At 48.0% G+C, this 144,179-nt stretch overlaps 2 protein-coding genes across 6 annotated transcripts in view; one reads left to right on the top strand and one right to left on the bottom strand.

Moving 5' to 3' along the window:
* LOC137426748 (mitogen-activated protein kinase-binding protein 1) overlaps positions 1-49,391 on the bottom strand; it is a 214,895-nt gene extending 165,504 nt beyond the window's left edge. For 4 of the 5 annotated variants that reach the window (XM_078779067.1, XM_078779068.1, XM_078779072.1 and 1 more), the window contains exons 1-4: positions 48,945-49,190; positions 44,692-44,783; positions 26,429-26,491; positions 3,342-3,399 (exon numbers count right to left, since the gene is read on the bottom strand). In XM_078779067.1, coding sequence (XP_078635193.1) covers positions 3,342-3,399; positions 26,429-26,491; positions 44,692-44,783; positions 48,945-49,046 — 315 coding nt within the window. In that variant the 5' untranslated portion in view covers positions 49,047-49,190. Of the gene's footprint in view, positions 1-3,341; positions 3,400-26,428; positions 26,492-44,691; positions 44,784-48,944 lie in introns of all 5 variants that reach the window. The other variant, XM_078779071.1, reaches the window with a different exon arrangement.
* Positions 49,392-64,974: 15,583 nt separating this feature from the next.
* On the top strand, positions 64,975-138,135 carry LOC144892420 (CB1 cannabinoid receptor-interacting protein 1-like). Its single transcript, XM_078779058.1, has 3 exons — positions 64,975-65,336; positions 90,380-90,524; positions 137,306-138,135. Exons 1-3 carry the CDS (start codon positions 65,158-65,160, stop codon positions 137,468-137,470), a joined length of 489 nt encoding a protein of 162 aa, XP_078635184.1. The 5' UTR covers positions 64,975-65,157; the 3' UTR covers positions 137,471-138,135.
* The last annotated feature ends 6,044 nt before the right edge of the window (positions 138,136-144,179 follow it).

Below are 144,179 nucleotides of genomic sequence, written 5' to 3'. Positions count from 1 at the left end.
CAATGTCGGTTTTGACCTTTGTCATTGAATACCGCTCGCTCGTGAACCATCGTCGTCTCCTGACTTGTACAATTCAAATTTGTTTTTTCATCTCCAAACCTAAAAAGGATGGTCGTCATACACTGCAAATTTATAAGATCGAAGTTTTGTTTTGACTACTTCCCTCGTGCCCTGTGGTATGCCCACTCAAATATGCCCCTCGTATATGCTCGACTGTGGTATATGCCCCTCGCTCAAAGCATATTTAATAATGAAGGAGGTTTTTTTTAATTCACAGAAATTAACATCCGTCCCCAAACATCTACCCCCATCCTAATCTCATATAAATCTACCAAACCAAGATCTTTCTACTTCTCAACCTGCCCCTGAATGAGCAATTGTAAACCCTCATCTCCATGTTTACTAGTTCGCATAGTCAACTTGCACTACACCATCCAGGTTGGATAATTACCTAACGACGACATTTCTCGTCATACAGGTTGGATAATGACCTACAAAACAGACATCAAAACATTTTTCACAAGCTGCAATGACATCGATGTTAAACCCATGGCAACGGTTGGCTCGTCCATATCGGATTGCAAACCCATTCGTACATCTCGCAAGAGCTTATGATTATCTTTTCAACACTACTTTCAAACGAGGACGGCACTCGGTAGAGCGCATACCTCCGCCAGGCTGAACACCTTACGTTTTATATCCCACTGATGAGCCAGATCCAGATCTTCACCAAAATCGAATTCGTTCATCCTCGTCACACACCCAACATGTCCACCAAGTTTCGTATGAATCCGTCCACAACTTTTTGAAACATCTAGCTCTATATCATTTTGGCCCTATCTTTCAATGGTGAAGAATCACTCAAAATATTTCTAAAATTCTCGTATCCAGATCCAGATCTTCATCAAAATTTAATCAATTTGTCCTTGTTACACACCCAACCTGTTCACCAGGCTCTGTGTGGATCCATCCATAGCTTTTTGAGTTATCCTGCTCACAGACAGACAGTCATGAAAACAACCTCCACCCCTTCCGTGGTGGATGTGATAACATTTCCAGGTGGAAATCATCAGCTTTAACCACCTGTAGCAAATACAAACTGCATTTAGAGCGCAAGCATTGACATTTACTTATTTTTTTACTCCTTGAACCTCATGGGCATTTTTCATTTTTCTACTCAATGCCTGATGCACAGTATAGACCTGCCATGTGTTTGAATGAACAAGGAAATGATACTATAGGATTGCCTATTTAACAAGAAACAAGGCAGAAAGAGCATCAGAAATGTCGTACACACAAGCCAAGTTACAGAGGTGTTTGCCATGGCAACATAATCCAACCAATCACAGCCGTGGTCTAAACAGGTCGAGATATTGTTTTAGAGGAATAGATACCTGCAATATGAAAGCTAAATGTTCAACAGTTTTTGAAATATCACGAACACAAAAGTACATGGACAGATGGTCGGTCGGTTGGAAGGAAGGACCTCATTTTAATGTCCCCCACCTCCGACCTTGGCGGATGGGCGGTGGACAACAAAGTAGGCCTTCATCATTGGGTAAACATTCTATTTGAAATTTTGATCCCAAATATTTCTGTTGAAAATTTTAACAAAGAAAGCTGATTTTCTTACAATATAGATCGTATTAATTGTCCCCTGCCCCTCCAGGGGCATTAAAATGGTTGTCTGTCTGGAGATGGGGGACAAATGAGCTCCATCCGATTGACTGACCGATCATCCGTTCATGTACTTTTGTGAACGTGGTATTTCAAAAACCGTTGAACATTTAGCTTTCATATTACAGATATCTACACTCCCGGTCAAAAGTTTTAGAACACCTCACTTTTTCCAGTTTTTATTGAAATTTACGCAGTTTCATGTCTCAGTGTACTCTGAAATTAAACAAATAAACAATTGGAGATAAAAAAAGAAATCATAGAATCATTTTGTTTAACAAAATTTAATTTAAATTTTTGACTCAGCAAAGTAGCCACCTTTTGCAGATATAACCGCCGAACACACTCATGGCATTCTTTCTACAATGGAAATCAAATATTGTTCGAGAGGTTTTTCCCAACACTGTTGCAGAAGTTCCCACAAATGTGTTGCACTTGTAGGTTGCTTTGCTTTCACCCTTCTGTCCAGTTCATCCCAAACCAGCTCGATGGGTTTAAGTCTGGAGACTGTGCTGGCCATTCCATGATTTGAAGCCGACCGTCTTGTTCTTTTCCTCGAAGGTAGATTTGACATAGCCTGGAGGTGTGTTTAGGGTCATTATCTTGCTGTAGGATGAACCCCTGACCAACTAGGCGTATAAAAAAAACCACCTTTAGAGGCCATGCGGGGGTTGGCCTTTTTCGGGAACCGTGGTTGTTGTTGTTTTTTGGTCCCCTTTTTGAAGCAATGTTTTACGGCCGGATGCCCTTCCTGCCGCCAACCCTTTTTGCCGCCTTTTACTACAAGCAGGGAATTACCAGTGAACTGGTACTCAATTAGCCGACCTCGGAAGGATGACAGGCTGAGTCAACCCCCCCTGGCGTTAATTCAGCGATTGACCGGGATTCGAACCCAGGATTCTAGGATCTGTAAGCTGGCACCCTAGCCGCTAGCCCAACACCAGGGTTGTGTACCAGAGGGTATTGCATGGCGCTGCAAAATGCTGCGGTAGCCCTTTTGGTTCAGGGTGCCAGTCACTCTGTGCAAGTCGCCGACTCTGGATCCCACAAAAGAGCCCCAGACCATCACGCTTCCTCCTCCATGTTTGACAGTTGGTGTCACACACTGAGGAACCATCCTTTCGTCTACTCGACGGCGTACAAAAACCCAATCGACCAACCTTCCATTCATCCATTCCATCCCCTCCCTCACAACAGCTTTATTCTACTGAATCAACCCCCCCACCCCCCCCTGGCCCCCAAATCCCCCTTTCTTTCTTAATTTACCTCCTCCACAGTCAATCTGCACAAGTAATATGTATATGGACAATCAATTTTTTCTGCATTGGTTTTATTTGTACAATGGGGAAAATAAGCATGCATTAACAGAGAAATATAGTTTTGTCATCAAATAATTACTTTTTGCCCTCTGATGCTCAATTAATTGACCAGTGATCGCCAATATTAACCAAAGTGGATTTTTAGCAAATGCATTGCTTCCACACTATGTGGATGTGAGAATGAGTATAATCTTTGCACAGGAATCTTCTTCATCACCCTCAATGATTGGAGGGGTAAGGGGGAATGCCAAGTTTGCTTAAAGTCCAAATTAGCAATCTTCCATCCGGATGTGCTGCCGATCTCGGAAACCCACGATAACGGAAACGTCAACACAGCGGGCTCACCTCTCCTGTGACAAGGTACTTCCCACATGGTGAAAATGCCACGGCAGTGATGGTTTTCCTGAAAATACAAATGACATTACGTGTCATACAAACAGGCTCTCGCCAAACCACCAAAAGGACGCATCATTCGCCAGCTTTATTCAATTATTGCACCACATGGGTTAATCCGGGCACAATTTGATCACATCTAGCCTTGAGAATAATGGAGAGGAACATGTGTGACAAGAATAACATTGTAACATTCTGATAAGATAATCTCGAAATTTACGGAGAATGCAAATCAGAGGCAGTGAATCTCTAAGGAATACAGCAATAAATCATATATGATGTCCATCGAGAGCAGAACAACAACGCATTCTTTGTGGCTGCATCACAAATGTTGAATATCTTTGTGTCCCAAAAATACTCATGTCTGAGGTGTCAATCCTGGGTCTGAATCCAGACCCGTCTAAAACTGCATCCTGGCGTCTCGCAGGCAGGGTGAGGCATTGATGTGTGTGCCGTCCCTCGGATGGACGTTGAACTGGGTGTCCCGGCCGTCAGCATTAGTTGGTATACGTTAAATATCCCACGGTGTCTTTCATAAAGAGTACGCAAGCTATCACTGATACCATGAACAAATTACAAATTCCTGCTCCAGACTATTTCGTCGAATGTCAGGGCAGGCCCGCTGGTTGTGAAAGACTCGAGCCAAAATTTCACCGGCCGATCCCATGAGAAGGTTAGGAATAATTGTGACAATGGAAGAACAACAAGAACAACAAACCTTTGTGAACGAAAAGATACATCTTCAAAAAAACAAGACAAGAAGAAACGATTTCACATCAAATATTGTAAGAATTTGCTTTAGGAACTAAAGAATATTGTGTTGCATACAACAATATATTTAGTTAAATTATTTAAACCTATAGGTCTCGGTCTCTCTCGATCTCCCTGTCCTCTCCTGTGGAAGCTTGAATACAGAAAACAAATAAACATTCATACTGATCTATTGGCTCACACATTTCCGACCTGATCCAAATTCGCTCTGGAGGTAGCAGTTATAGAAACCCCATAGGGGCTCTTATGGCAATTATAGACCAGCAATGGGTCTGAGGAAGCAAAGAGGAAAGTACCAAACTTTGCCAGAGTCCTCATCCACCACCGTTGCCACTGCATTGGACAGTGCCCACGAGACTGAAGGAAGAAGGTCTTTATAAACTTCCCAGCCAAAAAGAGAAGACACAATTCCCTTAAGATCGACTTACCATCCTAATAACGTCTCCAACAAAGGGTGTATGTAGTAGAATGCTGTGAGATCTGCCCCACCGAATGGCTCCGTAATTTAGCCAATGCTTACTTGTCGGTTCCACTTGACCATACCTGATTAAGTGAGCAAGTACACATCAAAGGTACGTGTCACAATTGGCATCGCCAACCTACCGGAAAAGTAACGTGTGTAGTATTGAAGGTCTTGCAAAAATTGGCAGTATTAATCGGCGTTCGTGGTTGACTATCAACCTGCTGGACCGCTGAGTTATCCGTGGCCTGGTGGCCTCGGGTCCTGAGGTCAGCGATCAGGTACGAGGAACCCCATCACGGTAACCCCTGAATCCCAGTGCTGTAACAATATTTTCAGTTTCTAGCTCGACGATAAAGTTGACATGGGCTGTTGAAGCCATAACTATGTCCTTCAGTCAGTCCATCCTTCCCTTCCTTCCTTCCTTCCTTCCATCAGTTAGGCAGTCAGGCAGTGGGTCAATTAACAATTTTTGTTTTTTCCCTACTCCTCCAAGGCGGCTCAATGAATCGTTCTGAAACTTGACATCACGATTCATGGCATCAATGCACAAACACTAATGAAGCCCTTCGATCCAGGTGGTGAGATAATTAGCTAATTAACTCAAAATGTAATCGATGTTTGTATGTCCATCACATATCGTGAGATTCCATCATCGACGCCTCCTAGTTATTTAATTTTAACCTCAATTTTATTTGATCTTAATCATTATTTAATTCAATCTCTGAATTAAAATTTAACCTCTTAATGTCATTCATACCCTCCTGCTTTGAATAGCAGGAAAGAAACAGGGAGGAGAAGACAGAGTTGGGGAGGTGGGGTAGAGAGGGGACCGCACTTTTCGTCTCTTTAGACCCATTTAGACTCCTTAAGACCATATAGAACACTAAAAACCCTTTATAACCCTAAGACCCTTTAAAACCCCAAGACCCTTTCAAAGCCCAAGACCCTTTCAAAGCCCAAGTCCTTTTGGAACCCCAAGACCCTTTAACACTTAATGCACCATGACTGTGACCGCCCTCCATCGGGCGATGAGCGTCTGTCCCACTTGGGACTATTCATTGCAAATACTTACTCATGTTATTATAATAAACAAGATCGACCGCACTGTGATCACAATCTGCACCAAAAGCCTGGAACGGCCTGATTGGGAAACACGCATTTAATGCGCTATTAAAACATTAACTTGACACTGTATTATTGCATGTGGGTGCTATGTTGGGTGGAGTCAAGCAACAAATGTAGGTTGTGTCAGGCAGATGTCCGACCAATGGGTACACATTTCAAAAATCAACCCCCAACAACAACCACAACAACAACAGCAACAATGCGAAGCTCTTGTAGACCTGTGACTAAAAATTATTATTTTTATCCATAAAAGAATATGTTTACCATCTGTATTATTAGAGCTATTACCGATACCCCATCGAGGGCCTCGTATACTGCGCTCATGTGTAACAAATAACGCTGTCAGGAATGCGTCTTCATATAAACAATGGTGCAATGACCCCTTTTAGAACATTTTTGATTTGGGCTCACTTTTCCAGCAACGCATCGCATCCTGAGTACTAAGTGAGGTGTTACTGGATAGTAAAACAATGTTCGGAGAACAAGGTTACAGCTGCTGTTCTCCACGTGTTAGAATGGCCACCCCAGAGTCCAAACTTGAGTCCCATCAAGGCCATGTGTGATTACCTGGAAACTGAGAAGAACAAGAGGAGCCCAACTAACCTTACAGAACTGTGGAATGTACTACAGGATACTTGGCACAATATTCCTGTAAGATTGCTTCATTCATATACAGGAAGCATGGGTAAAAGAGTGATGCCACCCAAGAAGGCAAAGGGAGGACACAAAGTGTTGACCGATACAATAAAAATGACACTTATTATTATTCACTTCAGCAGTTTGCTTCACCCATATTTATAAAGGCTGGTAATTTACAATAATAAACAAATACGACTGTTTTATCACTGATAATTTCATCAATTTACCCGAAAGGATGAATATCATTGGAATATATCCCTGTGCTTTTATTAAAACAACCACCTCAATTTTCAGGACCTAAGAGCTCTCATAAAGTTATGACCACTGCATTTCCACTATTATTATTAACGAGCAAAGGTACCTGGCGTTGCCTGGCAACTCACCCATTCTCCTCTCACCTCCCACCCCTCTCCCTCCCACCAATCCCGTCTCATCCCACCCCCACCCCTCTCCAGACTCCCACCCATTCCCTGCGACAGGTGGTGGCTCGTGTGTTTATAAGTTGTGAATTGTGAGAAAATGACTGCTTAAAATCCCTAGCAGCATGTATCATGGTAAAACAAGACCGAAAGTCTAACAGCAGCATAGCCGGGCTTGTAAAATATTATAAACCACAAACACACATGAATAGCTTTTTAAACAGTCGCTAATGCTGTTTATAACATTAAACAAAGAAATTTGGAGGAATCTAGACACCCGTGTGGTAAGTTTTACATACAGAACTGAGGGAAGATCTACTGTAATCTAGATCATACCCCACAATCGTTGGGTACGTACCGTTTTGTTGGAAGAGACGTAACGCCGATGCTTTCGATATTTGATGGTCATTTTAACAATCGGTTTGTTTGTGTTTCACACTGAATGAAAAACGTAAAGATAGAGCATGGCGATTGTGATATATCACAGGTTCGACGATATGTGCGGCATATAAATCAAAATGGCGGTGTGTGGAGAGTCAGCCGCCACACCGCTGTAATGACATCAGACGTAATCACATCACCCTGTCATGTGACCAGATCCTCCTCTGATTGGTATACGTTTGATGGGACATACATACATGCATACATACAGACGGACAAACACTGTTCTAAATGGCTTTTCCCCTATGGGCTACGCCATAATATAAATGTTATACCTATAAAGTTTTGGCGCTGTCCAACCTTGGGAGCTTCGAGGAGTAGCGTCACAAACAAACAAACGCCTCATTCGCTTTTATATAGAAGATAACATCACTTCAAGTTCCTGATGAAATGAAATAACATTGATAATAATTGCATTTTTGACTTGCATTTGGTAGGGAGGTTTGAGGGGAAGCGGGGGACGGGGGACTAGAGGGAGGTGGTCCCGCCTGCCAGAATTAATGTACATGATTGAATGAAATGGGGTACGGTAAAACAGCACGTTCAAACAGGATAGCAATACTACCCGTCGCTTTCAAACAGCACATACCATTTTTAGAGATAATAACATGGGAGACTCGAACACTCATCTCTATACTAACTGGATAGGATGCCTCACGTCAATTGGTCGGGCCACAGGAAGCGCTCCATTCACCATATTCCTTCTCCCACAACACAAAGAAATCTCATTTGCACCAATACAAATACTTGCTTCAACATGCATATTTGCTATGAAAATTCCACCTTCATACTTGATTTTTCTCCTTTCCCACTTGATTTTATTCCATTCAAACTTCATTTTAGTCGATTTCCAGGTTGAAAAAAGCATCGTTATAGTATTTATGAAATGCCATCGTGTGCTGCTTATGGATGTAAAAATGAGGCGGTCATGGTAGGTGTCATTCACCTTAGTTACTAAAAGTCCAAATCATTCGTTTTGGGAACTCATGGGAGAGAAAATGGTTCAAAATGAGCTTCCCCTCCTATCAAGTTAGTATATAGATCAGTGGACTCAAACTGAGGCTGCCGCCCTTTGTACCCGCTCACTCAGAGGTGAGGGTTACATTTTAAACTTTTCTCAGATTTAACTAAGACAACGGAACACTCGTTTATATATATCTACTTCGTTTACTTTATCACCATAACATTTTCTAGCATGTCAATTTGTAATTTTATTTTCAAAAATGACAAAATAAGTCAATTTAAGTCAATTACATCACTGTTGACTGTATCGCGATGGCTTACAAACATCGTTTGATAAAGAACAGCTGGCTTGGCAGGCGATTAGCGATGTATACAGCGATTCCTAGGTATGAAGATCAGTGATCAGTGCTTCATAGGTACGAATCTCTATTGTACAGAAAATGTTACGACCTGTTCCAAGGCAAAGCATTTTTTAATTGGCCAAAACGAAATGGCAGATCAAGACCCCTGCAAGGTGAACGTGAGCTGACCAAAGGTAAAACCTGTCTTTGTTTTAATTTAATAAGACCGTTAATTATCTTCAAAAGGGGTATTTAAATGTACCCAAACACCTAGTTTTCACTCATGCACTCCCTTGGAGCTCCCTTAGTATGCATGCAAAGTTTTGGGCTGCTAGGTTTCACGGTTTTGCTGTTATGGAGGAGGCACACACACACTGAATGATAGACATTTATTATATTGTCGTGTCCCTGGGGTCAAGACCTCAAAAGGACGAATGACCAAAACTAGCTTAACTCCGAGGCGTATACCCAACTTGGCGGTATTATCTTTTCGCGTGCACGGGAGGGCGCGAGGCCTTATCTGATCGGGAACACGGGCAGGGGTTAATCCAAACCCACAAACACAAAGACGGGACAGCAAAATCCACAATGCAAGAAAAGTAAGATTTGACAAATAATGATTTAATGAAAATAAATGCAAATAACAATGGAAGGTGAGGTAAAAACTAAAATTTCCAATTGAGACGTCTCCACTGGACTCGTATACAAACCAGGGAAAAACAAAAGTAAAAGAAAATAAATAATACTTTGGTAATCGGCCGGCACTCGGATTTGCGTCCCCAAATGGCTGGTAAGGCTTGCCGGTCACTCGTCCCCTTCAAACCACTGAGTGGGAAATGCACAAAATGGCGCGGAGTCATGCTCCTCGATGTTCAGAGGAAACACGACGCGGACCCAGTCCACCGCTGACGTCAATCCTGTGTCTTGTAGTTCTGACTGTCCTGAACTGCTGTTTCTCACCAGCCCTTTCCCAAGAGCACACACGAACTAAAGACCACACGCCCACGACCAAGCTGGAACAAGAAGGAAATGCGACTGCCCACTTTCAAAGCCAGGACCATAAGAGCAAGATGGCGCGACTGCGTCTTTTCCCTTCGCTCTCGAATGTTCCACGATGACGTCACACTATCTGTCCAATCACCGAGCGTGACTCAATCATGAAGGCCGGGGCGTGGCATCCCCGTTACGAGTCGTCGGGGGGGGGAGGGGGGGGGCTGAGTCTAATCTCTCTTCGGGAATGTTCGGATGACATCGAAGGCCGTGAGGCAGGATTTACGTGCCGATCGGCAAATGTACCTGGTCTGTCAGACTTGGCGGCGTGGTGAGTGAATTAGTCTATTTACAGTGCTATTGTTGTAGTTAGTGTAATGGTGGCACTTTTTGATGCAATAACAACAAAGGGAAAAATTACAGGGCTTACACACTGGGGTTTATCCTTAAGCCCTACCTAACTAGCCTTGCTCCACCCCTTGTATGGAAACACATATACTTATTATACTATCTTATTCTATACAGAGCCCCTACTTAATTACATCGAGGTGGGTTCTTCTTCACGACACTCGGAGCATGCCAATTTATACGATTCTATCTCTACTACGGTATTCCTTCGTTTACCCCACACAAACGTAACAATATGTATGAATTATAGAATGTACCATCTGCACTCTCACTGGCAAACTATACAGAGGAAAAAGCACGAACACTGGGTGATCATGAACACCGACTGAATGTGAGGAATGACAGTGCAGATGTTACGAAACAAACATCTCAACACTTTTCCCTGCTATTGCTATGCCACCCAACAAACCATCAATTGAACTGCTTATAAACTCGGCATGTAAGCACCTTAGATCCCGTCCCTTTGAATTTTGACCCCTGGCCTTCGATCCGATCCCTCTATCGACATTTATTTATTTATTATTGATCCCTTTCCTTACCCACATTTTTCTTATATTTATTTCCCAAGGAAGGCCTAACACTCAAATTTCCATGTGGGTTGACATACTCTTAACCCTTAGTTGATCCATTCCTCCAAAGCCTTACTCTTTGGAAAGAATCCACGACACCTCATGAATAGTGTTAAAATTGAAAATAGAACAGCATGCATGACAATCTCTCAATATAATGCTATGCTCCACAATGCATTACCCCAGCTGGCACAGCATAAACCTCTGAGGTTAGAGTAATTGCACCAGAAATCAAATCTGGTAACAGGTAGTACAGAAGTCAATGTACTACGCACTGAGCTTTCATGCGAACCTGGCCTATAATATTGCACCATTGTAACCAATGTTATAATGTAGCAGCAACACCATATCGAAACAAAGTATAACAACTGAGCATTAAAAATTCATTTTTAAAATTAAAAATTTGACGCATGATTAACGCATTAAAACGCATTTTAAATTCAGCTTTGCTTTGTTGTTGGAAGGATTCAAACTTAAATGTGAAAGCACTACAGCTATAGTAACGCTCCAGGTTAAATGTTAAGGCACCGGTCTGAAGACCACTTGTGAACCACTTGTGGTCTTCATCCAGGAATATCGTTGAGGGGTAGAAGGTGGAAGAACAGTGAAGAGAAGAGAGGATGTCAATATCTCGTGTGTGTAGTAAACGGTGAGACCTGTGTCACATTTTTGTCTTTCGTCATCAACTTACCTTATGTATTGCGTTGTGATGAGTCGTGCGTGTAGACAGTTGTATCTGTTTTATCCTTGGGTGTGTGTGTTCTTCTATACATGCGTGTGCTTATGCGCTTTAACGTGTTATGCTGAAGGGGTCAAAACATTAATGTAGAATGGGGCCCAGGTGATGATGAAGACAGTCGAATACTGTAATCAACAGTTGTTACTTTTGATACACAACTATTTAAAGTTTCGCAACTTAACCCGTCTAATGCTCTAAACTAAGCCAACTAATGCAAAGAAGCAAGGCAGTCCATGAAACTGCTCTTTAGAATGATTTGGGTTAACAACTTTTGAGCTGCTTGACACAAGACTTTCTAATCTAATAAATCTGGAAAATATTGTGCATTGTGAAGGATGGAGACATTTTTCATGTTATCCTCGTATATGAGAACTATATGGATGATAAGTAACCATTTTGCTCAGATGTAGCATACTAAACTAGCCCGCTACCCACCCCTGATTTTTCACTTATCTGACCTATAAATACCGTGGTGTTCTAGGGTGCCGGCTAGGGTGTCGGCTTAGGATCCTAGGATCCTGGGTTCGAATCCCGGTCGATCGCTGAATTAACGCCAGGGGGGTTGACTCAGCCTGTCATCCTTCCGAGGTCGGCTAATTGAGTACCAGTTCACTGGTAATTCCCTGTTTGTCGTTAAAGGCGGCAAAAAGGGTTGGCGTCAGGAAGGGCATCCGGCCGTAAAACATGGCTTCAAAGAGGGAACCAAAAAACAACAACCACGGTCCCCGAAAAAGGCCACACCCCGCTTTGTGGGGAAAAATGGCCTCTAAAGGTGGTTATATATTTTTTTATAACTTAACCCCAACTGAAGTGGATGATTTTGGGCTTTCCCTGACTGATCTGAGCCATGATGGTCTGATGAACTCAGTGCAGTTAGGGTTAAACACAGGTGCAGTTAGGGTCTTGAATATTGTTGTACAAGTACCATTACAGACACATTAAATGTTCATTTAATGCTCGTGTTTTTTTTACCAGAATTACTCCAAAATTACAGATCCATAAATTATAGATTTTTCCAGGATCACTGCTCACCTCCACTAATTTGTTCCCCTCCCCCCCCCCCCCCCATCTGTGGAACCAACTTCCACATCCTCTTCAATTTCATTCTTCCCTCCAGATCTTCAAGACAGCTCTTCACCACCATCTCATATGGTCCCCAATCCAAAGCCATGATCATTTCTACCCTTGTGAACCCACCCCAAACCCTCCTCCTTCCAAATTTCAAGTTTTCCCTTCTGTATCCATCCTGTCCACCCCATGCATCCTTTCCTGACCCCATTTCTCCCCACACCCATTGTTTGTCCAAATCTCCCTCTATTTTATCCTTGAACCCTGCTGCTGCTGTGAACCCTGCTTGAACCCTGTTGGTTCGTTCTGGGACCGGAATCCTGAAGGGTTTACAGATGTGCCAGTGGATTACTCTACAGACATTGTCATGTAGCGGCTACCGCTGGGTATACACAATCGCCTTGCACCTACCGAGGACGCGGAGCGATCACCATGCCGGGCTCGTCCAGGACGCCCGGGCATGCCCGCTCTCGACTTGCCAGGCCTCGTCCGGGACGCCCGGGCATGCCCAGACACGCCCGGGCATGCCCGCTCTCGACTTGCCAGGCCTCGTCCAGGACGCCCGGGCACGCCCCCTCTCGCCTTTCCCGGGCAAACGCTCCGGGATAATGTGTATATATATTGCTGCCCGATAAACGGGCTTTTCAGAGTACCCGAGTTGATTTGACACAATAAAGAAACTCGGACGAATTCCAGCTTTTTGTCGCGTCCATTCTTCCGATTTACGTTGGAGCACAGCTCCTACAGTCATGTCATTCTGTGTATAACTGTTCTGACATGAGTTGTTGTTGTTGTTTTTTACATCCCGAAAGGAGGTGACTGGTACTTTGTGTAGTAAATGGCAGTAGTCTCTATCTGCATGTGTCTTTCTCTTTCTCTTTCTCTTTCTGTGTTTCTCTTTCTCTGTCTGTCTATCCTTCTCTTTCTCTTTCTCTGTCTGTTTGTCTTTCTCTGTCTGTCTGTCTTTCTCTGTCTGTCTGTCTTTCTCTGTCTGTCTGTCTGTCTGTCTTTCTCTGTCTGTCTGTCTTTCTCTGTCTGACTGTCTTTCTCTGTCTGTCTGTCTTTCTCTGTCTCTCTCTCTTTCTCTGTCTGTCTCTCTTTCTCTGTCTGTCTGTCTGTCTCTCTTTCTCTGTCTGTCTGTCTCTCTCTTTTTCTCTGTCTGTCTCTCTCTTTTTCTCTGTCTGTCTCTCTCTTTTTCTCTGTCCGTCTCTCTCTTTTTCTCTGTCCGTCTCTCTTTCTCTGTCCGTCTCTCTTTCTCTGTCCGTCTCTCTTTCTCTGTCCGTCTCTCTTTCTCTGTCCGTCTCTTTCTCTGTCCGTCTCTTTCTCTGTCCGTCTCTTTCTCTGTCCGTCTCTTTCTCTGTCCGTCTCTTTCTCTGTCCGTCTCTCTTTCTCTGTCCGTCTCTCTTTCTCTGTCCGTCTCTCTTTCTCTGTCCGTCTCTCTTTCTCTGTCCGTCTCTCTTTCTCTGTCCGTCTCTCTTTCTCTGTCCGTCTCTCTTTCTCTGTCCGTCTCTCTTTCTCTGTCCGTCTCTCTTTCTCTGTCTCTCTTTCTCTGTCTGTCTCTGTCTGTCTCTGTCTGTGTCTCGACTGTTCCTTCTGCTCTGTTGCATCCTGATCCGCTCAGTGGTTTAGTTCTTCCACGAGCCTCGACCTTGCATATACAAATACATAGAAAAGCAATTGCTGTTCAATATAATCGATTAGGTTGGTTCGATAGTTCGTGCCTGAGAAAGTACATGTCGTTATCAGTCCAATCGCTCCGATGCAGTGCCATGAGGCTGAGAATATAATACGAATGACAGGTTTCACATTCCTGCAGCTACCAGATCAAGGTGAGGGAGGCATTGCAGACTCTGGGTCCTTTGCATCAGGGCTGGAACTGCTGAGGGATCAATTGGGTGATTGTTTGCTCGGGGAATGCGTTGAAAAACGAGTGGCTCTGCCGACAAATAAAACAACATGCGTACTATTCAGGAATGATTGTTGGTAAACTCGCCAGAAGCCTGCGTCCTGCCTCGAGGTAATTCCTTCCATTTTCCAAAATTATTGCTACAGATGTGAATCGAGACACACATCGTACGAGGTCGATCCGTGGCGGTAGTTTACAGCCCAGCAGAACAAAGCACAGGGAGTTGCATCGTTGCACTCCGCATTTGGCATCGAGATCGACGATAGAGAAAAGGCGGTAAAAGAACCGCAGCAGGCCCCATTCTGAGCACCACAGCGGGATAGAAGATCCGGACACGAGGAACGCTCGGGGATGGAGGACGGCCATTTTACATCTTTTAACGGACTCGAGCTAATCTTGGTTTGCGTTTTGAGGGTCGGTCATCGACTTGTGATACATCGTTACGATACATACACAACAAATACATTGTTGGAGGGAGGGAGAGGTGAGGCTATGAATTTTGGGGAGGACAGGAAAGGAAAATGTGGAGTAGGGAGTTGGGAAGAAAAGGGAGAGGAGATTAAAATGAGACAGATGGAAGAATTTATGGAGAAGGAAAACAAAACCAGACTCCGTGGCAAATGGTTAGAACGTCCGCTGTGCGTTTGGGAGGTCAGTGGTTCAAAGCGCATCCGAGTCGTGCCAAAATCTTTAATAAACGGTATGTGCTGCTCAGCATTTTAAAGGGACAGAGCACAGACAAACATCGATAGGTTGGCAAACATTCCCCAGGATCGATGGGCCTCATGGCCTCCTGCGTCGAAGTTCTCCGTAAGATAAATCATATGATTATTATTATTATTACAAAAGGCAGCGGAGGGGTTAAAATTCCAACCATTTTTACCTTTACCACCTGATAAATGTTTTCAAGCGGTTATGTGTTTGTTTGTGCGTTCGTACGTTATTCTTTCACGGCCGAACCGTAATCACCTCGAGGCCTCAAATTTTGGGTGCCGATAGCTCAGGATCCGGGAAGGTTTGTTGGCCTCGACATCCATTTTGAGGCCACCGAAGGTCACGACAAAGTGAATACTGGGATGTGGGTCAGGCAGTGCTGCCGCCGGTCCACAGGCAAAAGGTGAGCACCATGAGGCCAATAACTCCATGTCCGTTCAATGTCCGACACGTCCTGACACCATCACCGTGAGAAGCCCACCCGGTCGGGCAGTGCCGGTAGCCTGTGCTAGTGCCATATAAATAGCCCCTTAGTCCTTGTACAGGAAGAGAAATCACTTTATGACACAAAACTCCAACGAAAATGATTCCTGCCTGTTAAGGCAGTACTCCCACAATGCAACGCGATAAGTTACTCCGTTTAGAAACTAGTTGTTATTTATATCGTCAAAGTTAAAAACGATGCGCAAACAAACTGTTTGTGTGGCTATTATAACAAAGCTATCGAGTCTACATAAACAAAACGAATAGGGGCAATACGCCTGGGCGCTCACCTGGTACAATAAAGCCATACACCACACTGACTACAGGTATTTTAAACAGTATCACGGTATTTTAAACCTATTTCAATGGTTGCTCGAAGACAGGGCAGCATGTACAATCATACTAACGTAATCATAACAGTTTAAACAAAAAAAATACCTATTTTGTGGGGCAACTCCCCCACCCCTTGTACCTCCTCATACCCCAATTTTTCTCATGCCAGGAACAAACGTTGGCACATCACAGGTGGTGAAGGTTGTCGTAAAGCTTCATCGGAATTGAGTGTGTTGTTTCTGAGAAGAAAGCAAATACCTATTTGGGTGGTGAGGGGGGGCAATCCCCCTTGTAGACCCTCATTGGGCCCAATTTTTTTTAATGCCGTGAACAAACTTAGGTACAACACAGGTGATTAAGGTTGTAGTCAAGTTTCATCAGAATTGTGTGTGTAGTTTCTGATAAGAAAGCCAATACCAATTTGGGGGGGTGGGGGGGGGGCAATCCCCCTTGTAGACCCTCATTGGGCCCAATTTTTTTAATGCCGTGAACAAACTTAGGTACAACGTGGGTGATTAAGGTTGTAGTCAAGTTTCATCAGAATTGTGTGTGTAGTTTCTGATAAAAAAGCCAATACCAATTTGGGGGGGGGGGGGGCAATCCCCCTTGTAGACCCTCATTGGGCCCAATTTTTTTAATGCCGTGAACAAACTTAGGTACAACACGGGTGATGAAGGTTGTAGTCAAGTTTCATCAGAATTGTGTGTGTAGTTTCTAAGAAAGCAAATACCAATTTTGGGGGGCAGGGGGGCAATCCCCCTTGTAGATCCTCATTGGGAAAAATTTTTAATGCCGTGAACAAACTTAGGTACAACACAGGTGATTAAGGTTGTAGTCAAGTTTCATCAGAATTGTGCGTGTAGTTTCTGATAAGAAAGCAAATACCAATTTGGGGGGGGGGGGGCAATCCCCCTTGTAGACCCTCATTGGGCCCAATTTTTTTAATGCCGTGAACAAACTTAGGTACAACACAGGTGATTAAAGTTGTAGTCAAGTTTCATCAGAATTGTGCGTGTAGTTTCCGATAAGAAAGCAAATACCAATTTTGGGGGGGCAACCAGAACTGAAGAGAAACGGTCTTTTACGTCTACCAATGACCAGTCCTGGTCGAAGAATCCTCCAGCTCAACGTGTTTTCAGGGGACGGCACGCATATTGATGCCTCGCGCTGCCTGCGCAACACCAGGAAGACAGTTTATAGCTGGGCTGAGATTCGAACCCAGGATAGACTGCTTGGAGTTGAGAGTGCGTACCTCCAGGTGCTCCTGCCTGCCTTTAATTGAACAAACACAAAGGCCGAATTGAATATTTACCTTGAATTCCGAAACTACCTTCATGGTTTTATACATTATTTTAACGCCCACATTCCCCAGAATATTATACCTGGATATCTAAAGTGCTGGTCACATGACAGTCCTTGGGACAGTACCAACCCTTCCTATACAATATACATCCACGATTATCAATATCCTGAATCCATCAAGCCTGATGAGAAAATAACGCACAAAAGACCAGAACCCATGCCACCTGGAGGTTAATGCTTTCATTGCCAATCTCCACCTGGAGGTCGGCAATAAAAAATTATTAAATAACTACACTGTCTGAGATATACTCCAAGGATTTCTCCAAATGAAACATTTATCGCAGAGAACATTTCTGGAACAAAACGTACTTCGTCCCATCGGCGTGAAAAGGCCTTTTATATTTTCCAAAGTCCAATGTTGTGAGCCAATCAGAAACCCTTCCCTTTGAGTTTTAGCAGCTCTTCGTCGTTCTTTGGGCACGGGCCACGTTTCAAGTGTATGGACTATTATGAATGCTTACACCACTGGTGTCACCATCAGCATCACGGTGTAAACAAAAGCCATGGACAACGATGGCCGAACACGAGAACATCCAAGCAAGTGTTGATGAAAAACTCAGGTATTGATCCAGAACCTAAACAGGTATCAGCATCACCGCACCTACAAATCCACGCTTTCTGTATTCCATGTATCATCTGTTGTTGTAGAAACATTTAGAAACGCATGAAAAGCAACATCAAAAACAAGACCAAGCTGATGTTCCCTGCACTGGCATGCTACATACAAACAACATGGAGTGCGTGTATGCATCCTGCAGGTCTTTTCAACAAAATCATCAAAAGGATGCTCATTAACCATCATTTTGCCCTACCCCTCTAACCTCCCCCCCTTTCCCCCCAATTCTTCAAACCACATGCTCATTCTTATTCCTTTTAACTATGCAAGCTTACAATCGGGTTTTATTTATAAACATTATTTATGAATCTGATGTTGCTCTGAATCTGATTATTTATGAAACACTCTGGTGTTGGGCTAGCGGCTAGGGTGCCGGCCTAGGGTCCTGGGTTCGAATCCCGGTCAATCGCTGAATTAACGCCCGGGGGGTTGACTCAGCCTGTCATCCTTCCGAGGTCGGCTAATTGAGTACCAGTTCACTGGTAATTCCCTGTTTGTCGTTAAAGGCAGCAAAAAGGGTTGGCGGCAAAAAGGGTTGGCGTCAGGAAGGGCATCCGGCCGTAAAACATTGCTTCAAAAAGGGGACCAAAAAACAACAACAACCACGGTGCCCGAAAAAGGCCAACCCCCGCTTTGCGGGGAAAAATGGCCTCTAAAGGTGGTTTTTTTTTTTTTTAATGAATCTGATCCACACCCACAATGTTCTCCACTCACCCATATTCTTTCCCACATCCCTAATTTGGCCCAACTCTCCCTCCATTTGGTCCTTCATCCCCGCTGTTGATGTGTTCCCCCCTCTCTTTCTACTTTGTTCTGTTTCCCCCCTCTGTACCTTTTATTCTGTTACATCCTGATCTGTTCAATGTTCTAGCGCCTCCATGAGCCTCGACAATGCATACAAAAAAAAAAAATAATTATGACAATGATAATTTTTTTTTAAACCTTGATCTCGAGCCTGGGGGAAAACATCAACTCAGACATCAGAATGCAAATAGACTTTTAAAAACTTTTGTTTTGTCATCTGTCATTACATCCAAATAAAAGTACGACGGGCCGGTCAAACCACATCTTTCCACCGTGGTTAATGGAACCCTGACAAACGTCAAACAACATCAAACCCCATCTGGAAAGATCCACGTGACACACTCTTGGTGACCAACCAATGGTGTTCGACATGCCAGTGAAACCGAGAAGATGCTTGTGTGCGCACGCGTGCCTGGGGCAAAAAAGAAAAATAAATAAAAATGATCGAATTCGAGAAGCCAGCTCAACTTGTGACAACACGAGTCTTCGCAGCGGACATTTTGTAAAACACCGTCAAGAAAAGAAAAGGAAATAAAGTTTCAGGCCAATACTGAGGATCGGATCGACATGACCGTTTGGTTCAGGAGTGCAGCGGTAATGGGGTAGTTCACCGTTTCTAAAAGAAGAACGGTCAATCGAAAAGTAAAGGGACCACTGTTGTCAAATTGTGACAATCACATGCGTATTAAAACCATCGGCGTGTAGACATATGCACACCATTTTGATATGGCACGAGTCCCTGGGAGTGATATTCAGCTGGCATTTTCCATTGTCGAAATGGGGGTGAGGCCTAATGGCACCAAGCTGCTGCTGCCCCACCTTTTGTGCAATACTCCTCCACTGCCCTCTATCCCCAGCCAACTCCCTCCACTCTCCCATCTTACTTACACACTTCCCGACACAATTTTCCCATCTCAGCCAAGGTCAACCTCCTTCCCCTCCTACCTCACTCCCCCGACCCATCCACTTTCTTTTTGCCATTCTCTCTTCCTCCATCTGCACCAGGTAAACAACCCACCTCAGATGGCTCTTTACCAATCACTATCAAGCTCATCTTCACATCGATCCCCTCCCTCAGTTCACCCATCCTTCGTCGATCTACCCTTCACTTCTGAGCCAATTGCTTTTGCAGGCTCTGCTGTTACCTCCGCCACATTATGTTTTCACCCATCTGCTTGTTTTGTCTGTAAACAGTAGATCTCAAAAGGTTATGGACGAATTCCAACTAAAGTTGGTGGATACGTTGGGTGTGTGACAACAAGGACAAATTGATTAGATTTTGGTGAAGATCCACATTCAGATCCTATAATGTTAAGTGATTCTTCACCATTGAGAGATCGGGCCAAAACAATATATAGCACGATATCTCAAAAGGTTGTGGAATGTATCGGACAAAACTTGGTGGACCGGTTGGGTGTGCGACGACGACAACCCGATCCGATAATTTTTTAAGTGATTCTTCAACATTGAGAAATGGGGCCAAAACAACATACAGCACGATATTTCAAATAGTTGTGGACGGATTAGGACAAAACTTGGTGGATGAATTGGGTAGGTGACATGAAGATACAGATTCGATTTTGGTTAAAGTGCAGATGCAGATCCAGCCTATCAGTGGGCTACAAAACAAACTGTTTGGCCTGTCGGAGGTACGCACTCTACCGAGTGTTGTTCTCATTGATTCTCTGTTAGTGCCACTCCCCCAGGCCGTAATGGTAGGCCGTTATTACACAAAACCCCAGAACCTTCCATTTCAATTTCCTTTATATTTTTCTGCCCCCCCCCCCCCCCCACCCCTTTCACCCCCCATGAATCCCTGCACATGCACATGAAGAGTGGCCTCTTCTACACCTCTGTCTCCGAACCTCGGTCACCGTTGTACCTTGATACTCAAAAATGCTTCACGGCCAGATCCTCTTCCCCTCGAAGCTGATGTTCAGTTCCTTTCTCTGCTTTCCGACCCACATTATCTCAGTCATCTCCAGGCTCATCCTCAATCCATGTCTTTCAGGCGCATCCTTCCACTCCTCAAACGCCTCCTGCATTCCCATCATTATTTCTGCAGAACATCCATCCATTTTTTCTTTTTTCATGGGTTGCCCTGTCGGTGTTCCAACCCTCACAAAGCAGTGAACCAAGGCAAAGAAACCCATACACCGTATATGTGTTTCGGTTCATCTTCTAATATCCTTGTGATCTCTGTAAAGTACATTGATGTCTATTAATGACTTTGTCTTGCAAATTAATGACCGATTTTTCATTTTCTACTTGCAGGTTACTGTGTACACAATCCTCGATGAGCCGAAGATCAATATAAAAGAATGCATTTGAAATAAACTCCAGACTGTTGTGACAATGGTAGAGTTGGTAGACAGTGTAGGGGCAAAGGGCGCACGCTTTAAGTCTTCCACAAGGCTTTTCTGCCGGTCTAGTTTCTCTGCTGTCTCAGCACCTATGACCCTCCCCAGTTCCTACGAGATCCACACGATCTTCCTGTAAACCCTCTCATGGTTCAACTCCCAAAATGCAGGCTACCTGCACAACCTCACCAGTTTGCTCATCATTTCTCCCGTGGGTGGGACAGTCTTATTGAGACGGTTCAATCACACTCTTCCCTCTGGGACAAACAGGTGGTGCACCTAGTGCCTGTACCCAAACTCGATGAGTTATCCTTCCGAGGTGAGTCCAAAGCTCATTACCTTACTTGTTTTATCCAACTCTTGACTCACTGTCACTACATTGCCATTTTTGGACCCTTTGCCAACTTGCATTTCCACAAGCTTTGACTTATTATGCAAAAAAGAAATAAGTAAACAAGAAGACGTCATGCAGAGCACAATATTTACAAAATCCACCCCTCCCCCCCCAAAAAGGTGCCATGGATACATCAAATTGTCCATTTCAATAAGATTTTAAAAAAAAATTTTTTTTTTAATGTATACTGAATCGAGGCTCGTAAAAGAGCTGACATTTACTTCACAAACAAATCAACCAGACAAACAAAATATATAAAAAGAGGGAGCGGAAGACAAGAGAAGGGGAAGCACACAAACACTCGAGAGCACACAACATTTAAGAGCAGGGAGATGTGTGGGAGGGAGAGGGCTTGGGGGGAGGAGGCGTGGGAACGGGGGGGGGGGGGTGTGGGAGAAGTATAAAACACAAGGACACCAAGGACTTCCAGGACAGGTTGGTATTTCAAAAGAGTGGAATTGGGGTGAAATTAGCGGGGAGAGAAAAGATCAAGGTTTTGGATGGGGGAAGATAAGAGATGGTGGTGAACAGCTGTTTTAAAGACCTGGAGGGTGGAGTGGGATTGAAGAGAGTGAGGGAGTTTGTTCCAGAGGCGGGAGAAAAGAGGAATGAAGGAGTGAAGGTGAGCAGAGAGTCTTGATTTTGGCAGTTTAACCATAAGAGGGTTGCAGGCAGATCTTGTGCGACCTGTAGGAATATTTGCTGGACAGAGCCCAGAGAGAGCTGGGGGGGGGGGGGGCAAGGCCAGAGAGGAGTCGGTAGAAGACGGAAAGACCACCAACCTGCCTGCGGTGAGTGAGTGAGAGGCCCTTGGAGTTAGCTTCATCGCGGGAGATTCCAATGATTCTGAATGCTTTGGTTTCAACAGCGTGAAGACGAGCTAGGTGTGAGGCAGGAGCACCAGCCCAGAGGGGAGAGCAGTATTCCATTGAGCTGCGGATGAAAGCCTTGTATGTGGTGAGGAGCTCAGGTGTGCCAAGGAAGGACTTCGCACGACGGAGGATGCCCAGTCGGCGACTGGCTTTGGAGGCCAGATTTGAAATGTGGTTTTCCCAGGAAAGATCATGGCAGATAGTGAGACCCAAAAGCTTGAGTGACAGAACTTCTTGGAGAGGATTATTCAGAAAGTGGATGGGAGGGTTGTCCAGTCGGTCTTTTCGGAGAGACATCGTAAGAGTGTGAGATTTGTCGGGATTGAAAGACATGTTCCACTTGTATGCCCAGTCTGTGATTTTGTCCAGGTCTGCAGAGAGTGAGGAAGCTGCAGACTGCCGATCTGAGGGATGAAGAATGGAGCGACAGAGAGTAGAGTCATCAGCAAAGAGATAGAGAGGATTTTCAAGAGAGTCAGAGAGATCATTGATAAATAAAATAAAAGAGAGATCATTGATGAAGACCAGAAAAAGCACAGGGCCCAGAACACTGCCTTGGGGAACTCCAGCCTGAACAGGAGGAGGAGATGAGAGAAACCCATTCAGGGCCACACGTTGACTACGACTAGAGAGGAAGTCCGCCAGCCATGCGTGGAGATTTCCATGGATACCAAAAGAGGAGAGTTTGGTGAGCAGAGCGGGGTGCCAGACCGTATCGAAGGCACGTGATATGTCAAGGGAGACAGCTCTAATTTCCTGTTTGGCATTGAGGACCTCCATCCATTGTTGAGACAGCAGAAGCAGCATGTCCAGAGTAGAGCGACCTGGTCTGAAACCAAATTGATGATCAGAGATCAAGCCATTGGAAAAGAGGAAAGATTTCATATCTGAAGCAATGATGGATTCCATGACTTTGCTGATAATTTGGAGAAGGCTGATTGGTCTGTAGTTGCTGGGATCTGTTTTTGCACCTTTTTTGTGCAAAGCGGTGATGTTGGCAGATTTCCAAGCAGATGGCAGATGACCTTGAGCAAAAGAGAGGGTGAAGAGAACAGAGAGAGGGAGTGAAAGAGCGGAAGAACAAGATTTTAGGACCCGTGGGCTGATGCAGTCAGGTCCAGTTGCAGAATCAGAGTCGAGGGTTGACAGAAACTTTTCCACCTTGTCAGGAGGAAAGGACACAGAGTCCAGGAGCAGCTGGGTACGATTGGGTACGGTGGGTACAGAGAGGGATGGGTTTGGGACACAAGATTTAGAGGCAAACACAGAGTTGAGGCATTCAGCTTATTCACGTGCGGAGTCAGCCGTGTGGCCGTTTGAGGTGAGTGAGGGGATGGAGGGGGAACAAACACCAGAAACAGATTTGACCAGACGCCACCAGGATTTGGAAGAGGGAGACAGATAGAGTTCTGTCCTGAGAACGGAGAGATATTGTTTCCTGGCTCTCCTGAGGGTGGACACACACTTGTTTCGGGCTTTGTGAAAGGAAAAAGAAATTGACAATCTTAATCAAAGTTCGGGTCAATCGGATTATAATTGATGATTTTTCAGATGAAAATTGATATTACAAGTTTGACCTTGAGTTGACCTATGACCTTTTGACCTCAAAAATAGTTGGATTCCAAATTCAGTTAGGCACTGTGCAATTGCTGTTTAATTTCCAAATTAATAAGATGAAACTTGATGATTTTAGAATTTCGATCTTGAGTTGAACTTTTGACCTCAAAAAAATAGTTGGTTTCTCAATTCAGTGAAGCACGATGCAATTGCTACTTAATTTTCAAGTCAATCAGATGAAAATTGATGGTTTTTCAGATGAAAAGTGATGATTTTGGAAGTTTGACTTTGAGTTGACCTTTGACCTTTTGACCTCAACCAATAGCTGGTTTCCCATTTTAGTGACAATATACAAATGCTGTTCAATTTTCAAGTCAATCAGATTAAAAATGACAATTTTAGAAACTTGACCTCAAGATGACCTTTGACCTCAAAATCAATAGGTTTCTTCATTATAACGACCTCTGCCAAATCTTCTTCTTCGAATTTGAATTCGAAAAGACAAAAATCTTCGATTTTACAAGTAGTCAGGTTCACTATGTCAATAAATTATATTTCGTTCAAAATCATGGTAGATTAACAAACCTATACATTTTTGGAAAGGTTATAGCATAAGGAAACTAAAAATCAATGTTAACATTTGGAGAGATACCTGTATGGCGGCCATTTTGGATTTTCAAAATGGCCACTGTAAAATACATATTTTGTTCTATTTCTGCCTCTAATTACCCTAAAAACTTTTTAAAATATACTAAACCTATATTTTCAGGGACAAGGAATCCAATGAAAGTATCAAATTAGTGCTATGGGGAATGGTAAGACACGAATCAAAGGTTTTGAATTGCAAAATACTGTCTTTATATTCGCGATAAGTTGCATAATCAAATACATGTTATCATTTTGTACAGGCAGTTAATAACATCAAAATGTGTCACAATAATTCATATCACCAAACATACACAGGCAGTCAGCAAAATCATATATATGTTGGAACCCATCTGTGGATCGGTCCCATCGGCCGATGGGTCTGACCCATCTGTGGATGCACGAGAAATGACAATGCAGACCCATCGGCCGATGGGTCTGCGCCATCTGCGGATGTGTTGTTCACCTTGAAGGAATGTGTTGACAGAATGGTGCTCTTCAATCAGGTACACAGTCATTGGAATTACATGTGGTAGGAATTTAACAGAGATGATTTTTAAATGTTTAACAGATTAAACCACATGTCACGGACTGCTTTGTAAACATTTATGACATCAATTGCTTATTTTTAGGTTCAAATAAACATACTCATCCACCATTGATGCATAGGAAACACAGATGGGTTCACCTTCAAGGTGAACAACACATCCGCAGATGGCGCAGACCCATCGGCCGATGGGTCTGCATTGTCATTTCTCGTGCATCCACAGATGGGTCCAACCCATCGGCCGATGGGACCGATCCACAGATGGGTTCCAACATATACACATGCAGTCAGTATAACCACATCTACACAGGCAGTCAATGACAAAATCTACACAGGCAGTCAATGGCATCAAACATACACGATTACAGAATATGCCATTTAGAGTTCGTCATCACTGTCCTGTGTGTCGTATCCGACAATATAGTCCGCATCGTTTTCACAGTCCGTTCCACACAAGCAAAGGTCGGTCAAATTGATTGGCAAATCGAATTGGTCGAATGGTCGATCGAATCGAATCGAATCGAATCGATCGAATTGGTCGAATGGTCGAATGGTCGATCGAAGCGATTGGTCGAATGGTCGAATTGGTCGAATGGAATTGGTCGATTGGTCGAATTGGTCGAATCGAATTGGTCGGAATTGGCAAATGTAAACATTGATTTTCTGATTTTCCATGTAATAACGTTTCCAAAAATGTATAGGTTTGCTAATCTACCATGATTTTGAACGAAAAAACATAGTGAACCTGACTAAAGTAACAAGCGTTACGCCTAGGTCCCCCGTCGGTGAAGTGATGCGAGTTGACAAAGTGGAAGACGCAAGGCGGCCATCTTGGATTTTGACGTGGCGACCCAATTTTCAATAGCGTTCTTCCTTATGCCTAGATACACCCACACACCAGATTAGAAGTTGGTACTTCGCTTGTTTTTCAAGATATTCCGCTCAAAAGGTTCAGACGTACATGGTGGCGGCCATCTTGGATTTTGATGTGGTGACCCAATTTTCAATACCGTTCTTCCTTATGTCGAGATACACCCACACACCAAATTAGAAGTTGGTACTTCGCTTATTTTTCAAGATATTCATCTCACAAGGTTCAGACATACATGGCATCAGACATACATGGCGGCGGCCATCTTGGATTTTGACGTGGGTTGCACCCACACACCAAATTCGAATGCGGTCATTCGCTTACGCACGCACGCATGCCCGCACGCACGGACACACGGACGGAGGGGAAAACCATAGTCCCCCTTTCGCTCCACGGTGCGACGGGGGACAATAAATGAAGCAAATGTTGTACATTACAGCAACATGAACAAGCAAAGGAAGTCATAATTTGCAAAACAATTTTACACCTACAGCTGAGAGAGAAATATGTCAAAGCGTTCCGCTTCATTCCTTTCTTACAGTTGTAATGGACAAGACAACGTTGGCATCGCACTACCCGCCATAAAAAGAGATCACCTTGCCATGCACACCCAGATCAGATGACCAATGCGAGCCTTACCTCGAAGCATTGAGTATGTGCGTTTGCTTGCGTTTCTTGGGATTCAGTAGAACAACCACACACCTGCAAGAGAGAAAGATAATGCAAACAACGTCGTATAAAACTGGCATCAAGAATACAACAGCACAACAATCTCGTGCAAATAATCATTGATGCGTATTGTTTAGAAAGTAAACTTAAGGCTCGTCCAAAAGTTCACTGGTGCGAATGAAGAGAACGATCGTTTCGGAACGGGATGCCACGCACATCAACGAAACTTTTATCTTTTTATGGTGGAATGTTTTATTTTTTTCTGGTTTCTTCCATTTCTACAACTTCTCGCTCACACTTTCCATTCCACCATCTAGATTTACCACCGAGGTGTTTCTTTTAAATTGGAACAAATAATCCCCACCTAAGAATGTCAAAATCTCTCTTTTGCACGTGTTACCTGGCCATGTCAGGATGGACTTTAACTGGAGCCCCCACCACCTCCCTCCCACCCCTTCCACTTTAACTGGAGCCATAGTTTGCGAAATATGAGAGGTCAGGGGCCACAACTTGTGGGATTATCATGAAAGATGTCCAGGAAATAAATACGAAAATAAGTAAAGTAAAATAAAATATCACGAAATCATTCAATCAACATTCTGAGATGTTCAGGCAGAGAAATTCCTTGAAAATTGTTGACATCACAAGGAGGAACCAATTTCAACGCTTGTAATGCATTTCTTCTCAGGGTATTTCACAATGTTTCTAAACATACAGTAAGTTCACCCCATGTAAAGTTTTGACTTTTTCAACATATTTCAACACACAGCTATTTGATCTTCATTTCAACAATATTGATAGATAAAGGTGATATAATACAACAAATATCATGAAACATTTACATTTTGTAGTCCATTGTATAATTTAAATAAACATAAATGCAAATTTCGCATGTGGAAAAAGTAAGTACACCCTTGGCTCTAATAGGTGGTATTGCCTCCTTTGGCAGAAACAACCTCAAGTAGGCGTTTCTTATAACTGTCTACCAGTCTCTGACATCGACTGGGAGAAATTTTTTGCCCACTCCTCCATGCAGAATTCTTTCAGCTGTGCGATGTTCGAGGGGTTTCTTGCATGCACAGCTCGTTTCAAATCCCCCCACAACATCTCGATGGGATTTAGATCCGGGCTTTGACTTGGCCATTCCAGAACCCTCCATTTCTTTCTTTTCAGCCATTACTTGGTGGATTTACTGGTATGTTTAGTCATTGTCATGTTGCAAAGTCCAACTTCGGTTGAGCTTCAACTCTCTGACAGATGGCCTCAAATTATCCTCAGGCACCCTCTGCTACAATGAAGAATTCATAGTGGATTCTATGATGGTGAGCTGCCCAGGCCCTGATGCAGCAAAGCTGCCCCAAACCATAATGTTTCCACCACCATGCTTTACAGTTGGTATCAGGTTCTTGTGGTCAAATGCTGTCTTTGGTTTTCACCAAACATATCTTCTGGTACTGTGGCCAAATAGCTCTCCCTTTGACTCATCTGTCCAGAGCACATTGTTCCAGAAGTGCTGGTCTTTGCTTCGGTGTTCATTGGCAAACTTTAGTCTTGCCCTGATGTTCTTTCTGGACAGCAAAGGTTTCCTCCTGGCACACCTCCCATGTAGATCAAATTTGTGCAGCCTCTTTCTAATGGTAGACTCGTGCACTTTGACATCAACAGTGGCAAGAGCTACAGGTTCCGTGATGACATTCTGGGGTTCTTAGAGACTTCTTTCAGCATCTTGCGGTCTGCTCTCGGGCTGAACTTGCTGGGGCGGCCTGGCCTGAACATGTTGGCAGTTGTTTGGAATCTTCTCCACTTGTAGATGATCTTCCGAACAGTCGAATGATTGATTTCAAATTGTTTGGAGATTTTTTAATCCCTTCCCAGACTCGTAGGCATCTATAACCTTCTTTCTGAAGGCCTCAGAGAGCTCTTTTGATCTAGGCATGGTGACGCCGCACACTTCAACAACAAAGAGCAAACCAAACTAAATGTCTGAGGTTTAAATAAGACGGGTTCCTCCAAGATCCTCTCTAACGATGTTCTAATCATTTGCACCTGATTCTAATTTTAGGTATTTGAAGTAGTGATAAAGGTAGGGGTGTACTTACTTTTTCCACATGTGAAATTTGCATTTATGTTTATTTAAATTATACAATGGTGTGGCGGGCACAAGGGGTAATAATTCCGCGCACCAGTGGGTGGCGCGAGCGCCCAGGCGGGGAACTGAAATGCATGCCCCGCCTTTCGGCCGATCGGCCACGCCCGGGGGCAAGGCGTGGCCTCGGGACATATATGCGGGCTCTAAGCTCGAGCCCACCCAGTGCTGATATGCGAGCTCTTAATAAAGACTCTTGTTTGTATCCACTAGTTGTGGCCTACCTCTCTGGCAATCGAGTCGTGTGTGCACAGCACCACACTGGTGACCCCGATTGGTTCAGCCGTTGCTGACCCCCGAACGCGCCATGGCTACCAACGCCGTCGCAATCAAACTCCCGGAGTTTTGGGAAGCGCAAGCCGACGTTTGGTTTGTGCAAGCCGAAGCTCAGTTCCAACTCCGGGGCATCACGGCGGACGAGACCCGGTACTACCACGTGGTCGCCGCCCTCAGGCCCGGCACTGCCGCCCGCGTCATTTCCATCCTTCGGCGCCCGCCGGGCGACCACAAGTACGAGGCGCTCAAACGTCTCCTCCTCGCCACGTTCGGCCTCATGGAGGTCGAACGTGCCGACCGCCTCCTGGACCTTCCCGCCCTCGGCGACACACGACCATCCGTCCGGATGGATTTCATGCTGTCCCTGCTTGGAGACCAGCGCCCGGATTTCTTGTTCCGCGCACTTTTCCTCCGCCAGCTACCGATACAGGTGCGCCTCGCGCTGGCTGGTTCCAAAATCACGGAACCCCACGCCCTGGCCGGAGAGGCCGACAAGATTTTCGCGGCCTGCGACACGCGGTCGGTGGACGGTGCTGCCCCCGGCTTCCCTCGTGGCCGCTGCTGCGCCCCGCCCACGACCGCCACCACCACCGGCACGGCCGACGCGGCCGCCACCGCGGCAAACCTGGTGCTACTACCATGCCAGGTTCGGCCGCAAGGCTAAAACGTGCCCCCCGGCGTGTTCTTTTGACGGGTCGGGAAACGACCGGGCCGGCACTCACTTGCGGCCCTGAGCGTCGGCCATTCCGGCAGCCTCCTGTTCATCACGGACACCTTGTCCGGGCACCGTTTTCTTTCCGACACGGGAGCGCAGGTAAGCGTCCTCCCTGCCTCCGCGTCCGACAAGCAAGCCGCGGGCCGGGGCCCCGCTTTGCTTGCCGCCAACGGTACACCCATCCGCACATTCGGGAAGCGTTGCCTCTCACTGCGGTTCGGAGGGCAGCGCTTTCAATGGTCGTTCGTCACCGCGAGCGTGCCAATGGCCCTGCTCGGCGCGGACTTCCTATGTGCGCATGGGCTGTTGGTCGACTTTAAGCGCAGACGTCTCGTCCAGGCCGAAACCTTCAGCTCGCTCGCTTGTTCGCTGAGCGGCTCGTTGAGCAGCTCGCTGAGCGCCTTGCCAAGCGGCTTGCTGAAAGGTTCCGTCCCGGCGAGGTTCGTCTGCATGCTTCCGGCAGCGGACGAGTTTACCCGCCTCCTCGCCAGTTTCCCGGCCCTCACGCGGCACACCTTCTCAGCGGTGGCCGTCCGATACGGGGTGGAGCACCATATCCCCACGGTCGGGCCGCCGGTCTACGCCCGGGCACGCCGACTCGACCCCACGAAGCTCGCCGTGGCGAAAGCGGCGTTCGCCACGCTGGAACGGCTGGGTATCGTACGGCGCTCCAACAGCGCTTGGGCCTCTCCTCTGCACATTGTGCCGAAGCCCGGCGGTGGATGGCAGCCGTGCGGTGACTACCGCCGGCTCAACGACGCCACCACCCGACCGCTACCCGGGCCCGCATATCCAGGACTTTTCCGCCCGGTTGGCAAACACGACCGTGTTCTCCAAGGTGGACCTAATCCGGGGCTACCACCAGGTCCCCGTACATCCGGACGATGTCCCAAAGACGGCCGTCATCACCCCTTTCGGCCTCTGAGTTCCTGCGGATGCCTTTCGGGTTGAAGAATGCGGCCCAGGCGTTCCAACGGCTCATGGACAGCGTCTTGCGCGACTTACCTTACATCTATGTCTACCTGGACGACATCCTAGTCGCGAGCGCGTCCCGGGAGGAGCACCTGCTCCACCTCCGCACGCTTTTCGAACGCCTGGGCCAGCATGGTCTGTTCATGAACCCCGCAAAGTGCCGTTTCGGCGTCGCCGCCATCAACCTCTTGGGGCACCGCATCACCAGGCACGGGGCCGTCCTTTACCGGCCAAGGTGGAGGCGGTCAGGGGTTTCCCACGCCCCCGCACGATCAAGAGGCTCCAGGAGTTCCTGGGCATGGCAAGTTTTTACCACCGCTTCGTGCCCCACGTCGCCCAGCTCCTCCCCCCCCCCCTGCACGAGGCCCTCCGGGCAAGCCGGGCAAAGGTGACATCGCCTGGTCGGAGCCGATGGCCGCGGCGTTTGCGGGCGCAAAGCTGGCCCTGGCCAACGCCACCATGCTAGCGCACCCGGCGCCGGATGCACCGATCGCCCTCACCACCGACGCGTCGGACTACACGGTGGGCGCGGTACATGAGCAGTGGTTGCGTGGTGATTGGCAGCCCCTGGCGTTTTTTAGCCGGCAGCTTCGCCCGCACGAATGCCGCTACAGCACCTTCGACCGCGAGCTGCTCGGGCTCCACCTGGTGGTACGACACTTCCGCCATCTGCTCGAGGGCCGCCCATTCACGGCTTTTGTTGATCACATGCCCCTTGTGTTCGCGATGGCCAAGGTCGCCGAGCAATGGTCGGCCCGGCAGCAACGTCACCTCTCTGCCGTGTCCGAGTACACGACGGACATCCGTCACGTCGCGGGTAAAGACAGCCCGGTGGTGGATTGCCTTTCCTGGTCCGTCGCGCACGCGGTCCACCTCAGGATCGACTATGCCCGGATGGCGGAGGACCAGACCACCGCCCCGGCGTCCAGGCCTTGCTGACCGCCATCACGGGCCTCCGTGTCACCCAGGTGCCGTTCGACGTCGTGGGCGCAGCCCTCTTGTGCGACGTCTCCCTCGGCCAGCCTCGCCCCATCGTGCCCGCTGGCTGGCAGCGCCCGGTTTTCGACGCCATCCACGGCCTGTCACACCCGGGCACGAAGGCCTCCCAGAAGCTCGTCGCGGCGAAGTTCGTCTGGCATGGCCTCAGGAAGGACACCCGCGACTGGGCCAGGACGTGCCTCGCGTGCCAGCGCGCAAAGGTCCACCGCCACACCCGGGCCCCGTTGGCCCCGTTTACGGTGCCCGAGCGTCGGTTCGACCACGTCCACGTCGACTTGGTGGGACCTCTGCCCCCCTCCTCACCATGGTGGACCGCACCACCCGGTGGCCGGAGGCTGTGCCCTTGGCGGCGACGACTGAGGCTGACATCGCACACGCTTTCATCGCCACGTGGGTTGCCCGGTTTAGTGCCCCCTCGGACATCTCGTCCGATCGCGGCGCCCAGTTTACCTCGGAGCTCTGGGGCGCAAGGGCTCGGCGTCAAACTGCACCGCACCACGGCCTACCACCCCCAGGCCAATGGCCTGTGCGAGCGCTTTCATCGCTCCATGAAGGCCGCACTCCGGGCCAGCCTCCACGACAGCAGCTGGGCCGACAGGCTCCCCTGGGTCCTGCTGGGCCTCAGGGCGGCACCCAAGGACGACTTGCGCGCATCCTTGGCAGAGCTGGTCTTCGGACAGCCGCTGCGGGTGCCAGGCAAGTTTATCCCCGACTCCACGGCTCCACGGTTGCCCGCCCTAAAACGTCGCCCCGGAGCTTCGCACGGCGGAGTACGTTTTCATCCGACACGACGCCCACCGGGCACCGCTACGCCCCCGTACGACGGGCCTTTCCGCGTGCTGGAGACCGGGGACAAACATTTCACCGTGGACATCGGCAGTGCCCCGGATCGTATCTCCATGGACCGCCTCAAGCCGGCCCACCTCAATCTGGACCACCCCCCGCAAGCAGCTCTGCCTCCGTGTCGAGGCCGCCCCCCGGCGGTCAGACCCCCGGCACCCCCCAGCCCCGTCGTCCCGCTACCCCCCAGCCCTGCACGCATCGCCAGGGGGCGTTTTGGCCGGGTCATCCGGCTTCCCCGCAAGCTCACCCTTCAGGTGCGCGGGAATTCTGGGGCGGCGCGTGTGGCAGGCACAAGGGGAAATAATTCCGTGCACCTGTGGGTGGCGCGAGCGTCCAGGCGGGGAACTGAAACGCATGCCCCGCCTTTCAGCCGATCGGCCACGCCCGGGGGCAAGGCGTGGCCTTGGGACATATATGCGGGCTCTAAGCTCGAGCGCGCCCAGTGCTGATATGCGAGCTCTTAATAAAGACTCTTGTTTGTATCCACGCATTGTGGCCAACCTCTCTGGCAATCGAGTCGTGTGTGCACAGCACCACAATGGACTACAAAATGTAAATGTTTCATGATATTTGTTGTATTATATCACCTTTATCTATCAATATTGTTGGAATGAAGATCAAATAGCTGTATGTTGAAATATGTTGAAAAAGTCAAAACTTTACATGGGGTGTACTTATTTTTCACGTGACTGTACCTTTTACCACACGCACTGTACCATGCAAACACCATACTCTCCCGTCTCTCTGCCTTTGCTTATGCAGCAACAATGTAACGCTTTGGTGCGTGGAGTGTCGGATACGTTCTCGGGAATGGAGCTCCATGATGAAAAACACTCGTACTTGTGTGCTTGACATGTGCAATGCTTGACATGTGCTCGTAGTGCTCGACATGTAATCCGGAATGTTTTGTGCTGAAGTCAGCACGTGATAGGATGAAGCAGTGCTTAAGTCATTCCTCATTACTCATGGTGCTGCCCATTTACAAATGGGCGACGAGTGCCAAGAACGTTAACTCGCGCTGTGCCCAAGCAGCCGAGCTGTGAGCAATGCTTCCTGCCGTTTAGCAGACGTGGAGAATCGCAGGCAATCCGAGCCAGGCTTGGCCTATTGCCTCACGTGCTGAACCTCGGACCTTTAATTTTTCTACACAAAGCCCAAAAACATGGCTGATGTCAAATACATTCCATTGAACAATATTAATCACTAATGACTATTTCTGTGATACTGCACAAGAAGGAACTTGAGAAATTCATTAAACAATTACAACATGCAACCTGTCGCAGTCTCGGAAACCCTGCCCACCTTCCCTCCTCTTCACACTCGTTACGGTACATTACATCTTGAGCTATCCCACCAGTCTCTCTTACCTCCTCTGCACTGGCAAGTTCTGTAGTGGTTCAGACCAGAGCTGGTTTAAGCTCGGACGAAATTCCACGTTTCCCCATGAGCAGATGAAGGTTAGAGAAGCCATTTTGGTTTTATGGGAATCAACTAGTGTGCGAGTCTGGTGAATCGAGACACTAAAGCTCTGTCCTGAGAGGGTTCAGAACACGCTGGTGGAGATGAATCATTATTCATCACAGTATAAACCGTGGTGAAAGATTCAAAGCTTTGTTCATTCATCTCTCACCTTTGAGGTTACCCATAATTTATTTACTTATATACAACCTCAGTCGGTTTGGAAAAATGCAATTAGAATATTGCTGTTTGTGGTTAATTTACATCGAATTCCTAATGATGCAATTCAAATGTCTCGCCTCTCAATAGAAGAACCGCCTTCAGAGGCCATTTTTCCCCGCAGAGCAGGGGTTGGCCCTTTTTGGGCACCTTGGTCCCCTTTTTGAAGCAATGTTTTATGGCCGGATGCCCTTCCTGCCACCAACACTGTTAGTCGCCTTTAACGACAAACAGGGAATTACCAGTGAACTGGTACTCAATTAGCCGACCTCGGAAGGATGACAGGCTGAGTCAACCCCCCTGGCGTTAATTCAGCAATCAACCGGGATTCGAACCCAGGATCCTAGGATCCCAAGCCAGCACCCTAACCGCTAAGCCAACACCAGGCTCAAATAAGCCTCTCAATGAAACTGCTTATTCACATCCACATTCATGGCAGATCAGAAAGCTTTTAAAATACTGGCAGCACAGGATAACAAAATGTTAGCATGTATTAAAGGTCCAAAATATATATATTTAAATAATCAGATTTTTGAAAGTGCAAATCAGCCTTAACTCAGACATTGCATTAAAATGTTGATGGAAAAATACATAACATTAAAGATAGAATGGCATGTTTAATTGAAAAATAATTCCCAAGAAAATGTTTAAATATCACTAAACCTCGACTTTGAGGCATGGAAAGGTGGTTTCAGGGGAGTAAAACGCCACATCGTAAATGGGAATGCTGCTGATGCTGCAATGTTCCATTTATACACACACTCACCCTGAGGATACTTTGAGCCTCCAACCTGCTGTTCAAATCATCAAGCACCAAGACCAGAAACAAAAACAACTACAACTACCTGATCAGCTGTCGCCATCAATCGAGCACTCGAGGGGAACCGATGAACATGCTGAGCAAAGAGTATGCAACAGTACAAAATATTTCTGCCTCAAAACATTGGCCAACTAGAACAGCACTCGGTGGAGTGCATACCTCCATACGGCTGAACAGTTTACGGTTTGTATGGCTTAGTGGTCAGGGTGCTGGCTTGGGATCCTAGGATCCTGGGGTCGAATCCCGGTCGATCGCTGAATTAACGCCAGGGGGGTTGACTCAGCCTGTCATCCTTCCGAGGTCGGCAAATTGAGTACCAGCTTGCTGGGATGAATGATCCCGGTGTGTACCCCGGTTTAGAATAGGTACACCGTATCCCTGCGCATCGTAAGAGGGGACCAAGGGTTGGCGTCAGGAAGGGCATCCGGCCATAAAAACATTGCCTCAAACAGGGAACCATGATTGTCATGGGGCCCGCAAGGCCAACCCCCGCTATAGCGGGGAAAATGGCCTTAAAACGATCATTCATTCATTCATTCATCCCACTGATAGGCCGGATCTGGATCCGAACCTGAACTAAAATCGAATCGGCTTGTTCTTATCACCAAACCAACTCATCCACCTAGTTTGGTCCGAAGTCGTCCACAACTTTTTGAAATATCAATATCTTTGGCGTTTTTGGCCCCATTTTGGTAAAGAATCACTTAAGGAATTAAAACATTCTTGGATCCAGATCGAGATCCATGGCCAGATATTCATCAAAATTGAATCAATCCGTCTTTGTCACGCACCCAACCTGTCCACCAAGTTCCCTCCAAATCTGTCCCAAACTTTTTGAGATACCCCGTTCACAGACAGACAGGCAGACAGACAGCCAAACGGACAAACAAGGCTAAAAACATTAGACAAAAAAAACATGAAAAACCCTGAACAAACTACAAAGTACAGGCTTCCAATTGTTAATTTATTATTATTATTATTCAGAGCAGAGAAAGTTAATATCGACAAACAACACTGCTTTGAAAATTTCACAAATAATAATCATGATAACAATGATAATTCTTAAAAGGCGGCTTTCTTATGCAATACAAAGTGACAACAAGCTGTTCAAAAAGTGTCATATGACGATGGATAACAAGCTACGTGGTCAAAATAATTTTGGCATAAAAAAATGACAATACACACAAAGAAGGAAGTGTTTCGAAATTCCTAATTTTTTTTTCTTTCGTCACACTACCATGAGAACGTTCCATCTGAGAAGTATTTAAACAAAGCAAGCTGTACAAAACATTGTAATAAATAAATAAATGCATAAATAAATTAATAAAAATACTTTATTGGCTTTTTAGACATCGAGGAAAAGTGAAAATGTACTGCTCAAGATAACCATTTTATTGTTGTGAATATTCCATATAATAACAGTGTTTATTCAATTGTGGTAAATAATTATCAGCAAATTATTATATCGGCTTGACCAATAAGCAAGAGATGTTAGTCGAGGGAACGAGAAGCGACTTGAAAACAAGCAGGGCTGGTGGGAGAGCCTAGAGGTGTGCACATCGGTCTCTGAGCCATCTAGCCTGGGTTTGAATCTCATTACAGCTATAAACTGACACCCAGGTGTCTGGCAGGGAAGGTGAGGCATCGATGTATGCACCGTCCCTTGGGTTGGTGCTAAGCCGTAGGACACGTCTGCCAGCAGAGAGGGTCTTGAGGATGTTAAAGATCCCCTAGTTACCTAGTATATTCTGTGACGATTAGGCAAGTTGGCACCGGCACCCTGAACAAATTAATAATTCCTGCTATCTTCAATCGAGTATCCTGCTTTGCAGTGGTGACCCGTCCAGGATTGGTTCTCGCCTAGAAAGGTTTCTTGACTCGTCATGATATGCTCCAGTGCTTTGTAAAGAGTAAAAGCCTCTAATTTATAGAAATACTTTCAAGTGTTTGTGTGTACGCTATTATTTCACGGCCGAACTGTAGCACCTGGAGAGAGGCCCTAAATTTGGGGTGTACGTACTTCAGAATCTGGACAAAGTTTCAAGCTACCATACGTTGGCCTTGAAGTCTGATGAGGCCAAAGGGCACGGGAATGTGTGTATTGGCATGTGTGTATCCCATGCGTATCCCATGTGTGTATTGGCATGTGGGGTTAGGCAGTGCTTCTGCTGGCAAGTAGGCAAAAGGTAACCACCATGAGGCTAATAACTCCAAAGCTTTCCAATGTCCAACACGTCCCGAAAACACCGCAGGGAAAAGCTCACCCAGTCGGGCAGCACCGGTAGCCCCTGCTATTTAAATATAATTGAAAAAGAATAAAAATAAAAACCAACTTTGTTGCTGCGACACTCAAAACTGAAATTATGAAAACACAATTAGTGAATAATGACATCACCAAATTAAACAATAAATTTTACATTCAAACTTTAATGGAATATGGGAGAAAATAGTTAATCTTGAATGAACCGTATTTATTCCTCTTTTCTTAATGCGGAAACAGAATACGAGGGAATCTACTGACTGAGAAAGAGAATTCACGAGTGTTCACCGCAACACATCCACAATGGCAAGATTGAGTGGTCGCATCCATCAGACACACTTTGGCCAGTCCCTGTATCTACCTTAATACTATCTTGTTCAACGGAGATTATGGACAGGTATTGTGATGAAAAGGTGAGAGGTGTAATAAGCCAAGTTTTATCCCTCTCCCACCCCCCCCTCTTCCCATGCCTCCCCCCCCCAAAGCCCTCTCCCTCCCACAGATCTCTCAATGTCTCCATGACTCTCGGTCCCTGCTCTCAAATGTTGTGTTTGTGTCTTTCCCCCTCTCTCCCCAACTTGTCTACCGCTCCCGATGTTATATGTTTTATGTGTCGGTTTGTCTTTCTGTGTGATTAATGTTCGCTCTTTCACGAGCCTCGATCTTGTATACCAAAAAAATAATAATAATAAGAAGTTGCCTTTTGCTAGCCAACAACCAAATGCATACTATATTCTAAAATAAATAAATAAATAAAAGAAACAACAATGTTGGAGTGTCATGGTTGGAGTGTCTCCACTGAATCTGGGAGGCTGAAGGTTTGAACCCTGGCAGGGTCATACCAAAGACGTAAAATTGTACATATGGCTTTTTTGCTTTACGCTCAGAATTTAACCGAGAAAGAACACGGACAAACAACCATAGGTTTTTTTTTTTTTTTTTTTTTTTTTTTTGGATACAAGATCGAGGCTCGTGAAAGAGCGAACATTAATCACACAGAAAGACAAACCGACACATAAAACATATAACATAGGGAGCGGTAGACAAGATGGGGAGAGAGGGGGAAGGACACAAACACAACATTTGAGAGCGGGGACCGAGAGACATGGAGACATCGAGAGATCTGAGAGAGGGCGAGGGCTTTGGGGGGGGGGGGGGGGGCGTGGGAAGGGGGCAGTGGGAGAGGTATAAAACATATGGACACTGCCAGGACTTCTAGGAAAGAAGTTGGAATTTCAAACAAGGTGGATCTGGGGTGAATTAGCGGGGGTAGAAAAGATCAAGGTTTTGGATGGGGGAAGATAAGAGATGGTGGTGAACAGCTGTTTTAAAGACCTGGAGGGAGGAGTGGGATTGAAGGGAGTGAGGGAGTTTGTTCCAGAGGCGGGAGAAAAGAGGAATGAAAGAGTGAAGGTGAGCGGAGAGCCGAGATTTCGGCAGTTTAACCATCAGAGGGTTGCTGGCAGATCTTGTGCGACCTGTAGGAATATTTGGGGGACAGAGCACAGAGAGCTGGGGGTGCAAGGCCGGAGAGGAGTCGGTAGAAGACAGAAAGACCACCTACCTGCCTGCGGTGAGTGAGTGAAAGGCCCTCAGAGATAGCTTCATCGCGGGAGATTCCAATAATTCTGAAAGCTTTGGTTTCAACAGCGTGAAGCCGAGCTAGGTGTGAGGCAGGAGCACCGGCCCATAGGGGAGAACAGTATTCCATTGAGCTGCGGATGAAAGCCTTGTATGTGGTGAGGAGCTCAGGTGTGCCGAGGAAGGACTTCGCACGACGGAGGATGCCCAGTCGGCGACTGGCTTTGGAGGCCAGCTTGGAAATGTGGTTTTCCCAAGAAAGATCATGGCAGATAGTGAGACCCAAAATCTTGAGCGACAGAACTTCTTGGAGAGGATTGTTGAGAAAGTAGATGGGAGGGTTGTCCAGTCGATCTTTTCAGAGAGACATAGTAAGAGTGTGAGATTTGTCAGGATTGAAAGACATGTTCCACTTGTTTGACCAGTCTGTGATTTTGTCCAGGTCTTCAGAGAGTGAGGAGGCAGCAGACTGCCGATCTGAGGGAAGAGGAATGGAGCGGCAGAGAGTGGAGTCATCAGCAAAGAGATAGAGAGGATTTTCGAGAGAGTCAGAGAGATCATTGATGAAGACCAGAAAAAGCACGGGGCCCAGAACACTGCCTTGGGGAACTCCAGCCTGAACAGGAAGAGGAGATGAGAGAAACCCATTCAGGGCCACACGTTGACGACGACTAGAGAGGAAGTCCGCCAGCCATGCGTGGAGATTTCCATGGATACCAAAGGAGGAGAGTTTGGTGAGCAGAGCGGGGTGCCAGACCGTGTCGAAGGCACGTGATATGTCGAGGGAGACAGCTCTAATTTCCTGTTTGGCATTGAGGATCTCCATCCATTGTTGAGACAGCAGAAGCAGCATGTCCAGAGTAGAGTGACCTGGTCTGAAACCAAATTGATGATCAGAGATCAAGCCATTGGAGAAGAGGAAAGATTTCATATCAGAAGCAATGATGGATTCCATGACTTTGCTGATAATTGGGAGAAGGCTGATTGGTCTGTAGTTGCTAGGATCTGTTTTTGCACCTTTTTTGTGCAAAGCGGTGATGTTGGCTGATTTCCAAGGAGATGGCAGTTGACCTTGAGCAAAAGAGAGGGTGAAGAGAACAGAGAGAGGGTGAGATAGAGCAGCAGAGCAGGATTTTAGGACCCGTGGGCTGATGCCGTCGGGTCCAGTTGCAGAATCAGAGTCGAGGGTTGACAGAAACTTTTCCACCTTGTCAGGAGGAAAGGACACGGAGTCCAGGAGCAGCAGGGTACGACTGGGTATGGTGGGTACAGAGAGGGATGGGTTTGGGACACAAGATTTAGAGGCAAACACAGAGTTGAGGCATTCAGCTTTTTCACGTGCGGAGTCAGCTGTGTAGCCGTTTGAGGTAAGGGAGGGGATGGAGGGGGAACAAACACCAGAAACGGATTTGACCAGACGCCACCAGGATTTGGAAGAGGGAGACAGATAAGAGAGTTCGGTCTTGAGAACGGAGAGATATTGTTTCCTGGCTCTCCTGAGGGTGGACACACACTTGTTTCGGGCTTTGTGAAAGGAAATGAGATTTCCTTCCGTTGGATTTGCTTTCCAGGAGACGAAGGCAAGTTGTTTCTGGGCAACAGCCTCACCACAAGATTCCGTGTACCATGGACGGGAGGAAGGGTATGACAACTGAAGACGAGATGGGATAAATCTGTGCATGAGAGAGAGCAATTTACTTTGGAAGAATTCCCAGGATGAGTTGATGTCAGAGGTGGTAGAGATGGGAGACCAGTCCAGATGATTGATGGCTGCTTGAAGACCGTGCCAGTTGGCCTGAGTGAAATGCCAGACTCGTCGACGCTGAGCAGGCTCCCTGAGGATGGTCAGAGAGATGTCCACTTTAACAAGGACATGATCAGATGATCCGATCGGAGCAGAAGAAGAGCAGCAGACATTTTCAGGGAAGTTAGTCATAACCAAGTCCAGAAGAGAAGATGTTCCGTTGACTGAGATCCGGGTCGGGAAATTGACAGATTGTGTCAGTCCCAGTGAGTCGCAGAAGTCCTTTGCTGAGGAGCCATGGCTGGTGAGAGAGGTACCCACACCCAGCCAACTGGCATGATGACAGTTGAAATCACCACATATGAGGAAGAGAGAGTTGGGATGAGTAGATAGAAGTTGGTCCATATCATCAGACAGCGAGATGTAGATGGAGTCATCACTGTTTGGTGGACGGTACAACACACATATGAACAAGAGGTGGGAGCGAAGGGGAAGCCGTAGCCAGAGGTATTCCTGGGGGTGAGGTGGAGAGAGTGCAGTGCAGGGCGAGTGAGGAAGAGAGTTTTTGATAAAGATAGCAACCCCGCCTCCAGGACGAGGCTCAGGTCTATCATACCGGAGGAGGGAGTAGCCCGGGAGAGATACTATGGAATCAGAGACATCATAAAGGAGGAAAGTTTCTGTTAAGCAGATCACGTCTGGTTTGACAGAAGCAACCTGTATGGAGAGATCAGTTAAGTTTGAACGAAGGCCCCGGATGTTTGAGGTCCATACCGTTAATGAAGAGGAAGGGGGAGCATCAGATACAGAACAGGGGGGAGGAGGGGTAGGGTAAGATGTGGAAGAGGTGGAAGAGGTAGGGAGAGCTGTTGAAGGTGTGTCAGAGATTTCAGAATAGCTTGGAGAAAGGGAAGGATGGGGCGCACAAAAGGTTTGATGGTGATTGGGTGAGCCACAATGAGGTGTTATTTGAGGAGGGGGAAGAGCGAGGCAGAAGGTTGGGGGAGATGGAGGTGAGAGTTTGAAGGGGGAAGAAGCAGGGAGGACGCTTTGAGGAGGGGGAGTGAGCGGGGGGAAATTGAGAAGCAATGAGGGTGGGGAGATTTGAAGGGGAGGGGTGAGGGGGGAGTTTGGGAGGGAAGGGACAAGGGGAGGGATTTGAAAGGGATGGGATATGGGGGAGATTTGGAGGGGAGGGGTGAGGCAGGAGTCTAGGAGGGGAGGGGCGAGGGGGCGTCTTGGCGGGGAGGGGTGAGGGGGTAGTTTAGGAGGGAGGGGGCAAGGGGGGAGATTTGAAAGGGATGGGTGATGGGGAAGATTTGGAGGGGAGGGGTGATGGGGAAGATTTGGAGGGGAGGGGTTATGGGGAAGATTTGGAGGGGAGGGGTGAGATTGGATTTTTGAAAGTGTACGATTTATGGGAAACGAACATTTATTGCAAAATGAGTTTCTTGTGACCTTCGAGTTAAAAATACGTTTAAGGACGCTGGATGGAGGATGGAGTGCAGGAGAGTTTAGGGAATGTAGAAAAAAGGCACTATAGGAGATGGATATTTTTTTTGGGATGAATTGATTTGGTGAGCAAGTCGAAAGCAGCCTTTTAAAGAAGAAGAAGAAAAAGGTGTTATAAAATATGACGGAATACATAACTTGAGGGGAAAGTGTAAACATTGAAGGTTAATGAGTGAAAACTATCTGGGGGAAATGGGGGAGAAACACGTGGTCGAAGAACGAACGAACGAATACGAATGAATAAACGAATGAGAACAGAGAAGGAAATGTTTTTTTTTTTTTTTTTTTTTTGAGTTGAGATTTACACAAGGAAGTAGGCTATGGGTGAAAAGCCTGGGAATACAGAGAACGAAAGTTATTGGATCACAAACGACGGACCACTGAGAGAAAAACAAAGCCTCAAGGTTGTACAGTGCACACTGTACAAGGCCTTGCTCGCGACACGGCAAACAGACGATCAATTTATGCAAGATAAACACCGAGAAACAACCAAAGTTGCACACAATAACTTCACACACCGAAAGATAAATACAGTTTCGACAAAATACAATTGTGAACAGACTTAACTTCGAAAAACGTGGAGACCGTGTGGAGCTTCGAAAATCCCTGCCGCCGTCTCCAAGATCTCGCGAGATCTGCCATTGCAGATCTGGCGAGATCTGGTTGGCAACCATTGCGCAGGCATAATGGGCTGAATCCTGCATTGAAATTCCTTGCATAGTAACTTGTGTTATTACAACCCGGGCTAAGATTTAACGTCATTAAAAATGGTATGTGCTGCTCGTCATTTAAAGAGTACTTGTCTGGACAAACAACCATGACAATCATGGCTTTGATGGGCCTAATTGCCTCATCCTTCGTTGACGTTCCTTGTAAGGGAACTTGGCTTAATAGTTAGAGTGTCCACTCTGAATCTGTAAGGTCAGTGCTTTGAACCCCGGTTGAACATTACCAAAGACTTTAAAAATGGTGTGATTAATGTGGTGTGTTTAAAAACGAAGCATTTGAAAAGGGATAGAGCAATGACAGACAACCATTGGTTGGCAGTCATAATGCAGGCCTTGATGGGCATAAGGCCTCCTCCTGCATTGAAATTCCTTGGAAGGGAACTAGTATTTATTTTTAAGATGAGCACATAGCAAACTAGAACGGAACTCGGTAAAGAGCATACCTCCGCGAGGCTGAACGGTTTACGTTTTGTATCCCACTGGTAGGCCAGATCTGCTGACCTGAACCAAAATCGAATCGGCTTGTTCTTGTCATCTGGCTACCCAACGCATCCACCAAGTTTTGTCATAACTCGTTCACAACTTGAAATATCATGCTATATATCATTTTACACCCATCTCTGCCAATGGTGAAGAATCACTTAAAAAAATTATCGGATCCAGATCTTCACCAATCATCAGCATAGTCATGGAATCCATCATCGCTTCTGACATTAATTCCTCCCTCTTCTCCAATGGCTTGATCTCGGATCATCAATTTGGATTCAGACCAGGTCACTCTACTCTGGACATGCTGCTTCTGTTGTTTCAACAATGGATGGAGGTGCTCAATGCCAAACAGGAAATCAGAGCTGTCTCCCTCGACATATCACATGCCTACGATATGGTCTGGCACCCCGTCCTGCTCACCAAACTCTCCTCCTATGGTATCCATGGAAATCTCCACGCATGGCTTGCGGACTTCCTTTCCGGTCATAATCAACGTGTGGCTCCGAATGGAATTCTCTCATCTCCCCTTCTAGTCCAGGCTGGAGTTCCTTTTTCTAATCTTCATCAATGATCTCTCCGACTCTCTGGAAAATCCTCTGTTTTTTTTCCTAATGACTCCACTCTCTCCCGCTCCATATCTCATCTCTCAGATCGGCAGGCAGCAGCTTCATCGCCCTCTGCAGACCTGGATAAAATCACAAGCAGGTCAAACAAGTGGAACATGTCTCTCAATCCTGGCAAATCTCAAACTTTCACTATGTCTCTCCATGAAGACCGTCTGGAAAACACTTTCTTTCCGTTTGGAAAACATGATTTTTCCTGGGAAAACCACATTTCCAAGCTGGCCTCCAAACCTCTTCTGGTGAAACTGCCAAAATCAAGACTTTCTGCTCACCTTCACTCTTTCATTCCTCTTTTTTTCCCCGCCTCTGGAACAAAATCCCACTCTTCCCTCCAGGTCTTCAAAACAGCTGTTCACTACCATCTCATATTTTCCCCCCCATGCAAAACCTTGATATTTTCTCCCCTCGTTAATCCTCCCCAAACCTACCTCCTTCAAATTCCGTTTTCTTTCCTGAAAGACTTTGTAGTGTCCATCATAGTTATCCCATGTACCCCACCACAGCCCTCTCCCTTCCACAGATCTCCCGATATTCCTGTTCTCTACAGTTGTTGTGCTTCCCTCTGTCTCCCCTCTTGTCTCCCACTCACTTTATTATATGTTCTGTGTGTTAGCTCTTACACGAGCCTTGACCTAGTATAAAAAAATTTTTTTTTTTTTAAACCCACCAAATTTCATCCAAATCCCTCTTTGAGATATCCTGTTCATAGACAGACAAACAGACAAGCAGTCAGGGGCGAAAACATAATCTCTGTCCACCTTCGGTGGCGGAGGGAACTCCTCCAATCCAAACAAAAATAGTTTTAAAAAAAACAAAAAAACAAGCATAATGCTTTTCACGGAACTTACCCAGCTGGGTACGCAACCAGTGCAGATTTTGGCTCACACGCCAATGCACTGCTCGATGATACTGTGAGCCCGAGGACCTTCTCCAGAGTGACCTGAGCAAGAAATAAAGTTGAACTTCAGAACCTTTTCATTCTGTCCTGGTATTCATTGACCAAACTCATTTCATACAGCACTTTGGATCTGTTTTTTTTTAGCATTACATGTCAGAAGCCAGTACTTTGTCTTTTATGGTCAAATAGGTTTGCGTTGACAAGAAAACCTCCACCTGGATCAGCAGGAGAGCTGGGAAATGTGCAAAGAGATGGGGTGATCAAACATTACATTGACCTTTCCGCTACGCAAGTTAATTATTCTCAGGCAAAGACAACTTTATCAACTAAACGCATTTCCTGGCAATGGTTTTAAATATGGGTTATATTCAGAATACCATTGCCCCGTGACGCTCTTCCTTCTTTTGCTCTTCTCCCAACCTCTTTCCCTTCCCCCCACTCCACGTGGTACATGTAACAATTAAATAATCATTGGCAAAGTTTCAGAAAAGGTGCGGGAGGGGGGGGGGGGGCAATTTCTGCAAGAAAAACAAAGCCCTCAAAAAATGCACAACTCAGTGCTGCAACAGTTTACATCCTGACAACACTTAATTATAGAATTGCATCTTGGCAGAGGAAAGGTCGACTCAGAACTTTTCAACATGATACGCCGAATGTGCATATTGTTTTGATAACTTCAGCGTGCAACATATTGAAACACGATTATGAATTTCGCTCTCACCATAAATTGCAATGGAAAAGACTTTCCTTTCTAACAGAAGCTCGAAGCTCGTGGGAAAAGGAAGCAACGCAGGGCGAAAAATAACATCAACGAACTGAGTGTGGTGCATCAAATGGACATCAGCAAAGGAATGAACAAACATGAAAAGAGCAAAGAGAGAGAGGAAGAGATAAAACACTGTAATCTGCGAGTAATAGGGTCGGGTTAGGTTAGGTAGGGTTAATGGTGATAGAAAAGATCGTGGGTAGAGATGGGGGATGACAAGAGGCGGTGCTGCCCTGCCCGATTGAAGCCTTGGGCATTGACCGGTGGGGGCTGTCCGCCTCACCTCATCACCGGCCGAGATTCCCTCTCAAGCTGCGCGGTCCATCGCATCAGCCCAAGATCATCGAGCGCCCCAGACTACCGGGGCGCAAACGGCACGGAGGGAGAAGCCCGGGAGAGAGCATGTGGGAGGCGAGCCTGAACCAAGAATTATTGGGTGGCCACAATTCCAGCCGAGTTGTGGAGGTGTGTTCGGTGCACGTAAACGACTCCGCACTGTTCTTTCTCATCGTTACCACTTCTTACTCTCTCATTACTCTTACTGAACTCATTCCCTCTCTTACCACTACTGATCATACCACTCTTCCTTCACTCTCTCATTTCTTCAGGTGTCTAGCACCTTTTGTTTAGAAGTGCTAAGTGATAGTTCTAAGGCGTGCAATGGCGGGTCTAGTGGGTAGGGGATGAGTGGGAAATGTATACGTGCCTGTAAATTGCGTGAATTGCTTGCATTACCTATCCTTGCGTTTTCCCGCCAAATCCCCGTTTGAATCTCAACTGCCATTTCTCCCGCCAATTACTGCTTGCCTGTAATAAACGCATGAAAGATTTAGTATTGTGTCTCGACTTATCCTGCTGGGTTTGATCTGAGATAGCGCTCCTGGGTGTAATTAGCCCAAGCGGTTAATTGGTCTTTGATAGACGATAAAGTACGGCGCATAGCATTGGTTCATTGGCCAACTGACATCCGTTGTGTGACCGCCAGCATAGTTTCCCATCTACTTCAATCATCTTACCGGGACAGTAAACTGAAATTGAGCTTGAAGATCTGACCAAAGACGAGTGTTGTATGGCGTCTGTGGTCTTTTTTAGATGGGTCGGCCTTCAGAGTTATCCAGGCCTCATCAGTAACAATATAAAACCAAAACAGGCCCTTCCGACCCAATAAAGGCAACCCTGCATTTAACGCCATGTGCACATGCACACCACTCTGCCTCCAGTTCTGGATGTTTTTGTACCATTGGTTTTTAAAAGATTTTAAAGAGGAAATCATCCGAGGTGGGGATAGGGAGGGGATGATCCCGAGATGTGGGTGGGGGTGGAATGATCTGAGGCGGAAATGGGGGAAATGGTCCGAGAGTGGGAGGGAGAAATGATTCAAGGCGGAGATTGGGAAATAATCCGAGGGTGGGAGGGGAAAATTATCCGAGGCAGGGATGGGGAGGGGATGACCCCGAGATGTGGGTGGGGGTGGAATGATCTGAGGCGGAAATGGGGGAAATGGTCCGAGAGTGGAGGGAGAAATTATTCAAGGCGGAGAGTGGGAAATAATCCGAGGGTGGGAGGGGAAAATTATCCGAGGTGGGGAGGAGGGGAGAGGGAAATTATCCGAGGCGGGGAGGGGGAAATGATCTGGGGTGGGGAGGGGGAAGGAAATAATCCGGGGTAGGGAGGGGGAAGGAAATTATCCGGGTCAGGGAGGGGGAAGGAAATGATCCGGGTCAGGGAGGGGGAAGGAAATGATCCGGGTCAGGGAGGGGAAGGAAATTATCTGGGGCAGGGAGGGGAAGGAAATGATCCTTGGGCAGGGAGGGGAAGGAAATGATCCGGGGCAGGGAGGAGGAAGGAAATGATCCGATGATCCGGGGCAGGGAGGACGAAGGAAATGAACCGGGGATCCGGGGACAGGGAGGGGGAAGGAAATGATCTGGGGCAGGGAGGGGAAGGAAATGATCCAATGATCTGGGGCAGGGAGGAGGAAGGAAATGATCTGGGGATCTGGGGCAGGGAGGAGGAAGGAAATGATCCGGGGCAGGGAGGAGAAGGAAATGCTCCGGGGCAGGGAGGGGGAAGGAAATGATCCGGGGCAGGGAGGGGGAAGGAAATGATCCGGGGCAGGGAGGGGGAAGGAAATGATCCGGGGCAGGGAGGGGGAAGGAAATGATCCGGGGCAGGGAGGAGGAAGGAAATTATCTGATGATCCGGGGCAGGGAGGGGGAAGGAAATGATCCGGGGCAGGGAGGAGGAAGAAAATTATCTGATGATCCGGGGCAGGGAGGGGGAAGGAAATGATCCGGGGATCCAGGGCAGGGAGGAGGAAGGAAATGATACGGGTCAGGGAGGGGAAGGAAATGATCTGGGGCAGGGAGGGGAAGGAAATGATCCGGGGCAGGGAGGAGGAAGGAAATGATCCGATGATCCGGGGCAGGGAGGACGAAGGAAATGCACCGGGGATCCGGGGACAGGGAGGGGGAAGGAAATGATCTGGGGCAGGGAGGGGAAGGAAATGATCCGATGATCTGGGGCAGGGAGGAGGAAGGAAATGATCTGGGGATCTGGGGCAGGGAGGAGGAAGGAAATGATCCGGGGCAGGGAGGAGGAAGGAAATGATCCGGGGCAGGGAGGTGAAGGAAATGATCCGGGGCAGGGAGGGGGAAGGAAATGATCCGGGGCAGGGAGGGGGAAGGAAATGATCCGGGGCAGGGAGGAGGAAGAAAATTATCTGATGATCCGGGGCAGGGAGGGGGAAGGAAATGATCCGGGGCAGGGAGGGGGAAGGAAATGATCCGGGGCAGGGAGGAGGAAGGAAATGATCCGGGGCAGGGAGGAGGAAGGAAATGATCCGGGGCAGGGAGGAGGAAGGAAATGATCCGGGGCAGGGAGGAGGAAGGAAATGATCCGGGGCAGGGAGGAGGAAGGAAATTTTCTGGGGCAGGGAGGAGGAAGGAAATGATCCAGGGCAGGGAGGAGGAAGGAAATGATCCGGGGCAGGGAGGAGGAAGGAAATGATCCGGGGCAGGGAGGGGGGAGAAAATGATCCGGGGCAGGGAGGAGGAAGGAAATGATCCGGGGCAGGGAGGAGGAAGGAAATGATCCGGGGCAGGGAGGGGGGAGAAAATGATCTGGTGTTGATAGGAGAGGAGAGTTCAACCGAGATTGGGATGGAGAGCTGAGATCAACCGAGGCTAGGATGGGGGGTTGGGGGGGGGGGGGGGGGAAGAGATAAACTGAGGTTGGCATCGGGCGGGTGGGGGTAGTGAAGAGACTGAGGAGGTGAATGAACCGAGATGGGGAGAGACATCCTCCGTTGTTATCGTAATACAACGAGCACGAGGCTGGTCCGCCGGGAAATCATCTGACTCGTTCCCACAGTGATAATGATATCACACCTCGTGACGATGTATATGAATTGTACCTGTGCAGGTGCATTTACTCACCCTCTCCGTAAGCGGGATTGGTTTGCTCTTCTTTAATGACAGCGACGGAGATTGCAGCAGCCTGCGGATCTTGGTGGTAATCGCGGTTCCTTCGGCAGCCATACCACAGTCCCCCCCACCCCCCCTCCTGATTTCTATGTGGAGCACACACTACTCACGAATCGCTCTGAGTCCAGGTGCAGCGGGGAAGCATCAGAATAACCCAAAATCATCTCCCTCCGCCTCAACATGTCGGGAATATCTGCATGCGACGGATCTTTAAAAGCAACGCGCGGTAGATTAACGCGGCTAAAGGTCAAAACAGAGAAAACACGCACAACCGTGTGTGTGTGTGGCGGCCCGGAGCGCTCGAATCCAGAGATGCGCCCGCCCAACAAACGACGTCCAGTGCCGATGTCAGCTTGATGAGACCCCCAGCCCCCAGGGCATTAAGCCATCGCCGAGCACGCAAAGACTCCGCCCCCTTCACGGTAACCAGGCCAATGGCAACGCTCCATTGACGACCTGACACGCCTTCACGTGACGTCACCTACTTTGAATTTGACGTTGCTGCATCGGACCAATCAGATCGCTCGTATACGTCACAGCAACGGCGGCCAATCGGTGTGGTGGGGCGTGTCGTTTCACGCGCAGTGTACAGTATTTCCTCGATGTGTGTGTGACGGTTGCAAAAGATGGGCGGAAACGCTTCCTTTCCTTCTCCACCTGTTTGTCCCTTTGTTGTGACTTGCATCTTTCGAACAATCTGACTGAGAGGAATGAGAGCGGTTACCTGTCAGGAGGCCTCGTCGTTGGTTCGCGCAATGACGGCGCAGTTGCCATGGACCACGAAAATGTGTCACAGCGATGACTTCCTTAGGCTTAAATGACTTGTGACGAATCGTAATCCGCTCGGGGCTTTTACTGCGTTTTATAAATTAATAAATTCCTACAAATCATTAATTGGAGCGATCGTGCGATTTATTAAACGCGGATATTTCGTTAAATTGCCTGCGTAACATCAAGCGTTTTATGACAACCTCTTCCACTTCATCACCATACCACTGCGCAACTACCACCACTACTATACTAGTATTAGTATTACTTCCACTACGACTTCCATCATTTCCTCAGGTGCGATGGTGCGATGTCCAACCAGGTCTTGTTTCAAATATTGATTAAAATTGAAGGAATGGGTGAACAAATGAATGACCAGATTAATGGATTGAAGGGATAAATGATGGGAATGAGTGAACAAAATAATGCCAAAACGGATGAAATGAGGGAAATAAAAGGGGGAATGGATGAACAAAGGAATGAAATAAGGGAAATGAATGTATGATTGGAAAACAAAATTAATAGAATGGAGGGTAGGTAATATGAAGGGAATGAGTGATCGGTTGGAGGGGAAAATAAAAAATATTACAAATCAAACTAGAACAGCGCTCAGTAGAGAGAATACCTCCACCTGGTTGGCCATATCACTCAATGGTGAAGATTCACTTTAAAATTTATACTAGCCGGATCCTGATCTTCACCAAAATTGAATCGATTCTTCCTTGTCACACACACAACCTGTCCAACAGGTTTCGTCCAAATCCGTCCATAACTTTTTGAGATGTCCTGCTATGTATCGTTTTTGGCCCGATCACTCAATGGTGAAGAATCACTTAAAAATTAAATAACTCTCATATCCGAATCCATATTCAGATCTTCACCAAAATCGAATCGCATCGTCCTTGTCAGACACCCAACCCGTGCACTAAGTTTCGTCCAAATCCGTCCACAACGTTTTGAGATATCCTGCTATGTATCGTTTTTGGCTCGATCTCCAAATGGTGAAGAATCACTTCAAAAATTATAGTAGCCGGATCCGAATCCAGATCTTCACCAAAATCGAATCATTTAGTCCTTGTCACATACGCTACATCTCTGCTAAATCTCGTCCGAATCTGCCCACAACTTTTTGAGATATTTTGTTCACAAACTGACAGACAGACAAACGGACAAACAGACAGACGGGTGAAAACATAACCTCCATCCACCTTTGGTGGCAAAGGTAATGAACGAAATTAAAGAGGGAATGACACAAGAACTGGGGGGTATTTATTGATAAAATAGAGGGAAGAATGGAATGTCAAATGAAGGACAGACTGGGAAAATTTGACACGAAATTGGAGATTCAATTTGGGGAAATGGAGAAAGAATTGACTTCGAAATTTGAATTAAAGCGGGAAGAAATGGCATTGAAAATAGAAGAGGATAAAACCCAGGCTGTTTGCATGGGGGAAAAATTGGACGACAAAATTGGGTCAATAAAATTAAAGAATTGACAAAGTGGATAAGGATCTGGAGAGATATCGCACCTATCGATATGACAGAATGCAACAAGTACGCCACTCATTAGAGCGCATACTCCCGCCGTGGGTTTAGTTGGAATAATACGTTTTGTTTAACATCCCCTCTAATATCTCCCCAAAACAATAAATGAAAAAGAAAGTAGGCCCTTACTGTCAGAGAATTAATTTTGATATATCTCGGAATTAGAGTAGAAAAACATCATTTAAGAATAAGAATAAAAGCTTTAATGCAGTAAAACAGAAAAAATCTTTCCCAAAAATTTTTCCAAAAATAATTCCTGGATCCGGAATAATATCCTGAGCTTCACCAAAAACTAATCAATTCTTCCTTATCCTAAGGGTAATCATCCCACCAACTTTCATCCAAATCCGTTCAGAACTTTTCCAGATATCTTGTTCACAAACACACGAACGCACGAACATACTAACACACACACAAACACACGGACGGACACGATCGAATGCGTTACTCCCTGGCGGGAGTAATAAACCTGAAAATCGCAGAGCCAGAACCAGAATTATTTATTTGGTCTGGGAAGCCCATGCGAGGTTTCTTCTTCTTCAGCCTCTCACAACCCTGGGTGAATATGCGATCTTTTTTTTAAAAAGTTCGAATTTTGCCAAATCTGTTTTATTCGTTTGTTAATATACCTCAGCCATTGACAAATCTGGAACTAAGTCTTTATAAGTTCATCAAATACTGACACCGCGAATGACATTCGCTGAGCTAAATGTTGATATTGTAGTGGTTACCTTATGCACATGTCGCGGTTACCTTATTCACTTGTCGCGGTTACCTTATCCGCATGTGACGGTTACCATTACGATGGGTTTGGACTAACCCACGCACACGGGCTTTTGGTTGTGTCGTCGTGACGCACGCGCGGCTGTTGGAGCCACGCCCTCCGAAGAGGGTGCTTGTTTTATATAAGCCGTTACGACTTCCGTTCGCTAGAGTTGCTGGAGATTTCTGTACAATAAACAACCTTTTGTACCCAACGAAATGGCCTCTTCTTATCGTCTTTGGCAACCGCTAAACTGGTGACCCCGTTGCCCCCGAACGTATTCGGGGGCCACATGAACACGGCAGGATTGCGACCGCAATTTCTTCCACAAGACCTAAACTCGAACTGCCGGAGTTTTAGCAACGGCGAGCGGCCATGTGGTTCGCGCATCGCGCTCGGTTCCTCCTCTACGACTAGAGGGGCGAACCAGCTCCGGGACCCTCCGAAGGAACGCCGTTATGGGGCGTTGGCGGCATGGCTACTTCGTCGCCTTCGCGCACACAGGCCGAGTACTGCTACTTCGTCGCCTCCGCGCACACAGGCCGGGCACGGCTACTTCGTCGCCTTCGCGCACACAGGCCGAGTACCGCTGCTCGTCGCCTCCGCGCACACAGGCCGAGTACTGCTGCTCGTCGCCTTCACGCACACAGGCCGAGTACTGCTACTTCGTCGCCTCCGCGCACACAGGCCGAGTACTGCTGCTCGCCACTCCTACTACTGCTCCTACGGCGGATCCCGAGGCTGATGCTCCTGCAACTACAGCTACTGCCGCTGCTCATCTCTTGCGCACGCACGGCTGCTTCGTTACCTTCGCGCGCACTGCTGCTCGCCGCTCCCGCAATTCCTACTGCTCGCCGCTCCCGCAATTCCTACTGCTGCAACTACAACGGCTACCGCTGCTCAGCACCCGCGGCTCGGCTCTGTTCCACCCGCGGCCCGGCTCTGTTCCACCCGCAAACTACGTACACGCCCGTGGCGTGCCTTCTGGGGGGGCGCATGTAGTGGTTACCTTATGCACATGTCGCGGTTACCTTATTCACTTGTCGCGGTTAACCTATCCGCATGTGACGGTTACCATTATGATGGGTTTGGACTAACCCACGCACACGGGCTTTTGGTTGTGTCGTCGTGACGCAACCGCGGCTGTTGGAGCCACGCCCTCCGAAGAGGGTTCTTGGTTTTATATAAGCCGTTACGACTTCCGTTCGCTAGAGTTGCTGGAGATTTCTGTACAATAAACAACCTATACCCAACGAAATGGCCTCTTCTTATCGTCTTCGGCAACCGCTAAAATATCGCTTCTGGGGTATGGGAAAAAAAAAACAGTTTTAAAGCATTATACGTATCAAACGATACATTTTATGAAACGGGGAAACCTAATACACACTTTGGTGGTTTTAAAATGACAGAATATGTCTTTATTAGAAAAAAAAATGAACATTGAAGACGACGCTGCTAAAAAAAATACACCGCTCTAACGCATAACCATGAGTTTAAACTACATTTACAACAAATAGGAAAACTATTTTCATATCACAATGTTAAATATAGAATATATAGAAGATAATGTAAAAAAAAAAAAAAGAGCTCTATCTTCCAATGGTAAAACAAATCCTTCAAAAAATTCCTGGATCGGGAATAATATCCTGAGCTTCACCAAAAACTAATCAATTCTTCCTTATCCCAAGGGCAATCATCCCACCAACTTTCATCCAAATCCGTTCAAAACTTTTCCAGATATCTTGTTCACAAACACACGAACACACACACGGACACGAGTGAATGCATTACTCCCTGGCGGGAGTAACGAGTGAATGCATTACTCCCTGGCGGGAGTAACAACAGGTAGAGGAATGGGGAATTTGGAAGCACCAGGGTGGTGGTTTGGTGGAGGAGGTGAAAGAATTGGTGTGCTGTGTCGGCAGAACAAGAGCGGGTGTTAATTGATAGAGGCCTGTTGGGGCCACAATTGACTGGGGAAAGGATGGTTATAATGTTACAGGAGCTGCTGAATACTTTGGACAATACCATCAAGGGAGAGGTTGCTCTAGTCCAACAGAGTCTGCGAGACGAGGTGAGTCTGTCCTTTAAGCATCTCCAGGATGAGATTAAAGTGACCCAGAGGACCCTCACCACGAGCCACATTTTGGCACAGGAGGTTCTGAAATTAAGTCCCCAGCTGGGGGGTTGTTTCGGCCCCGAGCTGGATTCGGACATGGGGGAATGGGGGAAGAGCCTTGGAAAAAGCGATCCCTTTAGTGAATTTGGAATAGCTGCAGGGAGGGGCAGAAAAACCTGAAAAAGGGGTTGTAACCTGCAGTTACGGTTGGGCACACGAGGCCAGAAATTTTCAATTAAATTTAAATGGGAAATTGATTTGAAGCAGCCTTGGAGGGAATTGGTTCCTGGGCTGTGTAATTCGGACCTGGGCAGTTCAATGGGGTCGGTCTCGAGGGAAATCCCCCCCTGGGAAATTGGCTGGTGCCAGGCAGCTGGGGAGCTGCGCTGCAGGTTTTGGACATGGGGTCCGGCCTCGGGTGGTTTGGCACGACCCGGGCCCCACGGGGAGTCTGGTGGAGTTTGGCGTTCCTGGTCCATTGGATCGCCGCCCGAGCGAGTGTCTTGGGCTGGCAGGGTTGCCGGAACCTGGGGGGAGTGGGGGGGGGGGGGGGGGTTGAGAAGTCTGGAAGTCCAAGGTGGTTACTCAGGGACACCTAGCATGGTGCACCATGAGGACCACTAGGGGGAGGTGTTGCGGGTCGTGCTTTGGTGGCGGGACCACAAATGGCATTGAATAATAAGGTTGTAGCGGTTACCGCTGGATGCACACAATCGCCTTGCACCGGCCAGAACACGGCCAGACGCGCCTCTCCCGGGCATGCCCGGACTCACTGTTCCCGGGCACACCCGAACCTCCCGGGCACGCCCGGTCTCGTCTTTCCCGGGTATGCCCGCTCTCGCCTTTCCAGGGCTCGCCCAGAGCGTCCGGGCATGCCCGCTATCGCCTTTCCAGGGCTCGCCCAGAGCGTCCGGGCATGCCCGCTATCGCCTTTCCAGGGCTCGCCCAGAGCGTCTGGGCATGCCCGCTATCGCCTTTCCAGGGCTCGTCCAGAGCGCCCGGGCACGCCCAGCCTCGACTTGCCAGGCCGCAGCCAAACACGCCTGGGCAGGTCCAGACTCGCCTTTCCAAGGCTCGCCCTTGACACCCGGGCATGCCCGGTATAGCTTTTGCCGGGCAAACTTCCCGACATAAATGTGTATATATATTGCTGCCCGATAAACTGGCTTGTGAGAATACCTGAGCTGTTTTATTTCAATAAAGCAACTCGGACGAATTCCGTCTTTGGTCGCGTCAATTCTTTCGACTCGCGTTGGAGCGCAGTTCCTTCATTGGTGACCTACCGACATGGATACGGCAGTGACGCTTAAACTGCCTACCTTCTGGGAGGCTCACGCGGCTGTTTGGTTCGCTCAGGCGGACTCTCAGTTCGCCCTGCGAGGCATCACCACGGACGACACCTGCTTCCACCATGTTGTGGCGGCGCTCGGTTCCGCCACCGCGGCCCGCGCCTTGAGCCTCCTCGAGCACCCGCCGGCTGCTGACAAATACGACGCGCTGAAGACGCTCCTCCTCGACGCTTTCGCCCTCTCACCGGCAGCACGCGCACAGCGCCTGCTCGCTCTGCCCGAGCTCGGCGACACGCGCCCGTCCGAGCGCATGGAATATATGCTCTCGTTGCTCGGTGAGCACTCTCCGGATTTTCTGTTCCGCGAGCTGTTCCTTCGCCAGCTGCCTCACCCGGTACGCCTCGCCCTGGCTGGCATGTTGATCACGGATTCCCGCGCCCTCGCCAGGGAAGCCGATAAGATCTCCTCGGCGGGCCAGCACATCGGCGCGGTTACCTGGAGCCTGCCGCCGTCCGAGGCGACGCCCACGACACCGGAGCGCCCTGCGCGGTTGGAGGCCGAATTGCCGGTGCAACTGGCGGCCGCCACGCCGCACCGCCCACTTCCGACACGACGGCCGGGGCCTCCACCTGACCGGGCATGGTGTTATTACCACGACAGGTTCGGACACAAGGCTCGGACGTGCCGGCCCCCGTGCACTTTCGGCAGGTCAGGAAACGGCCGGGCCGGCGTTCATTCCTAGCCATGAGCGCTGGCCACTCGGGCAACTTGCTGTTTATTCGGGACAAAGCGTCTGGGCGGCGTTTCCTGTGTGACACCGGCACCCAACTGAGCGTCATACCTGCCTCCGAGCAGGACAGGCGGGATGCCATTTGCGGCCCCTCTTTGGTCGCTGCTAATGGCTCGGCCATACGCACTTTCGACCCACGCGTCGTCACCCTCTGCTTCGGCAGCCAGCGTTTTCAATGGACTTTTGTGACCGCCTGCGTCCCCATGGCTTTGCTGGGCGCCGACTTCCTCTGCGCGCACGGGCTGCTGGTCGACGTCAAACGTCATCGCCTTGTCAACGCCGAGACCTTCAGCTCCCTGGCGTGCACGATGAGCAGCTCCGCGCCGACCGAACTGGCATGCGCCCTCCCGGCAGCGAACGAGTTCGCTCGCCTGCTCGCGGAATTCCCGGCCCTCACGCGGCCGACATTTTCGGCCGTCGCGGTGCGGCACGGGATCGAGCACCACATACCCACTACGGGCCCGCCGGTCTACGCCAGGGCCCGCCGCCTCGACCCGGCCAAGCTCGCCGTGGCGAAGGCCGAGTTCGACGCGTTGGAGCACCTCAGCATCGTGCGGCGCTCCGATAGCGCGTGGGCCTCGCCACTGCACATAGTGCCAAAGCCGGGGGGTGGATGGCGCCCGTGTGGCGACTACCGCTGTCTCAACGATGCTATCACCCCCGACAGGTACCCAATCCCGCATATTCAGGACTTTTCCGCCCGTTTGGCGGGACGGGTCATCTTTTCGAAAATTGACCTGATGCGGGGCTACCACCAGGTACCTGTCCAGGCGGCCGACGTCCCGAAGACGGCCGTCATCATGCCGTTCGGCCTGTTCGAATTTTTGCGGATGCCGTTTGGCCTCAAGAACGCGGCCCAGGCATTCCAGCGCTTGATGGACGGCGTGCTGCGCGACCTGCCGTTTCTTTTCGTCTATCTGGACGATATCCTCGTCGCCAGCACGTCCCACGCCGAGCACCTCCTCCACCTCCGAACACTGTTCGGTCGCCTCAGCGAGCACGGCTTAATTGTCAACCCGGTCAAATGCCACTTCGGCGCGACGACCGTTGACTTTTTGGGCCACCGCATCACCAAGACCGGGGCCGTGCCGCTGCCGACCAAGGTCGAGGCCATCACCACGTTCCCGCGTCCCCGTTCCATCAAGGCCCTCCAAGAGTTCCTCGGCATGGTGAATTTTTATCACCGATTCGTGCCCCGCGCTGCTCAGCTCATGCGGCCCCTTTACGAGGCCCTCCGGGGCAAGCCGGCCAAGCATGACATTGTTTGGTCCGCGGCAATGGACGCGGCCTTCGCCAGCACCAAACGGGCCCTCGCCGACGCAACGCTGCTGGCTCACCCGGTGCTAAACGCGCCCATCGCCCTCACTACGGACGCCTCCAACTACGCGGTGGGCGCCGTCCATGAGCAATGGGTGGACGGGGTTTGGCAGCCACTCGCTTTTTTCAGCCGGCAACTCCGGCCGAACGAGTTAAACTACAGCACGTTCAACCGCGAGCTGCTCGGGCTATTCCTGGCCGTTCGCCATTTCCGACACCTCCTGGAGGGCCGCCCGTTCACGGCTTTCGTCGACCACAAGCCGTTGGTCTACGCAATGGCTAAGGTCACGGAGCCGTGGTCGGCCCGCCAGCAGCGCCACCTCTCCGCCGTGTCGGAGTTCACCACAGACATCCGGCACGTCGCCGGCAAAGACAACGCAGTGGCCGACTGTCTTTCTCGGGCCAGCGCGAACGCGGTCCACCTCGGCGTGGACTTCGCGCTCATGGCGGCCGACCAGACCACCGACGCCTCGGTGCAGGCACTCCGTGCGGCGGACACGGGCCTCCGCCTGGCCGACATTCCCTTCGCGGGCACCGTCCTGCTCTGTGACGTCTCCCAGGGCCAGCCTCGCCCCATCGTGCCCGTTTCCTGGCAGCGCCGCATCTTCGCCTCCATCCACGGCCTTTCTCACCCGGGCCGGAAAGCTTCTCAGAAGCTGGTGTCGGCGCGTTTCGTCTGGCACGGCCTTCGACGAAACATCCGCGACTGGGCCAACACCTGCACGGCCTGCCAGCGGGTCAAGGTCCACCGCCACACCCAGGCCCCGCTGGCACCTTTCGCCGTGCCTGAACGGCGTTTCGACCACGTCCACGTGGACCTGGTGGGTCCCCTGCCCCCCTCGCGGGGGTTCACCCACCTGCTCACCATGGTGGACAGGACCACCAGGTGGCCGGAAGCCGTGCCCCTCGCCTCCACCACCACCGCCGACGTGGCGCAGGCGTTCATCGCCACCTGGGTCGCGCGCTTCGGCGCACCAGCGGACATCTCGTCCGACCGCGGCCCACAGTTCACGTCTGAGCTTTGGGGCTCGGTCGCCCGTTCGTTGGGGGTCACGCTGCACCGCACCACGGCCTACCACCCCCAAGCCAACGGGTTGTGCGAGCGGTTTCACCGCTCCATGAAGGACGCACTCATGGCCGGTCTTCAGGACGACGGTTGGGCCGACCGGCTGCCGTGGGTCCTTTTGGGCTTTCGCACGGCCCCCAAGGAAGACCTCCAGGCATCTGCCGCCGAGCTCGTCTACGGCCAGCCGCTCCGCGTCCCGGGCGAATTCGTGCCCGACGCTACCAGTCCCTGGTCCGCCGCTCGCCAGCGCTCGGACCTCCAGGAGGCCGCCCGACGATTTGCCCCCGTGCCGACGTCCCGCCACGGTGGCCCCCAGTTCTACGTCCCCCCGGCGCTTCGCACAGCGAAGTACGTCTTTGTGCGTCATGACGCGCACCGGGGGCCACTCCGGCCGCCGTACGACGGGCCCTTCCGGGTCCTGCGACGGGGCGACAAGTCTTTCATCGTCGACTTCGGCGGCCGGCCGGACCGGATTTCTGTGGACCGCCTCAAACCGGCGCACATGGACGTCGACCGACCACCACGGTTGGCCCTTCCTCCGTGGCGAGGCCGCCCCCCGTCCACAGTTCCCCCCGCTCGACCACCCACCACCACGTCGGACCCCTCCCCACGGCCCTCCAGGGGTCGCTTCGGCCGGGTCATCCGGACCCCCCTTAAATTGACCCTGCCGGTGCAGGTCGATTCTGGAGGGGCGTGTGTAGCGGTTACCGCTGGATGCACACAATCGCCTTGCACCGGCCAGAACACGGCCAGACGCGCCTCTCCCGGGCATGCCCGGACTCACTGTTCCCGGGCACGCCCGAACCTCCCGGGCACGCCCGGTCTCGTCTTTCCTGGGCATGCCCGCTCTCGCCTTTCCAGGGCTCGCCCAGAGCGTCCGGGCATGCCCGCTACCGCCTTTCCAGGGCTCGCCCAGAGCGTCCGGGCATGCCCGCTATCGCCTTTCCAGGGCTCGCCCAGAGCGTCCGGGCATGCCCGCTATCGCCTTTCCAGGGCTCGTCCAGAGCGCCCGGGCACGCCCAGCCTCGACTTGCCAGGCCGCAGCCAAACACGCCCGGGCAGGTCCAGACTCGCCTTTCCAAGGCTCGCCCTTGACACCCGGGCATGCCCGGTATAGCTTTTGCCGGGCAAACTTCCCGACATAAATGTGTATATATATTGCTGCCCGATAAACGGGCTTGTGAGAATACCTGAGCTGTTTTGTTTCAATAAAGCAACTCAGACGAATTCCGTATTTGGTCGCGTCAATTCTTTCGACTCGCGTTGGAGCGCAGTTCCTTCAAGGTGCACCATGATGTGTGTATGTCAATAAGGGTCTGATGTGGTGACTGCCTGGGCATGCGGCCTAGCAGCCTCTCACTGAGACTCTGGGACAGCCAGCATTTGATGACCTGCCATGCTGTCCTGGCTATGAGAGCCAAGCATGTGGATTGCGTGGAAAGGGTTAAAAGTTTTATGTGTGTGGTTGATAAAGAATTGTGGTTTGTGAGTTTGTAAATCATTGGTGTGTAAATGATCAACGTGTATGCAGGCCGTGGCAGTGTAGGAACACAATCACCATCTTTGCCATCACAGTGCTTGAGAATTGAATGGCAGCGGGGGCGAGAATGCCATTTGGGATTTTGTGAGTGGGAAAGGTGTGTGTGTCCGCAGGAATGGATCAAACTCTGGAGGAGCGGTGACTGCGGCTTCTCTCCCCCCCCCCCCCCCCGAGGTAATTTGTCCCTGGCAGCCAGTGGTGTCTGGAAATGGGACCCGTGGGAGGGGGGGGGGGGGTCTGGTTGGGCGACCAGTGGGGATGGAGACCCCTGGCAACTCGGAAGATGCCATGGGAGCTTGAGGCCAAGGGAGCCTCAATGGTGCAGAGACCCTCCCCGGCGGAACGTACAGTAAGGAGCTGTTTGGCTGTCAGGGGCCGAGAGTTGAAGGGGGTGGGGGCAGGTGAAGAAGTCGAAAGTCGGGTGACTGGTTTTTGGACTGCGGGCACCACAGCCTGAAGCGCCGCCACTATCTTGGTTGTACGGTACCTCCCCGCTGCCCAATTGAGGATCACACATGTAATAAGTTGTATGCCATGGCCTTGCAGGGAATATGATGATTATTGTGTAATAATTGTGTGGTGGTTGTTGTGAGTGTGAGGGAATGAGGGAATGTTCCACTCGGTCCCATGCAACTTTATGTGTACCATGGAAGGCAAATGGCCCGTGAAATTGGACAGGTAGATTCAAAATTGGTTATTTGGGCTCAGCTGACAGCTGGAGCAGGTGACATCCACTGGGGGAGTGGTCAATAGTGGGGATTGTAAATTGCCTAAGTAACTTGTCTGTTAAGGTAGGCCTGCATGTTTTGTCTTTGACCATTTTTCTACCCGCCCTGCCTGCCTAAACGTTCCCTGCCTCAAACAGGGAACCATGATTGTCATGGGGCCCGCAAGGCTAACCCCTGCTCTAGTGGGGAAAATGGCCTTAACATGATCATTCATTCATTCATTCATTCATGCATTCATTTTTCTACCCGCCCCAGGAGAAAGGAGCGATGAAACAAAGAAATTTGTACATAGTTGAATTATTGTGTTTGAGAGGTGTAGAACGTTGAGGAGAACAGGTAAGTTAGCTACGGCTTGCTTCCCACAGCCCCTCCTAATTTTTAGGTGTGAGTCGGTAAGTGGTAAGGCTGGAACGGTGACGCTAGCATTGAACCTTGCAGGAGCTATGGTAGGGGGTTGGGGGTTAGGGGGGGACTGTGTTACTTTTGTGGTGGTAGATGATGAAATACCATAGTGGAGGCATTCTTTGACGCGCGGCGCAGGCACACCATTGTTGGAGCGCTTTCCGAGCAAATTGCTACACCGGCTGCAGCGACCATCAAGCCCTAAATGCATTTTGGACCAGAGCTGCATGCCGGCCGTATAAAAAGAGAACATTTATTTTTATTTTTTCTTTCCCCTTGTTCGTATTTGTGTCTGAATGGAGGATCCTCAAAGTAGGAATTTCGATTATTTCACCGAAACCTTTATTTCGCCTTGCAGTTATGTTCATTAAACCATTGTTGTTTATTTTCCTTGTCTTGTTTGCATGGTGTTGGGTTCGGGAATAAACCCGTGTGCTTTCGTTCAGGTAAGCACCTCGCTGCCTTCTGTCCCATGCGCCATAAAAATAACCGCCAAAAATTCGGCCGATCACCTCGGAAATTAAAGACCGTCCGGCTAATCATCCAAGGCTGTTGTTCATCGGCTACGGACTTGACAATATCATCGCTGGTGTTGATATTCGTTGTCCCGGGGATGTCAGCTAAAATCTCAGCAATGTGTGTTTGAAAAATTTCAGCTGCACTCGTGACTTTCTGGTTATTTTGGTCGACTTGTTTGGGGTCTCATATCGACACATATGTGAATCTCGTCAGGCTTCTTAGGCTTTGGTGCTGCCACGACCGGAGAAACCCAGGGAGTTGGACCGTCTGGTACTGGGTGGTACTGGATGTGGCGATGTGGCTGAGCTGTCGGTTGAGCTGTTTCATTGACGCACGGCTTGACCTTGACATCTTTCATTTTCCCAATGCCCGTGAAGATATCGAGGTACTCTTCGTGGAGATCTTGTGTCATGTCTCGAGATACGGTAAGTGCGAAGCTGATGAGACCTAGAATCTGTGCTGTGTCAACACTCATCAGATTGCCATTATGGAGTCCATCTCCTGTCTGAACAATGAAAAACAATGCTGATATTACACGGACCTTGTATTTCACCTTTAGGACAACCTGGCCACGTTTAACCCATATGCACAGATGGGCAGACATGGTGACAAAGACCTCAGCATGCACAGTTGTGACTCGATGTTCATGAATGTTACTTCAGTCATGATGTTTGCACATATCTCTGTTCCTTTGTAATGCTGTCAACTCTTTTGACTATTAAATTGTATTTTGAACCCAAAGTTGAAGTGTTCATTCTTCGACAATAGTTTTCACCATATCTCTCAATGGTGAAGAATCACTTGAAGATTTAAAAAACTAACTCTTATCCAGATCCGGATCTTCACCAAATTGTATCAACACATTCTTATCGAACACCCAGCATGTACCCCAAGTTTTATCCGAATCCGTCCATAACTTTTGGAGATATCGTGCTGTATATAGTTTTGGCCATATCTCTCAATGGTGAAGAATCACTAAAAATATTCTCAGATCCGGATCTTCACCAAAATCTAATCGTATCGTCCTTGTCATACACACAACCTGTCCACCAAGATTCCTGTTCTAATCTGTCCACAACGTATTGAAATATCCTCTACACAAACAAACAGACAGGGGTGAAAACATATAACCTCCATCCTCCACCCACCTTTGGTGAGGGACATAATAATGGTGTGGAGAGACCACACCCAGATAAAAAAAGTCACATATTTGCTTTATCTGTGTGAGAGAGACATATACCACACACCCTGCGTCACAAAGGGCTTGTGACGTTTCCAGTATCTAAGCTTAATATATAAGTGGAACTGAGAACCCGAACTTCACCATTTAAATTACTTGGACTTGTTTACTCCATCCTCATTCATTTACTTTCTTTACATCAAAGGTACAGTCGTGGCCAAAAATATTGGTACCCTTACACTCCAAAAATAAATTGAAATTGACAAAAGTATTTTGTCTCCACAATTCTTTATTTCACTGTTAATATTACAACTGTTACAAAAGTGGCTAAGTGTCAGAGGGAGCATGGCAACCCCAAAACATCACTGAACCTCCTCCATGTTTAACTGTAGGGAAGGTGTTCTTTTCTTTGAAGGCTTCATTTTGTTTTCTGTAAACATAGAGATGATGTGCTTTACCAAAAAGCTCCAACTTGGTCTCATCTGTCCACAGGACATTCTCCCAGAAGGATTTTGGCTTGTTCAGGTGTGTTTTGGAAAACTCAAGTCGGCTTTCTTATGTCTCTCTCTCTCAGCAGTGGGGTCCTCCTGGGTCTCCTACCATAGAACCCCCTTTCATTGAGTTGGCAAAGGATGGTGCGATTTGAAACTGTCATACCTTGTGTCTGAAGGTCACCTTGAATCTGTTTGGCAGTTGATCGAGGTGCTTTCTCCACCATTCAAACAATCCTTCGCTGCAATCTTTGATCAAGGTTTCTCTTGCGGCCACGTCCAGGGAGGTTGGCTACAGTGCCATGGGCCTTAAACTTCCTGATAACATTGCGTACGGTGGACACTGGAACATCAAGGTCTCTGGGGATGGACTTGTAGCCTTGAGATTGTCCAAGCTTGGCGTGCCAGAATTAGTCAAAATAAGATTATCTGATTCGTAATTTTTTTTTTAAGAGATAACGATTCACGAGATAAAGACCATAATACTTGTGACAATTTTCTTACCTTAGTATATTCTGTTCCTTTTCTTTTCTTCACTACAGTGACGGAGTTCCTTAATCCGACGATCTACAGCAAACGATACCAGCTTGGAAGGATCCATTTCGTGTGAGTGATTTGATATATTGATTACCTCCATTTGCCAAAGGAGGACGGAGGTTACGTTTTTACCCCTGTGTGTGTTTATCTGTCTGTTTGCGAACAAGATATCTCAAAAAGTTATGGACGGAAAAAATTGAAACATGGTGTGTTGTCAAGTACGTGTCTGTTGGTCTGAAGTGTGTTGGTGTGTTGTCTGTTGGTCTGAATGACACAAAATTTTCACCATAGGTGCGCCTCCTCCTGTAGAATATTTTAATCATAAATATGACCTCATAGGCACTTGGTAGAGGCGCCATCTTGGAAAAACCGAACAAACGTTGCACCTCGATATCTCCAAAGCTGCTTCATGGAAAAAAATTGAAACATGTTGAAAATTTAAATATAGCAGTTCATGGGAATGAGTGTTGTTAATGATGACGTCATTGGTGCCTTAATTATGACGTCATAATTCGACATGGATAATGCTTCGTGTGATCAGTTTGAAATTTATTGAGCATGATCTATGCAACAATTATATTGGAGAATATAAATTTATGATGTCTAAACTTACACCCGAAACGAAGCCGTGCGCTCTCACGGACCTGTTCGCGTGACCTTTACCTATAGAAATGTCGTATGACGTCATTTTATTACAGAAGTAATTAGTATCAAATAATTACTTGTACATTATATCGTCATCTTCGAACAGATCTCATGGCAGGATGATAAAAACCTGAATGTTTTATTTGTCGAGGTGGAGAGATGACGATATGAATTACGGCATCATTATCACGTGACGTTCATGGACCTCAAGAGGTCAATCCCACATCTGCTATAAATGGATTGAATGAACATCCAGCCGTCCGATCGAGCTTTCGTGAACAAATGGAATCGGCCTCCTATTGTTATTGTTACGACGCGTCGTTTCCATGGTGCACACAGTTATACAAATAAATTATATCGGGGCGTATTTATTTAATTGTTTTTCTCCCGCACCTCTTTGTAGACACCGTGACGCGCAGGCGCCGAGGGACGGGGAGGGCTTGAGCCCATGCAGCCGCCGTGAGCAATGGAGGAAGTGCCAAGCTTCGTGAAGATCGCCATCTCGCTGAAGATGATGCCCAGTGAGGCGCCGGTGTTCTTCAAGGTGGACGGACAGCGCTTCCATCAAACGCGGACAATCAAGCTGCTAACGGGCGCCAAGTACAAGGTTGAGGTGGTTCTCAAACCGAGCTCCTTGAAAGCAACGTAAGGTCGTTATATCTGTCAGTACATGAATCCCAGCAACGATGGTGCTGCCAAATACTGTGTGCAGCACTTGTTAATACCAGCTCGTTCATAAAATATATCATAGTGCAGCACTTGTTAATACCAGCTTGATAATAAAATATATCATAGTGCAGCACTTGTTAATACCAGCTCGTTCATAAAATATATCATAGTGCAGCACTTGTTAATACCAGCTTGATAATAAAATATATCATAGTGCAGCACTTGTTAATACCAGCTCGTTCATAAAATATATCATAGTGCAGCACTTGTTAATACTAGCTTGATAATAAAATATATCATAATACAGCACTTGTTAATAATAGCTTGTTAATAAAATATATCATAGTGCAGCACTTGTTAATAATAGCTTGTTAATAAAATATATCATAGTGCAGCACTTGTTAATACCAGCTCGTTCATAAAATATATCATAGTGCAGCACTTGTTAATACCAGCTTGATAATAAAATATATCATAGTGCAGCACTTGTTAATACCAGCTCATTCATAAAATATATCATAGTGCAGCACTTGTTAATACCAGCTTGATAATAAAATATATCATAGTGCAGCACTTGTTAATACCAGCTCATTCATAAAATATATCATAGTGCAGCACTTGTTAATACCAGCTTGATAATAAAATATATCATAGTGCAGCACTTGTTAATCCCAGCTCGTTCACAAAATATATCATAGTGCAGCACTTGTTAATACCAGCTTGATAATAAAATATATCATAGTGCAGCACTTGTTAATACCAGCTCGTTCATAAAATATATCATATTGCAGCACTTGTTAATACCAGCTTGATAATAAAATATATTGTGGCGGACACAAAAGCCCACTGGCGTGGTGACATCATTCCACGCACCAAGTGGGCGGTGGCCACGCCCGAGGGGTAGGCGTGGCCTCATGATATACACCGGGCGACCAGCCCGGAGCATTTCAGTGTTACAGTGTAGTCTTACAATACAGACGTTTATATGTTACCGCTTGTCCGCTTCCTCCTTGCTCACAAGCAGCGCGCGTAACGCCGCGCTTTACTGGTGACCCTCGACGTTGGATCTGCCGTAGCGATCCTTCCGAACACGACGCCATTGCAATGGCCAACGACAAGGCAATGGCGATTAAACTTCCCGAATTTTGGGAGGCCCAGGCCGAAGTCTGGTTCGTTCAAGCCGAAGCCCAATTTCAGCTTCGGCGCCTCACCAACGACGACCTGCGCTACTGCCATGTCGTCGCCTCCCTCGGGCCCGGCACGGCCGCTCGAGTTGTGTCCGTCCTTCGCCACCCACCGGACGGCCACAAGTACGAGGCACTCAAGCGGCTACTCCTAGCCACGTTCGGCCTCACGGACGACGCACGGGCCGATCGCCTCCTGGATCTCCCCGAGCTCGGTGAGACGCGCCCGTCGGTCCGAATGGACCATATGCTGTCACTGTTGGGCGACGAAGCCCCCGGTTCGCTATTCCGGGCGCTTTTCCGGCGCCAACTTCCAGCGCAGGTTCGCCTCGCGTTGGCCGGGACCGGGCTAACGGAACCCCGAGCATTGGCGGCCGAGGCGGACAGGTACTTCGCCGCTTCGGACACGCGGGCAAGAGTCGGCGTGGCCGTCACGGCCCTCGACGCTGATGTTCAGCAGCATGTTCCACAGCATCAGCTTCTACAGCGCGCTGATGTTCAGCAGCGCTGATGTTCAGCAGCATGCTGATACGCACCTCGTGAACGCCGCCACGCCCCGCCCACCGCCGCGGCGAAAACCGCCACCGTGGGGAAACCCGCCAACTCCACCGGCCGGGCGGAGCCAGCAGCGCTCCTCCAGCTCCACCACCTGGTGCTGGTTCCACGCCAAGTTCGGCCACGAAGCTCGGCGGTGTCATCCGCCGTGCTCCTTCAACGGGTCGGGAAACGCCCGGGCCGGCGCTCAATAGTGGCGATGAGCGCCGGCCGTTCGAGCAGCCTGCTGTTCATAACGGACACCTTCTCCGGGTGCCGTTACCTGTGCGACACGGGAGCGCAGGTGAGTGTCATTCCCGCCGGCACGTCAGACAAGCACGCCGCGGGTGGGGGCCCCGCGCTGCTTGCCGCGAACGGGACGCCCATCCGTACGTATGGAAAACGCTGCCTCTCTCTGCGGTTTGGAGGGCAGGTTTTCCGATGGACGTTCGTCACCGCCGACGTGCCCATGGCACTGCTTGGCGCGGACTTCCTGTGCGCTAATGGGCTCCTGGTCGACGTCAAGCGCAGACGGCTTGTCCAGGCCGAGACGTTCAGCTCGCTCGCTTGTGCGTTGCCCAGCTCAACGAGCGGCTTGCCAAGCGGCTTGCCGAACGATTCGGTTCCGGCCACGTTGGTCTGTACGCTTCCGGCAGCGGATGCATTCACCCGCCTCCTCGCCGGCTTCCCGGCCCTCACGCGGCCCACCTTCTCGGCGGGGGCCATCAAGCACGGGGTGGCCCATCACATCCCCACCGTCGGGCCACCGGTCTACGCCCGGGCACGCCGCCTCGAGCCGACGAAGCTGGCGGTGGCAAAAGCGGGGTTTGCTACCCTGGAGCGATTCGGCATCGTTCGGCGCTCAGAGAGCGCTTGGGCGTCGCCGCTGCACATCGTGCCGAAGCCCGGCGGGGGATGGCGACTGTGCGGGGACTATCGCCGTCTCAATGACGCCACGACTCCCGACCGCTACCCCGTCCCCCACATTCAGGACTTTTCCGCCCGTTTGGCGGGCAGGTCCTTCTTCTCGAAGGTGGACCTCATACGCGGCTACCATCAGGTCCCCGTCAGGCCGGAGGACGTCCCGAAGACGGCGGTCATCACGCCATTCGGACTCTTCGAGTTCCTGCGCATGCCCTTCGGTCTGAAGAATGCGGCTCAGGCGTTCCAGCGACTGATGGACAGCGTCCTGCGCGACTTGGATTTTGTCTACGTCTACCTGGACGACATCCTCGTCGCCAGCGCGTCCCGCGAAGAGCACCTACGCCACCTCCGCACGCTCTTCGAACACCTGGGCCAGCATGGCCTGATTGTGAACCCCGCAAAGTGCCGGTTCGGCGCCACCACAATCGATTTTCTGGGGCACCGTGTCACCAGGCACGGAGCCGTCCCCCTGCCGGCCAAGGTGGAGGCGGTGAAGAGGTTTCCGCGCCCCCGCACGATCAGAGGGCTGCAGGAGTTCCTGGGCATGGTGAACTTTTACCATCGGTTCCTGCCCCGTATCGCCCAGCTCCTGCGCCCCCTGCACGAAGCTCTCCGAGGTAAGCCGGGCAAAGGCGACGTTACCTGGAACGAGCAGATGGACACGGCGTTCACGGGCGCGAAGCTCGCCTTGGCTAACGCCACCATGCTCGCGCACCCGGCGCCCGATGCACCGATCGCCCTCACCACCGATGCCTCGGACTACGCGGTGGGCGCGGTGCACGAGCAATGGGTGCGTGGAGTTTGGCAACCGCTGGCGTTCTTTAGCCGGCAGCTTCGCCCGCCCGAACGCCGTAACAGTACCTTCGACCGCGAGTTGCTCGGACTTCACTTGGCGGTCAGGCACTTCCGCCATCTGCTCGAGGGCCGGGCGTTCACTGCCTTCGTCGACCACAAGCCGCTGATCTTCGCGATGGGCAAGGTCACCGAGCCGTGGTCGGCCCGGCAGCAGCGTCACCTCTCGGGCGTGTCCGAGTACACGACGGACATCCAGCACGTCGCGGGGAAGGACAACCCGGTGGCGGATTGCCTTTCCCGGGCCGTCGCCCACGCAGTCCACCTCGGCATTGACTATGCCCGGATGGCAGCGGACCAGGCCGCTGACCCCGACGTCCAGGCCTTGCGGACCGCCGTCACGGGCCTCCGCGTCACCGAGGTGCCGTTCGACGGCGCGGGCGTGGCCCTCTTGTGCGACGTCTCCCTCGGCGTCCTCGCCCCATCGTGCCCGCGGGCTGGCAGCGCCAGGTGTTTGACGCCATCCACGGCCTGTCCCACCCGGGCGCGAGGGCCTCCCAAAGGCTGATCGCCGACAAGTTCGTCTGGCATGGCCTCCGGAAGGCCGTCCACGGCTGGGCCAGGACGTGCCTCGCGTGCCAGCGCGCCAAGGTGCACCGGTACACCCAGGCCCCGTTGGCCCCGTTCACGGTGCCGGAACGCCGGTTTGACCACGTCCACGTGGACCTGGTGGGACCTCTGCCCCCCTCGCGGGGTTTCACCTACGTCCTCACCATGGTGGACCGCACCACCCGGTGGCCGGAGGCCGTGCCCTTGGCGTCGACAACGGCGGCCGATGTCGCGCAGGCTTTCATCGCCACCTGTGTCGCCCGGTTCGGCGCCCCCTCAGACATCTCATCCGACCGCGGCCCCCAGTTCACCTCGGAGCTCTGGGGGGCGGTTGCGCAGGGGCTCGGGGTCCGGCTGCACCGAACCACGGCCTACCACCCCCAGGCTAACGGCCTGTGTGAGCGATTTCACCGCTCATTGAAGGCCGCGCTCCGGGCCACCCTCCGCGACGGCGGCTGGGTCGACAGGCTTCCCTGGGTCCTTCTGGGCCTCCGGACGGCGCCCAAGGAGGACCTGCGCGCATCCGCGGCGGAGTTGGTCTTCGGGCAACCGCTGCGGGTGCCGGGCGAGTTCCTCCCCAACTCCACAGCACCATGGTCCGCGGCACAGCAGCGCTCCGTTCTGCAAGAGACCGCCCAGAGGTTCGCCCCGGTGCCAACGGCATGCCATGGGCACCCACCGACGCACGTCGCCCCGGAGCTTCGCATAGTACGTCTTCGTCCGCCACGATGCCCATCGGACACCACTGCGGCCCCCGTACGACGGGCCTTTCCGTGTGCTGGAGACCGGGGCGAAGCACTTCACCCTGGACATCGGCGGTACTCCTGACCGCGTTTCGGTAGACCGCCTCAAGCCGGCCCACCTCGATGTGGACCATCCACCGCCAGTGGCCCGACCCCCACGTCGGGGCCGCCCTCCTGCGGGTGGACACACGGCACCGCCCAGCCACGCCGCGCCCCGGTCCTGCACCCATCCCAGGGGCAGCCAGGGGCATCCCACCTGGCATCCCTGCACCCCGGACGCCGCCGATCGCCAGGGGGCGCTTCGGCCGGGTCATTCGTCTGCCCCGCAAACTGGCCCTCCAGGTGCGCGGGAATTCTGGGGGGGGGGGCGCGTGTGGCGGACACAAAAGCCCACTGGCGTGGTGACATCATTCCACGCACCAAGTGGGCGGTGGCCACGCCCGAGGGTTAGGCGTGGCCTCATGATATACACCGGGCGACCAGCCCGGAGCATTTCAGTGTTACAGTGTAGTCTTACAATAAAGACGTTTATATGTTACCGCTTGTCCGCTTCCTCCTTGCTCACAAGCAGCGCGCGTAACGCCGCGTTTTAATATCATAATACAGCACTTGTTAATAATAGCTTGTTAATAAAATATATCATAGTGCAGCACTTGTTAATACCAGCTTGATAATAAAATATATCATAGTGCAGCACTTGTTAATACTAGCTTGTTAATACCAGCACATTCATAAAATATATCATAGTGCAGCACTTGTTAATACCAGCTTGATAATAAAATATATCATAGTGCAGCACTTGTTAATACCAGCTCGTTCATAAAATATATCATAGTGCAGCACTTGTTAATACTAGCTTGATAATAAAATATATCATAATACAGCAGTTGTTAATAAAATATATCATAGTGCAGCACTTGTTAATACCAGCTTGATAATAAAATATATCATAGTGCAGCACTTGTTAATACTAGCTTGTTAATACCAGAACATTCATAAAATATATCATAGTGCAGCACTTGTTAATACCAGCTTGATAATAAAATATATCATAGTGCAGCACTTGTTAATACGAGCTTGTTAATACCAGCACGTTCATAAAATATATCATAGTGCAGCACTTGTTAATACCAGCTTGATAATAAAATATATCATAGTGCAGCACTTGTTAATACCAGCTTGATAATAAAATATATCATAGTGCAGCACTTGGTAATACTAGCTTGTTAATAAAATATATCATAGTGCAGCACTTGTTAGTACTAGCTTGATAATAAAATATATCATAGTGCAGCACTTGGTAATACTAGCTTGTTAATAAAAAATATCATAGTGCAGCACTTGTTAATACTAGCTTGATAATAAAATATATCATAGTGCAGCACTTGGTAATACCAGCTTGTTAATAAAATATATCATAGTGCAGCACTTGGTAATACTAGCTTGTTAATAAAATATATCACAGTGCAGCACTTCTTAATACCAGCTTGATAATAAAATATATCATAGTGCTGCACTTGTTAATACCAGCTTGTTAATAAAATATATCATAATACAGCACTTGTTAATAATAGCTTGTTAATAAAATATATCATAGTGCAGCACTTGTTAATACTAGCTTGATAATAAAATATATCATAGTGCAGCACTTGGTAATACCAGCTTGTTAATAAAATATATCATAATACAGCACTTGTTAATACCAGCTTGTTCATAAAATATATCATAGTGCAGCACTTGTTAATAATTGCTTGTTCATAAAATATATCATAGTGCAGCACTTGTTAATAATAGCTTGTTCATAAAATATATCATTGTGCAGCACTTGTTAATAATAGCTTGTTCATAAAATATATCATAGTGCAGCACTTGTTACTAATAGCTTGTTCATAAAATATATCATAGTGCAGCACTTGTTAATACCAGCTTGATAATAAAATATATCATAGTGCAGCACTTGTTAATAATAGCTTGTTCATAAAATATATCATAGTGCAGCACTTGTTAATAATAGCTTGTTCATAAAATATATCATAGTGCAGCACTTGTTAATACCAGCTTGTTCATAAAATATATCACAGTGCAGCACTTGTTAATAATAGCTTGTTCATAAAATATATCATAGTGCAGCACTTGTTAATAATAGCTTGTTCATAAAATATATCATAGTGCAGCACTTGTTAATAATAGCTTGTTCATAAAATATATCATAGTGCAGCACTTGTTAATACCAGCTTGATTATAAAATATATCATAGTGCAGCACTTGTTAATACCAGCTCGTTCATAAAATATATCATAGTGCAGCACTTGTTAATACCAGCTTGATAATAAAATATAGCATAGTGCAGCACTTGTTAATACTAGCTTGTTAATACCAGCACATTCATTAAATATATCATAGTGCAGCACTTGTTAATACCAGCTTGTTCATAAAATATATCATAGTGCAGCACTTGTTAATACCAGCTTGATAATAAAATATATCATATTGCAGCACTTGTTAATACCAGCACGTTCATAAAATATATCATAGTGCAGCACTTGTTAATACCAGCTTGTTCATAAAATATATCATAGTGCAGCACTTGTTAATACCAGCTTGTTAATAAAATATATCATAGTGCAGCACTTGTTAATACCAGCACGTTCATAAAATATATCATAATACAGCACTTGTTAATACCAACTTGATAATAAAATATATCATAATACAGCACTTGTTAATACCAACTTGATAATAAAATATATCATAATACAGCACTTGTTAATAATCGCTTGATAATATAATATATCATAATACAGCACTTGTTAATAATAGCTTGTTAATAAAATATATCATAGTGCAGCACTTGGTAATACCAGCACGTTCATAAAATATATCATAATACAGCACTTGTTAATACCAACTTGATAATAAAATATATCATAATACAGCACTTGTTAATACCAACTTGATAATAAAATATATCATAATACAGCACTTGTTAATAATCGCTTGATAATATAATATATCATAATACAGCACTTGTTAATAATAGCTTGTTAATAAAATATATCATAGTGCAGCACTTGGTAATACCAACTTGATAATAAAATATATCATAGTGCAGCACTTGTTAATACCAGCTTGTTCATAAAATATATCATAGTGCAGCACTTGTTAATACCAGCTTGATAATAAAATATATCATAGTGCAGCACTTGGTAATACCAGCACGTTCATAAAATATATCATAATACAGCACTTGTTAATACCAACTTGATAATAAAATATATCATAATACAGCACTTGTTAATAATCGTTTGATAATATAATATATCATAATACAGCACTTGTTAATAATAGCTTGTTAATAAAATATATCATAGTGCAGCACTTGGTAATACCAGGACGTTCATAAAATATATCATAATACAGCACTTGTTAATACTAGCTTGATAATAAAATATATCATAATACAGCACTTGGTAATAATCGCTTGATAATATAATATATCATAATACAGCACTTGTTAATAATAGCTTGTTAATAAAATATATCATAGTGCAGCACTTGGTAATACCAGCACGTTCATAAAATATATCATAATACAGCACTTGTTAATACCAGCTTGATAATAAAATATATCATAATACAGCACTTGTTAATAATCGCTTGATAATATAATATATCATAATACAGCACTTGTTAATAATAGCTTGTTAATAAAATATATCATAGTGCAGCACTTGGTAATACCAGCACGTTCATAAAATATATCATAATACAGCACTTGTTAATACCAGCTTGATAATAAAATATATCATAATACAGCACTTGTTAATAATCGCTTGATAATATAATATATCATAATACAGCACTTGTTAATAATAGCTTGATAATAAAATATTTCATAGTGCAGCACTTGTTAATACCAGCTTGATAATAAAATATATATCATAATACAGCACTTGTTAATAATAGCTTGATAATAAAATATATCATAGTGCAGCACTTGTTAATAATAGCTTGATAATATAATATATCATAATACAGCACTTGTTAATAATAGCTTGATAATAAAATATATCATTATGCAGTGGTTATAGCTTCCGGTCCCTCGAGCGACGGGGCTTGCTTCGATCTCTCCACGGCATCAAAGTTTGAGTGTTTTCCCGTTCGTTTCTTTGTCAAATTTCCGCTGCGTATTTTGTTGTGTATGTGTTATTGTGTGTTTCTATTTGGTTTTGGTTTTGTAGTTGTTGCAAATTTGTGTGTAATTAGTCGTTTCTTTGTCCGCGCCTCATGCGGCCTGGTGTCTCGTGCGACCTCCTCGTCTCGACTTGTGCCCCGCCCCCTATATCTCGTTTTTCTTTCACCTCTGCTCCTGCTTTCTCAAATCTACGTTCTCACTAAGAGACTTTTCCCAGATTGTTTTCATGGTTTTGTTTAAATATTATTTAAATATGTTTAAACCGCAGCCGTGATGCTGACACCGCTCCCCCCACCCCCCAGAATTTCCATGTTTTAAACGTTTCCCAGTGTGTACCCTGGATAAAAATAGGTACGCCGTATCCCTGCGTGTCGTAAGAGGCGACTAAGAGGGTTGGCGTCAGGAAGGGCATCCGGCCATAAAAACATTGCCTCAAAAAGAGAACCATGACAATTACAACTACATGTGGGCAGGGTACAGCCCGAAGTTGAGATCGGTTTCTGAGGTTTGGGACATGGAATGTAGGGACAACGACACGGAGATCAGGAGAAGTGGTGGAAGTATTGGTCAGAAGAAGAGTGGACATATGTTGTGTGCAAGAGACGAGATGGAAGGGAAGTGGTGTGAGAATGGTGAAGGGTCGGCAGGGACAGAAATACAAGTTTGTGTGGCAAGGGTGCCTGGAGGGCGTGAATGGTGTTGGTGTCCTGTTTTCTGAGGAGTTTGTAGACAGTGTGGTGAGTGTGACTAGAGTGAGTGATAGGTTGATGATGGTGAAAATGATGATTGGAAAGCTCTTGGTGAACGTCATCTTGGGATATTCTCCGCAGGTTGGTCGGAGCGATGAAGAGAAGGACACGTTCTGGTGTGCGATAGAGAAGCTGATGGAAAACGTGAAAGATGAGGAAGTTGTTGTGGTAGGAGGAGACCTAAATGGACATGTGGGAAGGAGTATGGATGGTTTTGACGGAGTTCATGGGGGTTACGGATATGGTGTGAGAAATGGAGAAGGTGAAAGGATTTTGGAGTTTGCTGATGGAGCTGATTTGTTGATTTGTAATACTCAGTTCCAGAAAGAGGATAATAAGCTTGTTACATACACGTCAGGTGGGTCGACGACAACCGTTGACTACCTGATGGTGCGTAGGCGAGATAGGGGGCACCTCCGAGACACAAAGGTGATCCTGGGGGAGGAGGCTGTTTCACAGCACCACTTGGTTGTCTGCGACGTAAGGGTGAAAGGTGCGAGGAGAGCTCGGCGGGTGAAGTACCAACCGAGAATGAAGGTGTGGAGGTTGAAAGAGGTGACAGTGAGGGAGGCATTAAAAGAGAGGCTGAGTCGGGTAGAGGATGATGTGGTTGAGCTTGAAAGTGGTTGGATGTCAATGAAAGCTAGTCTGTTGGGAGCCGTTGGTGAGGTATGTGGATGGACAAAAGGACCACCGAGGCACTCGGAAACATGGTGGTGGGATGATGAAGTTGGAAAGAGGATTGACGAGAAGAGGAAGAAGTTCAAGGAGTGGCAGAAGGCGAAGGGTATGGGAGCAGAAACAGCAGAGCATGAAAGTTATAAGGCAGCCAGGAAGGCTGCAAAGAAAGAGGTAGCAAAGGCGCAGGAGGCATGTAGGAAAATGTTCGGAGAACGCTTGGATTCGGAAGAGGGTCAGAAAGCAGTATTCAGGATTGCAAAGCAGATAGCGAAAGAGAGGTGTGATGTGATGGGGGTGAGTTGCTTGAAGGAAGAAGTGGGACAAATCGTTGTCGACCCAGATGTAATTAAAGGAAGATGGAAAAGATATATGGAAATGCTGTTGAATACAGAGAATGAATGGGATGGCAACATAGAGAGTAACCCAGTTTTAGGACCGGCAGAGAAGATAACTGAGAAGGAAGTTGAGGAAGCAATAAAAGCAATGAAGGGTAGAAAAGCGGGAGGGCCGACGGGAGTTGTGGGAGATATGTTGAAGGCAGCAGGAAGTTGGGGTGTGAAGAGAATGACAGAGATCTGTAATCTGGTGGTGAAAGAAGGCAGCATTCCAGTGGATTGGGAACTGAGTACCCTCGTCCCTCTATACAAGGGGAAAGGTGACCCTCTGGAGTGTGGCTCGTACCGAGCGATAAAGTTATTGGAGCATGGAATGAAGGTATTGGAAAGGGTGTTGGAGAGGAGGATAAGGAAGAAAGTGAAGATCGACGAAATGCAGTTTGGATTCATGCCAGGAAGAGGAACGACAGACGCGCTTTTCATTGTGAGGCAGTTGCAGGAGAAGTACATGGAGAAGAGGAAGAAGTTGTTTCTTGGGTTTGTTGATCTGGAGAAAGCATTCGATCGGGTTCCACGCAAAGTATTGACATGGGCATTGAGGAAGTTAGGAGTGGAGGAATGGTTGATCAGAGTAGTGATGGCAATGTACAAAAGAGCACGCACAGCTGTAAGGACGAAGGACGGGAACAGTGGTGAGTTTGAGGTGAAGGTGGGAGTGCATCAGGGGTCGGTACTAAGTCCACTACTATTTGTAGCTGTGATGGAGGTGCTGGCTCAGAATGTAAAGGAGGGTTTACCGTGGGAGTTGTTGTATGCAGATGATCTGGTGTTGATTGCGGAAAGTATGGATGGACTGAAGGAAAAGATGAACACGTGGAAGGAATGTATGGAGACAAAAGGTCTGAAGGTGAATATCGGAAAGACAAAGGTGATGGCAAGTGGTAAAGCATGTGGTGAGGTGGAAAGAACTGGGAAGTGGCCCTGTGCTGTGTGTAGGAAGGGTGTCGGAGTGAACTCCATTCAGTGTACAATGTGCGCTGAGTGGGTTCATCAAAAATGTAGTGGTCTGAGAGGGTCATTAACCAGTGTGGCAGCTACATACAAATGTAAGGTGTGCACAGAGGGAGCTGCAGATGGAGGAAATGTTGAGTTGGATCTTGGAGACGGCGTGAAGCTGGAAGGTGTGAAAACATTTTGCTACCTCGGAGACATGCTGAATGGAGAAGGTGGATCAGACTCGGTAACGGTTGCTCGAGTGAGATGTGCATGGAAGAAGTTTCGGGAATTGAGTGGCGTGCTGATGATGAGGGGAGTGTCGTTGAAGCTGAAGGGAAAGGTGTATGCTGCATGTGTGAGAAGTGTTATGATTTATGGGAGCGAGACATGGGTAATGAACGTAGAGCAGCAACGAAGGTTGGAAAGGGTGGAAATGCGAATGGTTCGACGGATGTGCGGAGTATCGTTGAGAGAGAGGAAGACAAATGATGAATTGCGAAAGATGATGGGAATAGAGCCTGTGATTGATGCTGTGAAGGGGAACAGGTTGAGATGGTTTGGTCATGTGTTGAGGAAGGATGAAAGTGACTGGTTGAGAAGAGTGATGGAAATGAATGTAGAAGGAAGTAGAAGACGGGGAAGACCGAGAAAGACTTGGCTAAAGATGGTGGAAGAAGAAATGCGGGCAAGGGGGTTAACAAGGAGAAAAAAAAAAAAAACCCACCTTTAGAGGCCATTTTTCCCCGCAAGCGGGGGTTGGCCTTTTTCGGGAACTGTGGTTGTTGTTGTTTTTCGGTCCCCTTTTTGAAGCAATGTTTTCCGGCCGGATGCCCTTCCTGACGCCAACCCTTTTTGCCGCCTTTAACGACAAGCAGGGAATTACCAGTGAACTGGTACTCAATTAGCCGACCTCGGAAGGATGACAGGCTGAGTCAACCCCCCTGGCGTTAATTCAGCGATTGACCGGGATTCGAACCCAGGATCCTAAGCCGGCACCCGAGCCACTAGCCCAACACCAGGGACTAACAAGGGGTTAACAAGGAGAGATGCAGAAAATAGGGCAAAATGGAGAAGATTGTCATGGGGACCGCAAGGCTAACCCCCGCCCTAGCAGGGAAAATGGCCTTTAAAATGCATGTTGTTGTTGTGTTGTATAGTGCAGCACTTGGTAATATGAGCTTGTTAATAAAATATATCATAGTGCAGCACTTGGTAATACTCGCTTGTTAATAAAAAATATCATAGTGCAGCACTTGTTAATACTAGCTTGATAATAAAATATATCATAGTGCAGCACTTGTTAATACCAGCTTGATAATAAAATATATCATAGTGCTGCACTTGTTAATACCAGCTTGTTAATAAAATATATCATAATACAGCACTTGTTAATAATAGCCTGTTAATAAAATATATCATAGTGCAGCACTTGTTAATACTAGCTTGATAATAAAATATATCATAGTGCAGCACTTGGTAATACCAGCTTGTTAATTAAATATATCATAATACAGCACTTGTTAATAATAGCTTGTTCATAAAATATATCATAGTGCAGCACTTGTTAATAATAGCTTGTTCATAAAATATATCATAGTGCAGCACTTAATACCAGCTTGATAATAAAATATATCATTGTGCAGCACTTGTTAATACCAGCTTGATAATAAAATATATCATTGTGCAGCACTTGTTAATACCAGCTTGATAATAAAATATATCATAGTGCAGCACTTGGTAATACTAGCTTGTTAATAAAATATATCATCGTGCAGCACTTGTTAATACTAGCTTGTTCATAAAATATATTGTTGCGGATATGGGATTTGGCCTCCATCCATATCCGCTTGTAAATATTCCCCTATTTCCCCAATACTCCCCAACTATCCCCAATCCCCCATTCCCTAGTCCCATTGTCTGTAAACAACACTCTGTAGAACCGACCTTCCCCTTTTTCCCCCATTAAATGTCGTGCCCAGGTCCACCGCATCTCACGTAGACAACTTTCGGACATCTTGCTAGTTATTCTTAGTCTATGTCAGTTAAGGACTCGTTTCCATTAATTCTGACTCTTCGTTGCACCAGAATGTGATTGTATGGCACCAGTAGTGAGTTTAGGACCTCCCAATACCTCCCCGCATCTCTTCCTCATGGAACTACAACAACAACAACAACTACAACAACAGCGGGGGGCGGCGTGGCGGCGGCGCGGGGAGTGTGCGTCCTCACTCCGGCTTGGTTAGCCGCCATTGCCCATGTGCTCCGACGGGGTTACCACACAGGGGCTGACTGTCAGCTCCTCGTCAAGGGCGGAGCCCGGTAACCCCCCCGCACCCAATACGAAGCGGCAGACCGATTCCATCTGGGGCGGAGCTAACGAGCCGAGGGCGTGTCACTCCCCGCTGGATATACGCAGCCACTTACCGGAGGTGACGTCAGATGCGCCCCCAGCTTGGAGAGAGAAGTCGCCACCTCCAAGCGCTGGATACCTCCCGCCTCTTTGGACCGGACCGGGTCGATTCTGCCCCTGAGCCAAGGTGCACCTTGAGCCATCGATTCTGCCCTTCCTTGCCATCAATCCCTGTGTGAGTCAGTCTTGTCCCGTTTGTCTGTGGTCTGTCAGGAATAAGATAAGACCGTGTCTAAGGCCCACCTTTCTGTGCTGTACCTCTTGTCCGTGTAATCTAAACATTCTGCAAACCCATATTATAACCTCCTCCGGAGGTCTTGAGAACTGTACCCCTGGTGTCGTGTCATTTAACCCAGCCGTTGTGTCCTTTCCTTCATTGATTTAGCATAGCGCGATTCGGCCAACGTTCGAGTGTAATCGGGTAACTTGTGCGAACACGGCGGCCATTCCGCTCGGCCCACCATAACATCAAAGTCGTGTCCGTAACAATTGGTGTCGGGAAGTGGGATCGGCGTTTCACGCGCTCGAAATTATAACAGCGAAATTTGATTGTGTTTTACAAAAAACAAAAAAAAAACCCGAATTTTGGAAGTCGCGCTATGGCAGATCAAGACGGCTGGGTTCCGGTAGAGGAGAGTGAGGCAGGGTCGATCCAGGACCAAATTGAGGGACATGAGGAGAGCGAAGCAGTGAGGGTAGCAGACGCACAAAATGGCGGCCTCGCACACATGGTTATTGTGGCGCCAAATTTAGCCGCGCCCGTGACCGTAGCAGCGCCGCCGATGGATTGGGGCCTATTTATGGAACAAATAAAGGCGCTCATGGTCCAGACAAGTGAAGACCTGAGGAATGACTTGGGAAACCAAATGGGGGTAATGGGGAAGCGGATGGATGCTCAGGGTGAGCGATTGGAGGGCCAAATGGGGGTAATGAGGGATGAAGCGAGGGGTACCGTTGAGGGGTTAGACAATAATTTTAAGGGATTAGACAAGAAATTTGGGAAGTTAGACGACAAATTTGAGGGGTTAGACAATAATTTTAAGGGATTAGACAAGAAATTTGGGAAGTTAGACGACAAATTAGAGGGGTTAGACAACGGGATAAAAGAGGTGAAAAATGGGTTAATGGGGGTAGAAAACAGAATGGCCGCTCAAGAGAATCAAATGGAAGGGATGCAAAAGGGGTTAGAGGGGTTAGAAAACAGGATGGAAGGCAAATTGAGGGACATGAGGGACCAAGCGGAAAGGGAAGTTAAACAAATGGGGCAGCAGATAGAGGGGGTCAGAATGGGGGTAGAAACCAAACTGGATGCTCACAGGGAGGAAATGGAGCAGATGAGGGTGGCATCTGGGCAGGAGATGCAAGTGATGGGAGAAGAGATCAGAAGAGGGGTGAGTGAGGAGGTCGGAGGAGTGCGCGAGGAGGTGAGGCACTGTAAGGAGCGCATGGAGAAGGAGGTGAGAAAGGGGACTGTAAAATTGTAAGGGGGCATAGAGGACCTGACGCAGGAAGTAGAACAACTGACAGAGGGACAAAAAGAACTAGCGGACCAGGTAAAGAAGAACACAGCGGTAATAGAGGGTTTTAAATCGACACAGAAGGAGATGAAAAAGGACGTAGGGGTAATTAAAAAAGAGTGTCAGACGGTACATGAGGACCTGACGAGGAAAATGAACAAAGTGGTAGAGGTGATGGAGGTTAAAGAGCGGGAGGTGCGGGAGCACATAGAAAAAAATAAAGTGGAGTTAGAGGAAGAACTTAAAGGGGCGCACGAGGAGATGAAGGAGGTGAAACAGAAATTAGAAGAAGTGGAAGAAGGGGTGAGCGAAATTAAGAAGCGACGGAGAGGGGATAAGAAAGAGATAAAAGAGGAAGTAAAAGAATTGGTCCAAAGTCTGTGTTTGGATCTGATGATGTGCTCATTAACCGGATGAGGGATTCGCAGGTGATGGAGGAGAAGCGAAGAGGAAGAGGACCCGGTGTAAGTGGTGACCAATATGGTCGAGCGTATGATGCGCCAGGTGATTTAAGGAGCTTGGGGGTCGAGATGGACCCGGGTGTTCGTGAGAGGCCGTTGGTGAAGTGTGTGACAGGTCTGGTGTGCGAAAAAGGAGGTGTGCGAGAAAGTCCGACTCTGGGGTGTGTGAGGAAAAAGTGCGTGCCAAGGAGTGAGGGTGCTGGCGAGAGTGAGTCGGTCGTAGCGCGTGTGCGAGGGAGCACATGGAAGCGCGTAGTGAGGAGTGTTACGGAGGGTGTAAAGGGAGAATGCACGCCTGTGGTGAGTGTTACAGAGGATGTAACGGGAGAGGGTGTGCTAGAAAGATGTGTGACAGACAGGTGCATGAGGAAAGAGTGCTCTGTCAAAGGCAAGGAAGAATGCACGCCTGTGGTGAGTGTTACAGAGGGTGTGACGGGAGAGTGTGCGCAAGAGTGTGCGCGAGAGAGGTGTGTAACGGACGGGTGCATGAGGAAAGAGTGCGCTGTCAAGAGTAAGGGTGAGTGCGCTGTCAAGAATGGAGGTGAGAGTAGTGAGAGTGACAAGGAGCGTGAGTTGGTTGTGACAGGTGAGCGAGGATGTACACCTGGGATGGAAGGATGCACACCTGGAATGGTAGAGCGTGAGTGGGAATGCACGCTGGAGTTGGTGGTGAGGCACGTGGTTGGGTGTGCGAGTGAGAGCACACCTGTGATTGTCACAGAGGAGGTGACCGAGGAGGGGGCGCGAATAGGTGTGTTGGTGAGGTGTGCGAGCGACGAATGTGTGCCAAGGTGTTCGGTGTTCAGGTGGGTGACCAAGTCGGTGAGCGGAATGAGGGTACCTGGGTGTGTAAGGAAAGGTATGAGCAAGCAAGGGGTAGCATATGCATGTAAGCGTGCAGGTGAAGCATCGACGGTAACCGGGTTAGCGGTTAGAGCGACTTTTAGCCGAATCGAGCCCTCAGTGCGTGCTGGGCCTCGCTTTGAACGGCCGCGTCCGTGCTCCACTAGGCGGAGCGGGCAGCCCGATAGGAAGGGTCGTCATGGCGACCACTTTTTGTTGAGGCATACCGGCAGGTCGAGATCGGGCCATGGGATGGCTCCGTGCCGAGATGGTGCGTGGGGTCTCGGGCCGGGTAAGCCCCCGCCCCTGCCCCGAATGCGGGACGCATCCAGCCGCTGGCACAGAACAACCCGCATTCATGGCTTGGCTGTACGCAGCCGAGCTTTAGAAGTAAATTGGCGCACCGAGAGGCATTAGTGAGTAGACTGTGTGATGAGGTTAGTGTTTTGGACCCAAAATTAGAAAAAAACAAAAATTGATGATTGGCAAAGGATTGGCAGTAATGATTGGCAGATGATGGGCAGTGATTGGCAAATTTTTGATTTGTTGAAATTTGATGTGCAAAATTGGTAGTGAGCGATGGGCCCGGTGGGTAAGGGTGGCATCCCTGCCACCCTTCCCACATGTGGGGGCAAAGGAGCAATAGCTTATGGGGTGTATGGCAGTGAAAACTAGCCCGGGTGGGTTAGGATATTGATAGGGATCTAGCGAAGATGACAGTAGGTAACGTTAAGATTAGTTAGTGACTGATACCTGTAGTGGGGACGCAGGTAGATTAGGGTGGATGATAATGACGAGGGAGCGCAATAGTTTAAAGGGACGACTGGGAAGCGCAAGTTTCAGAGGGGAGTAGTTAGATGAGATGATGCTGTGTGAGAACTGGAAAGGTGTGTGGAGTAGTGAGTGTGTGGATCAGCGCGAATGCGCTTGGGGAGAGAAGGGTGCAGGTGGCACCAGGTGTGAGAGCACAGGTGTGCAAGTACAGGTGTGTGGAATATATGGAGCAGAGAATGAGGTGTGTGGAGAGAGTTGGAGTAAGTGGTACGGAGTGGTGTGCATGGTGCGAAGGTGTGAATGGGGGAAGAGTGGACCCCCATCACGGATACCCGGGGCGGGTAGTGTAAGTGTTAGGTAGAGGGTATAGGTAAATTGTGGTTGGATATTGGCATTTGTGGTGCGGTTGCAGAATGGTATTGTGGATGGGTGCATTAGTGTTGTGGAAATGGCTGGGCGTGTAGCCTGTTAGTGTGTGTAGTTGGTTTGGGCACTCCACCACTGTGAGGATGTCGGCCAGGTGAGGCCGCAGGTGGGCTCTGGGAGCCGTTAGTGTCAGTGGGTGCCTGAGGATCCCGGGTGTGGATCGGGCAGCCCGTGCCAGAGAGGGCACTGAGGGGGTGAGAGTGCGAGAGGGCCTTCCCCAGTTAGTTAGGTTAGGGTGAGGAGCTAGGTAAGCTCGGGTGGCAACCGCAGTGGTGGAGGTGTGCAGGTGGGTAGACCTGCTGGGAGAGCTACACGTCACAGCCCAGAAATTGTGCGAAGGCACCGGGAGATGAATCGGGGGAGTGAGACCCCAAATTGAAAAGCACCACAGTTTGGGCAATGGGAATTGGTTTTTAGAACCCATAGTGTAAGAGGGCCAATGGTTTGGCAGGAGAAAGACCCCGGGTAATGTAAAGTTGTTAAAGTCATTTAGGAAATAGTTAGGATTGATGAACCTGTCGCACCATACGCAGCCACTTACCTGAGGTGATGATGATGACTCCACACCTGTGTTTTCTTTGTTCTGTGTTGCAGGAAGTGAGAATTGCTGTTGGATTTGTGAGACGCATCACGACGTGGATGAGACATTGGGGTGATTCCATCTCTCCCTCCTGAGGAGGGACTGATGATGAATTGGTGATGGCAAATTTTGATGAGAGTTGAAAATGGCAAATTTGATTGGTTAGGAGGGAGAGAAGACGAATTTGGTTTATGGGAGGAACGGGGAAGACAGTAGGGACGTTTGTTGATTTGTAAAGTAGATGTTTATGGGTAGTGTTGTGTTTGGTGGATACAGTAAGGGGTAAGGGAGGGGCAATGTAGGTTACCTGGTGGGGGGGGGGGGGCATACGGTAGGAACGTACCTGTCTCACCTGGTTCCCATGTGCCCCCAGTGTGCATCATCTTGTATTGCGTGCACTTTTGCGCCCTTACCACCTTACTCACTTGTCTTCTTCTTTTGTCTCCCACCTCCGAGGATCTGGCTTTGGGGCAGAGAGAGAGGAGAGAGAGGTGCTGGCTCCGCAGTTGTGGGCCTGCACTTTCGCTGCTGCTGCCTGGATCGATACACCATATGGACCGCAATTTTGGTGGCCACCCACAATGGACCGCAGTTCTTTTGCGGCCAAGAACCACCCGTGGATGGACCTATGGGTCAACGTGGCACCTATGCCATACAGGTGAACCACTAATAGTTGGCCCCCTGACGGCCACAATTTAGAAATGGACGCGGTTGGCGCCTTTCTTTATTTTTGAAGGAAGCCAGAACACCAAGTGGGCTCCAAGGCAAGACCAGCGGCAGAACATCGGCCGGCTGCGACACCACCGGTGATTATTGAACACTTTATTGGTGCACCGGATGGTGCTGACTGTACATGATGGGGTGGTGCTTTTGGTGCTTGAACGGGGTGCTCTGCACATTATTAAAGGCCGTAATGCCACAGAGCACTCGTGGGTTGGTGTATCGATGCTGGCATGCGTGCTCTCTCTATGCATACCATCTGCATGTGTTCCTCCAAAAACAGGTCCTGGATCGTAGTGTAAATATCAGTGTAATCTTGTATAAATGATGCTCCCTACCGGCTGTATGTTTAGTTTGAGAATTCTTTCCGTGATTCGGTTATCCTGTGGGTGTGTTTCTGTGAGGAGAAGGGTGCAACGTCGCAGGGGGACATATTTACTCATTTGTGAACATCTGTAAAACTGTCGCACTCAGGGTTGAGTTAATAGTAGAGGGAACTACATCTGAGTGCCACACTAAAGTAGGTAAAAATTTATCGGGTCGGGACGCCCCGAGGTAGAGAAGGGTGCAATGTTGCGGATATGGGATTTGGCCTCCATCCATATCCGCTTGTAAATATTCCCCTATTTCCCCAATACTCCCCAACTATCCCCAATCCCCCATTCCCTAGTCCCATTGTCTGTAAACAATACTCTGTAGAACTGACCTTCCCCTTTTTTCCCCATTAAATGTCGTGCCCAGGTCCACCGCATCTCACGTAGACAACTTTCGGACATCTTGCTAGTTATTCTTAGTCTATGTCAGTTAAGGACTCGTTTCCATTAATTCTGACTCTTCGTTGCACCAGAATGTGATTGTATGGCACCAGTAGTGAGTTTAGGACCTCCCAATACCTCCCCGCATCTCTTACTCATGGAACTACAACAACAACTACAACAACAGCGGGGGGCAGCGCGGCGGCGGCGCGGGGAGTGTGCGTCCTCACTCCGGCTTGGTTAGCCGCCATTGCCCATGTGCTCCGACGGGGTTACCACACAGGGGCTGACTGTCAGCTCCTCGTCAAGGGCGGAGCCCGGTAACCCCCCCCGCACCCAATAAGAAGCGGCAGACCGATTCCATCTGGGGCGGAGCTAACGAGCCGAGGGCGTGTCACTCCCCGCTGGATATACGCAGCCACTTACCGGAGGTGACGTCAGATGCGCCCCCAGCTTGGAGAGAGAAGTCGCCACCTCCAAGCGCTGGATACCTCCCGCCTCTTTGGACCGGACCGGGTCGATTCTGCCCCTGAGCCAAGGTGCACCTTGAGCCATCGATTCTGCCCTTCCTTGCCATCAATCCCTGTGTGAGTCAGTCTTGTCCCGTTTGTCTGTGGTCTGTCGGGAATAAGATAAGACCGTGTCTAAGTGCCCACCTTTCTGTGCTGTACCTCTTGTCCGTGTAATCTAAACATTCTGCAAACCCATATTATAACCTCCTCCGGAGGTCTTGAGAACTGTACCCCTGGTGTCATGTCATTTAACCCAGCCGTTGTGTCCTTTCCTTCATTGATTTAGCATAGCGCGATTCGGCCAACGTTCGAGTGTAATCGGGTAACTTGTGCGAACACGGCGGCCATTCCGCTCGGCCCGCCATAACATCAAAGTCGTGTCCGTAACAATATCATAGTGCTGCACTTGTTAATACCAGCTTGTTAATAAAATATATCATAATACAGCACTTGTTAATAATAGCTTGTTCATAAAATATATCATAGTGCAGCACTTGTTAATACCAGCTTGTTCATAAAATATATCATAGTGCAGCACTTGTTAATACCAGCTTGTTAATAAAATATATCATAATACAGCACTTGTTAATACCAGCTTGTTAATAAAATATATCATAATACAGCACTTGTTAATACCAGCTTGTTCATAAAATATATCATAGTGCAGCACTTGTTAATAATAGCTCGTTAATAAAATATATCATAGTGCAGCACTTGTTAATACCAGCTTGTTCATAAAATATATCACAGTGCAGCACTTGTTAATACCAGCTTGTTAATAAAATATATCATAATACAGCACTTGTTAATAATAGCTTGTTCATAAAATATATCATAGTGCAGCACTTGTTAACACCAGCTTGTTCATAAAATATATCATAGTGCAGCACTTGTTAATACCAGCTTGTTCATAAAATATATCATAGTGCAGCACTTGTTAATACCAGCTTGTTCATAAAATATATCACAGTGCAGCACTTGTTAATACCAGCTTGTTAATAAAATATATCATAGTGCAGCACTTGTTAATACCAGCTTGTTCATAAAATATATCATAGTGCAGCACTTGTTAATACCAGCTTGTTCATAAAATATATCATAGTTCAGCACTTGTTAATACACAACTTGGCATCTGGACCTATTCCTATGGTGCCTGTCCCTATTATATACGAAAATACTATCGTGTGATTCCCCTCGGTGAAGACCGAAAAATCATGGACAGCAATCGAGCATTAATGGAGGCGTTCAGTTCTAATAGCGGATTGTACTAGTATATACGCACGAGAGGAAGAAAGAAGAAGAAGAAGAAGCTGGAAAGCCTTACCTGGTGTGATCCCGCCGAGCAGTCTTCAAACCTGCAAAAATTAACTCAAACCGAGGGGGATTTAAAATGCACAAAAATAAACAGGTTTATTAAACGGTTTATTAAATTGGTTTGAGTACCAGTTCACTGGTAATTCGCTGTTTGTCGTTAAAGGCGGCAAAAAGGGTTGGCGTCAGGAAGGGCATCCGGCCGTAAAACATTGCTTCAAAAAGGGGACCAAAAAACAACAACAACCACGGTTCCCGAGAAAGGCCAACCCCCGCTTTGCGAGGAAAAATGGCCTCTAAAGGTGGTTATATATATATTTTTATTAAACGGAATGCCGGTAACAAGAAACGCGACGGTAAATAAATGTCCCAAATGGAACGCTCCCTCACCAGACTTCACGGACACAGGAAAGATCAATAAAAATAACCGTGTGGGTGTGTGTGTGTGTGTGTGTGCGTGCACGCACGTAGCTCAACCAGCTCGGGGTCTCATCAGGCTTTGTCAACTCATCCGGTGCGTTGGCGGGAACTGCCCGGCCGTTGATGCAAAAACAGGCCTCGCACGCCCCCGTTCATGAGGCCTCGCTGCTCTCCAGCGGCCAGCCGCACGTCGTTTCCACCTGCCAAACTCGGCCTCCTCACAATCCCCCGCAAGGTCTTGGCACACCGTTGCCTACACCGAGGTCTAGAACGTGAAGATAGGGGGGAGAATCGTCAGCACACACTCGCAGGCAGGCACCAGAGTAAGAGAACGTCCACAGCAACAGAGGGTCCAGCGCAAGAGGACAGAGAGAGGAAAATGTCGGTCTCTCTCCACTTTTAACGTTCCCTCGTGACGTCATCTGCCTCTCTCCACCAATGCCCGCAGGCCACCACTACTGTGTTTCGCTCTCCACCTATCACACGCAGTCCGCCCTTTGACATAATCGGCGTACCCTGCCAATCGGCGTGATGCCCCTGGTTCCTTTCTCTTCACCAATCAGTCAGCCGCTTCTTGCCACGCCTTGCGCCTTGCTTCATCTTCCGTCATTGGCCACGCTCTTCCAATTGGTCGACTCCCGCCCAATAGCGAGTCGTTCTGGGCGTGGCTCCCGGCCTGCCTGTGCGATGTGTGTTCAACCAGGCAGTGTTGTTAGCCCTGGTACCTGATGCCTGGCTTCCAGTTAGTTTTTACTGTATTTATTAATTAGTGTACTAATGGGCCTGACCAGTGTCTATGTGCGGTGCCATAAGGGACAACGGATAAATCACAAGTCTCACGAACAGGGGAATTAACATCATCCCTACACTGGTTAACACGCCCCATTCCTCGTAATCAGGACAAATATACAAGCTTAATCCGAACACACGGTCTAAACAGAACTTATTACATCAAGGTTTCTACACGACAATCGGAGCATGATACCTATACAGATCTACCTGACTCTATATATCACTCTACCCCACCGACATAACAATACCACCACTCAAATTGTATTCTGTGAGGATAGCGCATGTGGCAATGGCACATTGTGGCATCATCATGACATCATTTCACAAACGTCTCTTTTGTGTAAATACTGCATTCCCGTGATCCTGCGTTAGTGAGATTTCAGTGATGTAAAGAGGACACGTTTTCACTGTAGAATAGGATATGTCATGCTCGGCAGGCTTTGTCTGCTGTAACAAGCTTGGGCTGGGCTGAAGAGGTTGTGGTTGGGAGGGAGGTGGTTAAATGTGCTAGAGTGATTTGATATTGATTTTGTCGGTGGTATATAGAACAATAGGTTTTACTTTATGGAATTTACTTCCGATGTATGCTGTGTAAAATTATAGCATTACCTGTCTCGTATCATGGTTATGTCTTGTCTTTTGTCCAGAATGTGGTTTTCCCAACTGCAATTTACTTTGGGGTCATCATCATCTCCTATATGCAGCACATGGCGGCGTAGTTGCATCATTGCTGGGGTGCTGCTGTGCTACTGATGGCCTGTTAGAGCAGGAATTTGTAAATTTGTTCAGGGTGCCAGTGATAACCCGCCTACTCATAACAAGGGACATTTAACATCCACCAACTACCATCTAGCGTAGGATCTTTAACATCCACCAACTAATGCTGGCAGACAGGATGCCCAGTTTTCACATCCATCTGATTGATGGTGCACACAATGATGTATGAACCCGCATGCCAAATGTGAAACATCAGGATGACAGTTCATAGCTTGGCCAAGATTTTAACCCAGACTAGATAGCTTAGATGCAAATGTACATTCCTCTCGGCCATCCTGCCAGCCCATATAACTTTGGGTACTTTGATATTATTAGCTCACATGGTCTTTAGTCCGGTGATCTTATGTGATCGAGCATTGTCCATAGGTAAGTCTGTCTGTCAGTCAGTCAGTCTGTCAGTGAGTCTGTAAACACTTCAATCATTATCGCTTGAACCAAACACACAATTTTAAAGAAATTTGGCCACAAGCTTCATATCTGATGCCCAACGAAGGTGTATTGGCTGCATCAAAATCTGCTCTTATTAAGGGGTCGAAATGAGGCCTAAAAGACAAAAAGTTCCTGCCCCAACCTACAAAGGACTTTGCATCAGCAGCACAGCCATGCCCTCAGCCAAAAGATGACCTATAACCTGTAAAACATGACCTGTAAACATGTATTTCTGTAATCAGCGTCCAGAGGGCTTCCATTCAACCAATCACATGACCAGATTCTGCGCATCAACAAAATTTCAATATTTTATGACGTTTCAGACTGTTGCTCCTGATCCAGATGTACTTCAGGACACTTGGTCATGTTTTTAAAAATGTAGTCAGGCATTGGCGTGACCATGTACATCACAAACAAAAATCTACCTTGCCTTGCCTCATATTGAGAAAACCTTGAGGGAAATATTTCTTGCTTTCAAACATTTGCGACAACGATTCAAATTGTTTGTATTAGTTCTGCAACATTGTTGTCTTCATTAATTGTTTGACAGAACCATCGTGATTGGAGAATGTGACATCTCTCTCGAGGAGGCGTCTCGGGATGCGAGTGAGGTGAAGTACAGTGGCTCGTGGGACACTGAGGATCTGATGGCAACAAAAAGCGGTGAACGGCAGCCAACAGCAGTATGCTTGAAGGTGAGCTTTCACTTCCAACATTATGCTCGAGTCAAGATGGATGTCTCTGCCTTTGCATGTCTCGATCATATAAATCACAATTATTTTTCTTACTATGACACTGTGATTGACAGAACGGTATCTGCAATGTTGGAGGATCATGGAGAGGCATTGTTTATTTTCTGCATTACTTTTGGCAGATGGAAGAGCTGGACACGTATACTTCCTGAATGGCAAATAAGTTAAGATCAAATAAGTCGTTAAAGTATATGGGATTACGGCATCATTCGGGACTGGGACACCAACCGGCCACCAAAGGAGACAGTGATCAGCGGTTGTTTTTGTACATCTGGTAATTGATTCACGAGTTATGAAGTGACCACTATATCCGTCATGTGTGTGTGTCTGTGTGTGTGTTTGTCTTTCCGCAGCATAACTACCCGATGATATCATCCGGTCTTGATGAAACTTGGGTGGGAGGTTGATATCATGATCTAGTTGTGTCCTGCCTAGAGTGGGCGTATTGCGCCCAATGTGGGCGGAGCCACGCCCGAAAAAGATGTCTTTTTAGGGGGTAATCGAGTTCAAGCTACATCTAATCCGAGGGAGTTGGTGGCATCTGACATGGGTTTCGGTATTTGGTTAGGCCAATGTCATGTGTCTAGCCCCACGCAGCTAGATTTTTCATTTTCGCCCCAAGGTCAAGGTCACAAGGTCACAGAATTTAGAAAAGTCGATTTTTGATGGTTTTATTACATTGTTCGCTTCCTGATTGGGTGAAATGTCGTACATGATCTTATATTATCACATACATAATGAAATACAAGTTTTCCAACAAATTTCAGAATCCTCGACCTTTGACCTTTGAAGGTCACAAAGGTCAAAGTTTCAAAGTTGTCGGAATCTAACCGAATTTTCGGTATTGTGTAGCTAACTAACCTCATAACTGATTATACATTATTTCTATCTCATTTCAAGGTCAGTAACCTTCGTTTTGACATTTCAAGGTCACAAAGGTCAAACTTTCAAAGTTGTCGGAATCGAACCGAATTTCCGAAATCGAACCGAAGAATACCGTTCGCTCGTGAACCATCGTCGTCTCCTGACTTGTCGTTTATAAACTCTCTAAACTGCAGTTAACCTGCATCCTAATTTCACCAAATATTGTTGAAAAAGCTTTTGAGATGAGATCCGAACACTTTGTGCTGGATGAGGCAACTACAGTATATATGCACCAAACATCGGAAGGACATTAAGCCGAAAGTAGGTCGGTGGTGGATGTTATAGATTCTACAGTGTCTTTAGCAAGGAAGAGGAGACTTATCACTGGCACGCTGAATAAATTATTTTCTGACACCTTCAGTCGAACGTCAGGCCTGCATAGCCGGTTCGTGAAATACTTGGCCTAAAATCGTTCCTTATCTGACCCTACAAGGTGGGAATAATTGAGACGTTAAAAGAAGAAGTAGTGATCGTTGGTGGGAGACGCCATCTAGTGTTATTTTTGAGAAAGCAGTACTTTGTTGTAGTTAAAATGTATGCAGATCATTTGTTGTTTGAACAAATGAAATCATTATGCAGCACAACAAATCAAGATAATGTTGTTGTGTTTGTGGGAAAAGGAGGAGGAGCTATTAGCTTAGGTGCATGAATAATTTTAAATGCGGTTTATTTGTCTTGCGTAATGAATGCTCCACAAAAAAGGAGGTGCTCCACAGTTAACCCAGCATTTATTACCGAAGACAAATAAATAGCACTTAACATTGTTCATGCACTTGAGCTAAAGGCCCCATTTTCCCACAAACGCAACAATATTCTAATGTGCATGTTGTGGCCCCAACTTCCCTTGCTCACACTGGCTCTCCACTTTATATGTGCTCTCGTCTTGATCATATAAACTGTGAAATTGCAAAACTGCATTGGACAGATATCAGCTTTTAATAGCATCTGAACGACTTTCTCACATAATCCATTTTGGGATATATATCGTACGTACATATTGTCACAGGGCACGGGCCTCTGAAGACCGACACACTCACCATCTGAATAGGGGACAAGAGGTCAACCCATCGGCCTGTAATTTGCACACCTGCCTGCGGTCAAGACCGCACAGTTGTGGAGAATCTGTCGACAGGAAAAGCCGAGCTGAGTTTTGTCGGCGATTCGCTTTTATTGTTGGCACAATCATTGCGCTTTTCCCAATTCACCCATCCAACGGATTTGTGTGCCAATTAATCTAGCACTAGGGAATTACCATTCCCTGATTATCCCAACACAGATTCTCATTAACAAGTACAAAATGCATGGGTAACTAGAATGGCACGAGGTAGAGAGCACACCTCCGCCACGCTGAGCACTTTACGTTTTGTATCCACTGATAGGCTGGATCTGCTGACCTGAACCAAAATCTAATCGGCTTGTTCTTGTCGTATATCCAACTCATCCACCCAAGTTTTGTTATAATTCATCCACAACTATTTGAGATATTGTGGCGGACACAAAAGCCCACTGGCGTGGTGACATCATTCCACGCACCAAGTGGGCGGTGGCCACGCCCGAGGGGTAGGCTTGGCCTCATGATATACACCGGGCGACCAGCCCGGAGGAGTTCAGTGTTACAGTGTAGTCTTACAATAAAGACGTTTATATGTTACCGCTTGTCCGCTTCCTCCTTGCTCACAAGCAGCGCGCGTAACGCCGCGCTTTAATATCATGCTATATATTGTTTTTGGCCCCATTTCTCAATGGTGAAGAATTACTTAAAGAATTCTTGGATCCGGATTCAGATCCGGATCTTCACCAAAGTCTAATCATTTAGTCCGTATCACGCACCAAATCTGTCTACCAAGTTTTGTCCAAATCCATGCACAATTTTTTGAGATATCCTGTTCACAGAAGACAAAGAGAAGACAAGAAATGTGCAAAAACAGATCCTTGCAACTACAGACCAATCAGCCTGCTCCCAATAATCAGCAAGGTCATGGAATGGACCATCGCTTCTGACATCAAATCCTTCCTCTTCTCCAATGGCTTCATCTCGGATCATCAATTTGGAATCAGACCAGGTCATTCTACTCTGGACATGCTGCTTCTCCTGTCTCAACAATGGATGGAGGCCCTCAATGCCAAACAGGAAATCAGAGCTGTCTCCCTTGACATATCTCGTGCCTTCGATACAGTCTGGCACCCCGCTCTGCTCACCAAACTCTTCTCGCATGGTATCCATAGAAACCTCCACGCATGGTTTGCAGACTTCCTTTCTGGTTGCAGTCAACATGTGGCCCTGAATGGAATTCTCTCTTTTTCCCTTCCTGTTCAGGCTGGAGTTCCTCAAGGCAGTGTTCTGGGCCCTGTGCTTTTTCTGGTCTTTATTAATGATCTCTCTGACTCTCTGGAAAAGCCTCTCTATATCTTTGCTGAAGACTCCACTCTCTGCCGCTCCATATCTCAACCCTCAGATCGGCAGGCAGCAGCCTCTTCACTCCCTGCAGACCTGGACAATATCACAAACTGGACAAACAAGTGGAACATGTCCTTCAATCCTGACAAATCTCACACTCTCACTTTGTCTCTCCGAAAAGACCGTCTGGACAACCCTCCCATCTACTTTCTGAGCAATCCTGTTGAAGAAGTTATGTCACTCAAGCTTTTGGGTCTCAATATCTGCCATGATCTTTCCTGGGAAAACCACATTTCCAAGCTGGCCTCCAAAGCCAATCGCCGACTGGGCATCCTCCATCATGTGAAGTCCTTTCTGGGCACTTCTGAGCTCTTCACCACATACAAAGCTTTCATCCACAGCTCAATGGAATGCTGCCCTCCCCTCTGGACTGGTGCTCCTGCCTCACACCTAGCTCGGCTTCACGCGGTTGAAACCAAAGCATTCAGAATCATTGGAATCTCCCGCGATGAAGCTGATTCTGAGGTCCTTTCTCTCTCTCAGCGCAGGCAGGTAGGTGGTCTTTCTGTCTTCGACCGACTCCTCTCCGGCCTTGCTCCCCCTGCTCTGTCTGTGCTCTGTCCCCCAAATATTCCTGCAGGGCACACAAGATGTGCCAGCAACCCTCTTCTGGTGAAACTGCCAAAATCAAGACTTTCTGCTCACCTTCACTCTTTCATTCCTCTTTTCTGCCACCTCTGGAACAAACTCCCTCACTCTCTTCAATCCCACTCCTCCCTCCAGGTCTTTAAAACAACTGTTCACCACCATCTCTTATCTTCACCCATACAAAACCCTGATCTTTTCTACCCCCATTAATTCACCCCAGATCCACTTTTTTGAAATACCGACTTCTTTCCTGAAAGTCCTAGCAGTGTCCATGTGTTTTATACCTCTCCCAGGAGTACCTCTGGCTACGACTTCCTCTCCCCTCCCACCTCATGATTATCTGTGTGTTGTCACGTCCTCCAAACATTGACGACTCCATCTGCATTTCTGACTCAGTTAACATGGACCAACTTTTAACCACTCATCCTAACTCTCTCTTCCACATATGTGGTGATTTCAATTGTTACCATGCCATACGGCTGAGTGTTGGTCCCTCTTACCAGCCATGACATTTTAGCAAAGGCCTTCTGTGTCCCCATGGGACTGACTTCATCTGTAAACTGACATTGGGGATCTCGCGAGATCTCGGAGACGGTGGGAGGGATTTTCGAAGCTCCACACGGTCTCCACGTTTTTCGAAGTTAAGTCTGTTCACAATTGTATTTTGTCGAAACTGTATTTATCTTTCGGTGTGCGAAGTTATTGTGTGCAACTTTGGTTGTTTCTCGGTGTTTATCTTTCATAAATTGATCGTCGGTTTGCCGTGTCGTGTCTTGAGGCCTTGTACAGTGTGCACTGTACAACCTTGAGGCTTTGTTTTTCTCTCAGCGGTCCGTCGTTTGTGATCCAATAACTTTCGTTCTCTGTATTCCCAGGCTTTTCACCCATAGCCTACTTCCTTGTGTAAATCTCAACTCAAAAAAAAAAAAAAAAAAAAAAATTTCCTTCTCTGTTCTCATTCGTTTATTCATTCTTATTCGTTCGTTCGTTCTTCGACCACGTGTTTCTCCCCCATTTCCCCAGATAGTTTTCACTCATTAACCTTCAATGTTTACACTTTCCCCTCAAGTTATGTATTCCGTCATATTTTATAACACCTTTTTCTTCTTCTTCTTTAAAAGGCTGCTTTCGACTTGCTCACCAAATCAATTCATCCCAAAAAAAATATCCATCTCCTATAGTGCCTTTTTTCTACATTCCCTAAACTCTCCTGCACTCCATCCTCCATCCAGCGTCCTTAAACGTATTTTTAACTCGAAGGTCACAAGAAACTCATTTTGCAATAAATGTTCGTTTCCCATAAATCGTACACTTTCAAAAATCCAATCTCACCCCTCCCCTCCAAATCTTCCCCATAACCCCTCCCCTCCAAATCTTCCCCATCACCCCTCCCCTCCAAATCTTCCCCATCACCCATCCCTTTCAAATCTCCCCCCTTGCCCCCTCCCTCCTAAACTACCCCCTCACCCCTCCCCGCCAAGACGCCCACTCGCCCCTCCCCTCCTAGACTCCTGCCTCACCCCTCCCCTCCAAATCTCCCCCATATCCCATCCCTTTCAAATCCCTCCCCTTGTCCCTTCCCTCCCAAACTCCCCCCTCACCCCGCCCCTTCAAATCTCCCCACCCTCATTGCTTCTCAATTTCCCCCCTCTCACTCCCCCTCCTCAAAGCGTCCTCCCCGCTTCTTCCCCCTTCAAACTCTCACCTCCATCTCCCCCAACCTTCTGCCTCGCTCTTCCCCCTCCTCAAATAACACCTCATTGTGGCTCACCCAATCACCATCAAACCTTTTGTCCGCCCCATCCTTCCCTTTCTCCGAGCTATTCTGAAATCTCTGACACACCTTCAACAGCTCTCCCTATCTCTTCCACCTCTTCCACATCTTACCCTACCCCTCCTCCCCCCTGTTCTGTATCTGATGCTCCCCCTTCCTCTTCATTAACGGTATGGACCTCAAACATCCGGGGCCTTCATTCAAACTTAACTGATCTCTCCATACAGGTTGCTTCTGTCAAACCAGACGTGATCTGCTTAACAGAAACTTTCCTCCTTTATGATGTCTCTGATTCCATAGTATCTCTCCCGGGCTACTCCCTCCTCCGGTATGATAGACCTGAGCCTCGTCCTGGAGGCGGGGTTGCTATCTTTATCAAAAACTCTCTTCCTCACTCGCCCTGCACTGCACTCTCTCCACCTCACCCCCAGGAATACCTCTGGCTACGGCTTCCCCTTCGCTCCCACCTCTTGTTCATATGTGTGTTGTACCGTCCACCAAACAGTGATGACTCCATCGACATCTCGCTGTCTGATGATATGGACCAACTTCTATCTACTCATCCCAACTCTCTCTTCCTCATATGTGGTGATTTCAATTGTCACCATGCCAGTTGGCTGGGTGTGGGTACCTCTCTCACCAGCCATGGCTCTTCAGCAAAGGACTTCTGCGACTCACTGGGACTGACACAATCTGTCAATTTCCCGACCCGGATCTCAGTCAACGGAACATCTTCTCTTCTGGACTTGGTTATGACTAACTTCCCTGAAAATGTCTGCTGCTCTTCTTCTGCTCCAATCGGATCATCTGATCATGTCCTTGTGAAAGTGGACATCTCTCTGACCATCCTCAGGGAGCCTGCTCAGCGTCGACGAGTCTGGCATTTCACTCAGGCCAACTGGCACGGTCTTCAAGCAGCCATTAATCATCTGGACTGGTCTCCCATCTCTACCACCTCTGACATCAACTCATCCTGGGAATTCTTCCAAAGTAAATTGCTCTCTCTCATGCACAGATTTATCCCATCTCGTCTTCAGTTGTCATACCCTTCCTCCCGTCCATGGTACACGGAATCTTGTGGTGAGGCTGTTGCCCAGAAACAACTTGCCTTCGTCTCCTGGAAAGCAAATCCAACGGAAGGAAATCTCATTTCCTTTCACAAAGCCCGAAACAAGTGTGTGTCCACCCTCAGGAGAGCCAGGAAACAATATCTCTCCGTTCTCAAGACCGAACTCTCTTATCTGTCTCCCTCTTCCAAATCCTGGTGGCGTCTGGTCAAATCCGTTTCTGGTGTTTGTTCCCCCTCCATCCCCTCCCTTACCTCAAACGGCTACACAGCTGACTCCGCACGTGAAAAAGCTGAATGCCTCAACTCTGTGTTTGCCTCTAAATCTTGTGTCCCAAACCCATCCCTCTCTGTACCCACCATACCCAGTCGTACCCTGCTGCTCCTGGACTCCGTGTCCTTTCCTCCTGACAAGGTGGAAAAGTTTCTGTCAACCCTCGACTCTGATTCTGCAACTGGACCCGACGGCATCAGCCCACGGGTCCTAAAATCCTGCTCTGCTGCTCTATCTCACCCTCTCTCTGTTCTCTTCACCCTCTCTTTTGCTCAAGGTCAACTGCCATCTGCTTGGAAATCAGCCAACATCACCGCTTTGCACAAAAAAGGTGCAAAAACAGATCCTAGCAACTACAGACCAATCAGCCTTCTCCCAATTATCAGCAAAGTCATGGAATCCATCATTGCTTCGGATATGAAATCTTTCCTCTTCTCCAATGGCTTGATCTCTGATCATCAATTTGGTTTCAGACCAGGTCACTCTACTCTGGACATGCTGCTTCTGCTGTCTCAACAATGGATGGAGGTCCTCAATGCCAAACAGGAAATTAGAGCTGTCTCCCTCGACATATCACGTGCCTTCGACACGGTCTGGCACCCCGCTCTGCTCACCAAACTCTCCTCCTTTGGTATCCATGGAAATCTCCACGCATGGCTGGCGGACTTCCTCTCTAGTCGTCGTCAACGTGTGGCCCTGAATGGGTTTCTCTCATCTCCTCTTCCTGTTCAGGCTGGAGTTCCCCAAGGCAGTGTTCTGGGCCCCGTGCTTTTTCTGGTCTTCATCAATGATCTCTCTGACTCTCTCGAAAATCCTCTCTATCTCTTTGCTGATGACTCCACTCTCTGCCGCTCCATTCCTCTTCCCTCAGATCGGCAGTCTGCTGCCTCCTCACTCTCTGAAGACCTGGACAAAATCACAGACTGGTCAAACAAGTGGAACATGTCTTTCAATCCTGACAAATCTCACACTCTTACTATGTCTCTCCGAAAAGATCGACTGGACAACCCTCCCATCTACTTTCTCAACAATCCTCTCCAAGAAGTTCTGTCGCTCAAGATTTTGGGTCTCACTATCTGCCATGATCTTTCTTGGGAAAACCACATTTCCAAGCTGGCCTCCAAAGCCAGTCGCCGACTGGGCATCCTCCGTCGTGCGAAGTCCTTCCTCGGCACACCTGAGCTCCTCACCACATACAAGGCTTTCATCCGCAGCTCAATGGAATACTGTTCTCCCCTATGGGCCGGTGCTCCTGCCTCACACCTAGCTCGGCTTCACGCTGTTGAAACCAAAGCTTTCAGAATTATTGGAATCTCCCGCGATGAAGCTATCTCTGAGGGCCTTTCACTCACTCACCGCAGGCAGGTAGGTGGTCTTTCTGTCTTCTACCGACTCCTCTCCGGCCTTGCACCCCCAGCTCTCTCTGTGCTGTGTCCCCCAAATATTCCTACAGGTCGCACAAGATCTGCCAGCAACCCTCTGATGGTTAAACTGCCGAAATCTCGGCTCTCTGCTCACCTTCACTCTTTCATTCCTCTTTTCTCCCGCCTCTGGAACAAACTCCCTCACTCCCTTCAATCCCACTCCTCCCTCCAGGTCTTTAAAATAGCTGTTCACCACCATCTCTTATCTTCCCCCATCCAAAACCTTGATCTTTTCTACCCCCGCTAATTCACCCCAGATCCACCTTGTTTGAAATTCCAACTTCTTTCCTGGAAGTCCTGGCAGTGTCCATATGTTTTATACCTCTCCCACCGCCCCCTTCCCATGCCCCCCCCCCCCCCAAAGCCCTCGCCCTCTCTCAGATCTCTCGATGTCTCCATGTCTCTCGGTCCCTGCTCTCAAATGTTGTGTTTGTGTCCTTCCCCCTCTCTCCCCATCTTGTCTACCGCTCCCGATGTTATATGTTTTATGTGTCGGTTTGTCTTTCTGTGTGATTAATGTTCGCTCTTTCACGAGCCTCGATCTTGTATACAAAAAAAAAAAAAAAAAAAAAAAAAAAACGTTTCCAGCTGGATTTCTGTCAATGTCAAATCCTCTGACGAAGGTGTATCGATTCGAATGTCCACACACCAAGAACAATTTTGAAGATTTAATTCCCCGGAGAAGATTCACTTTGAATACCACAAGGATTACACCAAAGTTTAACAATACTATACCGACTTATACAATTACAGATTCAACACAACGTGTCCAGCCAATCTTCTAGCCAGTGGTTGAATGCAGTTCCTTTTTTATAGTAATTTTGGGAACAAGGGAAATCTCCTGCTGTCTCAGGAGTCAGACTGAGGAATGGAAAGGTCAGGGGTTTTGCAGAGAGACTGGCACCATGGACTCAATAAGGCATCTGTTATCATTACACCTCCGACCATTGAGGATAAGTATCTTAAGATGAAGAAGTGCAGACTTGTTATTTTTCCCAGCATGGCGCCTCCTGGAGACTCTATCTGTTCTTGTCTGATGAAAACAGCTCCATTCGCCTTTTGTACATTTCAATACCCTTTCAAACCTTGTATCTCTTTCCTTGCATAGATGATCAATGTTAGCCTTATTTCTAAGAACAGAAAACGCGCAATTTCTGTAATCCATTATGCAGATTTAATCAAATATTTATCACCAAAGTATAAGCTTCACTTTTATTGGCTACATAGATATATCAAAGCCTAACAGTAGGAAGTCCATTTAGACTTTCACACCTCCCTTCTGGATTTAGAGACGACCAACTTTTCCGCCAGTCTCATGCTCTTCCTCTGCTCCAATTGGTTCAGTTGATCATGTGCTTGTGAAAGTCAACATCTCTCTAGCCATTCTTAGAGAACAGTCTCAGCACATGTGAGTCTGGTAGTTCAGTCAGGCAAACTAGCACAGGCTGCAACCAGCCATTGTATTTCAGGACTGGTGTCCTGCATCTACTACCACTGATATCAACGCAGCCTGGGAATTTTTCCACAGAAAACTGCTCTCTCTTATGCACAGATTCATCCCATCTCATCTTCGATTTTCATACCCATCCTCCCACCCACGCTACACTAAATCTCGTGGTGAGGAACTTGCCTCGAAACAACCTGCATTCACCTCTTAGGAGGTAAATCCGACCAAAGGCAACCTCAAATCAGTCCACGATGTCTACAACAAGTGTGTGTCCACTCTCAGGACAGCCAGAAAACAACATCTGTCCAACCTCAGGATTGAATTACACTACTCACAATAAGTTAGGGATATTGGCAGGTGCTTCGGTGTGGTTGATTTTGTGTATTAATTATGTTGAAAAAAGTTGTTGGTCCTAATTCTATGGTTATTAATGAGTGTGACAAAACACAGCATTCTTGATTTCAATACCCTAACCGTAACCCCTATAAAAAAAAAAAACTCACTCCCACAATATCCCTAACTTATTGTGAGCAGTGTATCAAACTTGTCTCCCTCCTCTAAAACCTGGTGGTGCATGTTAAGTCTGTCTCTGGAGTATACTCCCCCTCCATCTCTTCCCTCACTTCAAATGGCAGCACACTTGACTCTGCTCGTGAGAAGGCCGAATGCGAACCTTGTGTCCCCAATACCTCACTCTCTGTAGCCACCCTACCCAGTCTCACCCAACTTTTCCTCAACCCTGTGTCTTTTGCATCTGAGAAGGTAGGGGCATTTCTCGAAACCCTCGACTCTCATTCTACAACTGGACCGGACAGCATCAGCTCACTTGACGACATTGCTAAATATCAGTTAGTTCAGGAATGTCGTCAGACCTTTTCAGGCATTTTTGGGATACACGCAGTCGAGGCTTGTGGAAGAGCTAGTACACTGAATGGATCAGGACCGGACAGGATGCATAAGGAACAGTAGAGAGACGTGGGCAGACACCAACAGCAGAGTGGAAGACTTAGCCAAGCAAAGTGTGTGGGGAAGAATGGGTGGCAGGAGAAGATGCATGGGGTGGACAAGATGGATACAGAAGGAAACTCCAAAGCGGGAAAACTGGAAATATAGATGGAGGAGGGATTGGGGTGTTACCAAGGGTAGAAAATATCATCGCTTTGGATTCTGGAAGATCTGAGATGGTGGTGAACAGTTCTCTTGAAGACCTGGAGGGAAGAATAACAATGAAGAGAATGTGGAAGTTGGTTCAACAGGTGGGGAAAAAGGGGAACAAATGAGTGGAGGTGATCAGTGATACAGGATTTAGGGAGTTTCAGAAAGGAGTTGATGGTGGACCATGTGTGCCCTGCAGAAACTTGGAGGAGAGGGGGGGGGTGGGGGGAGTGAAGGGTGGGAGGGTGGGGGGAGAGTGGGTGACAAAGCACAGAAAGAGCAGAGGGTGCAAGACCAGAAAGGAAGTGGTAGAAGACAGAGTGACTACTGACCTGTCCGCGATGGCGAAGTGATAGGCCCATTGACTGAGCTTCATTTTGGGAGATTCAATCATCTTCAAGGCCTTTGTTTCCATGGCGTCGAGCTGAGCAAGATGCGAGGCAGGGGAGCCAGCCCAAAGGGGAGAGCAGTACTCCATCAAGGTGCGGATGAAAGCGGTATGGGTGGATAGTTCAGGTGGGCCAAGGAAGGACTTTGTACGAAGGAGGATGCCCAGTCGGCCACAGGCTTTGGAGGCCAACTCTGAAATGTGGTTTGCCTAAGAAAGATCATGGCTGATCGTGAGACTCAGGAGTTTGAATGACTTAATTCGCGTGATAAGGCACTATCTGCCCACCCCTATCCTACCCCCACCCACCCTACTGGCAAAAGGCAGGAGGGGAAATTGCCCACCCTTCCCCCTCCCCCAGCCCCACTCCCGATCTGGCGTTTCTGGATGTAACTGTTACTGAACATGTTCAATTGCTTTCATTTTATATTGTGAGCAAATGAGATTAAGTGTCTGTGGTAAAAGCAATGATGGGATACAATCGTCAAAACTGCCCTAACAATATTTTGTATTTTAGCAATTTACATGCATTGAACTTTTATTTTATAACATTTATTCAAATAGATCTTGGTATTATAAAAACACACATTCAAAATCCTACAATTTAATAGCTACAAGTCGGGAGACGACGATGGTTCACGAGCGAGCGGTATTCAATGACAAAGGATGGACTATAACCGAAACAAGCCCAGACAGGCCAGGCCCAGAAATGTCAAAATGAAGGTTACTGACCTTGAAATGAGATAGAAAATAATGTATAATCAGTTATGAGGTTAGTTAGCTACACAATACCGAAAACTCGGTGAAAAATGAAATGAAAAAAAAAGAAATGAAAAAAAGAAAAGAAAAATGAAACATCGAGCTCCGTGGGGCTAGACACATGACATTGGCCTAACCAAATATCGAAACCCCTGTCAGATTCCACCAAACCCCTCGGAGAAGATGTAGCTTGAAATCGATAAAGACATCTTTTTCGGGCGTGGCTCCGCCCACAATGGGCGCAATACGCCCACTCTAGGCAGGACACAACTAGATCAAGATATCAGCCTCCCACCCAAGTTTCATCAAGATCGGATGATATCATCGGGTAGTTATGCTGCGGACAGACAGACACACAGACACACACACAGACAGACGAACACACATGACGAATATAGTGGTCACTTGATAACTCATGAAGCAATGAAAACACAAAATAAAACGTACAAAAGTACACTTCCCACAATAATAATAATAATAATAATGCATTTATTTTATATAGCGCTTTTCAGGAAGCCCAAAGACGCTTTGACAGAGTGCAAAACATAATGCATAGCAAAACATAAAGACAATTGCAAAAAAAGAAGAATCAATAGGGAAATATTCAAAGCACAAAGGAGGGAGAAGGAGAGGAGATAGTCAGGGGTTAGATGCTGTGGGTTAAATGTTGAATGCAGTGTTGAACAGGTGGGTCTTGAGTGATGTTTTGAATGTGGTGAGTGAGGAGGAGTCTCTGATGGTGTGAGGTAGCGAGCCCGCTTGACTGGTGCCTGAGTGTCCTGCATGTTTTTCTCACACTTAGTCACCCTGTTGATGACGTTTGTATGAAACCTGATGAAGAGAGATGATATGAAGCCCATGGAGAAATGATATGTGTGTGTATATATATATATATATATAATGCTTGATATGAAATCCAACATTAACAGAAAAGGTAGAGCAGTTTATTGTAAAAAACAAATAACACGGGTAAGTGCTCCATTAAAATGGTCTTGGGAATCTTAGATGTAGTACATATTTGAAAAACCCTTAAACTCTGATGATGTCAACACTGAGGAGCAAAGAAAGACACAATTAGCGTTTGCTTTCCACTTAGCCGATGAATTGCACAAACCCATAATCACAAGGTTTAAAAGAAGGAAGGTTTATTCCCAAGCGGTTGATTACATATGGTCAAGTACGGTAACTAACTCTACAAATCTTTCGACTTTCTTTGACTGTCTAAATTTCTGCCATGATGCTGTGACATCCTCTCACCCTTAAGCTGAAGTCCTATATTTAGGAGACTTCAATGTACACCGCAGGAAATGGTTGAAATCTTCCCACACAGACGATGGGGGCAGGAGGGAGGGAAGTTGAAGCTCTTAAGTTTTCCATTCTTAGTGATTTGGCGAAAATTAATCGACCACCCTACCCGTACTCCAGATCATCACGACAGGATACCCAGTGTAACGGATTACCCCATACTCTGGACCTGTTGGTCACCTCCAATCCGTTGCGTTATAGCTACACAATTCCACCCCCGACTGGTTTCTTTTTCACACTCTTGTAGATGTTTCTTTACTTACCACTCCTCCGACTGCTTTCTCTAAATGCTAGTATTGGCACTTTAATAGCTACACTGGCTTATGGAAATTCTATTTTGACTTTCCTTGGGAGGATTACAGCCTCTCCCCTGGCGATGTCTCTCTCTCTCTCTCTCTCTCTCTCTCTCTCTCTCTCTCTCTCTCTCTCTCTCTCTCTATCTCTATCTCTATCTCTATCTCTATCTCTATCTCTATCTCTCTCTCTCTCTCTATCTATCTCTCTATCTCTCTCTCTCTCTCTCTCTCTCTCTCTCTCTCTCTCTCTCTATCTCTATCTCTATCTCTATCTCTATCTCTATCTCTATCTCTCTCTATCTCTCTCTCTCTCTCTCTCTCTCTCTCTCTCTCTCTCTCTCTCTCTCTCTCTCTCTCTCTCTCTCTCTCTATCTCTCTCTATCTCTCTCTATCTCTCTCTATCTCTCTCTATCTCTCTCTATCTCCCCAGAGCGTATGGCTGAAGTTATTGCTGCAGGAATGGAGGCTTGTATCCCCTTCTCTTTTCAGACTATCTCTATAATTCCTGGTTCAACCATATCTGCTCTTCGGCCATTCGTGTAAGGAACGTGGCAAATCAAACCTGGAAAATATCTTCTTCCTCTGACTCACATTCAGTCTCTATCTCCGCTCGAAATAATTGCAAATTTCTTATTTGTGAGGCGAAGCATTCCTTTGTCTAAAAAACATTTCCTATTCTTTCACTAATATATATTTCTGGTGTTTAGCCAAAAGTATCTCGAACAACTTCCGTTTCACTACCTTTCCTTCGCTTTTCGTTCTGACGATACAATAGCTGTCTCTCCAACTGACAAAGCAACTCTTTTCGGTTTTCTTTTCTCCTCTAATTAGCCCATCCCCCACGTAGCGGAAGTTGTTTGTGTGTGCGTGTGTGTGTGTGTGTGTGTGTGTGTGGGTGTGTCCGGGTCGTAACATTTTTTTAACCATTTCAGATTTTCATCAATTTTTCAACAAAGCTGTGTTATGAGAATTTGGAGAAGACAAATTAATAATTTTGGTCAAAACGTCAAAGGTCAAAGGTCAGCATCATATAAAATTGTCAATTTCATCTGATTGACCTGAAATTTTAAGAATTTGCATATTGGGTCACTGAATTGGTTCAACAATCAAAAGCTCGAATCTGGATTGTTTTTTTTAGATCAAAAGGTCAAAGGTCAAGGTTGCATAACATCATCAATTTTCATCCAATTGACCTGTAATTTGAACAGGGTTTTCATATTGGGCCACTGAATTGGCTCATCAATAAAATGATGGTAGCTGATTATTTTGTGATCAAAAGGTCAAAGGTCAACGTCACAAAATTGACAATTTCCATCTGATTGACTTGAAGTATGAGCAGGTTTGCATATTGGGAAACATGAAGCCTATTACTTTTGAGGTCTAAAGGTCAAGGTTGCCTGCAGTGGTAAATTTTTTGTTGTTTTTGTTTTCATCATGTTTAGCACGCGCAAGAAGAAGTCAAAATACAAAGCCAACATGGACGTGCTTTGCATTTTCAGATGGTTTCTAGTTCCACATTGGATGACTAATATTCCAACACCCCCAGATGCTCCGCTTTACCAAGCCTAAGCCTCTCCCTGTCATCTCTTTTCATGAAGTCAAAAAAGTACTTCTCTCTCTGGACATAAGCAAGGCGTATCGTGTAGAGCAGTGTTTCCCTAACTTTATCCCCCCACGAACCCCCTGTGGATGTCAGAGGTGTCCACGCCCAACTTTTCGAGACACGATCTGAGTTATTATTATACTATAATACGCATAACAGTGCTTCGTAAAAGATCAAGTTCATAGTGTAATATTGTAATGAAAAAAAACAAGAGATGAACAAATATTTATTCGGAAACTTCAAGATCAGATCACGAATTGTATCACGCATCGATCACCCATCACACACGATGAGACGGATGCTCCTGTTTTTCCTCCACGAGGCGTTTGATCCTCGGAGCTGTCTTGGAGAGGGCCACCCTCATGTCGGGGCCGACGTCAAGGCGTGCCCGCAGCTTTGTTTTCATGACGACCAACGCGGAGAACCCGGCTTCGCAGAGGTAGGTCGTGACGAAAGGCAGTGTTATTCGGAGCGCTTTCGCCGCTAGATTGGGGAAGGCCTCGTAGTTGCTTGCCCAAAACTCCGAGGGACTGGCGACGGTGGAGAACTGCATCTTCAGGCGGCCAGAGGCCTTCAGCTCGATCAGATCATCCTTGAGCTCGTTGTCGTCATCGATGTCGTCAATTAGAATCGTGTAAGGATCCTGTATCCACGGATCGACCGACAGATTCGGAAAGTATCCATCAAAACTGTCAGACAGAGACTTCAGATGACCCTTGATGTCGACGACAAGTGTGGAGCAGAAATCATTCTGGCCGTCGTCATCCGCGAGGATTTGAGCGAGCTCCGGGAAGTTGACAAATGACCGCTTCTCCACGCGGTTGCTCCAAAGCCGCAGCTTTTCTCGAAGCGAGTTGATCCGTTCCGCTGCTTCGACGATCGTGAGGCTGCTCCCTTGAAGTGATATGTTGAGAGCGTTAAGGTGCCCGAAAATCTCGCTGATGTACGCAAGCCTCGCGACGAAGACAGGGTCGCCAAAGTAGTCCGCCAAGTCGTTGCCTTTCTCATGCAGGAAAATTTCAATCTCCTGACGCAGCTGGAGGACGCGGTTCAGAATTTGGCCCCGGGATAGCCAATGCACCTCGGTGTAGTACAGAAGATGAGTGTATGCAGCACCGATGTCTTCACAGAAGACCTGGAAGAGGCGGTGGTTGAGAGCCCGAGCGCGGATGAAGTTCACTGCTGTGACAACGATAGCCATTACATCACCGAGCTCCTTGGGGAGCGTCTTGGTCGCAAGGGCGTGGCGATGGAGCACACAGTGTGTCACGATGACGTCGGGGCACTTGTCTTTCACCAGCGCAACGAACCCGGATCGCTTTCCCATCATCGCCGGGGCCCCATCCGTACACAACGATCCGAGCTTCGTCCACTCGATGCCGTTTTCTTCCATGAAATGGTTCACGATATTCATAATGTCCACCGATTTGGTTGTTGTTTTGAGAGGAGAACAGAACAGGAACTCTTCCTTCACAGCAAATCCCGCCAAGTAGCGTGCAAAAACCAGCAATTGACTGCAGCTCGCTACGTCGGTGGATTCGTCGAGTTGCAAGCTGAAATGGCAGCGCGATTCCCGGAGTTCTTGTGTGACCTGAGCCACAATATCCTTTGACATGTCTTCAATTCTGCGCTTGATGGTGTTGTTGCACAGGGGAACACTCTTGAATTTCTTGGCCTCCTCGGGTCCGCAAACCAAGTTCGCCATCACCACGGCGCAGGGCTTTACAAGCGTTTCGCCAATCGTATGAGCCTTTTTGTCTTTTGCAATGAGGAGCGCTACTTCGTAGGAGGCTTCAAGGATAGGCTTCGTCGACGGTTGGAACCCGTGCCGAGTCAAGCTACCCTTCACCATGAAGCGAGCTTTCTTGCTTCAGAACACGTCTTCAGAGTCGTTCTGATGAGTTGGATGGGTGCTGGCGAGGTGGGCTTTTGGCTTCGATGGCTTCATCGTGCTCTCGCGAGATCACGGCGAGGTCACGTCTTTTCAAAGCTGTTCCATGCGCTCACGCTTTCGAAGCTAAGTGATCTTTCACATTTGTGTTTTTGGCGTATCTTTATCTTTCTTTCGGTGAATGTACCTATTGGGGTGACTTTAATAGGTTTCTCGGTGTTGGTTTTTCATACCTGTGTACAGAATCGTCGGTTTTTTTCGTATCGTGTATTCTGAGGCCTAGTGTAGTGCTAGTAGTAGTAGGCTACCGTGTCCTCAGACCTTGGCTTGAGGCTTTTGTTTTTTGTCTCAGCGGTTCTTCGATCGCGCTGCAACTACTGTCGGTCTCTGTTTTTCACGGTCTTTTCACCCATACTCCCTTGTTTTAAAATCTCAAAAAAAAAACCAAAAATTTTTTTTCCTTCCCTGTTCTTATCCGCTTGTACGTTCTTATTTGTTCTTTCGTTCTTCGTTCTTTTGCTCTTTCGTTCTTCGTTATTTGTTCTTTCGTTCTTCGACCACGTTGTTCGAGATCACGTGATCAAGTTGTTAATACATGTTTCATCTGTCCCCTGAAGAACTTTATTATTATGTCATATTCTATAACACTTTTTTCTACTTCTTCTATAAAAGGATGCTTTCGACTTGCTCACCAATTCTATTCATTCAAAAAAAAAAATCCATCTCTTACAGTGCATCTTTCATTCATTCCCTAAATTCTCCAGAACTCCACCCATCCTTCAGCGTCCTCAAACGTATTTTTGACTCGAATGTCTCAAGAAACTCATTTTGCAATAAATGTTCGTTTCCCATAAATCGTACACTTTTCAAAATCCAATCTCACCCCTCCCCTCCAAATCTTCCCCATCACCCATCTCTGTCAAATCTTCCCCCTTGCCCCTCCCCCCCCAAATCTTCCCAAACACCCATCCCTTTCAAATCTCCCCCCCTGCCCCTTCCCTCCTAAACTCCCCCCACACCCCTCCCCTCCGAGACTCTTCCTCACTCCTCCCCTCCTAGACTCCCCTCTCACCCCTCCTCCTCAAAGCATCCTCCCCGCTTCTTCCCCCTTACAACTTTCACCTTCATCTTCCTCAACCTTCTGCCTCACTCTTCCCCCTCCTCAAATAACACCTCACTGCGCCTCACCCAAACACCATCAAACCTTTTGTCCGCCCCATTCTTCCCTTTCTCCAAGCTATTCTGTAATCTCTGACACACCTGCAACAGCTCTCCCTACCTCTTCCTCCTCTTCCACATCCTGCCCAACCGCTCCCCCCCCCCCCCCCCCCCCTGTTCTGTATCCGATGCTCCCCCTTCCTCTTCCTTAACAGTATGGACCTCAAACATCCGGGGCCTTCGCTCAAACTTAACTGATCTCTCCATACAGGTTGCTTCTGACAAACCAGACGTGATCTGCTTAACAGAAACCTTCCTCCTTCATGATGTCTCTGATTCCTTGGTATCTCTCCCAGGTTACTCCCTCCTCCAGTATGATAGACCTGAGCCTCATTCTGGAGGTGGGGTTGCTATCTTTATAAAAAACTCTCTTCCTCACTCGCCCTGCACTGCCCTCTCTCCACCTCACCCCCAGGAATACCTTTGGCTACGGCTTCCCCTTCGCTCCCACCTTTTGTTCATATGCGTGTTGTACCGTCCACCAAACAGTGATGACTCCATCTACATCTCGCTGTCTGATAATATGGACCAACTTCTATCTACCCATCCCAACTCTCTCTTCCTCATATGTGGTGATTTCAACTGTCACCATGCCAGTTGGCTGGGGGTGGGTGCCTCTCTCACCAGCCATGGCTCTTCAGCAAAGGACTTCTGTGACTCACTGGGACTGACACAATCTGTCAATTTCCCAACCCGGATCTCAGTCAATGGAGAATCTTCTCTTCTGGACTTGGTTATGACTAACTTCCCTGAAAATGTCTGCTGCTCTTCTTCTGCTCCAATCGGCTCTTCTGATCATGTGCTTGTTAAAGTGGACATCTCTCTGACCATTTTCAGAGAGCCTCCTCAGCGTCGACGAGTCTGGCATTTCACTCAGGCCAACTGGCACGGTCTTCAAGCAGCCATCAATCATCTGGACTGGTCTCCCATCTCTACTGCCTCTGACATCAACTCATCCTGGGAATTCTTCCAAAGTAAATTGCTCTCTCTCATGCACAGTTTTATCCCTTCTCGTCTTCAGTTGTCATACCCTTCCTCCCGTCCATGGTACACGGAATCTTGTGGTGAGGCTATTGCCCAGAAACAACTTGCTTTCGTCTCCTGGAAAGCAAATCCAACGGAAGGAAATCTCATTTCCTTTCACAAAGCCCGAAACAAGTGTGTGTCCACCCTCAGGAGAGCCAGGAAACAATATCTCTCCGTTCTCAGGACCGAACTCTCTTATCTGTCTCCCTCTTCCAAATCCTGGTGGCGTCTGGTAAAATCTGTTTCTGGTGTTTGTTCCCCCTCCATCCCCTCCCTCACCTTAAATGGCCACACGGCTGACTCCGCACGTGAAAAAGCCGAATGCCTCAACTCTGTGTTTGCCTCTAAATCTTGTGTCCCAAACCCATCCCTCTCTGTACCCACCGTACCCAGTCGTACCCAGCTGCTCCTGGACTCTGTGTCCTTTCCTCCTGACAAGGTGGAAAAGTGTCTGTCAACCCTCGACTCTGATTCTGCAACTGGACCTGACGGCATCAGCCCACGGGTCCTAAAATCATGTTCTTCCACTCTTTCACTCCCTCTCTCTGTTCTCTTCACCCTCTCTTTTGCTCAAGGTCATCTTCCATCTGCTTGGAAATCTGCCAACATCACCGCTTTGCACAAAAAAGGTGCAAAAACAGATCCCAGCAACTACAGACCAATCAGCCTTCTCCCAATTATCAGCAAGGTCATGGAATCCATCATTGCTTCAGATATGAAATCTTTCCTCTTCTCCAATGGCTTGATCTCTGATCATCAATTTGGTTTCAGACCTGGACACTCTACTCTGGACATGCTGCTTCTGCTTTCACAACAATGGATGGAGGTCCTCAATGCCAAACAGGAAATTAGAGCTGTCTCCCTTGACATATCACGTGCCTTCGATACAGTCTGGCACCCCGCTCTGCTCACCAAACTCTCCTCTTTTGGTATCCATGGAAATCTCCACGCATGGCTGGTGGACTTCCTCTCTAGTCATAGTCAACGTGTGGCCCTGAATGGGTTTCTCTCATCTCCTCTTCCTGTTCAGGCTGGAGTTCCCCAAGGCAGTGCTCTGGGCCCTGTGCTTTTTCTGGTCTTCATCAATGATCTCTCTGACTCTCTTGAAAATCCTCTCTATCTCTTTGCTGATGACTCTACTCTCTGTCGCTCCATTCTTCATCCCTCAGATCGGCAGTCTGCAGCCTCCTCACTCTCTGCAGACCTTGACAAAATCACAGACCTGGCAAACAAGTGGAACATGTCTTTCAATCCTGACAAATCTCACACTCTTACGATGTCTCTCCGAAAAGACCAACTGGACAACCCTCCCATCCACTTTCTGAATAATCCTCTCCAAGAAGTTCTGTCACTCAAGCTTTTGGGTCTCACTATCTGCCATGATCTTTCCTGGAAAAACCACATTTCAAATCTGGCCTCCAAAGCCAGTCGCCGACTGGGCATCCTCCGTCGTGCGAAGTCCTTCCTTGGCACACCTGAGCTCCTCACCACATACAAGTCTTTCATCTGCAGCTCAATGGAATACTGCTCTCCCCTCTGGGCTGGTGCTCCTGCCTCACACCTAGCTCGCCTTCGCGCTGTTGAAACCAAAGCATTCAGAATCATTGGAATCTCCTGCGATGAAGCTAACTCCAAGGGCCTCTCACTCACTCACCGCAGGCAGGTTGGTGGTCTTTCCGTCTTCTACCGACTTCTCTCTGGGCTCTGTCCCGCAAATATTCCTACAGGTCGCACAAGATCTGCCTGCAACCCTCTTTTGGTTAAACTGCCAAAATCAAGACTCTCTGCTCACCTTCACTCCTTCATTCCTCTTTTCTCCCGCCTCTGGAACAAACTCCCTCACTCTCTTCAATCCCACTCCACCCTCCAATTCTTTAAAACAGCTATTCACCACCATCTCTTATCTTCCCCCATCCAAAACCTTGATCTTTTCTACCCCCGCTAATTTCACCCCAATTCCCCTTTTTGAAATACCAACTTCTGTCCTGGAAGTCCTTGGTGTCCTTGTGCTTTATACTTCTCCCTCCCCCCACCCCCTTCCCATGCCTCCTCCCCCCGGGCCCTCTCCCTTCCACACATCTCCCTGCTCTTGGATGTTGTGTTTGTGTGCTTCCCCTTTTCTCCCCATCTTGTCTTCCGCTCCCTCTTTTTGTGTATTTTGTTTGTCTGGTCGATTTGTTTGTGAAGTAAATGTTAGCTCTTTCACGAGCCTCGATTCAGTATACAAAAAAAAAAAAAAAAAAAAAAAAAAAAAATCGACGCCTCCACCAGCACTTTGTAACACAGAACGCATTGCGGACGTTCAGTCCCATCCTTCTCCACAAACTTCAAGAACCCCCACTTGATGTACGAATCATCGTATTTGCGCTTCTTAGACATCATGGATTGCGGTCTGAAGCTGTGAAAAAATATATATATATATGATGTTGATATAAAATAAAAGATATATCAGATTTTATTTCAACAAAAAGTACTCTCGTTTTGACTTTCAGAAACGTCTCACGAACCCCCTGGGATGGACTCACGCACCCCCTGGGGGTTCATGCACCCCAGTTCATACACTGTAGAAGGCATTCCTCCTCGTATATTGAAGGAGTATGCTTCAGAACGTGCGATTCAGGTGTGGATAAACATCCTAGCAATGCTAGATGCAGCAATGTCAGCCGTCGAGTTCAAGATTCCTTTGTTGTGCCGGATGTCGGTGGTGAATTGCGAGATATAACTGAGTTAGTGAAGTGTGTGAAGAGAGTGATCCGATGTCTGAATGGGTTGATAAAGAAAAAGTTAAAGGTTTGTCGTCAGTCAGGATAGATAATTGTCTGACCTCTAAGAAGTGGTGGAAGTGCTTGATGGCGAGCTATATAGCGAGTAACTCCCAATTGAAGATGCTGTACTTGCGCTCTATTGGTTTCAGCATTTTAGATTTTTTTTTTTTTTTTTTAATACTGAATCGAGGCTCGTGAAAGAGCTAAAAAGAAGATTAGAAGGCCAGTGGACGCCAGATGGAATCGATGAACTGATGAAGGGCCGCACCCACCGAGACGACAGATGCGTCTACCGTCAAACATGTTGGGACCTCTGGCTTTAGATGAATCAGGAGTGAGGCGTTGGCCAGTGCGTCTTTGATGATGGTGTGGAAAGCTGACAGGGAAAGCTGACAGGCTCCGACCATCAGACCACTTCAAGGTGCTTACCAGTTGTGAGTAACTTCTTCAGCGGCTGCATTGTTGTGACAGCATTTGGAATAGATCAATGGTAAAAGTTGACTAGGCCCAAAATCTCTTGCAGTTTGCATTGAGGCGACGGTAACAGGAAATCCCCTATAATCTGCACCTCCTCTAGAGGAAGGATGCCTGAGGAGGAGTGGTTGAGGTTGAGCGGAGGTTGACTTATCGTTGAGTCAGGAATTTATCCAAGACAAAAGTATGTAGTAGGCTTGATGAGCCAATGTTCAAAGGTCAGTATGTAGGCTTGAATGAATGAATGAATGAACGTTTTAAGGCCATTTTTCCCAACTAGAGCGGGGGTTAGCCTTGCGGGCACCATGACAATCATGGTTCCCTGTTTGAGGCAATGTTTATTATGGCCGGATGCCCTTCCTGACACCAACCCTTAGTCATCTCTTACGATGCGCAGGGATATGGTGTACCTATTCTAAATCGGAGTACACACCGGGATCATTCATCCCAGCAAGCTGGGACTCAATTTGCCGACCTCGGAAGGATGACAGGCTGAGTCAACCCCCCTGGCGTTAATTCAGTGATCGACCGGGATTCAAACCCAGGATCCTAGGATCCCAAGCCTGCGCCCTAACTGCTAAGCCAACACCAGGCTAGTATCCAGGCTAGTATACTAGCCTGGAGTTGGCTTAGCGGTTAGTTTGCATTGAGGAAGAACATATATATATATATATATATATATATATATATATATATATATATATATATATATATATATATATATACTAGCCGAAAGTACCCTGCTTTGCCCGGGTTCTTTTTGAATGCATTTACTACTATAATTCAGCTTTTACTCACGGCCGTAGAAGAATGACTACTATAATTTAGCTCAGCTTTTAATTGCGAAATGGGCCCAGCCCGGCCGAAGCGGCCTCGACCGGCCTCGCCACCTAGCCTATAACCTTCCCGGGGCCCATCCCGACATTTTTCGTTCTTTTTGAATGCATTTACTACTATAATTCAGCTTTTACTCACGGCTGTAGAAGAATGACTACTATAATTTAGCTCAGCTTTTAATTGCGAAATGGGCCCAGCCCGGCCGAAGCGGCCTCGACCAGCCTCGCCACCTAGCCTATAACCTTCCCGGGGCCCGTCCCGACATTTTTGGTTCTTTTTGAATGAATTTACTACCATAATTCAGCTTTTACTCACGGCCGTAGAAGATTGACTACTATAATTCAGCTCAGCTTTTAATTGCGAAATGGGCCCGGCCCGGCCGACGTCGGCCTCGACCGGTCTCGCCACCTAGCCTAAAACCTTCCCGGGGCCCGTCCCGACATTTTTTGTATTGGAGGTTTCCTCCTATCTTTCACCGTTCAGGAGATTAGTTTGCGCAGACAAACAAACAAACAAACAAACAAAAACTTTCATATATATATATATATATATATATATATATATATATATATATATATATATATATATTTATATATATATATATTTATATATATATATATATATATATATATATATATATATATATATATATATATATATATATATATATATATATACATTGTCATGTCGCTGGCAATTTACATCACCGGTGACAGATAGCCGAAAAGTTTTAACTCCGAGGTGAACAAGCTGAATATATAGCGGTTATTTTGTCACGCGCGGATTGAAGGAAACAAAGTGCTTACCTGAACAGTGCACACAGATTTAATCCGAAACCACCACGAACAGACACGGCAGTAAATTCAACAAATAGTGACTTTAATGAAAATAAATGCAATACGAACGTGTCGAAATAAAAGTTGAAGTAAAAACTAAAATTCTAACTGACATACCTCACATGCAGACTCAAATACATACACCAAGGGGACAAATAAAATAAAATAAAATCCCATTAGTCGGCCGGCACTCAGCTCTGGTCCCAAATGGCTTTCTTTCATTCTGATGGCCGTTGAAGCTCAATGCCACTGTGCAGGAAGCTCACAAGATGGCTGCGGAGTCTGCGCTCCACACGCCACGAACGTGAGGTGAGTTGTGAGTGTGGTCCTCTTTCACGTCACTCTGCCATCCGGGGAAGCACAATGCGGGCCCCAGTCTACCACGAGCCCAGCGGTGTCCAAAACACCCTCAAAATCCTGCCGACTCGGCAAAAGTGTTCCTCACAGGCGTCCATACAAAAGAAAAAAACAGCTCCTTCACCAACGTCCACTTCTCTCTGGAACCTTCTCTCGCTGATGTCACACCAACCAATGGCCGAGCTCCACCGAACCACCTCATGTCTCCACGGCCAGTCATGAACTTCGGGGGCATGGCTTTTCGGCTCTGCTCTTTAGGAGGCGGGGCTTCGTCTGATCGGAAATGTTCTGGCTCTGTTGGCATGCAGTGGACGGTTGTTGTAGTTTAATGGAGGCTTTGCATGGTTGGCCTTGTGGTAGAGGTAAAAACGTATGGAAAGGCCACAGAGGGCATATCACGTAATGGGGAAAACTCACTTGAATCCCTACCTAGTTAACACAGCTTCACCCATCGTGTGAAGACACATAAACAATCTTAAGCTACAGTTTCCCTACTTAAACACATCGAGATGACTCCTACGTGTCCACGGTGCATGCTATACCTATACAATCCTATATTTACAATGGGATTCTTCCATCTACCCCAGCAAACGTAACAATATATTATAATAAACAACTTTATTATAAGAAGCATCTTCTTGCCTCTTTGTCTCCTGCACATTTTACCACCAGTTTTGACTTTCATTTGCGTGATCTTTGGGGAAGAGTAAATAGTAATTAATCAAAAGCAGAAACTTTATCATATTTCGGCCAGTCACGGAGGTTGTACCCCCCCCCCCCCTCTTCCCCCGGCTCTGTCAGACCATGTTAACTGACCGCATTTGACGCGACAATATATATCGATCAACTCATTAAAGTTTAGGCAAAATATCAAATCAGATGCTAACAATTTCACAGGATGTTTGGAGAGAATATAACAAATTGAGATGAACTAAGTAAAAGCCATAAATACAGATTCCCAAATACTATTCCAGTTATTATTTCACTTTATGTCATTTCGCTGAATATTTCGCTGAATGATTTGCATCAAACAAATGTAATATCGCAAAGCATCAAGTCATCTGTTATACTGATTAGTGTTTTGAGTGGTTTTAATGCCGTTCTACCTTTTTTTATGCCTTGGTATATACAGCAAAGGTAAAACGTTTTATCTGTGCAGTAACAAACGTCGCAACTTTGTTTGCATGCCATTAATCTATTAAAACACATGGATTTAAAAATAATGCGTAATCCAATATGCCAAGTCCCATGGGTGATAACTGCTATGCACATTGCCTTGCCAAAGTACATTTAATACCAGTTGCCATAGTGATTGCCTGGTTGTCAGAACAACACCATCACAAGGATTCTCATTGAGGTATCCATTCATAAAAACACAACATACAGTAGTCCATGCATTTTGTCTATCAGCACCAAAATAAATATCAAATTGTTTGGCCTATTTATTGTTCACGTCTTAAGCATACTGTCATCTTACAATGTCTCCAGGTTGAAATTGCAAACACAGTGCTGTGTCAATATGTCCATTTAATTTATCGTTAGCCATATAGATATTTGATGGCCATATAACGTTGTGGATAAGTAAGTAGATATTGGACGCAAAGTGGATACGTAAGTAGATATCCATATAAAAGCATGCAGATGTCCTTTTAATATTGTTATATCACATTCACAGCTTTGCCATTTCCAGAACGTGGGTGCTGCTGAAACACTCACTCGGTATATAATAAATACACTAAATGCAGCGGTGTAGTGAAGAATTGCGGTACCGGAGCCTTGCAAAAATATGTCGGCCGTGACATCATTCTCAGACGTTATCTACCCTCACATCAAGTTTTAACATGACTTTTGAGTCTGCAAAATGAGTGATAAATGAAATATGCACATTTTACCATGATAAACAAAAGATTCACACACACATACACCTACACACGCATGCACATACACACACACACAAAGAGACACAGACATACACCTCCACATACATACAAACACACACACACACACACACACACACACACACACATGTACATACATACATACACACACATACACATATATATACACACACATACACATATATACACACACTTACACACACACACACACCCTCACATGTACATACATACATACACACACACATATATACACACACTTACACACACACACACACACACACACACACACACACACACACACACACACACACACACACATACATACATACATACATACATACATACATACATACATACATACATATACAAACATAGATACATACACATACATACAGTGCCTATAGAAAGTCTACACTCCGTTTCAAAATTTTCACCTATTGTTGTCTTATAACCTGCAATTAAATTGCATCAAATCAGACTTTTTCCACCTTTATTTACACATCGTAGCCCACAACTTCAAAGTGAAAAACAAATTATACAAATTTCAGAAAATGAATTAAAAACGCAAAACTAGATATCTTGGTTGGATAAGTGTCCACCCCCCTGAGTTAATACTTGGTGGAAGCACATTTGACAGCAAATACAGCTGCGAGTCTGTTGGGATAGGTCTCTACCAACTTTGCACACCTTGATTGGGCAATATTTGCCCATTCTTCTGCACAAAACTGTTCAAGCTCAGTCAAGTTGTGTGGGGAGCGTTGATGGACAGCAATCTCAAGTCATGCCACAGATTTCGGATTGTATTTTGGTCAGGGCTCTGTCTGGGCCACTCAAGGACATTTATCTTTTTGTTATTTAGCCACTCCATTGTAGTTTGGCTGTGTGCTTTGGGTTGTTGTCATGCTGAAAGGTTAACTTCCGTCAGCTTTCTTGCAGAGGGCAGCAGGGAGGATGAGAGAGGGTGTGGGAGGGAGGAGAGAGGGGGCAAGGGGGAGAAGGGGACGGAGAGAGAGAGAGGAGGGGTGTACTTTTGCTAGATTTTCCCATCACTTAGGATGGGTACTCTTCCTATTACTGTATATAACCTCATGCTTGTCTGCTCTGCAATTTGAGTCCGTGTCATTGCTGTATTAGAGGCCTACCTGTGCTCATACAATGTGATAACCATTCTTCACAAGAACAGCCACATCACTCATCCACCCAGACTTCAACTAGTTGTAGGCATCGAAACTCTTCCACGCCATCACGTCTTCCAGGGTGTAAATGCTTGTAAACAAAACATAATTCATGAAATGTGGATATAAAATGGTGGGAAGGTTCGTCTCGCTTCTGGACCTTGTTGTATTCAGTAATTCACCCAGGTCTGTGTTTACCTATACTACCTGTATTGTTATAACTCCTTAGACAAGGTATCAAACGTGTCGACATATCCAGCGTTTCATCCCCATTATTTGGCCATGAAAGCACACACAGCTCAATAACTCAAACGATCGTGAACATGGGTGTTTATTATTTTGTATTTTTTTTAACCATTGCGTGGCAAAGCTCTGCCTCTGATGGATTTACGTGCCGGAGCACCACTCCGGTGCGTTCCAGCTGGACTATACCCCTGACTGGACTATAAATGGCTTGCCATTGCTTTTCCCAGGGATAGATGGGCTGGAATACATAATTTTGCCAGAGTATTCTGAGTAGTCTAGAAATTACAGTTTTGGACCACTTGACCTTTTGATCAAACCCCCCCCCCCTCCCCACCCCTTCCTACACCTTAAAACAATATTGCCACATAAACCAGTCACTAAATATTTCTTTCCTAACTACTTATAGACATTTATCTCTTCATCAAGTCTTCTATTCTGTGCTGAATGATATTTAATAATATTGTTACAGACGCGGTGGTGGATGTTAGTTTACCGAGCGGTTTGGTATGACCACGTCTGCACAGTTTACCCGATTCTGCTCGAACGTTGACTAGTCGCGCTACGCTAGGTCAATGAAGGAAAAGACACACGGCTGGGATTAAAATGACACGACACCAGGGATACGGTTCTCAAGACCTCCGGAGGAGATTATATTAAGGCGGAAGGTTAGACTTCAGGGACGAGAGGTACAGCATAGTAAGATAGGCACTTAGACACACTCTTATATTAACCCCAACAGACGACAGATAAACGGGACAAAAACTGACTCACACGGGGATTGATGGCAAGGAAAGCGGGTATTCGATGGCCAGCACAAGGTGCACCTTGTGCTCAGGGACAGGATAGCGCGGCCCAAAAGATCCAGGAGGTCTCTCAGCGCTCGGAGGTATCTTTCTTGTCTTCTCAAGCTGGGGGCGCATCTCACGTCACGTCCGGTACGTGGCCGCGTATATCCGGCGGGGAGTGACACGCCCTCGGCTCGTTAGCTCCGCCCCAGATGGAATCGGCTCGTTGCTTCTCATTGGGTGCGTGCGGGGGGGGTTACCGGCTCCACCCTTGACGAGGGGCTGACAGGGAGCCCCTTCGTGGTAACCCCGTGGAGCGCATGGTCATGGCGGCTAACCGAGCCGGTGTGAGGACGCACACTCCCCCCGCGCAGCGCCGTTGTTGTAGTTGTTGTTGTAATTGTTGTTGTAGTTGTAGTTGTAGTTGTTGTTGTTGTTGTTGTTGTTTGGGGAAGAAGACGGGAGGAGGCATGGGAAGGTCCTAAACTCACTACTGGTGCCATATAATCACATTCTGGTGCAACGAAGAGTCAGAATTAATGGAAACGAGTCCTTAACTGACATAGACTAAGAATAACTAGCAAGATGTCCGAAAGTTGTCTACGTGAGATGCGGTGGACCTGGGCACGACATTTAATGGGGGAAAAAGGGGAAGGTCGGTTCTACAGAGTGTTGTTTACAGACAATGGGACTAGGGAATGGGGGATTGGGGATAGTTGGGGAGTATTGGGGAAATAGGGGAATATTTACAAGCGGATATGGAGGCCAAATTCCATATTCGCAACATTGCACCCTTCTCTACCCTCGGGGCGTCCCGACCCGATAAATTTTTACCTATTTTAGTGTGGCACTCAGATGTAGTTCCCTCTACTATTAACTCTACCCTGAGTGCGACAGTTTTACAGATATTCACAAATGAGTAAATATGTCCCCCTGCGACGTTGCACCCTTCTCCTCACAGAAACACACCCACAGGATAACCGAATCCGGAAAGAATTCGCAAACTAAACATACAGCCGGTAGGGAGCATTATTTACAAGACTACGCTGATATTTACACTACGATCCAGGACCTGTTTTTGGAGGGACACATGCAGATGTTATGCATAGAGAGCGCACGCATGCCAGCATCGATACACCAACCCACGAGTGCTCTGTGGCCTACGGCCTTTAATAACGTGCAGAGCACCCTTTCCCAGCACGAAAAGCACCACCCCATCATGTACAGTCAGCACCATCTGGTGCACCAATAAAGTGTCTATAAATCACCGGTGGTGTCGCAGCCGGCCGATGTTCTGCCGCTGGTCTTGCCTTCATGTGGTGCTCTTGGCCTTCTTACTGCTTTCAAAAATAAAGAAAGGCGCCAACCGCGTCCATTTCTTTATTGTGGCCGTCAGGGGGCCAACTGTTAGTGGTTCACCTTGTATGGCATAGGTGCCACGTTGACCCATAGGTCCATCCATGGGTGGTGCTTGGCCGCATAAGAACTGCGGTCCATGGTGGGTGGCCACAAACATTGCGGTCCATATGGTGTATCGATCCAGGCAGCAAACAGCGAAAGTGCAGGCCCACAACTGCGAAGCCAGCACCTCTCTCTCCTCTCTCTCTACCCCAAAGCCAGATCCTCGGAGGTGGGAGACAAAAGAAGAAGACAAGTGAGTAAGGTGGTAAGGGCGCAAAAGTGCACGCAATATAAGATGATGCACACTGGGGGCACATGGGAACCAGGTGAGACAGGTACGTTCCTATCGTACGCCCCCCCCCCCCAACCAGGTAATCTACATGGCCCCTCCCTTACCCCTTACTGTATCCACACAACACAACACTACCCATAAACATCTACTTTACAAATCAACAAACATCCCTACTGTCTTCCCCGTTCCTCCCATAAACCAAATTCGTCTTCTCTCCCTCCTAACCAATCAAATTTGCCATTTTCAACTCTCATCAAAATTTGCCATCTCCAACTCAACATCAAAATTTGCCATTACCAATTCATCATCAGTCCCTCCTAGGGAGGGAGAGATGGAATCACCCCAATGTCTCATCCACGTCGTGATGCGTCTCACAAATCCTCACAGCAATTCTCATTTCCTGCACACAGAACAAAGAAAACACAGGTGTGGAGTCATCATCATCACCACAGGTAAGTGGCTGCGTATGGTGCGACAGGTTCATCAATCCTAACTATTTCCTAAATGACTTTAACAACTTTACACTACCCGGGGTCTTTCTCCGGCCAAACCATTGGCCCTCTTACACTATGGGTTCTAAAAACCAATTCCCATTGGCCCGACTGTGGTGCTTTTCAATTTGGGGTCTCACTCCCCCGATTCATCTCTCGGTGCCCTCGCACAATTTCAGGGCTGCGACGTGTACCTCTCCCAGCGGGTCTACCCACCTGCACACCTCCACCACTGCAGTTGCCTCCGAGCTTACCTGCTCCTTACCCTAACCTAACTACCTGGGGAAGGCCCTCTGGCGCTCTCCCCACTCGGTGCCCTCCCTGGCACCGGGCTACCCGATCCACACCCGGGATCCTCAGGCACCCACTCACAACTACCGGCTCCCAGAGCCCACCTGCGGCCTCACCTGGCCGACATCCTCACAGTGGTGGAGTGCCCAACCAACTACACACACTAACAGGCTACACGCCCAGCCATTTCCACGACACTAATGCACCCATCCACAACACCCTTCTGCAACCGCACCACAAATGCCAATATCCAACCACAATTTACCTGTACCCTCTACCTAACACTTACACTACCCGCCCCGGGTACTCGTGAAAGGGGTCCACTCTTCCCCCATCCACACCTTCGCACCATGCACACCACTCCGTACCACTTACTCCACTCTCTCCACACACCTGTACTTGCACACCTGTGCTCTCACACCTGGTGCCACCTGCACCCTTTTCTCCCCAAGCGCATTCGCGCTGATCCACCACACTCATTACTCACACACTGCTCCACACACCTGTCCAGTTGCACACCTGTGCAATCACACCTGTTCAATCCTCACACAGCATCATCTCATCTAACTACTCCCTTCTGAAACTTGCGCTTCCCAGTCGTCCCTTTAAACTATTGCGCTCCCTCGTCATTATCATCCACACTAATCTACCTGCGTCCCCACTACAGGTATCAGTCACTAACTAAACTTAACGTTACCTAAGGTCATCTTCTCTAGATCCCTATCCATATCCTAACCCACCCGGGCTAGTTTTCACTGCCGTACACCCCATAATCTATTGCTCCTTTGCCCCCACCATGGGAAGGGTGGCAGGGATGCCACCCTTACCCACCGGGCCTATCGCTCCTCAATCCCCCAGTCCTCTGGCACTAATAAGCCCCCCCCCCTATTCAGAGGTACTGGGTCCCGCCTCGGCATCTAAAGCCGAGGCAATCCACGGGGGCGCCTGCTCGCCGGTGTAAGGTCTTATCCGGTCGGCGTGGACGATCCGAGGGAGGGCTCGTGGCCCCATTTTGATCTTTATGACCACGTCACAGATTTGCGACAGGACGACTCCTGGGCCTTGCCAGGGGGAGGTGAGTTTTGGGCACCTTCCCTTCCGCCTCCGGGGATTAAAGAACCAAATCTTCATCCCCGGAGCGTATTGACTCCCCTGGCTCCGGTCGTCGTACCTGCGCTTCATCTTTTCCCCCGCCAGATGGAGTTGGCGGCGGGCGAAGGCATGGACTAGCTCCATGCCTTCCTCTAGGTGACGTGCGTACCCCTCCCTCGGCGGGTTAACCACTGTGTCTGGCACGGGACCGCATAGCAAGTCGGCGGGAGCCCGTAACTCCCGCCCATACATAAGCAACGCTGGACTGCATGCGGTGGCCCCGTGCTGGCTGGTTCGGTAGGCCATGAGCAAATAAGGGAGATGTTCGTCCCAGTCATCCTGACGGGTGGCGGTGAACAGTGCCAGTTGTTGGATTAAAGTTCGGTTGAATCTTTCCACCATCCCGTCAGATTGAGGTCTTAAAGGCGTTGTTCTGGTTTTCCGAATTGACAGGAGACTGCACACATCTTTTAGCAATTTGCTCTCAAAATTTCGTCCCTGGTCGGTGTGCAACTCCTGTGGAATCCCATGCCGGCACACAAATCCTTCCACGAAGGCCTGCGCTACCACCCCTGCTTCTTGGTTGGGGAGGGCGTAGGCCTCCGGCCACTTGGTGAAGTAGTCCATCACAACGAGGATGTACTTATTACCTAGGCGGGTGCGGGGTAGTGGGCCTAGGATATCCATGGCCACCCGCTCTAGGGGGGCCCCCACCTGGTGTAATTGAAGGGGGGCCCTCATCCTCCGTGCTGGTCCCTTTTTGGCAGTACAGGCGTCGCATCTCCGACACCAGTCCTGTATGTCGCGCCCCATATTCACCCAATAAAACCTCCGGCGTACCCGCGATGTTGTCTTTGTCCTGCCCAAATGGCCGCCGGGGCGGGTACCATGCACCTGTTGCAATATATCGGTCTTAAATTTGTTTGGGACTACCACCAGCCAGGAAGTTCTATCAGAGGGAACCTCCACCCACTTGCGATACAAGATGTTGCCTTTCAATTCCAGGGTCTGCCACTGAGCCCAATATGCCTTTGTTTGTGCCCCGAGGGGGGTGACCTCTTCCCCCTTTGGTCTTTGCCCCAATTTGACCCATTGGAACACCGGCCCCAGAACAGGATCCTCCTGCTGGGCCGTGCTCCAAGCCAACTCTCCAAATTCTTCGTCCGCGGTTAGTGGCAAAATTGGCCCTCTCACCCGGGTTGCCCGGACAACGAGGGTCGGGTCCGAATCGCCCAATTGTTCCCTCTCCTCGTGTCTCGCACAAAATTTGCAGTTTTCCCCCAGACAAGGACGCCGAGAGAGTGCGTCCGCATTACCATGGGCCTTCCCGGCCCTATGGGCCACATCAAAATCGTACTCCTGCAACTTTTCCAACCACCTTGCAATTTGGCCCTCCGGTTCCTTGAACCGAAGGAGCCATTGCAAGGAGGAATGGTCAGTTCTAACCAAAAATTTCCGCCCGTACAAGTACGGGTGGAAATGGTTCATGGCAGCCAGCATAGCCAATAACTCTTTGCGAGTGACGCAATAATTTCGCTCGGGCCTACTTAAGGCCCGACTATAATAACCAATCACTCTCTCCACGCCCTCCTGTGTCTGAGACAAAACTGCGCCCAATCCTTCCTGGCTCGCATCCGTGTCCAGGGTAAATGCCCCGTTGCTAGTGGGGTACGCTAGAAGGGGTGCGGATGTCAGACACCCCTTCAATTTTTGGAAGGCCTCGTTGCACTCCCGTGTCCAATTAAATCGCGTCCCCTTCTCCGTAAGCCGGTGGAGGGGACGGGCCAACTCCGCAAATTTCGCCACAAAGCGCCGGTAGTAGGAGCAGAGTCCCAAAAATCCCCGCACCTCTTTGATGGTACGTGGTGCGGGCCACTCCTCTACCGCTTTAATTTTGTCTGGGTCCGTTTTTACCCCCTCGCGGCCGATCACGTGACCTAGATAGGCCACCTCTCTTGCAAACAAAGTGCACTTACTCGGGTTCAGCTTCAACCCTGCCTGTCTGAGGCACCCGAACACCTGGTCCAAATTAGCTTCTGCCTGGGGGAACGTTTGGGCATGTACCAGGACGTCATCCAGGTACACCAGGCATGACTGCCATGGCATGCCGCCTAGTACATGCTCCATCAATCTTTCAAAGGTGGCGGGGGCGTTACACAAACCAAACGGCATCACAGTAAACTGATACAGTCCCTTACCTGTGGAAAATGCCGTTTTCTCCTTCCCTGCCCTATCCATCTCCACCTGCCAATACCCACTCTTGAGGTCCAAAGTTGTGAACCAATTTGAGCCCGCAACGGCATCGAGGGTGTCATCAATCCTTGGCAGGGGATATGAGTCCTTGAGTGTCACGTTGTTTAGCTGGCGATAGTCCACGCAGAACCGCGTGGTCCCATCCTTCTTTTTGACCAGCACAACAGGTGACATCCAAGGACTTCCCGAGGGCTCGATCACACCTGCGTCGAGCATTTTTTCAACCTGCTCGTCAGCTTCCGCCCTCTTGCTCCAAGGGAGCCGTCGGGCGGCCTGACGAATAGGCCGGGCCTCACCGGTGTGGATCTGATGTTTCACCAGGCCCGTACGTCCAATATCCTCGGTGGACAGGGAGAAGAGGTCCAAATGGGACCCAACCAGTTTGTGCAAGGCCTCCCTCTGGGTACCTCCCAACTCTACGCTACTACGATTTACCATCTCGCAAATGGGATCGGGCCAATTCCTACTTGTTATTGAAGGCTCCCCCCGGGGTCGGCTCGGCTGGACGTTCTCGCCCCTCACTGTCGCGACTTCCTCAACTGGGGTGCAGCCAGCTACCCTCGTGCCCCTTACTATAGTGCGTGGTTCTGTACTCATATTTATTACTCGGACGGCCACTACCGGTCCGTCCGTTTTTACAAGGGTGCGGCCCACGATTAAACCCGGTATGGACTGCGCTGCCACCGGTTCGACCAGGCCGCAGGACTCCTGCCACGTTGGGCGAGCTGCCCACCGGGCCGGCACTATCGCCTCGGCCCTTGGGGGGATGGTCACGGCCTCGGAAGCCTCCAGCTCCGCTCTCTCGGCCGTGCTCACTCCCCCTAACGGCAGCTCTTCTACTCCCACCTGCAGGATCCCCCGGCACAAGTCGATTTTACAGCCGCTGGCAGTCAACAGGTCCAACCCTATTAAACATGGGTCGCACACCTCCGCCACCCAAACATCTATCTCCCTCCTTACCGACCCTAACTTGAGGGTCACAGAACCACGCCCTATGATCGGGGCCGTTACCCCGGTAGCAAGCTGCAAACTATAATTTTGCAGGCGCTGGATCTTATCCCAGCCACCTGCGCTCGAATCCAGGACCACAGGGCTGATGATCGTGGCGCTAGCTCCTGTGTCCACTACGGCGTCTACCCCCACGCCGGCAATTTTGCATCTAATTGTCAGGCTACCGGTTCCAATTTGGCCACAATAAATGACCTGTCGCGTCAATGAGGGCTCTCCTCCATCCTCTGCTGCCGAACACCGCCCTACGTGCCCGACACCTTCTAGTTTCCCGGGGTCTGGCGGGGGGGTGTCTGGGGTCGGCTAACCCGCTCCCCCCTGGGCGGAGTTGAGGACCTCAACTGCCGGGGATCATCCCGGCGCGCGGCTCGATAGTGCCGCGCCAGGTGACCCAGACGGTTGCAGGTATAGCACCTCACCTGATAAGGTGCTTGCCTCCGGAATTCCAAATTTCCCCCCCTGTAGGTCCGAATTGGATTACCCGCTCGTGGTCCACCGCGGGCCACCTCCGGGGCCGCCTGCCATGGTCCAGGTCCCGCCAGGCGCTGGTCCACCAGCCTCCGGACCATGCCCGCCAGGTCAGGACCCACGTCGGGGGCGGGCCCCCTAAGGGGTCCGCCCTCCATCGGGGGTCCCACCTGGCGGACCGCCATTGCGAGACGCTCGCCCCCCCCGGGCCAGGGGCCTCGCTGCTTCCCAACGGGCCGCAGCGTCAGCCGCCTGGCTCAGAGTCTGCGGGCGCCACATGGCGAGCTGTTGCCGGAGCTCAATATCCGGGAGGGCCTGGATAAAATGGTCCAGCGCCAGGCTTTCCCGGGAATCCGCTGCCATGCTAGCATGTGCGATCCCCACTGCGCGGCAAATGTCGTGGGCAAGTTCCCCGATGGCTTCCTGGGGCTTGCGCTTTCGCAGCGCGAGCTGAGCTTTAACAAGCTCGCTCTGCTGTTCTATGCCAAATCGATTAATTAGGGCGTCGCGGAGGGCTGGCAGGGTGAGAGCACCCGCTGGTAATGCCGTCAGCACCTCCGCCGCCGCGCCGCGCAATGCGGCCACCAGGTGTACTCCACCTTCGTCCTCACCCCAACCGTTACCCTTACACACACAGTCGAACTGCGCCAGGTACGCGCGTAGATCACTCTTGCCGTCATACGGCGTGAGTGGGACCTTGTGGGACCACCTCGTATGCGAGTCGTTGCCCGCCGGCCGGACCCCGTGCGTCGCCCCTTGCGGGGTCAGCGCGGGGCCGAACCGGCCGGGCCCCCACAGTACATTACCCCCAAGGGGCTCTCGTGCCTCCCCGGTCCCTCCAACAACTACCCCTGTTGGTGTCGATGCATGGGTCACACCTCCGCAACCCGCTACCCATTCCATACCACCACAACCTTGCTCACCCACACCTCGCACCTCTCGTTCCATACCCTCCGGACCAGCCATACACCTCACTCGTTGCCTCTCACGAACATCCGGGTCTATCTCGACCCCCAAGCTTATTAAATCACCTGGCGCATCATACGCACGACCATATTGGTCACCACTTACACCGGGTCCTCTTTCTCTTCGCTTCTCCTCCATCACCTGCGAATCCCTCATCCGGTTAATGAGCACATCATCACGATCCGAACACAGACTTTGGACCAATTCTTTTACTTCCTCCTTTATCTCTTTCTTATCCTCTCTCCGTCGCTTCTTAATTTCGCTCATCCCTTCTTCCACTTCTTCTAATTTCTGCTTCACCTCCTTCATCTCTTCGTGCGCCCCTTTAAGTTCTTCCTCTAACTCCACTTTATTTTTTTCTATGTGCTCCCGCACCTCCCGTTCTTTAACCTCCATCACCTCTACCACCTTGTCCATTTTCCTCGTCAGGTCCTCATGTACCGTCTGACACTCTTTTTTAATTACCCCTACGTCCTTTTTCATCTCCTTCTGTGTCGATTTTAAACCCTCTATTACCGCTGTGTTCTTCTTTACCTGGTCCCCCAACTCCTTTTGTCCCACTGTCAGTTGTTCTACTCCCAGCGTCAACTCCTCTATACCCCCTTGCAGTTTTACAGTCCCCTTTCTCACCTCCGTCTCCATGCGCTCCTTACAGTGCCTCACCTCCTCGCGCACTCCTCCGACCTCCTCACTCACTCCTCTTCTGATCTCCTCTCCCATCACTTGCATCTCCTGCCCAGATGCCACCCTCATCTGCTCCATTTCCTCCCTGTGAGCATCCAGTTTGGTTTCTACCCCCATTCTGACCCCCTCTATCTGCTGCTCCATTTGTTTAACTTCCCTTTCCGCTTGGTCCCTCATGTCCCTCAATTTGCCTTCCATACTGTTTTCTAACCCCTCTAACCCATTTTTCACTCCCTCTATCTGATTCTCCTGGGCAGCCATTCTATTTTCTACCCCCATTAACCCATTTCTCACCTCTTTTATCCCGTTGTCTAACCCCTCAAAATTATTGTCTAACTTCCCAAATTTCTTGTCTAACTCCTCAAAATTATTGTCTAACTTCCCAAATTTCTTGTCTAATCCCTTAAAATTATTGTCTAACCCCTCACTGGTACCCCTCGCTTCGTCCCTCATTACCCCCATTTGGTTTCCCATTACCCCCAATTGCTCATTCTGAGCCTCCATCCGGTTCCCCATTACCCCCATTTGGCCCCCCAAGTCATTCCTCAGGTCTTCATTTGTCTGGACCATGAGCGCCTTTATTTGTTCCATAAATAGGCCCCAATCCATCGGCGGCGCTGCTACGGTCGCGGGCGCGGTGACCAGCGAGGCGCCATTTTGTGCGTTTGCTACCCTCGCTGCTTCGCTCTCCTCACGTCCCTCAATTTGGTCCTGGACCGACCCTGCCTCACTCTCCACTACCGGACCCCAGCCGACTTGGTCTGCCATAGCGCGACTTTCAAAATTCGGGTTTTTATTTCCGTATAACAAAATCAAATTTCGCCGTTATAATTTCGTCGAGCGCAGTAAACGCGCTCCGGATAGATTCTACCTCCCAAAGTTTGGGCCTAATAAATTTAGTCCCGGGTCCGAATTCCACTCCTCGACACCAATTGTTACAGACGCGGTGGTGGATGTTAGTTTACCGAGCGGTTTGGTATGACCACGTCTGCACAGTTTACCCGATTCTGCTCGAACGTTGACTAGTCGCGCTACGCTAGATCAATGAAGGAAAAGACACACGGCTGGGATTAAAATGACACGACACCAGGGATACGGTTCTCAAGACCTCCGGAGGAGATTATATTAAGGCGGAAGGTTAGACTACAGGGACGAGAGGTACAGCATAGTAAGATAGGCACTTAGACACACTCTTATATTAACCCCAACAGACGACAGATAAACGGGACAAAAACTGACTCACACGGGGATTGATGGCAAGGAAAGCGGGTATTCGATGGCCAGCACAAGGTGCACCTTGTGCTCAGGGACAGGATAGCGCGGCCCAAAAGATCCAGGAGGTCTCTCAGCGCTCGGAGGTATCTTTCTTGTCTTCTCAAGCTGGGGGCGCATCTCACGTCACGTCCGGTACGTGGCCGCGTATATCCGGCGGGGAGTGACACGCCCTCGGCTCGTTAGCTCCGCCCCAGATGGAATCGGCTCGTTGCTTCTCATTGGGTGCGTGCGGGGGGGGTTACCGGCTCCACCCTTGACGAGGGGCTGACAGGGAGCCCCTTCGTGGTAACCCCGTGGAGCGCATGGTCATGGCGGCTAACCGAGCCGGTGTGAGGACGCACACTCCCCCCGCGCAGCGCCGTTGTTGTAGTTGTTGTTGTAATTGTTGTTGTAGTTGTAGTTGTAGTTGTAGTTGTTGTTGTTGTTGTTGTTTGGGGAAGAAGACGGGAGGAGGCATGGGAAGGTCCTAAACTCACTACTGGTGCCATATAATCACATTCTGGTGCAACGAAGAGTCAGAATTAATGGAAACGAGTCCTTAACTGACATAGACTAAGAATAACTAGCAAGATGTCCGAAAGTTGTCTACGTGAGATGCGGTGGACCTGGGCACGACATTTAATGGGGGAAAAAGGGGAAGGTCGGTTCTACAGAGTGTTGTTTACAGACAATGGGACTAGGGAATGGGGGATTGGGGATAGTTGGGGAGTATTGGGGAAATAGGGGAATATTTACAAGCGGATATGGAGGCCAAATTCCATATTCGCAACAATATCTTACTAGCACATGAAATCAAGGCACTGGTTTGGTTATTTGAACATTCTCTTGAATCCCCTTTTTGGCAATTGTAAGTAGACCCACTGTTTCCAACTTTTAGGCCATACAGTCCTGCTCCAGATGTGCGTGCAGACAGATTTTAAAAATTTGATTGCTTTCTCCCCAACTACCTCAAAGGGTTCGATTTGAATTTCATCAGCACCTGCTGCTTTTCTATTTGCCAGCTCTTTCATGGCTCTACATACTACTTAGCTCACATTCTATCACTATTGGTCCTTGCTCATATTATTTCGTCGATGTTATATTGGTTCACGAGTTATCAAGTGACCACTATATTCGTCATGTGTGTGCGTCTGTCTGTGTGTGTGTCTGTCTGTCCACAGCATAACTACCCGATGATGTCATCTGGTCTTGATGAAACTTGGGTGGGAGGTTGATATCATTATCTCGTTGTGTCCTGCCTAGAGTGGGCGTATTGCGCCCATTGTGGGCGGAGCCACGCCCGAAAAAGATGTCTTTTTAAGGGGTAATCAAGTTCAAGATGCATCTTCTCCGAGGGGTTTGGTGGAATCTGACAGGGGTTTCGGTATTTGGTTAGGCCAATTTCATGTGTCTAGCCCCACGGAGCTCGACCTTTCCTTTTTTTTTTTTTTTTTTTTTCCATTTCATTTTTTTTTTTTTCATTTCATTTTTCACCGAGTTTTCGGTATTGTGTAGCTAACTAACCTCGTAACTGATTATACATTATTTTCTATCTCATTTCAAGGTCAGTAACCTTCGTTTTGACATTTCCGGGCCTGGCCTGTCCGGGCCTGTTTCGGTTATAGTCCGTCCTTTGTCATTGAATACCGCTCGCTCGTGAACCATCGTCGTCTCCTGACTTGTTGTTTTCTCATTTGTATAGAGTTTCGCTTTAGTCCCTCAATTTTTACTCCCGCCAACAAAGGTAGACGGAGGTTATGTTTTCATCCCTGCCTGTCTGTTTGTCTGTCTGTCTGTGAGCAGGATATGTCAAAAGGTTATGGATGGATTCGGACAAAACTTGAGGGAAAAGTTGGGGTTGTGAGAAGGATGAATTGATTAGATTTTGGTGAAGATTGCGATGCGAATACGAGATTTTTTATTTTTTATTTTTAAGTGATTCTTCACCATTGAGAGATAGGGCCGGCAACGATATATAGCACGATATCTCAAAAGGTTATGAACGGATACAGTATATTCCATAATCTATATATATAAAACACAGTTTGTGTATGTGTGTGTGTGTGTGTGTGTGTGTGTGTGTGTGTGTGTGTGTGTGTGTGTGTGTGTGTGTGTGTGTGTAATGTTACCCATAGACTCCTAAACGGAGAGGCTTACATGCTTGATATTTGACATAGACATGGCCGAACTCAAAATATTTGACGATCCATATTTTTTATTCATATTTACCTCAGCGCATTTCAGCGCACGGAATCAACGGAATCAGCGCAGGTGGGCGCTGATTCGCTCAGAGCGATCACGTGATGACGCTATGACGCTATGAAACGCTATGACCGCTATGACGCTATGACGCTATGACGCTATGCAAAAAAAATCGCTATGAACGCTATGACGCTATGAAAAAAAAATCGCTATGACGCTATGAAACGCTATGACGCTATGAACGCTATGACGCTATGACGCTATGAAAATAAAAATCGCTCGCTTTGCCAAGGGGCTCGCTCCCCCCCCCCCCCGTTCCCCTCCCCTCCCCCTCCCCTCCCCCGCCCGGCAATGCCGGGTACTTCTGCTAGTGAATATATAACTCGAGCTGGTGGTGTAATGGATAGAGTGTCCATTCTCAGTCTGGAAAGTTGATCCTTTGAACCCTGGCTGACTTGTAACAATGATTTTTAAATTGGTATGTGCTCTTGCTTCCTTGCTTGATGCTCAGCATTTTAAAGGATAGAGCATGGACAAACAGTCTTTATCGGTGGACAGGTTTGCTGTGTGTCAAGGAAGAATAAATTAGATTTTGATGAAGATCTGGGGAAACAGCTTCAATGCAAACGACCATGTGTTGGCAACCATAGTGCAGGCTTTGATGAGCCCAATGGCCTCCTCCTGCATTGAAGTTCCTTGAAAGGAAACTCGTTATTAGCCCGTCCCTTGCACAGCATGAGACGGGGTTTTGTAATCACTTGTGTGTCTGTCTGTCTGGGCCGTAACTTTTTTTTTTACCATTTGAGTTTTGTCATCGAATTTTCAACAAAGCTTTATGATGAGAACTAGCAACAGTACCCGCCCTATGGGCGGGGCTTCAATTTGGAAGCCCAGATGAAAAGGTAAAATATCAGAGATTGAAGGCTTTTTTATTTTAAACGATTCATATAAACATCCGTTGAATCATATCACACGCAAATCATCAAAATCTAAACAGTACATGGCTAAACAGTACATGGACGATCACGTACCACGTACGTCTCGCGTCTCGCTCGCTCTCATGTCGTCCCGATAATGATCCTTCCGCAGGTTCACCTACGGAAAACTGGTTACGACTTTTACTTCCTCTAGACAGTCAGGTTCGCTCATCTTTTCGGTGCACCGGCACGAGCCGAGAACGGCCCGTGCAGGGGCTGATCCGAGGATCTCATCAAACCGTCCGATCGGTAGTAGCGACGGGCGGTGTGTACAAAGGGCAGGGCCTTAATCAACGCGAGCTGATGACTCGCGCTTACTGGGAATTCCTCGTTCGTGGGACACTGTCTCAAGCCCCAGTCCCCATCACGGATGGGGCTCAGCGGTTTACCCGAGCATGACGGCGAAGGGCAAGGTACACGCTGGCCCATCCAGTGTAGCGCGCGTGCGGCCCCCGACCATGTGTTGGCAACCATAGTGCAGGCTTTGATGAGCCCAATGGCCTCCTCCTGCATTGAAGTTCCTTGAAAGGAAACTCGTTATTAGCCCGTCCCATCGAAGGGCATTAAACATTAAACGTTCATTAAACATTAAACGTTCATTAAAGGATTACGAAACGAAAAACATTACGAAATTACGTTCACACCGTCACGTCAAACACTACCGTGAACACATACATCGTCACAACATCGTCACAATGAGAACATCGTCACAATGAACGTTATGCGAACGTGAATGTTATGCGGGAGTCCAAACCTGAGAATGCTGGAGACCAAAGCTGAAATTGGGAAAACTAAATAGCGTATTTTACTCCTGGAGATCCCAGGATTACCCACCCAAAATATCGTTGAGATCGGTTCAGCAGTTTTTACGGTACCTTCGAACAGACAGACGGACATTTGGTGAATTATAGTAAGTTATAGTAAGATCGTCACAATGAGAACATCGTCACAATGAACGTTATGTGAACGCGAATGTTAGGCAGGAGTCCAAACCTGAGAATGCTGGAGTCCAAAGCTGAAATTGGGAAAACTAAATAGCCTATTTTACTCCTGGAGATCCCAGGATTAACCACCCAAAATATCTTTGCGATCAGTTCAGCAGTTTTTACGGTACCTTCGAAAGGACGGATGGACATTTGGTGAATTATAGTAAGACTAGGGCATGCCCGTACTATATATATATCTAAAATTATATCCCCCCCCTCTATTTACATGAAATGGTTTGGTCCAAAGCGAACGGCTTGCGAGTACGGTGACAATCCCCCCCCCCCTCTATTTACATGAAATGGTTTGGTCCATTCGCAAAGCCAAAGCGAACGGCAGTTACGAATCGCAGTTACGATGAATCGCAAAGTAGTTTTAATTAGTTTTAAAACATAGTTTAACGCCAACATAGTTTGCCAACGTGAAATAAATGAATACGCTCTCAAATGTGCCGTCCGAGGCAGAGTGTGTTCGCCACGTTCGGCACACGCGATAGCTCGCTGCTCTCTGATTGGTTGAATCGTTTTTTGGACATAGCTCGGTAAGTACTTGTCCGATTAATATGAAACCTTGAAAAGGCACATCCTCGGGTCCCCAGCAATATACCTGGCAAGTTTAAAGTATATCGGACCCGTGGTTGTCGAGAAACAGCGGTCGCATACACACACACACAGACAGAGATTAGTGGAATTATAGTAAGATGTTGAGAAGACAAATTAATTTAGTCAAAAGGTCAAAAAGATCAGCGTCGCATAAAATTGTCAATTTTCATCCGATTGACCTGAAATTTTAAGGATACGCATATCGGGTCACTGAATTGGTTCACTAATCAAAAGGTAGGAGTCAATTGTTTTTTGTATATCAAAAGGTAAAAGGTCAAAGTTGCATAAAATTGTCAATTTTTGTCCAATTGACCTGAAATGTTAAGAGTTTGCCTATTGGGTCACATAATTGGTTCACCAATTAAAAGCTAGAAGCTGATTATATTATTATTTTTAGATCTAGAGCTCAAAGGTCAAGGTTGCATAAAATTATAAATTTTCATTATGTATTTTTAAAAGCTATTTTCGTTATTTTGAGCATATGGAAGAAGAAGAAGACGCCTGAATACAAACGGACCTGGACGGGCTTTGCATTTTCCGATGCTTTCTAGTTATTATTTTTAGATCCATAACAAAAGTTGTGAAAAACCTAATTGACAATCTGTAGCCGGTTTGCTCTCTGATCAGACCACAGTCGGGAAGCAGATGAACGTAGGATGTAGAAATGAATACCCTGAGAGTAGGAAAGCTTATAGATTGTTATGAGAACACGACTTGATGATGAGCCAGCATCTTGAAACATGTGAGAGAAGAGTGGGATTGGACAAACACAAGGAACTGATTCAACGTGTGAGATAAGAGAAGTGGTCATTTGAAAATTGCCTCGTGGAACAAACTCTAAAACGCCAATTTTTGTAAACTTGTTACATGGACTATGAGCAATTTGCGCAATCGTTTCCTCTGGTTTTCATTGGCCTGGCACCCAATCCTGGTCGATGATGGCTTCTTTTCATTTCGAGTTGATTGTGCTCTTTTCGCAGCGCAGGTTGAACCCTGCCAAGCCGAACAGTGTTGTGCACGGCAGGAGACACTTTCTGTGGATTTATCCCTCCCTTGACATGGAACTGTTTTGGTTGTTTGATATAACTCCTGATTGTTCGCTTGCTCATTTCCCTTTGTGCACAGTGGGATTCAGTGTGGCAGGATAAGGTTTACTTTGCAGGTAGAAAAGAAATGTTTCAAAACAGGGCTCGATCATTTGCTTCATTCATTGGGGTGACTTGCCAGCTCGCTACCTGGAATTCAAAATATTGCTGATGTTGTTGTTTTACATTGATCAAAGGCACATTGTGGACCTTGCCCATAAATCGCATGACCTGACAGGACAAAGGTATGAGTAGACATTGGTGTACTTTAATATGGCTGACAGGATTGCCTAGAGGTACACACACTCACCTCTAAGCTGTCCAGCCTGGGTTTGAATCCCGACCCAGCTATAAACTGTCGTCCCATCAATATGTTCCGTCCCTCGGATGGACGTTAAATTGGGCCCAAGAAGAGAGCAGAGGGCATTGCATCAGGGACACAGCCGTGCTCTCAGCCATTGATGCTACTTCGAAACCTTGTAATGCATATGAAAGAAGAAGTGTGCTTTAATGTGAATTATAAAGACATTCGGAGTTAATAATGGGTTGGAGGTTTGTCTCCGTTTCTGGCTGGTCAATGGCTTGAACCGTAGTTGGCTGAGTCATACCAAAGACTTTATTAAAATGGTACGTGCTGCATATTCAACATATAAAGAAAAGTCGTCCGACACTTTCGGGATTGGTGTCAATTCATTATTTTCCACCCGAGCAACTCCCGGTTGCCCGCTCGTCACTCCCGGTTGCCCGCTAGTCACTCCTGCTCGCCCGCTCGTCACTCCCAGTTGCCCGCTCGTCACTCCCGGTTGCCCGCTCGTCACTCCCGGTTGCCCGCTCGTCACTCCTGCTCGCCCGCTCGTCACTCCCGGTTGCCCGCTCGTCACTCCCGGTTGCCCGCTCGTCACTCCTGCTCGCCCGCTCGTCACTCCCGGTTGCCCGCTCGACACTCCCGGTTGCCCGCTCGACACTCCCGGTTGCCCGCTCGTCACTCCCGGTTGCCGCTCGTCACTCCTGCTCGCCCGCTCGTCACTCCCGGTTGCCCGCTCGTCACTCCCGGTCGCCCGCTCGTCACTCCCGGTCGCCCGCTCGTCACTCCCGGTCGCCCGCTCGTCACTCCTGCTCGCCCGCTCGTCACTCCCGGTCGCCCGCTCGACACTCCCGGTTGCCCGCTCGTCACTCCCGGTTGCCCGCACGTCACTCCCGGTTGCCCGCTCGTCACTCCCGGTTGCCCGCACGTCACTCCCGGTTGCCCGCTCGTCACTCCCGGTTGCCCGCACGTCACTCCCGGTTGCCCGCTCGTCACTCCCGGTTGCCCGCTCGTCATCCCCGGTTGCAACCGGATCAGGAAATTCGAGATGCAACATATTTAGATATTACACACTAAAGGCAAAATTATTTTTTTGAAAGATTATACATCTTTGCTTGGTACTCATCATTTTGAAGGGATAGAATACAGACAATCAACCAAAGGTTGGCAACCATTGCCCAGGCTTCATGGATCTAATGGGTACCTCCAGCAATGAAGTTCATTGTGAGGAAAGTCATACAGATATTAATTCTTACAAAAACATTCCTCTTTAAATCTTGCAAATACTCAAAGACTATGAACAGCAGGAGTCTGTCAATTCATATAATTATGAGAAATTTACATTGTGTCGGTTGGGATTGTGATCATTTTGCAATTTTTCTCCCTTTCACCGATTTCCAGCTGGCAGACATTGGAGCTTTTGAGGCGGTGTGGCAGTGCAAGTTCTACAATTACCAGAAGAGGGATCACTGCAAATGGGGAAACAGCTTCAACGCAATCGTGTATGAGTGTCGGCCAAATGATACACGAACCTTGCTCTGGATTAACAAAGAAAACTTCCAATAAGAGATGATGAACTCCATGCAAAGCTTTGGTCTTGTATGGCGAAGGTGGAGTGGAGAACATTCTTATCAATTCCACTGGAAAGTAAGGGGCTGATGGCGTGGAGTGTTTTGTCTTTTCTCTGAAATTTAGATGTTTTTTTTTTATCACCATATTCTATTTACATTTTAGCTTTATCAATAGCTTTGCTTATTTTGGAAAAGTAATCAGTTTTGGCATCCCTCCAAACAAATAAACTGTCGTCCGCCATACCAGGTCATTTCAGGGAGCACGGACAACTTCAGGAACGGCCACAGAAAATTCGATTTAACTCAACCGTGCTTGATTTCAAATTCGACTTAAGCGTATCTGTGACTCGATTTGGCATCTTGACTTAGGCCTCATTCAGTTGCTGAGCCAAGTCACTGCTGTAGGCCAAAGCTGGACTGCAACCGTCATTACTATAGGCTTGGCTGAAGGCCCTAAATACTTCTGGTATTACAGCACACTCTGGATACAACGGCCATTAAAGGCTACATCATCATGATACCATCATTGAAGAAAAAGATGTTTCTCAGATGCTATTTCTCATTTCCTCTAATTGTTTTACAATGACATATTGCACTCTGTCCGGATTGTTAATACAGCCTCGGCCTTTATTAATCACAGCCTGAGTCTTCTGGCGAGGATACAGAAGAATTCGGGTGGAGAAACTGTGGGTAAGTGAAAAAGACCAAGGACCTAATAAGTGGATCATTCCTCTTGAATCTCATTGACAAGAGGATTTAATGACGTCTCAGGATTAATGCAAATGCAAACAGACTGTGACTGCAGGCACATATAAGTCTCATATTGGACATATGCTGCTCTCAAAAAGCTGAGCATGCTCGCACTGAAAGCGCCGGAAAACTGTGAAAAACATTTAATTCGTCATGTTTAGTCGTGAATTCACATAAAGGAGTATTTATTCTGTACTTTACATTGGATTTGGATGGAGTTTGCATCAAATTGTCCGAAAATAAACAACCATTCTGCGTATGGGGTATTGCATAATTTGTCCCACGTCAGTGACGCGCAGTGGAAACGGTGGAAGCGAACGTAACATCCCTTTGAGTGCAGATTCAGATGCAGGCAGATTTGATGACGACATTTATGTTTGACTAGCAGAAGTACCTGGCGTTGCCGGGCGGGGGAGGGGAGGGGAACGGGGGGGGGGGGGGGGGGGGGGGGGGAGGGGAGGGGGGGGAGGGGGGAGGAGGAGGAGGAGGAGGGGGAGAGGACAGGAGGAGGGGAGGGGGATGCAGGACACTTCCTCTTCCTCTTCCTCTCCCTCCCCCCTCCCCCGCCTCTCCTCCCCTTCCCCCTCCCCTTCCCCCTCCCCCTCCCCTTCCCTCGATTCCGTGACCATTTTCTGGCTAGTAAGGTTTGACGATTGATTTGACTTCTATGGACCTTATATAAAAAAGTTAGCACCCATGTCCCTCCCAAAAATCCCGGCATTTTACCCGAAAGGCCATAATTCCAAGATGGCCGCCGGCGCCATCTTTAAAAAGAAAGTTTTGAACAAAAGCACATATAATTATTTAGAAATGCACTTTTTGGGGTAAGTCGACCATGAGGATCCCGAATTTGACATTAGTTTGACGTTACAACATCATTTTGACCTAGGAATCCAATATGGCCGTCATCTGGTCGAGAAAAAACGCAACTTTTGAAAAGGAGCACATGAATAAACATTATTTTGCCTGCATCTAGAATAGTCACGAAATTGACGCTCTGACTAGAGAATTTTTTTTCACTGTGTATAGGTGAGTGTGTGTGCGTGTGTGTGCGTGTGTGTGCGTGTGTGTGTGGGCGGGGGGGGTGGGGGGGGGGAGGGAGGGTTAATGGGTGTGTTTAATTTCATGTATTTCTGTTTTAGGTTTCAGCTGTTCGTGATTTGAATTGAGAAGAAAGCTTATGCCAATGACCACTGTTACGTGTGTGCTCCAGTGTGGCGGGCTTTGCAACAAAGTCACTGATGGCATTACCTCCGCCGAGAGTTGGGAAAATCTCAAGAAGAAGACCCTGTTATGGAGCGGTCTTGCCAAGTTCGGAGACGTCCACGCAACAGTCGAATGGGATAATGGTCCCAGCGGACAATGTGTCCATAATTCATGTAGGTTGACCTTATGGAATGTCAAGAAACTAGAACAGGCCAAGACAAGGCAGATAAAACGAGAGGTCGAGGAATGCCAAGCTCAGTCTTCGTCTACGTCTGAGGCTTTGCCACCAGCTGCCGCTCCACCTGCAAAGCGGCTGCGATCGAGCGTTCAAGGGCTGATACATGAAAAAACAAAATGTGTCTGGTGCTGTAAACCGGAGTCGCCCAAGCACCCAGAAACAAAGCTGTCCCTGATTTGGTACGATCATGCATGGGTGGCTTTCAAGAGCCACACGGTGGTCCTGGAAGATCAGAGCATGCGAGATAGAATCAACTGTTTGATCGATTGTGCAGCTGATCAGCCCTATGCGATTGAGATCCGATATCACAACAAATGCTGGTTGAAATATGTGCGTTGTTACCAGAAAATGAGTGAAGATGACAAACTCCCACGCATGCACAATGTCAATCTCCGTGAAGCTCAGACTATCTTCTTTGACCACATCAGAACAGTTATCTTTGAGGAACATGAGCTAAGGTCACTGCAGAGCCTCCTCAAAGACTACAGTTCTATCATTTCTCGGTATGGCTTCCCAACATCCAGCGTCAAGTCTTCCTTTATCAAAGATATCCTAACCCGGGAGTTTGAGGGCAAGACCGGCTTCCACACCCGCTCTCAGAGGAACCAGAGCGACCTAGTCTATGATACGTCCGGGGGTGGTTCATATGTGGAAGCAGCGCTCTCCTCCATCGGTGTCAGCAGTGAGCAACTGGTGCACAACGTGGCCGAGCGGCTCAGGGATGACGTCCAGTCAATCAAACACATCCCCTGGCCGCCGAGAGTCGAAGAGCTAGAAGAGGAGGAAGAGGTATTGCCTCTCATGGTGCAGCTGCTATCTGCTTTGCGGGGAAAAAGGGGGTAGATCTGTCTCCCAGCACACACTCTCTCGCCTCTCTTATCACACAGTACACCACAAAGCGACCAACAGCTACTGCCATCAATGCCACCGTCACCCTTCACGGGATGACTCGCAGCAAGGAGCTTGTTGATTCTTTCCACAAACTGGGCATGGGGATCAGCTACCCGAACGTGCTTCTCCTGCGTGACTTCTGGACCATGCATGACCTCGAACGGTGCTCGATCTGTCATGACGAGATTGCTGAGGGAGAACCAAGCATCAGTATCATTGACAATTATGACTTTCTCAACGACACCTTGACAGGAGGGGGGTACTGCGCATCGCTGTAACTGGATGTTTCTGCAGCGTCTAGAAAGCCTTGTACCGAAGCCTAAAGCAAACGTCCAGGGCGAGCAAGTATGCTTAAAAGACGCGAAGACTACGACGCAGTCATTGACTGAGAAGGCGTCTGAGTTGCAGAGAGTTACGCCGTATAGGACCATCAAACACGGTGAGCCACCTATTCGCCCTAAGCCCAGTACGTTCTCATCAAGTACAGAAAATCAGCGCAAGCGGACCATTATTCATGCCCTCGCTCGAGCGGACGTGAATGGTGACCGCCTTGATGCTGCTAAGCAGACTATCCCTTCCTACAACGGGTTTCATGCTGGCTTGAATACGGAGCATGGCAAGAGCATGGCATATTTTTACACGTCTTACAATCAGCCACCAAACAAGTCAGTTGTGAATGCCATCATGGACAGGCTGTCTACCATCATCGCCGCTAAGCGCATGCCCTTCGCTTTCTTAGTGGGAGATCATCCAGTGTACGTCCTCATCACCCTGCTCAAGGCCGAGAACGTCAACAAATACCGTGACATTGTGCCCTTTCTAGGTCCCTTTCATACACCGTGTGTGATGATGAGTGCTATCTACAAGCGCTACAAGGGGAGTGAGCTGGGAGATGTACTCGTGGCGGGAGGAGATATTGCCGAGGGCTCTGTCGATCGTGCACTGAAAGGCAAGCATTACAAGAGGGGGCTGCATTGCTTGAGGCTCATGTATGAGGCACTCATGAGTCAGCTGATGCAAGAGGATCACGCCCCACCTGGCTGATGATACAAGGGAGAATATTGAGATTCTGAGAGATAAAAGTATCTCCCAAGAAGCTCGCGCTGCTGCCCATGCGGCACTGGAGGAGGGTGTTGGCCTCGAGAGCCTTGTCACCAATTTATTCACCCATGTGGAGACCAGTGACATGGCAGACTACTGGAGGGACTTCCTGTCGATGACGGATGTGCTCATGCAGAATGTGCACGCAGTCCATATCTGTAACTGGGATGAGTACCTCAGCTCTCTACGCGCCATGCTGCCGTGGATGGTAGCGTACGACAACAATTGGTACGGGAGGTGGATATCTGACTTCTGGGCGATGCTAACAGCTCTCCCTGATGATCAGGTTGCCTTCCTTCGAACTGACTTCACTCAGTCCATCAACGGCAACCCCTACTCCAACATGGCTTGGGATATGTGGATCGAATGTACCATGAACAAGGGGAGTAAAATGAAGTCTGGGTGGTTCTCCATCCTCCAGAATGAGAAGCAGCTACTGGTGCACTCCAGAAATGTGAACAATGTGGCCCAGATCAGGGCGGCTCATAACGCCCTGGCCAACCGAAGAGAAACCAAAAGGAAGCACATGGAATGCGGCCCAAAACGAATGCGAGAAGATGAGCAGTGCGTGCAGGACCTGATCGCATGTATGCATGAGTTCAACTCCTTTCCATTCGACCCATCGTCACCTACCCTCTGCACCATACAATCAGCCATGCCTGCCACTGATGAGCTCGTTGCTGACCTCAACTCCGCCGGTGCTGCGGGGGAGGAAAAGTTGACCAGCTTCTTGCAAGAGCGGGTGTTCAGTAAGAATACCTCCCTCCATGCACCCGTCCCTCTGAGCAAACGCTTGACTTTTGCCAAGATGCCAGACACAGAGAAGCCCGGAGGTGAACTCAAAGCAAGGGTTGTTGAGATGGCCGGAGTGCTCTCAGGACAGTGATCGACTTGGTCGAGGTCAGTCAGCTTGTGGACCTCACGGAATTGTTGGAACATCGTGTTGCCGAGGAGTGTGGCGCCTTATTCAACTCCAACTGCACATACAGGAAGACGCAAAAGAGCAAGCTAATCCAGAGGCTCTCTCTGCAGTCTTTAGTTTTACAGGAACCCTACACCGCTCTCATCGACATGGGCATGATTTGGAGGATGGCAACTCCATCAGCAGAAGATCGGCAAACGCAATATGGCATCGGGTACAAGTGGTCGGACTACGTCCATAAGGTGTCATCTATCATCCTTGCCCGCCATGGTGATGCTGAACGTATCATATGTGTGAACGACCCATATGACGCAACATACTCAACTAAAGATGACGAGTGAGACCTATGGGTACAGGGTAAGGCACATATCCCCAACACCTACATGAAATTGAACGACTCCTTCCCTTCTGCCCAAGCATTCAAAACATTGCTGTGAAGCACGAGCAACAAGGGGCGACTGCAAAAACTGATATGCAACTACCTGACAGACCTTGCACAGAGTGTTGATGTTGAGATGGTCTACTCTGTCAGCTCCCACTGCACCAACTTGTTAACCCAGCAGCCAATGGAGAACTACAGCTTTAACCAGTCAGAGGCTGATACTGTCCTCTTCTCCACATACGCAGTTCTCCGCGAGTCAGGCTACAGTGGCCCCGTTGTAATTGATGCCGCTGACACCGACGCCTATGTTGCGGCAGCGGCCATCTCGCACCAGCTCCCCGGATTACTCTATATAAAGAGGAAGCAGGAGATAGTCTTCTGCCGTGGCCTGGTGACTGACAAGATGGCAGACTGCATTGTGCAGCTGCACTGTATGACAGGCTGTGATGCCAATTCAGGCTTCTACGGCAAGGGTAAGAAGTCGATGTATGACTGGGTGACGAAAAGCCCTGTGGCCCGGCGGCAGCTGTCGCGGTGCGGAGATAGCCTTGACCTCGAGGAGGAGGTTCTAGAGGAGCTCTTCCAGTTCACACGATATGCCATCTATGGTGACAAAAAGAGTAGCACCATGGCTGAGGCCTGCGCAGCGAGGTGGAGGACACTGAAGAACAAAGCATTCATCTGTCTCCCTCCAGATGCAGATAGCCTACGTCAACACTGCCTCTGTGCAAACTATTTGGCGTATCTTTCCCGCCATCCCTCCCTGAAGCACCACCCCTCGCCACTTGGACATGGCTGGGAGCTGGTAGGCGGTCGCTGTCGCCCTGTCCGCCACACCCGACCTGCCCTCCCGACGCATCTACCTGCACCAGGAACAGCCGAAGAGAGTGGGGGAGATGACGAGGAGGAAGGAGATGATGCTGAGAACAGGGGGGGATTTGTCGGAACCTGATGATTCAGACTACAGTGAGGCAGAATGCTTTGATTCAGACTGACCACCTATCAATCTCATTGATTCACCAGTTTACACAAAAGCCGACGTGGTAACTTATTAATGTGTTTCAATTGTGTTGTGGTCAGTTTTCTACAAACCATGGCCAAAAAGTGTAAAATGATTTCTGTTGATATGTCATCAGTGCACATCGGATTTTTATGTGAAAAAAAAAAAAATTTTTTTTCACATAAAACGGCTTTTTTGCGCGCAAAAAAATTAT

This window comes from Myxine glutinosa, chromosome 5 (genome assembly GCF_964187855.1).
Source record: "Myxine glutinosa chromosome 5, kmMyxGlut1.1, whole genome shotgun sequence".
NCBI lineage: Eukaryota > Metazoa > Chordata > Myxini > Myxiniformes > Myxinidae > Myxine > Myxine glutinosa.
The sequence above is the reverse complement of the archived record's forward strand: the minus strand, read 5'-3'. Positions and strand labels throughout refer to the sequence as shown.

Bases quoted from the DNA above. Each gene is read 5' to 3' on its own strand.
- LOC144892420 (XM_078779058.1), top strand. From the start codon at position 65,158: ATGGAGGAAGTGCCAAGCTTCGTGAAGATCGCCATCTCGCTGAAGATG. The intron at 65,337-90,379 runs GTAAGGTCGTTA...ATTGTTTGACAG, and splicing joins CCGAGCTCCTTGAAAGCAAC to AACCATCGTGATTGGAGAAT. The intron at 90,525-137,305 runs GTGAGCTTTCAC...ACCGATTTCCAG, and splicing joins CAACAGCAGTATGCTTGAAG to CTGGCAGACATTGGAGCTTT.